This window comes from Rhinolophus sinicus, chromosome X (genome assembly GCF_036562045.2).
Source record: "Rhinolophus sinicus isolate RSC01 chromosome X, ASM3656204v1, whole genome shotgun sequence".
Lineage (NCBI taxonomy): Eukaryota > Metazoa > Chordata > Mammalia > Chiroptera > Rhinolophidae > Rhinolophus > Rhinolophus sinicus.
In genome coordinates this window covers 73,959,213-74,103,334 of record NC_133768.1, presented here as the reverse complement: position 1 = coordinate 74,103,334, position 144,122 = coordinate 73,959,213, and the positions used below count along the sequence as shown (strand labels likewise).

At 40.6% G+C, this 144,122-nt stretch overlaps 2 protein-coding genes across 8 annotated transcripts; one reads left to right on the top strand and one right to left on the bottom strand.

The window, feature by feature from the left end:
- The first annotated feature begins 258 nt into the window (after positions 1-258).
- On the top strand, positions 259-1,498 carry TEX13B (testis expressed 13B). The gene is made up of 3 exons (XM_074323311.1): positions 259-717; positions 816-990; positions 1,212-1,498. Exons 1-3 carry the CDS (start codon positions 259-261, stop codon positions 1,496-1,498), a joined length of 921 nt encoding a protein of 306 aa, XP_074179412.1.
- A 37,672-nt stretch (positions 1,499-39,170) lies between these two features.
- On the bottom strand, positions 39,171-126,968 carry MID2 (midline 2). Of its 7 annotated transcripts, none has more exons than XM_019715213.2 (10): positions 126,619-126,968; positions 113,171-113,886; positions 99,555-99,650; positions 59,783-59,890; positions 58,263-58,411; positions 50,154-50,281; positions 48,888-49,031; positions 42,235-42,396; positions 40,056-40,263; positions 39,171-39,688 (listed from the first exon to the last, which is right to left on the bottom strand). In XM_019715213.2, the coding sequence occupies exons 2-10, from the start codon at positions 113,828-113,830 to the stop codon at positions 39,286-39,288; spliced, it is 2,058 nt and encodes a 685-aa protein (XP_019570772.2). In that variant the 5' UTR covers positions 113,831-113,886; positions 126,619-126,968; the 3' UTR covers positions 39,171-39,285. The 7 variants fall into 7 exon arrangements, with proteins under 7 accessions (XP_019570772.2, XP_019570771.2, XP_019570768.2 ...); XM_019715212.2 differs by having other exon boundaries at positions 48,798-49,031; positions 126,619-126,920; XM_019715209.2 differs by lacking the exon at positions 126,619-126,968 and adding an exon at positions 126,473-126,563 and having other exon boundaries at positions 48,798-49,031.
- Between the last annotated feature and the right edge of the window lie 17,154 nt (positions 126,969-144,122).

Sequence of the window (144,122 nt, the reverse complement as noted above, 5' to 3'; positions counted from 1 at the left end):
GGCGTGGTCAGTGGGTGTGGCCTGCCAGCACCTCTTCTGGCCCCTAGCTGGAGAGGTTGAGGCCTGGTAGGAGGTGTCCTAAGGCGGGGTAAGGGTCTGGGGGGGGGAGGCGGGGCAAGGGTCTGGGGGGGGGGAAGCGTGGGCGCGGGCGCCTGGATGGGAGGTGACTGAGGGGGGCAGGGCTAAGGGAGACGGAAAAGAGCAACTTGTTGATTCGTCTCTGCAGAGCCAGCCAAGCCCCTAAGGACTTCTACCATCATGGCTTTGAACCCAGAGGACCCCTCTGGTGGGTTTCAGCATGACACGGTGATGGCCTTCGTCAACGAGAAAATGGCCAGGCACGTAAAAGGCCCTGAATTCTATCTCGAGAATACATCTCTGTCCTGGGCCGAGGTGGAGGACAAGCTCAGGGGCATCCTGGAGGGCAGCGAGTTGCCCAGCGAGGCCAAAGAGGCCTGTGCCTGGGGCTGCCTGGCCCTGGGCCTGCGCTTTGCCCACAAGCAGCGCCAGTTACACACACGCAGGGTGCAGTGGCTACACAACTTCTGCAAACTGCACAAGTCGGCTGCACAGACCTTGGCCTCAAACCTGAGGGAGCTCACAGAGCAGAAGGAGATGGAGCGCAAGGAGGCTGCCTACCATCTGCAGCTGACCCAGGCTAAACTGGAGGAGGTGCAGAAAGAGAGGGACCTGCTGAGGTGGAAGCTTTTCCGGGCTGTAAGATTACCCCACTGCCCCGTCTACCGCCCCGTCTCCTCGCCCCGTCCCCCTCTCTGCCTCCAGAATAGGTCTCAACCCTGCTTGCTTCTCTGCAGGAGCTGGAGTCTGCCAGGGAGCAGGAGCGGGTCGATGAAGGACCAGGCCTGGCCACTGTCTGTGGGGCTGGGACAGAAAGAGCAGGTGAGGAGGAAGACATGGCAGAGGCTGCTACTACTACTGCTACCACTGGGGGCGCTGCAGGAGGAGGAGGAAAACAGAAGGATGCTAAGGGTAGAGGCCGCATATAGGAGCTGGGTGGAGGTCTCCTGCAGCTTCTGGGTGGGGGGCAGATACACCTCTGGTTGGCCAAAGGAGGGAGATCTCAGATCAGTGGAAACAGGCATGTTTTATTTCTCTGGGACCCTGAAGCCCGGGTCCACAATCTCACCAGCAACCCTTCTTATCCAGTTCCCTGCCTCATTCATGTACTCACCCATTACCTCCCTTCACAGATGCACCCACACCATCTGCACCAGCAGCGGCCTTCACTGCAGGAGCTCCGTCCCAGATGTCTCCCCTCTGGGGGCCCTCTGATGTTAGACCAAGGTCTGATGTGGGGCCCCAGGAAAAAGACCCTCAAGAACCACAAAGAGGCAGAGACGCTGATCCCAAACCGCAGAGACCTCCAGTATTTCGCAAGCCCGGGGATTGGGACTGCCCTTGGTGTAAAGCCGTGAATTTTTCACCGAGGGAAATTTGCTTCTGCTGTGGGGGGGGAATCTGGCTACAGAAGCCTTAAATTCAGAAATGTTTAATAGAACAGAAACGTATCCCAATGGGAGATCAATTTTCAGGGGGTGAGGCGGGGGGGCTGGGGAGCGGAGGGAGGGTATGAGTGGGAGAATGGGGCTAGGGGAGCAGGTGAGGCGCAGTAGGAGGTGGGGAGGGTATAGACGGATAGGGAGAAACATGTTTTGATGATCCCGTTGGTGTTCCAGAGCATTAGTATTCAACACCCCAAACCTGCTGCAGCTTCTGTTTGTGTGTCTCTCTCCTCCACCCTAGTATCTGGTGGACCTTGGCACCCACTCTCTCCCCCACCTAAGCTATAGATGATTGCAGCAGGAGTGGGTATTTGACCCTTCCTGAGCCAAACAGATTTTCACACTAGAGAATCTGAACAGAGGCAGATTCCATAGTCAGGATGGTGATAGGCAATGAAGCAATGGGTCACTTGGAGGTGGGGCCAAGATCAAAGCCATGGTCACTGAGGCCATAGCAGAGGCCCAGCCCTGGCTGTGGGAAGCAGAGCCATGTGCTTTACAGAGGCTAAGTGTCTTTTAGAGGGTAGCAGTGTGACGTCCCAGGGAGCAGGCAGGCACAGAGAAGCGTTGACCCTGTGACCCCAGAGATAGAATGGGAACCCCTACCACGTTTCCACTTCCTGCAATTGTGCTGGGTGAAAATCCATTCTACATAGATCCTCTTTTCTTTAAGTTAAATTGAGTGGGTTCCTGTTCTGAGAAACCAGATTATTTCCAAGTCAGAAATTGGCACCAGAAGAGCAGTTGCAAACCACAGACCAAAGAAAATGTCTGAACTGGTTGGGGACGTGCCTCAGGGAGTGGTGGGTACTGAGGATTCCTGCACCCGAAGAGGCTCCAGGAATGACCTGGACAAGAAGCTTGTTCATGTTCTTAGTGAGTTATATCACGAAAAACAATCGAAACAGCCCTGGGGTTAAGCCCGGGCTTACAACACTGCAGACTTGCCACCCCTAGGGGAATGCCTGAGGGCTGCTTCCAGAGGACTGCTATGGCTTGTTCAGCCCCATGACAAGATAGTCCTCCCCAGTCCCCAATGTGAAGAACTGGGGACAATCCGATCTGAACAGGGAACTCATGCCACTGCCAAGGAGGTGAGTCAGCAACTAATAGTGCACAGAAAGTTTGCTGGTCTAGACCACTGACCAAAGTATGGTGCTATCCTGGGGAATTCTCTCCCCCAACCCAGCACTAGGATAAATGAGGGAGGGGAATCTGGGTACAAAGCCCTCAGTGAATTCAGACATCTCCCAATGGAAAGTCAATTTCCAAAGGGAGGGGGGTGAACCAGGAAAGGAGGATGGTCTGCATCTCCCCCTCTCATGACAATAAGCTGTGTTCAGGGGGACTAAATGCATGGTTTAGCCCACAGGTGACGGATGGTGAGGAGTCACACCAGACTGAAACTGCAGGAGCCCTGGACATTGCCCGGGGACTGTGGACCTAGAAACTGAAGCTGTTGTGGCCCTGGGATATCTGTGCAGCAGCTGGATGTGACTCTGGGCTCTCCTGTTCGGGCAGAGCCCTAGCCTGCACTTGTCAGAAATGTCCTTGGGCTTCTAGGGCATGTCCTTCTAGGGCAGGGTTTCCCAACCTCAGCACTCTTGACATTTGAGGTTGGATAATTCTATGTTGCAAGGGGCTGTCTGTTACTCTGTAAGATGTTTGGCACAATCCCTGGCCTCTACCCACTAGATGCCAGTAGCACACGTCCCCTAGTTGTGACGACCAAAAATATCTATAGATACTGCCACATGTCCACTGAGGGATAAAATCGACCCTTGTTGGGAATCACGGAGGTGACGAGGTACTTAGGAGGAATCAGAACAGGGGAAAGAGAACAGCCAGAGAGCATGCACAGCAGTGCCCAAGGCTGCAAGGGAGCCCCTAAGACAGGAGGTGAAAAGTACATTGAGTTCACTTGATCTTTGAGCAGATCTGGGGGAGAGGGGGCAGAAGCCAAACTGACAGTACTGAGGTGTGAGGGAGCAGGAGTGAGGAAGTGCAGGCAGTGAGGGAGGCTCTTCTTCAAGGGCTCCTGGCTGTGAATGGAAGGATTGAGGTGGGATATGCAGCTGAGACGGTTCTTTTGAATATGGGAGAAACTTGAGCCATGGGGAAGGAGATAGCTGAAGGAAGCTTGAAAACGCAAAAAGATGTAAAAGAATGAGGCAGATCCTGCCTACTGTATTGAAGAGACATCCATTGCACTGTTCGATGTAAAGAAATACAAAGGGCCCATTTTGTTCTTTTATGACACAAATTCCCCCAAGTTCTCTGTATGTGTGTGTATATGTGTATACATACTATGTATATTTTAGATTTATGTGTGCCTTATAGAGTTATGTCTGAATAAGCAAAGAAAGAGGTCTGGAAAGACATTTAGCAAACAAAGTATTACCTAGGGAGGATGGGATCCGGGGATGGGAAGCAGCAGTGGGGGTATAAGGTGGTGTGGGTTACAGGGCAGTGAGGTGGAGGGCTTTTATACCTTTATATACTGTGTTGTATAAAGTTAAATAATTAAATGCTCCTAAAAACACAAAAGGATGTGAATTTACTGTCTTGGATGGGTTTAGAAAGGCCACTTCTTCCTTTGCGAAGGAGGAAAGGAAAGCAGACACTGATCTGTGTGGTGAGGGGGTGGGAAACCAAGGGGGCTCGTGCCTCTGTGCTAGTGATACGGACAGACAAGGCACCTGAGAGAGTGAGGACAGAAGGTCGGGGTGGGGGTGGGGACTGCTGAGCAGTGGCACTCTGGGGAATAACTGTGGGGGGGGGGAATGCAGGGAGAGAAAAAGATAACCGAGTTGCATGGAGCGGGAAGGGACCCAAGTGAAAGAAAACCGAGGGGGAATACAGTGGGAGTCTGGAAGGTAAAGGAAGGAAGGTAAATCCAGGATGGGCACCAGACACGAATCTCTTAGAAGTGTCACAGCCTGCCACCCACTCAGTACAGCAAAAACGCACATAAGAAACGGATAGAGGCAGAGGCTGGCAGGCATCCATACTTCACTTACTACCCCTTCCAAGCTCATAGCATATCTGTTCATTGGCTGTTTCTCTATGGAGAAGCTGAGCACTATTTATACTTCATTTTCACGTCCAATCAGCTACAAGTGCAATTTCTAGTAACCCAGTTTTTACTTGTAAATACCTAAGAGTTTAAAGCAAAATTCAACTTTCTTCAGGTCTTTGATTTTACAATATGGATTACGCAGTGGTTGGCAGAGCAGGTGTAGCTGAGACACTGGCAAATTGCACAGCTGGAAGGCCCTAAAAGAGATGTGAAGGCAAAAATAATTTAAAAAGAAATAATTGAAAACAAAAATTCAAGAAGGCTTATTTTGGCTTCTGTTACCATACTACTACTAATTTACCTCTTCCAAAAACCTTAGGAGGCATTACCCTATTTTTCAGCTAGGGGAATTAAGACACACACAAAAAAGTAATTTTCCCAAGGTCACATAGTTAGGAACAGAACAGAGGTCAATACTCAGGTCTGTCTGACTCCAAAGCCAAAGCTATGTGCCAGGCACTGAAGGAAGCACTTTACATACACACATTATCTTATCTGGTCCTTACCCCAGCGACAGGTATTACAAACACCATTTTGCAGTTGCTCAGAGAGGTCAAGCTATCTTTACAATACAACTGATTCTTGGTTGTCAGTACTAATAGAAGAATTAATGGCAATAATTGGGAACTAGGAAAGTTCATTAGTAAAGTCACACTTAGTCAACATGCTGGAGAAAGGAGTATTTTAGGTTACATTTTGAAGAGAGTTTAAGCCCTCTGATAAAGGCAATAATAAAGTCGGGGGTGGGGACTCCATCTAAGACTGATTTTCTGGAAACCCAGAGTGAACCTGAAGCCCCTATTTGTTTCCATCGGTGTTTAAAATATCTCAATGCATTTCTCTATTATTTTACTTTATAATATACAGTTGAACTGAAGCTGTCATGCATTTGTCAAGACATTGTAGCCAAAGTCCTTCATAATTCTGAGTCTGTGTAACCTCTCCTATCCTTTTCCCTCCAGCCCCAAACACAAATTCCTGCCGTGCCTCCCCCTCTCCACTTCCCCAAACTCATCTCCACCACTATGCTACTGCCCACTGAAGAAATACAACTCTCAGGGGAAAGACAGATTAACTCACTCCCCAAGTAGAGCTTTTTGCCCATTCTTGTCTCCTTCTCATGGTCCCCTACCCCTCAGCTGGCCCAGCAACTAAAGGAGAGGCAATGCTTATCTTAACCTGAGTATTGAAAACAGATTTACGACCAGTGGCATTTTCTAGATAACACAGGTATATGTCTGCTTGGCTGCTTTAGCCAATCAGTCAGTAGAACTGTATTTTGTTTAATAGTGTACAGAGCCTGTTTTATATAAGTGGTTTACCTATGCCTGTGAACTTCAGCTCTCGACCCTCTAAAGGTGCAAGACTGGAAGAGCCCAGGCTTCACAGCAGCATACACTGGAGCACAGCTCTGCCCTTTACTAACCTGGAGCTCTTTGAGGCCTCAGTGATGAAGTATATGCAGAGGAAAGTGACAACAGTTCAATATTAAGTTTATAACCTTTTCCAGAATAGTCATCAACACCAAAACAGCAGAGTCCTCAATGGTAATCTTGATTTATATACTCATAATACACAATTATAGAGTACATTCACAGAGTGACAATGAAGACTAATACACACACATACACACACTCTTATAGTGGCTAACACTGCCTGGCACATAGTAAATGCTAAAAAATGTCAGCTTTACCTCAGTGTCTACCTAGGCCAGTGTTCAATATGTGATCGATATTCGATAAATCCTTATTCTGTTGACTGACATAAATATGGAATGTGGACGCGATTCGTTTTATTTATAGACAATGCTAGAAATGATCATGTGCCTGAATACTTGAAATAGACAAGAAGGCCCACCATTTCACCAGAACACTGGAGAAGACATTACTGTACTCACTGGTTAGAGGTCAAGGCTGGTGGTATGAATGCGTAAGCTCGCTTTTCCTCCTCAAATCCAAGTAGGTGCTGACACTTCAGAGACAATGAGAGGTGACTGTGACTGCTTTTTACACAGAATGACATAGCCAGAATGTCCCTTTTTGTAGAGGTAGGTTGAAGCACTGTAATTGAGTGTAAATTATCAATTATCCTTTTTGCGTATTCTTCCTCCTGAATCTCACGCAAACAGTGAAACAAGTCCATTGGCTCAATCTGTAACCTAGAAGCTCTATCCCTTATTTCTCTCTCAGTTCACATCAATAACTCTAGTCGAAGTCCTGGAGAGACTTTTCTTTCAAAAGTAGTTTCCACAGCCTTTCCGTTTCCTTCACGCAAGAGGCCAAATAAGAACTGTGTCATTAATGACGAAAACCCTTTTCCATATTGTTGGAATACACCTTGCCACGTTCTCTCCACTTGATCAACAAACATCCAGCTACTGTCATTCTTCAAGTCATAGAACACAGCGGTGAAGGAAAGTGTAGACGTTGACACCTCTTTCAGCCTTTTTTCCCCAAAAAGTGATTGAGAAAGGTATCATCCACTTCTACCCCATGTCTTCTAAGGTTGCTGACTTCAAATAGGACCTGCTGCTTCTGCAGCCAAAGAGCAAAGACCCCACAGGCAACTTTGTCCCTTCCACACCGAGATGCCTGTAAGGGTTTTGAGGCACTTGGAAAAGTAGAACAGATACATATCAGTCATGGTATGAAGTGACCCAGGAGAGTCCTGTCACCATCTCCCTGTGACTGCAGGACAGTGCAGATCATCCAGGAGATGATGGGAAGAGAAGACATACTGTCAAGGCCTTCATTTTCTCACAGACCATAGAAGACTCTCATTGCTGCGTTAGCACCTGAAAACTGACTCAAGAAATATGCTCTCTTTTCAGCATCTGTAAACCACAGGATCTCTGACTGGATAAGTTGTTTTAACAGAGAGTGGAGCTTCTTTATGGTCATAGGCCGGACACTTATCAGGAGGGAGGAGCTTTCAGGAAACAGTTTTTTTCCTCACAAAACTACGTAAGAGAGTCTCTACTGGCTTCCTCTCCTGGGGGTTAGAACTAAGATCCTCTTCCTGGTCACCTACAGGGTACTGAAGCTGTGTTACCTTCAAAAATAGATTTTAGTAATCATTGGAACAATCTATGTGTATTTGGTATTTACAATGATTGTTGGGTTTTAAGGGGTTTTGGCATATGAGAGAATATAATAGAGTTGATTCCATTTTACAACATGCAATTGAGTAATTAATGTTATAGTCATAAATTGAAAGGGATAAGAGACTTTAGCTAAGTTTTTAAATAGCACCAGAATATTTTTAAAGGCTTACCATATTTATCAGTTTGTTCAATCAGACTTAATAGAGTTTTTCAAGTACTTGGGAAGGCAATGGCTGTTAGAGGTAGTGAAGTGTTGAAAAGAAAATCAACTGTTAAACTTATAAATACAGCTTTAATGATTGAAGGAATTTAATTGAGCTGTAAATGGGAATAATTGTTTAAGCAGATATGTTCTATTCACCTTGCATTAAACTTTAATCAGAGGAAAATTAAAAAAAAAAAAAAAAAGAATGAACAGAAGCTTCTCTGGATATAGAAGAATAACATCCAGGGTTGGTCCATCCATATCTTAGGAAGTGTTAATTGTCAGGTCGGCAACACTAAAGTTAGCAATATGGCTTATTTCTCTGCAGTTTGCGTAGATGAGATAATCAAACCTGCCTGGAGTAACCATTCCTGCTGCCCAGTCAAACATGAACTTGTGCCTCTCAGCTGTTTTCCCAATCCCATCACAGCCCTGAAGCACCACAGTTTGGGATGAGCAAGAGCCCTCTTCATCAAGATCAAATATGTGTTCCATTTCGATAAAATTATCTTCTTGAGGAATTCCACACGGTGTCTTTTCTGATACACCGTGTTCTTTTACACCAAGCAGACTGATTCTATATGCTTGCCATGGTGATAACATTCATTGACTCCTATTTGTAGGTATTTTTCTTTTAGATGTTTTCTAAATACTTCCTGGTAATCTAATGAGGTGACCAAGAGTTAGTAATCACTGAATACTAGACAACAATACAAACAAGTATAACTACCGTGTTTCCATGAAAATAAGACCTACCTCAGAAATAAGCCCTAGATAAGATTGTCAGCCAAACGGACGCATTTAGTACGTCATGACGATGTTCCAGAAGAAGATGACATGACTGTATTTGAATAAATGTAGGTTGTTGTACATAAAAAAGAAGACATCCCCTGAAAACATGCCCTAATGCATCTTTTGGAGCAAAAATTAATATACGTCCCAGTCTTATTTTCGGGAAATACTGTAATGCCACCACTGCCACCATCTCCGCTGGAATATCTTAAAGGCTCCTCAAACTTTACATGTCTAAACCTGAGTTCTTGATTTCTATGCTGCTGCCTCCCTCCCCAAAAACAACCTTCCCTAGGCATCTCATTTCAGTTAAATGGTGTCACCCAGTTGCTCATAAAAATGTTAGAAATCTTTTTTTCCCTTGCATCCTCTACATCCAATCAGTTAGCAAGGACTGTCATTTATACTTCCAAAGTAAGCCTCCAGTCCGTATTTATCACTACATCCTCAAATACCACCTAAGTACGAGGCACAACCAACTCTTTCCTGGAGTGCTGAAATAGCCTCCTACGCATGTACTCTTGCCTATCTATGGCTCCCTCTCCACACAGCAGCCAACACGATCTTTTAAAAATATCAATTACCTCATGTTACTGGCCTGCCCCAAACCTTTCAAGAGCTTTTCATTGCACTTGGTATAAAATGCAAATCTTCTCCTCATCCTACAAGAGGTGCAATGATCTGGGTCCTACGTGTCTCCCCTCCCCAGCCTCATTTTATACCATTCTCCTTCTTAGTCCCTACACTAACACCACACTGGCCTACTTTTAGTTTTTCACAAACGTCATGCTCTGTCCCACTTCGGAATCTTTCCACTAGCTATTTTCTCTGGCTGCAACACTCTTTCTCCTGCTTTTGCCATGCAAAGCTCCTTCTCATCCTTCAGATCTCAATTTAAACATTACTTTCTAGAAGAGGACTTGCCTGACTACTTGATTTAAAGTAGGTCCTCTCTACTATTCCCTTTCCCAGCATCCTGTTTTCCCTTTATAGCACTTATCACAATTTGTAATTGTCTTCTTTGTTTATTTTTTTCCCATTATCGCTCTTTCGCACTAAACAACCATCTACATAAAGACAGGGACCGTATCTGTCTTCTTCACCATAGTGCCCTAGCATGGTGCCTGGCACTAGTAGACACTCAATAAATATTTATTGAATGTGGCTATAAATGGTTTTGAATTAATCACAAGTCATTTATTATTGTCTATTCTACTCCAGATACTGTACTGGGCCCTTCACATACATTTCTGATTTAATTCTCACAACAATTCCATGAAGTAGGTTTTATAGTTACAGAAATTGGAACTTATAGCCCGGGTTACAAGTTCATGGGTGTGCTATCTGTACACAGATCTCTTGAGCTCAGAAGGACCCATGTTTGGTGCAATGCTCTGCTGTTGGTATCTTGAAATTCTTAATAATTTTTGAACAAGGCACCCTGCCTTTCCATTTTGCACCATATCCCATAAATTATGTAGCCAGCCCTGATTATAATATCAGGTAACTTATCCAAGGTTTGACAGTAAGTGGCAGAGATTAAATTAAGATTCAGGTTTGTCTGAAACCAAGGTATATGTGCTTAAATACTACACTACATAGCTTTTCACCTTCTGCAACCAGAAAAAATAATCCAAGGAGTCAGTTATGATGTTTAAAGTTCTGTTAAGAGAATGTCTGTGCTAGCATTTCCCAAATAAGTGTTCCTTGGAACACCGCTTTGCAAAATATTAATTGGAGAGCTGAGAAAAAGGTGTTCTGTGGTCAAATAAGTTAAGGGGCATGCACCCTCTATTGCCTTTCAGAGCTTCTCAATAAATATTAGCATATGAAAGCTCTGAGATGACCTACAGTAAAAAAAAAAAAAGCTGTTTAACTTTGTTTAATCCAGCATTTTCTGGTCTTAAATGACCACAGAACCCGTTTGTAAAAGCAAAGTGCAAAGTTACTAACTCCTGGAGAATAGAGTTCTGTGTTCTAGAATACTAACAGAATAGTATTCTGAACTCAGTTTGGGGAATGCCACCTTAGATGTGTTGACAGACTTTTTCTGTAAAATCCCATAAACAGTTTAGGCTTTGGGGTCTCTTTTGCAGTTACTTGCCTCTGCCATCTTAGTATGAAAGTGACCATAGACAATATGTAAATGAATGGGCATGGCTATTTCCAGTGAAACTTTATTCACCAAAACAGGCCGCTGGCTGAATATGGCCCATTAGCCATATTCATACTTGTTGACCTTAACCTAGATCATTCCAGAAGTAAACTGGTCTATTCTAGACAGAAACTTCCATAAGCCTACTGTTTGACCACCACCATCAGTGGTCCTCTCAGGACCACTTGAATACCTATTTTATATGACATAAAAGTCCTATTTGTTATGACACCTTGGGGCTTCATTATACAAAAAAAAATAAATAAATAATCAATGATTGTTGCCCAAAGAATGTGGGGGACAAAATGGGAGAGGAGTGGGAATGAGCAGGAGCGTTCCTGAAAGGCCCTATTTCCAAGACAGAAAAAGAGAGTAAAACTGAAAAGATATATACCTGTAAGCTTCTTCCATTAACATGAAGCCAGAGAACTTGAAGCAGCTGTGGGAGGAAAAGAGTTGGGGGTAAGAGTTGCACAAATACACCTTCATGTCAAAAGATGAAATATAAAGAAATTCAGCCACAGTGTAACAGCCATTCATGCTGTTCCCCAAACAGAAAGACAACAAAGAAAGTAAGTCACCTTACATCTATTCCAACTTAACCACAAAGGTATTTTATAGCTATCATCTAACATACCGTAAAACGTAAGAACTTCCCACACAGATATATTTAGGGTGTAAACATGTACATTTATATTTTTCAATAAGGGAAATTATAAGCACAAACCTAAAGGGGCATACATTATTTGAAGTGACTGTTTCTGGTATTTTGCTTTCCATTGAACATTACCCAATTGCTTCTGTTGGTTCAGTCTATCTTGTTAATGAGAAAGAATAAGGCATTGCTGATGTTATAGTTTGACAGATCCGTACAATGACCTACATTCAAATACATATACACACATACGTAATTCAAACACATATATAGGTATATAGATAAAAATGCACAAATGCGCACACACATACCCTTCCACATTCCTGTAAGTTTTTAGTACTTGCACACTTTTAGAAGCAAAAATGAGACGTATAGTTGGGAGAAGGTGGGACTAGGTGGATGTGGGGGGGCGAAGCAGAGTCTGGAGAGGCAGATATTAAAATATCATAGTAATGGGCAGTGAGCAGTCCGTTGAAGATAAGCAGTTTCTAATCCCCATAACTAAACATTTCTTGGAGTTCAGGAATCAGCCACAGGAGGAAGAACTCGAGTAATCTTCACTGTGCTCTGTCTCCTGTGAGAATCTGTGTTTATAGTAGAGGGTCTTTAATGATTATAAATGTTTACAGGATTATGGAAAACAGTGGAAACCACAGTTGCCTCTTCTCCTTTCTGTCCTTTTCCTCATTTTTGAAAGCACAAAAATTGTGGACATATTTTCAAGAGATTATTAATGGGTAAATACTGTACCCATGAAATATCTTAATATGCACACACCTACACACAAGCAACACAATTTTAAAGATTCGGAAGAATCCCAAAGTCTTTGAGGAATAGAAGTGGGGGAAAGAGAAACAACAGTGTTGTCTAGATTATACCCTTTCTTACCTCATTCAGTTACTCACCTTCATGTTCAGACAATAAACTCCAGGTACAAGCAGTTTCCTTATCTTTCCTTTTCTTTTGACAGTGCATCCTGGCAAATCAAGAACACTGTAACCCAAAACAGAAATGATGACTGTAAGGCCTAGTGGAAGCCCAGAGTACAAAAAGTAACTCAAGCAAGACTACTCATTTAAGGCATTACAGAGTTGCGGAAGATAGAAGGCCCAATAACCCAGTAGACAGCTGGGGTGCGACTAGGGGGATGACATAAAGATAGCCCAAAATCAGTAGTCTTCAACTTGAAGAGAAGAAAGCTAAAAGAGGATAGAATGTTTGCAAACTTTTGAAGAGTATAAATACAGGTAATGTCAGATTGGGCTCTCAATTGGGTTAGTAAAGGAAGTGTAGGACTTAGGGAGTATACCTCTAATGTCTGGGGTCAAGATAAGAGAGAATGACTGTGTCCTTCGACAACATACATTTTTTTTAAAGTTATCTTATTTTACTATGTCTCTCTCTCTCTCTCTCTCTCTCTCTCTCTCTCTCTCTCTCTCTCTCTCTCTCTTTAAATTGAGGAATACTGGGGAACAGTGTTTTTCCAGGATGTCAAGTCATTGTTTTTTCAATCTAGTTGTGGAGGGTGCAGCTCACTGGCCCATGTGGGACTTGAACCGGCGACCTTGGTGTTATGAGCACTGTGCTCTAACCACTGAGAAAACCGGCCACCCACTGGCGGCTCAGCTCCAAGCTCAAGCCACTGTTTTCAATCTAATTGTGGAGGGTGCAATTCACTGGCCCATGTGGGAATCGAACCGGTGACCTTGCTGTTAAGAGCTTGCGATCTAACCAACTGAGCCATCCGGCCGCCCTCACAACATTTTTTTTTTTTTAATTAAATTTATTGGGGTGACAATTGTTAGTAAAATTACATAGATTTCAGGTGTACAATTCTGTATTACATCATCTATAAATCCCATTGTGTGTTCATCACCCAGAGTCAGTTCTTCCATCACCATATTGGTAAAGGGAGAATTCTAAGACCATGAAGTGGAATAATATGCTATAGAAAGTCAGAAAAAGTCTATAGAAAGTCAGAAGCCATAGGCCCTAGCTCAATTTCTGTAACTATCTACCTATAGATCTTGAGTCTATATAGGTAGATTCTTCTACTTTCTGGGTCTGTTTTATTATTTTCAAAATGGTTGAGGAAATGTTAGCCTAGGTTTCTTTCCAGGTTGAACATCGTATGGTCAGTGGTTCTCAGTCCTAGCTACACATTAGAATCACCTTCCCATGAGCCTCCAGATCTTTTTCCTTTTCTTCTTCTTCTGTTTTTTTTTTTTTTTTTTTGCAATATTACTTATCACTTTCTAATACACTTGATAATTTTCTTATGTATTTTGCTTATTATTAATTTTCAGTCTTCGCCACCTAAATTGAATTATTGACCCCAATTCTCAGTCTTGCCATGAACTTTGCAGGTCCACACAAAAGAAGTGGAGCTTATTTTCCCACCTCTTGTCTTCAAGCTTAGCCTTGAGACTTGCTTTAGCTAATAGGGTGTACACAGATGTGACTGAAGCCAGGCTTGAAATGTGCCTGCACAGCTGGACATGTCCCCTCTCGTGATTCTGCCACTGCTACGAGACAAGCCATGAGAGAAACAAGCCCCACTAGTTCACTGGTCTGAGGATGAGACATACAGGAAGCAGAGCCACCCCAGTTTACTCACAGCCCTGCAGCAAGAAAAGTCAGGTCACCCCAGTCTGAACCAGATTTGCCCAACAGAGCCCTACCTAATCAGCTGAATCCCAGCGGGTCTCCAGATTTGTGAGAATAAGTGTGTAATAAATTCTTAATTTTTCATGCCACTGAGATTTTGTGGTTGTTGTTTTATATTGCTGTGGCAATACCTAACTGATACATCTTGCTAGAAAGTAAATGCCTAGAGAGTGTTTGGCATAGAGAAGACATTCATTGAATGTGTCTTGAATAGATTGAATGAATAAATAAAAGCTTTTTTAAAAAATCCAATGCCTAGTCCGCATTCCTGATAAATTAAAACAGAATTTTGGATGATGAGCTTTGGCTCATACATAAAACCCTTAGCACAGGACCAAGTGCAATATAAATAATACATTTTATAGAAAGAATATGATGGCATTTACTATAACTGATAGAAAGAAGTTACATTCCATTAAAATTCATTCATTTAACAACTTCATTCTTAGGAGATGGAATGTTACCAGCACAGTGTTACTATATTCTCATACTCTGGACTCTTTTCCCAATCACTAGGAATATCATATCCTTCAAAAAGTAGAAACAATCCTCCAGTTATAAATTACTCCAGTAAGCACTCCCGCCTTCAGGTAATGGAGCTGGAGGGGTGGATGGCCATTCACTCTCTTCCTGGGCAATCTCAACCACGCCCATTTCAATCATCCTTACAATCCTTAATTGTTTATTCCAGTCTAGCCCTCTCCTCTGAGATCCAGATTAAAGGCTTACTCAACATCTCCACTTGGATGTCGACACCCCTCTTTTTCTTACCCCCTTTGGTAGCTATTGTTTAGGTTGCCCAGCATTCCTTCACTGATTTCTGTTTTAATAAGATTTCATCCTTCTGAGAGGAATAATCAGATTATCTGTGCCTGGATTTTTAAACCTGAATGGAGACTGTAGGGACTGAGGTTCTGCTACCCAAAGACCCTAAGCTTCCTCAGTTCCTGACCTCCTTGAGGCCTTGTTTTTCAGCACTTCATTTGGTTTAGAGCAACTCCAGTATCCTTCCAAAAATCCCTATTTTTTGCTTAGGTTACTCAGAAATCAATTTCTGTTGCCTGCAACTAAAGAACTCTGACATAGAAATTATACCAGAGAGTGAGTTAAAATTAATAGACCTTTGGGGAATTATGGGATTATTTTATAACTGCTTATTAGACCCAGTTTAAGTAAATGGCTGTGAAGATGATGCAAATTACAGGATGGGAAAATAGTATCCACCGTACTAGGATATCCCCCAGAACATATGAAATCTTTATGCAAAGTACTAAAAGGTGCCCTCTCCAAGAAAACAAATCAAAGTAAGATGTCTCCTCTGGGCAGCTGAAAATCAAAATGATAAAATGGTGCTTTTTCCTCTGGGCTGAGGCTGCATCGAACTAGGAAACACAAGTTAGAGAGCAGGGTATGGGCTAATTTCAGTCCCCGTTGACACCTGTAGCTGTGTGCCTTTTCAGTCAACAAACCGCACAACTTCTCATGGTGACTCTACATGGTATGCATGCTGTCAAAAATAGTGGAGAGAAATACTATAAATTTAAATATCAAGTCTCATCTCCAAGCTTACAATGAGACTGTGCTTTTTGAATTGAGATATAATTCACTTATTATAAAACTCACCTTTTAAAGTGTACTATTCAATGCTTTGAAGTATATTCACAAAGGTTTGCAACAATCACCACTATCTAACTCCAGAATGTTTTCATCACCCCCAAAGAAATGTGGTACCTATTAAGCAGACACTCCCCATTCTCTCCCTAGCACCAGCCCCTCACAACCATAATGCTACTTTCCATTCTTAAGGATTGGCCTATTCTGGACATTTCATATAAATGGAATAATACAATGTGTTGCCTTTTGTGTCTGGCTTCTGTCACTTCACATATTTTCAAGGTTTTCCCATGTTGTAGCATGTATCAGTACTTTATTCCTTTTTATGACTAAATAATAATCCACTTCATATCCACTAGGATGGCTGAAATTTAAAAAGTGGAAAATTATAAGGATGCAGAGAAATTGGAGCCCTCATACATTGCTCGTGGGAATATAAAATGATGCAGCCACTGTGGAAAAGTCTGGCAGTTCCTCAATAAGTTAAACAAAGAATCACCATATGACCCAGCACCTCCCATTCCTAGGTATATACCCCAAAGAATTGAAAGCATATATTTCAACAAAAATTTGTACAAAAACATTCACAGTAGCACTATACACAATAGCAAAAAGATAAAAACAACCCCAATGTCCATCAATTTATGACCTAATGAAATGTGATATATAATTATAATGGAATATAATTCGGCCATTAAAAGAAACAAAGTACTGAAACAAGCTACAACATGAAAGAACCTTGAAAACAATACGTTAAGTGAAAGAAGCCAGACACAAAAGGCCACACATTACATGATTCTATTTATATGAAATGTACAGAATAGTCAAATCCAGAGAAACAGAAAGTAGAGTAGTGTTTGCCAGGGTTTGGAGGAAGGAGGAAATCGGTAGTGACTGCTAATGGTTACCGGATTTCTGTTTGGGGTGTTGGAAATATTCAGGGAATTAGATAGTGGTGATGGTTGCACAACATTGTGAATATACTAGAAATCACTAAATTGTACACTTCAAAAGGGTGGATTTTATGGTATGTAAATAAAGTCAATATCAGCTAAATAAAATCAATAAACTAAACTTAACTATGGTAATAATTTTGCAAATTTATGCATGTATCAAGTTATTGTGCTGTACACCTAAAACTAATTCAATGTTATATGTCAACTATATCTCAACTAAAAAAAACAGGAAAGAATGAATCGTAAAAGTAAAAAACAATCTATAAAAAATGCAATTATGAAAGAAAATAGGAACGTGGGAACAACCTGAATGTTCATCAATGCATGAATGGATAAACAAAATGTTGTATGCACTATATACATATGATGGAATATTATTCCGCCTTTAAAAGGAAGAAAATTCTGAAACATGCTACATGGATAACATTGAAGACACAATGCTAAGTGAAATAAGCCAGACACAAAAGAACAGAAATTATCTGACACCACTTCTATGAAGTAACTAGAACCATCAAATCATACAGTTAGAAAGTAGAACAGTGGTTACCAGGGGCTGGGAAGAAAGGGTAATGGGTACAGAGTTTCAGTTTGAGAAGATAAAAAAATTCTGGAGATGGATAGTGGTGATGGTTGCATAACAATATGCATGTACTTAATGTCATTGAACTGTACACTTAAAAATGCCTAAAGTGATACATTTTGTTACGTATATTTTACCACAATGAAAAAAAAAAGAAAATGGGCAAAATATTTGAACAGACCTTTCACAAAGGAAGATGTACAAATAGCCAACAGCACATGAAAAGATGCTAAACATCATTAGTCATTTGCTACAATTATCTGCAGATCACTTTGTGGCTCATACCAAGTGGCCCTCGGGAGGGCACAGGCAGTGGCTGACCTTGGCCTGCAACAGAGCCCCTCACAAGAGGCCCCAGAACCAACACACCCAGTGGTCAGCCTCAGACCAGACCAGAGCACCATGCAACCACCCCCATAAAGGACACACCCAAAGGGCAGACTGGGCAGGCACCATAGCCCTGCTAAAGCAAATCCTGCTCCATAGGGTCAGCCACTGCATCACAATTCCCCCACTGTAGTCGCAGCCAGCCAGTCCTTACAACCAATCAGCCCAGCAGTCAGTCCTTCCCATTAATGTGCAAACAGTAACCAAGGCTCAACTCCAAGAGGGCACGGGCAACCCACACAAGGGACACAGCTAGAGTACCCAGCTCAGGTGACCAGGGAGACTGTGCCACTGGGCCCCAAAGGACACCTACTACATAAGGCCACTCTACTAAGACTGGGAGACATAACAGTTCTACCTAATACATAGAAACAAATGCAGGGAGGCAGCCAAAATGCAGAGGCAAAGTTACATAATTGTCTAAACACAATGTTGTACACCTGAAACTAATATATTGTATGTTAACTGTAACTGGAAAAAAAATACGTTAAAAAAATAAGGAAAGAGACTCCGGGAGGAAAAATGGCGGCGTGAGGTGAGCTTCTGTAAAGCTCCCCTGGAATTTACAACAAATCGAACAACAAAAACTCCACAAAGGACTCCCTGCACAGCAGACAGGCGAGACGAAGAGGCCCACTACCGAAATCACCTACAGGTGAAAGATTCGCGGGAGCAGGGGAGGAGGGAAGGGAGAAGTACGGAAACAAAGCCGCGAGGGAGAAAGACGCAGACCTCGCTCAGTGCTCCGAGCTCGCTCCTTCCCAGAACCACCGCAGCTGCGGGAGAGGGAGGAACTCGGACTGCTAGGGCTCCGCTTATGGCCCACAGGGCTGAGGGGGCAGCATATAACACGGCTGAACCCAACGCTCACAGCAGAGACCTCGGAGGAAAGACTGAGGGAAGAAGGCTGAAAATGGTAGTTTAAGCCCTCACTGCCGAGCAGAGAACGGAAGCCTTAGGCACTGAGACTAGCCGCCCCCTACCTACTCTCCCAGAGGTTGCCCCGCCCTTACCTGCTCGGTACTAGAAGCAGAACAGTAGCAGTGTCAGATCAAAAGAACAGAATATTTGCTGTTCTGAGAACTGTGGACCACAGACATAGATTCGCAGCCCAACTAGGGTAAGAGGGGTGGGGGGTGGGAGATGAGGGTAAGGGGGATCAATTATATGGTGATGGAAGGAGAACTGACTCTGGTTGGTGAACACACAATGGGATTTATAGATGATGTAATACATAATTGTACACCTGAAATCTAAGGAATTTTACGAACAATTGCCACCCCAATAAATTAAAAAAAAATTTTAAACAAATGGTACATTAGAAAATATCAATTGTCCCCCTTTTTATGTTTTGGTTGCCACAAATTGTCCCTGTTGATGGTGGTCAAATAGCCTCCTTTAGTATTTCTTGTAGTGCAGGTTGTGTATTAGAAAATTCTCTCAGCTTCTGTATGTCTGGACAGGTCTTTATTCCTCCTTCATATCTAAAGGATATCTTTGCTGGATATATGATACTTGGCTCATGATTTCTCTCTTTCAATAGTTTGAATATTTGGTTCCACTCCCTCCTGGCTTGTAGAGTTTCTGCTGAAAAATCTGATGATAATCTAATGGGCTTTCCTTTGTAGGTTACCGTCTTCTTTTCCCTGGCTGCCTTGAGGATTCTTTCTTTGCCGTTGATTTTAGACAGCTTCAATACAATGTGCCTTGGAGAAGGCCTGTTGGGATTGAGGTAATTAGGTGTTCTATTTGCTTCTTGGATTCGAGGATCCAGTTCTGTCCAAAAGTTTGGGAAATTCTCATCTACAATTTGTTTGAATACATTCTCTGTTCCCTTCTTTCTTCTCCTTCTGGTATGCCCATTATTCTTATATTGCTCTTTCTGATGGAGTCGGAAAGTTCTTGTAGTGTTCTTTCATTTCTTTTAAGTCTCAAGTCTCTTTCTTCTTCCATCCATGTAATTTCCAGGTTTCTATCTTCGATGTCACTGATTCCGGTGAGAGTTGATGGTGGACTAATCAACACCTACCTGAACACTGCAAATAATTCAAACTAAAGTCCCACCTACCTCATGCGTGTGATTTCATAAGATGGACTTGATGGGCTCTGTCTGAGGACAGCACAGCCAGGTGTGCATAGAATAGATCAGAGAGAAATCAGCAGTTTAATACAGTCTACATTTATAAGAATAAAATTTTTACATTATCAGGAAATAAATATACCAGTAGGTAGGTAGATTGGTAGGTATGCTGCTATTCGTTAAATGCTTCAGTGTGCTGGGAATTTATCATAGTCTTATTTACATTTCCAACTTCTGGCTCAGGAAGGATCCTTGTTGCAATACCCAGCACCTGGCTTTATAGGGAAGGCCATGAGGTCATACACTGAGTAGTGATCTCATTTTACATCCCCACTCTGTGGGCACCCATGTCCCAGAGGAGCAGCAAACCTAGACTGGAAGTCACACCAAGCTCAGGAATAGCCCACAGAAAGAGCAGGCAACAGCTCAGTCACCTGTTCTTTTTCTCCTCTCACAGAATCAAACGACACAATGGCAAGTAGCAAAGTAGCCTACTTGGGTTTTCTCGGTGCTTTAAGCTTCAATCTAGGGTCCATGGATGGCCAGCCCTGGGCCTTGGACCGCTCTGTGGTTATATGCTTTCCTTCTTTCTCTTTTCTTCTTCTTCTTCTTCTTTTTTTTTTTTTTTTGAGATGGTCGATAGTTTCCCTCAGATTTTCAAATGGATCATGTCTGACCTCCCTGCCACCTCAAAAATAAAAAAGTTAACATTCATGACTTCCAGCTCCATCAGCCAGAGCTTTAAAAACATCTTGACCTCAATCCTGCAGGCACGCAATGGCAGTGCCCACCCAGGGTTGTCTCTCAGCATTCCTTTCCGTTCTCCCCTCCCCTAACATTCAGGCCTATACATATGCACTCCACCCGCACGTCCCCCGTGCACGCAGCCCCTCTCACACGCACCCCCATAGATCGCTGCACACTCATCTCACCCCCACCTCCACCTCCCCACCCCCGGGCACACACACGTGCCACCCCACATACACTTTTCTATACACCCCTCCACGTGCGTCCTGGGGGGCTGCTCCCCTCCCCCTCAACCCCTCCTTTCTCCAGGGCTGGCTCCTTGGCTAGGGCCTCCTCTGCCGTCCCAGCATCGTGGGCATTGAGGTCCCTCCCAGTTGGCGCTGGGCTCACCCTGCCCAACCCCGGGCAGCCCCACAGTCCTGTCTTATTGGGCCGCCACTTCCCTTCTCACATCCCTGGACACCCGGGGCGGGGTGTGGCACCTCCCACGCTCGACCACTAGGGCCTTCAGGCTACAGGGAAACCAGCCACTCAGCAAGAGGGAACTCCCTTGAGGGAGGGATTGTTCATCATCGTTGGGTAAAGTGCTCACCTGGCCCCCAAAGTCAGTTTGCCCTTCCTCTGCTTCCTGCCAGAGGGAAGGAATTTGGAGAGAAAGCCAAGGTCTTTGGGGCGGGGAAGGGGAAATGACTCAGAGAACAGGCAGCTCAGAAGTAGGAACCAGCCTGGAAAGGGGAAGGGAATGGGGTGAGGGTTAGGGGGCGGGAGGGAAAGGGGAGATAAAAAGAGGCTGAGAAAACAGCGGCGGGGGTTGTTCTGGGAGTGTCTAACAGTTCTGGGAATCCTGCCTGGTCAACCTCAAATCCAGGAACCCCTGGGCTGGGTCATTTGCTTGGTGCTGGCCTTAAACTCGTTTATCTCACGCGAAAGGCAGCCATGTCCAAGACCCTTGCTAGCAGCTCACCAGGCACCAAGGAATCTGCTGGTCTGGGCCAGGGCACAGGGATTAACTCTTCATGTCCTGTGGAACCAATAATAATCTTTACCTCATAGGGTTGTTGGAAGGATTAAAGTAGTTACTACATCTTAAGTGCTTAGAATAGTGTCAAGGACAGTGTAAACAATCAATCAGTGATAGCCCCTATTATTACAAAGGTGTTCATTTGTTGATAGTCTGTCTTCTTTCTAGATTACGAGTCTCATGAGATCAGAGATGTGTTTCATTCATCACTGAACTATGGCACCTGACACAGAAAGTCTGTCAATAAATCACTTGTTGAATGAATGGATACATGAGTGAGTGAAAACTTGGACTAGTGGTTATGTTGAGACCCTCTCCTCTGCCCTGTAGCAGGTACATTTTTGGAGGTTTGAGGAAGAAAGGGTATGATTGGAAAAGGTGGCACATAGGACCCCTGCTGGCTGCTATTTCTAATGACCTGCTCTGCCCTTGGAAAATGGAATGTCTTTGGCAATTTCCTACATAGACACATGGAAGATTGTCAGACAGCTGACCTGACATTTGAAACTGAGACATGGCCAGCTAGAGCAGTATTTGCATCTTTTACAGTTAGTGAGTAAAGCAGGATAGGAGGGAGGGCTGAAGTGGAAAGCTCAAAAATAATGTTGGCAAATGTAAGTGGGGGAGACTGGCAGGGGAGCTGTGAGTGAATTGAAATGTGTTTGGAGGAGTATAGTCACCCCAAAAGAGAATCTGATGGAGGTCCTAAAGTAACAGTAATGTTATCCACCAATCTGTTGTAGTCATTGGGTTTCTGATGATCTGCCCTAACGTCCCAACATTTTGGGGGTAGGTATGCAAATTAGGCTCTTACCACTACATTACCAATACATTTGCATTGATAGAAATCCATGCTGTTAGAGCTAGAAAGAACATTACTCATACATTTCAATTCATAGTTGAAAAACTAAGAGCCAGAGATAGCAAAGGACTTGGGCTTTGGGATTCTCTGGCCTTGGTACTGAATCTTGCAGGGCCTGAATTAGTTGTGTGTCCCATTATTCCTTTAATCTCTGCCCTACCCCATCCCAACCCCAAGGAGACTGAGAATGAAAGGACATGAATAGAAAGTCAGCAGAAGAGAGGGAGAGAGGAAGTTCCTCAACTGACCTTGACTTCATTTCCTTTTTCTTACTCTGGGGGCAGGTACCTAGGCCTTCAACTAGCTGCTGTAGAACATCTTCACCGTGGTACGCTGGCAGCCTTGCGCTATCCACATAAGCCCCACAAGGAAAAGGATTGAAGTGCAGCCAATCTGAGTTTTGGCAGAGCACCTGCAACCCTTCCAGAGCACAAGTTTGAGAGGTCTGCAAGGAGCTGTTTCAAGGCCACCTCTCACTACCCTACATATCCCCTCTCCTCTGGGAGGCTGCTAAAGAAACAGTTTTTTTATTGCCTCCCACCTGCTGGGATCTGATGAGATACGAGTCTTTCTGATTCATCTCCTCAGAATACAGCTACAGACTATAAAGCCACTTAGCTCAATCTATAATAGAACTGGTTTCTTAGTTATGGGATATCCCACAACTACTATTGCAGTCCTCTGGCCCCTTTTGTTTCAGTGTTCTTTTTTGCTGTTTGGGACAAGGACCACTAGGAACAGGAATCTGACTACTTTTTCTTTCACTGTGTAAATAATAAACTGAATCTGAAAGTGATACTTTTATCTTTACCTCCTGAATTAGTTAGGCTTTGAACTCTGCCTTGTCTTGTGTGCTTAACAGATGCTTGCTATGAATTTCACATTTCTGGTAATCAAAGCACCCTCCCTTATTACTGATGGAGTTGAGCTGGACAAAAAGATATGTAGGTTGTAATGGCCTTTTTCCTGCCACTGTACATCAAAGAGAAAATCAGCCCAAATTCTATTTTCTGGGACTTCCAATCTGGATGAAAGGGTAGCAGATCCTCTTTGCATTCGGTGTACAAGCCTCTCCTGATAGAAAGTAGAATCGACATTTATAGTCTCTTATTTGAAAGGCTCCTCTTGGCCTCGAATATGTCCCATACAAGCCTGTCAGAGCATTGCCAGCTGACCCCTCCAAATCTGAAAGTCTGAAGCTTATCCTCCCTACCTTGTCACCCCCACATTAGACAGTATAAGCATTACATTGAGAAGGTCCCTATTGGAGACAACCATGATAGCGCAGTATGTAAATGCTGTGTTTACCTTCTCTCACAACCACATCAAAATTATAACTAATCTACAAGACAACCGCTATTGAGAACCGCCTAAAATCAAGCTGAACTGAAGCATTTCAACTAAAGACTTGCAGAAGAAGCCACCTCCAGACTGGTAGGAAGGTCAGAGATGCGGAATGGGCTGGTCCCACACCCGCGTGTGACCATTAAAGATCGGGAGGGCTATTTCGGCTGTGGGAGTCCCCCCATCCCCTAAAGGAGGGAGAGATCCGAGCCCCACCCCAGCCCAGTGTTCCAGTGCTGGGGAGAAAAGTCCCCATACGTTTTGGTTGTGAAAAACAGCGGAGATTGTGACTGAGTAAGACTGAGTGCGGCTGCACTCACAGGTGCTCCTCTTAAAGGGACTGTGCACAGACTTACCCACCAACGGAATCACTCGCTCTGAGCTCCAGCGCTGGGGCAGTGGCTGGAAAGGTGGCAGGGACAAATGTTGGGGAACTGAGTTGTCTGGCTTGGAACGGGGACTGGAGAGGCAGCTTTCTCCTGGACGGGGGAGCTGGCAGAGGCCATTGTTTCTTTGTTGAGCCCTCCCCCTTCGCAGCCTGCAAACACTTCTGAGTCTCCGCCGTTTGTTTGCCCCATCCTGGCGATTTGAGACCTGGCCCCGCCCAACTTTGGGGCACACTCAGGCTGCTTTCAGTGGCTTTCTCATGCAGTCTGCCTACCTTGACTCAAGCTGCACTTTCCTAGGGTCTCTCTAGGTTTGCAGAGCCCAGACAAGCAGCATCTGGCTTGAGTGTGTCCTGTACCTCTGGCTGAGCAGCCCTAAGCCAGCACTAGTGGCAGCTGGCCTTGGATCATGACTTGGCCTCTCAAAGGTGCTTCCAAGCACAGCACTGGTGGCAGACATCTGCCGATTTCTTTCTGGCTCCTGCTAGGTGGCCCCAGGTGCATGGGCTGTGGCTAAAGTAGACCTACAGCGGATCCCCTCCAAGGTGGTCCTGGAGCTGGCGCCCCCAGTGGCCAGCTTCAAAATGAGCTGGACATCACCAAGCCGTCTCTTAGTACAACACACCCAATGGGCAGATTGGGCAGGCACAAGAGTCCTGCTGAAGCAGATCCTGCTCTGTAGGGTCAGCCCCTGCACAACAACTCTTCCACTGTAGTCAAGGCCAGTCCTTACAACCAGTGAGCCCAAGGGTTAGTCCCTCACACTGATGTGCAATTATCAACCAAGGCTCACCTACAAGAGGAGGGCACACACAACCCACACAAGGGACACACCTGGAGCATGTAGTTCAAGTGATGAGAAAAACTGTGCCACTGAACCCCACAGCACACCTATGACATAAGGTCACGCTACAGAGACTGGAAGACAAAGCTCCTACATAATATATACAAACAAACACAGGGAGGCAGCCAAAATGGGGAGACAAAGAAACAGGTCCGAAATGAAAGAACAGAGCAAAGCTCCAGAAAAAGAACTAAGCGAAATGGAGATAAGCAATCTATCAGATGCAGATTTCCAAACACTGGTTATAAGAATGCTCAATGAGCTCATAAAAATGGAGATGAAAACCATGAATAAGAGCCAGTCAGAAATAAAGGAGATAATAATGGAAATGAAGAATATATTACAGGGAATCAACAGCAGATTAGATGAATCAGAGGATCCAACCAGCGATGTAGAAGATAAGATGGCAGAAAACACCAAACCAGAACAGAAAAGAAACAAGAATCTAAAAAATTGAGGAGACTTTAAGTGGCTTCCAGGACAATACCAAGCATATCAACATTCACATTATAGGGATACCAGAAGGGGAAGAGAGAGAGAGAGCAAGGAATTGAAAACCTATTTGAGGAAATAAGGACAGAAAACTTCCCTAACCTGGTGAAGGAAATGCACATACAAGCCCAGGAAGCACAGAGAGTCCCAAACAAGATAAACCCAAAGAGGCCAACACCAAGACACATCATAATTAAAATGCCAAAGGTTAAAGACAAAGACAGAATCTTAAAAGCAGCAAGAGAAAAGCAGTTCATTACCTAAAAGGGAGCCCCCATAAGACTGTCAGCTGATTTCTCAACAGAAACTTTGCAGGCAAGAAGGGAGTGGCAGGAAATATTCCAAGTGATGAAAAGCAGTGACATGAAACAAAGACTTTAGAGCAACGAAGATTGCTCTACCCAGCAAGTCTGTCATTTAGAATCGAAGGACAGATGAGGAGCTTCCCAGACAAGAAAAAGCTAAAGGAGTTTATCACCACCAAACCAGCATTACAAGGACTCCTAGAGGGACTTCTTTAAGATGGCAGGGGGGTTGATCAAAATGGGGGCGTGAAGCAAGCCTCTGTAAATCTCCCTTGGAATTTACAACTAATCGAACAACTATAACTCCACAAAGGACTCCCTGCACAGCAGACCTGCAAGACAAAGAGGCCCACTACTGAATTCACCTAAATGTGGGCAAATCGCACGGGTGGGGGAGGAGGGAAGGGAGAAAGGCAGAGAGGGAGCCTCCCAAGCACAGGATGCAGACCTAGCTAAGTGCTCTGAACTCCCTGCATTCTGCAACTACCGCAGCTGCGGGAGAGGGAAGAACTCGGACTGCTATGGCTCTGTTTATGGCCCACAGGGCTGAGGAGATAGCATATAACACAGCTGAAACCAATGCTCATGGCAGAGACCTCGGAGAAAAGACTGAGGGAAGAAGGCTGAAAACAGTGGTTTAAGCCCTCACTGCCGAGCAGAGAATGGAAGCCTTAGGCACTGAGACTAGCCGCCCTCTCCTTACCCTCCCAGACCTGGCCCCGCCCCCACCTGACCAGTGCTAGAAACGAACAGTAGCAGTGTCAGATCAAAAGAACAGAATATTTGCTGTTCTGAGAACTGTGGACCCAGACACAGATTCACAGCCCAACTACTTCCGGCAAAGGGTGGGAGCTGTGGAAGCAGGACCGGCTGTGGTGGTGGTTGCCGCCATTGCTCTGGGCCACCTCTCACATCTCACCCCGCCCCTGGCCCCACCTATCTGGGCAGATCCCTGTAGGAGTGAAGAGAACTGCTGAAACATACGGGCACTGAATCTGGTGCAGGAAGAGCTTTGGAACTTCAAAAGCTCTCCGCATACCCACATGGACATGGCGCCCTGTGACCCAGGCGAACTATTAACAGAGGAGAAGCCCATCTCCCAGGGAATCCCCCCATTGTGTGAGAAGCTGGAATAGTGCAGAGAAAACATAGCACTACCGTGTGGGAGAAGAAAAATAAGCTGCAGTCGGAGAAAAAATAAAACATTCTACCAACAAGTATTGGAAAACAAAAGAAAGACCTCTTCCTATCAACCTGTTGCAGAAGCCACTCCTGTAGATGTCTAGGAAGAGAAATAATAAATCAGTGATTGCCATGAATAACCAAAGCAACAAGACAGCTCAGAAAGAAAGTGAAAATCTCCAGAAAAGGAACTTAAAGATATGGAAATATGTGACTTAAATGACAGAGAATTCAAGATTGCAGTTCTGAAAAAACTCAACGAGATGCAAGAAAACACAGAAAGGCTGTTTAATGAACTCAGAATCACATTCAAAGAACAACATGAGCATTTTACGAAAGAGATTGAAATTTTAAAACAGAACCAAATAGAATTTCTGGAGATTAAGAACTCAATAGAAGAAATTAAGAATAAAATAGCCAGCTTAGGTGGTAGAGTTGACCAGACAGAGGAAAGAATCAGTGACATCGAAGATAGGAACCTGGAAATTACACGGATGAAAGAAGAAAGAGACTTGAGACTTAAAAGAAATGACAGAACTCTACAAGAACTTTCTGACTCCATCAGAAAGAGCAATATAAGAATAATGGGCATACCAGAAGGAGAAGAAAGAGAGAAGAGAACAGAGAATATATTCAAACAAATTGTCGATGAGAACTTCCCAAACTTGTGGACAGAACTGGACCCTCGAATCCAAGAAGCAAATAGAACACCTAATTACCTCAATCCCAACAGGCCTTCTCCAAGGCACATTGTATTGAAGCTGTCTAAAATCAACGACAAAGAAAGAATCCTCAAGGCAGCCAGGGAAAAGAAGACGGTAACCTACAAAGGAAAGCCCATTAGATTATCATCAGATTTTTCAGCAGAAACTCTACAAGCCAGGACGGAGTGGAACCAAATATTCCAACTATTGAAAGAGAGAAATTATGAGCCAAGAAGAATATATCCAGCAAAGATATCCTTTAGATGTGAAGGAGGAATAAAGACCTTTCCAGATATACAGAAGCTGAGGGAATTTTCTAATGCACGACCTGCACTACAAGAAATACTAAAGAAGGCTATTCGACCACCGTCAACAGGGACAATTTGTGGCAACCGAAACATAAAAAGGGGGAGAGTAAAGGCCTGAACCGGAATATGGGAATGGAGAAAGTAAGCGTGCTGAAGAAAATGGAATACTCTAAATATCAAACTTTCTTTTACATAAACTTAAGTGTAACCACTCAAAAAAAATCCAGAACTGAAATATATACCGTAATAAAAGAAGAAACAGAGGGAAACATCGTAGAATACCACCACACAGAAATAATAGACAACAACAAAAAGGCAAAGAAACAATGGAGACACAGCCTTACCAGAAAACTAAAGATAGAATGACAGGAAATCCTCACATATCAATAATCACCCTAAATGTAAATGGACTGAACTCACCAATAAAAAGGCACAGAGTAGCAGATTGGATCAAAAACTAAACCCAACCATATGCTGTCTCCAAGAGACACATCTCAGCTACAAGGACAAGCATAGACTCAAAGTGAAAGGGTGGAAATTGACACTCCAAGCAAATGGTACCCAGAGAAAATCAGGTGTAGCCATAATGATATCAGATGAAACAGACTTCAAGGTGAAAAAGATAACAAGAGACAAAGATGGACATTTCATAATGGTGAAGGGACTATACAACAAGAAGACATAACACTCATCAATATTTATACCCCCAATCAGGGAGCACCGAAATATACCAAGCAACTACTAACAGAACTAAAGGGAGAAATTGACCAAAACACAATTATACTAGGGGACTTAAATACATCATTGACAGCTATGGATAGATCATCCAAACAGAAAATAAATAACGAAATAGCAGTCCTAAGTAACACATTAGATGAAATGGACGTAATTGACATTTACAGAGCACTTCATCCTAAAACATCAGACTATACATTCTTTTCTAGTGTACATGGAACATTCTCAAGGATAGACCATATATTGGGACATAAAATCAGCCTCAGCAAATTTAAGAAGATTGAAATCATACCAAGCATATTCTCTGATCACAAGGCTTTGAAATGGATATCAACTGCAAAAAGAAAGCAGGAAAAAACACAAATACATGGAGATTAAACAACATACTTTTAAAGAACGACTGGGTCAAAGAAGAAATTAGAGGAGAGATCAAAAGATACATAGAAACAAATGACAATGAAAATACATCCTACCAAAATTTTTGGGATGCAGCGAAAGCAGTTTTAAGAGGGAAATTTATATCATTACAGGCCTATCTCAAGAAACAAGAAAAATCCCAAATAAATAACCTCATGTTACACCTTAAAGAACTAGAAAAAGAAGAACAAGTAAAACCCAAGGTCAGCAGAAGAAAGGAAATAACAAAAATCAGAGCAGAACTAAATGAAATAGAGAACAAAAAGACAATAGAAAAAATTAATGTGACAAAGAGCTGGTTCTTTGAAAAGATTAACAAAATTGACAAACCCTTGGCTAGACTCACTAAGATAAAAAGAGAGAAGACACTAATTAACAAAATCAGAAATGAAAAAGGGGAAGTTATCACGAACACCACAGAAATACAAAGGATCATCCAAGAATACTATGAAGGACTATATGCCACCAAATTCAACAACCTAGAAGAAATGGACAAGTTCTTAGAAACATATAGCCTTCCAAGGCTGAACCATGAAGAACTGGAAAATCTAAACAGACCGATCACCAGTAACGAAATTGAATCAGTCATCCAAAACCTTCCCAAAAGCAAAAGTCCGGGACCAGATGGCTTCACTAGTGAATTCTACCAAACCTTCAAAGAGGATCTAATACCAATCCTGCTCAAACTCTTCCAAAAAATTGAAGAAGAGACAGTACTCCCTAACTCATTTTATGAGGCCAACATTACCCTGATACCAAAACCTGGTAAGGACAGCACAAAAAAAGAAAACTGCAGACCAATATCTCTGATGAATACAGATGGAAAACTCCTAAATAAAATTCTAGCAAATTGAATACAACAATGCATTAAAAAGATTATTCATCACGACCAAGTGGGGTTCATCCCCGGGGCACAAGGGTGCTTCAACATCCGCAAATCCATCAATGTGATACATCACATAAACAAAATAAAGGACAAAAATCATATGATTATATCAATTGATGCAGAAAAAGCATTTGACAAGATACAACATCCATTTATGATTAAAACACTTAATAAAATAGGTATAGAAGGAAAATACCTTAACATAATAAAGGCCATATATGACAAGCCCTCAGCTAATCTCATAATTAATGGTGAAAAACTGAAGCCCTTTGCTCTACGTTCAGGAACACGACAGGGCTGTCCCCTATCACCTCTGCTTTTCAACATAGTGGAAGTCCTTGCCAGAGCAATCAGGCAAGAGAAAGAAATAAAAGGCATCCAAATTGGGAATGAAGAAGTTAAATTATCACTCTTTGCAGATGACATGATGCTATATATAGAAAACCCTAAAGACTCCACCAAAAAGCTATTAGAAACAATCAACGAATACAGTAAAGTTGCTGGCTACAAAATCAACGCTACAAAAGTCCATTGCTTCCTATATACTAACAATGAAATCTCAGAAAAGAAATACAAAAAACAATTCCTTTTGCAATTGCAGCAAAAAGAATAAAATACCTAGGAATAAACTTAACCAAGGATGTGAAAGACCTATATGCTGAAAACTATAAGACATTTTTGAAAGAAATTGAAGAAGACACAAAGAAATGGAAAGACATTCCGTGCTCATGGATTGGAAGAATCAACATAGTTAAAATGGCCATATTACCCAAAGCAATATACAGATTCAATGCAATCCCCATCAAAATCCCAATGGCATATTTTAAAGAAATAGAACAAAAAATCATCAGATTTGTTTGGAACCACAAAAGACCCCGAATAGCCAAAGCAATCTTAAGAAAAAAGAACAATAACGGAGGTATCACACTCCCTGACTTTGGCTTGTACTACAGGGCTACAATAATCAAAACAGCATGGTATTGGCAGAAAAACAGACACATAGACCAATGGAATAGAATTGAGAACCCAGAAATAAAACCACATAAATATGGACAGATAATTTTTGACAAAGAAGCTAAAAACATACAATGGAGGAAAGACAGCCTCTTCAATAAATGGTGCTGGGAGAATTGGATAGCCACATGCAAAAGAATGAAACTGGACTGCTATTTGTCACCATGTACCAAAATTAATTCAAAATGGATCAAAGACTTAAGCATAAGACCTGACACAATAAACTGCATAGAAGAAAACATAGGTACTAAACTTATGGACCTTGGGTTCAAAGAGCATTTTATGAATTTGACTCCAAAGGCAATGGAAGTAAAAGCTAAAATAAACGAATGGGACTATATGAAACTTAAAAGCTTCTGCACAGCAAAAGAAACCATTGACAAAATAAAGAGGCCACCAACTGAATGGGAGAAGATTTTTGCAAACAGTGCCTCCGATAAGGGGCTAATATCCAAAATATACAAGGAACTCATGCAACTCAACAACAAAAAACAAACAACCCAATTGAAAAATGGGCAGAGGACCTGAAGAGACATTTCTCCAAAGAGGACATACAAATGGCAAATAGACATATGAAAAAATGCTCAACATCACTAATCATCAGAGAAATGCAAATCAAAACCACAATGAGATATCACCTCACCCCAGTCAGAATGGCTATCATCAACAAGACAAATAGTAACAAGTGTTGGAGAGGCTGTGGAGAAAAAGGAACCCTCATACACTGGTGGTGGGAATGCAGACTGGTGCAGCCGTTATGGAAGGCAGTGTGGAGGTTCCTCAAAAAATTACGAATAGAATTACCATATGACCCAGCAATCCCTCTCCTGGGTATCTACCCAAAAAATCTGAAAACATTTATACATAAAGACACGTGTGCTCCAATGTTCATTGCAGCTTTGTTTACGGTGGCCAAGACATGGAAACAACCAAAATGTCCTTCGATAGATGAATGGATAAAGAAGTTGTGGTATATATACACAATGGAATACTATTCAGCGGTAAGAAAAGATGATATAGGAACATTTGTGACAACATGGATGGATCTTGAGAGTATAATGCTAAGCGAAATAAGTCAGACAGAAAAAGCAGAGAACCATGTGATTTCACTGATATGTGGTATATAAACCAAAAACAACAAAAGAACAAGACAAACAAATGAGAAACAAAAACTCATAGACACAGACAATAGTTTAGTGGTTACCAGAGGGTAAGGGGGGTGGGGGGTGGGAGATGAGGGTAAGGGGGATCAAATATATGGTGATGGAAGGAGAACTGACTCTGGGTGATGAACACAGAATGGGATTTATAGATGATGTAATACAGAATTGTACACCTGAAATCTATATGATTTTACTAACAATTGTCACCCCAATAAATTAAAAAATAGATGGGAGCAGATTAAGGATGTGTGAAAGGGAAAGGGATTAAGAAGAACAAATTGGATGTTATACAGTATTGCTGGGGATGTAGGTTATATCATAAGGAATATAGTGAACAATGTTGTAATCACTAGCTTTAGTGCCAATAGGGTGATACATGGCAATGGGATTGGAGTCAATGTGAAAAAGGTGAAGGCATCAGGAAATACAAATTGATAGTTAATACTGTATGGGGAATATAATGAACAATGCTGTAAAGATCATGTATGGTGCCAGATGGGCACTGGACTTATTGGGGGGATCATGACATAGACTGTGTAGATGCCTGACCAATGCACTACACACCTGAAGAGCTGAAGTAGAATTATACTGAATGTCAACTATAACTAAACATAGGTATATATAGTCACGGGATGGGGAGTACAACATAGGGAAGGTAGTCAGTGTTATTGTAACACCTATATAAGATGTCAGAGGGATAATAGCTTAGGAGGGGGGATTATTACTTTATGAGGGGTTTAAATGTCAACTATTCCATTGCTTTGTACACCTGAAACTAATAAAAATAAGAAGGTCCTTGTTAACATTTCCTTGTTATCTGAGAAGGAAGGAAGTGATAGATTGAGAAGTTGGTAGTGACTGAATTTTGCTCACACTCTTTCATTAGAACATTACTGATAGCTAATTTATTAATTCTTCTACTTGTTTCCTCTGAAGGAGTCTGGCCTTAAAGAACCAAGAGGCAGTTGTGGGAATGCTGGACCAGGGATACCTGCCTGAGGGGGATTATAGGAGTGGTGGTATGGAATTTACCTAAGACGAAAGCTCACAATGTACGAGGTGGCCCACTTATCCTGCTTATCAGGTTTTAATTCTATTCAACACACATTTACTAAGCATCTCCTTTGTGCAAATTTGGTAAGAGCTTCCATTCTCATCCCTACGTCTCCAGTAAAGGCTTCCATTTTCAGCTACCACCAATAATTTGAGTTCATAGATCAAAAACCATTTGGGAAGAATTATTGATTTAGGTACCCCTTGAGATTATAAACATTAGGAATACTTTTTCATCTTAACATGCCCCCACAGAAATGAGAGGAGTACTGAAAATGTAATGAGTAAGGAATAAACGCCCCTTGAATGACCAGGCCAGACCAGGCACGACTGTAATTTGTACATTGTGCCCAACAGTTATAGGAAGACCACCTTGATCCTCCACCCCTGGAAATTCAGTGCAGAAGAGCCATCCTCATTAGCTATTTTGCTATACATTTGCAATATCCATGTAACAACCTACCTGGCCTATGTTACTCCTAACCTTTGTGACAGACCACCTCAACCCCAGCTCCAGGCTTAGCTTCACTGAGAACTCTAGGATCAACTCTATTCCTAGGTAGGGGAACATAAAGAACCCCATGTCTGCTCTGGTATGGCACATTAAGTGGAGCCATCCTTTCCAAACATCACATCCAAAACACACACACACACACAAAAAACCACACACATACAAAAATAACATCGTAGCTGTGGGCAATAGCCTCATATTCGGCTTTTGCCCAGGTTGCTCTCCAGTTAGACCACTAACCTGGTATTCCAAATTCTTGTCTCTTTTATATTTGGCCTATAGTTCCTGTAGGTCCTTGGTCTAACAATGTTTCAAGTCACTTCTCTAGCAGCCACCCTCAGCTGGTCAAGCTTCACTTAACTTTGCATGCCCCCTTTAGACTTAGTGCTACCACAACTCTATGCCCAAGCCCAGCTCTGAGTGATCTCCTAACCCTCCCAGGCACCTCCTACAGGCCAGGAGTTGAACAGCAAGTGAGCTCACTTCTGGCCCTGTCCTTAATACCGTGTATTCCCGAAAATAAGACCTAGCTGGACAATCAACTGTGATGTGTCTTTTGGAGCAAAAATTACTATAAGACTCTTGTATTGTATTGTGTTGTGTTGTGTTGTGTTGTGTTGTGTTGTGTTGTGTTGTATTGATTATACCCAGTCTTATAGTAAAATAGGACCAGGTCTTATATAAATGTTTGCTCCAAAAGATGCATTAGAGCTGATTGTCCAGCTAGGTCTTATTTTCGGGGAAACACGGTAGGTTCCAGCACTGGGATTTTCTTTGTTCTTAATTCCCATCTTCTGCCCCAACCCCTCAAACTGTGCCATGTTTCCTTGGGCCTTATACCTTCATTTCTTTAGTTTTCCTGACTGTATACTGTTCCTGAAACCAAAGTCTTCATGATTGGATCTCAATTTCCATTCGCCCTGGATCCTCTGCCCAAATCACTACCTATTATAATTGATCCCCACCCAAGTCATTGAGACAATCCCAGTAACTCATGGTGGTCTCCCTTTTAATCGCTGTAATTTAAACTCCAGTGAGAGACAGTCAATAACTCATTATTAATACATATATATTTATTTATTTCATAATATATCATTTTGGATGGGCTGGGATGTTTTAGAGGGATGAGGCTGTGTGATCTGCAGATGCTCAGAGTTCTGTTACTAGGAGAGACACTATTGGTCCAGAGCTCCCAGTAAAAACAAGCCTGGGATAAAATATTTGATAAAAAGAGTCCAACAATAGTCTAATAAGTATTCTAGCCAACAACAACAACATAGCATATGTCTGCAGCTGGCAAATCAGACTATAAAAGGCAGTTTTGCCTGACCTGACGGCGATCAACCTGGCCAACCTGTAATACACAGCCAAATACAGCCCAATGGCTCCAAGGCTGCAATTGGCTTCAGGAATTTAAATAAGTGTGGAAGTGGTTCTTACCTGTCAGCCACACATTCGCTGTTCTATAGAGGAAAGGGTTTCAAATATTTGAGCTTATTAAAAAGCACATCCATGGATTGCTCCATTCAGGTAGTCATATTTAAATATGTAAACCATGGAAGCTTAGAAAATTCACCTAGTGTATTTCAGCTGAAGAGAATATGTAAATGTTTTGTTGCAATCTGAATGTCACTGCATCCAGTTACACAGTGGAATTACATGATAAAAACACATACAGATGCCATTACTCTTACTTACAAGTAGCCTGAACTCCAATGTGGCATTAAAATTTCTTTCATATTCTCAAAACAGGTTTAACTTTATTTTTGATTATTTTTGTGCTTTCTTCAATAAGACAGTATAAAAAGTGGAAATAAGCATAAGTTGCAGACAAAGAACAATTTGCTAGCAGAAAGGATTGTAGGAGCATAAACTGAGCAGAGCAACAATGAAAACATATGGAGTTACCTTCCTTGAAGATGTTAAATACAGGCCCTAATCCCTTTGTCCAACTGGATTTAGCTAAAGGTAGTCAATGACTCCTCTTAAGGTCCCTGACATTGACAGTATCCTATGAGAGTCTTAAGTTTACTAAAGTAAGTACCTGGGACTCACCATATCCCCGAGTACTTTGCCACCATATTGTTTCTTGGAAAGCACTTTTCATTATTTGGCTCGGAAACTTCATTGCTTACCCTATACCCAGTTGTCTCAGGCTTAGCTCAGTGATTTTTGGTTATAACCAAAAGTTAAACCCACCTTCAAATAACAAAGTTAATTGAAAAGAATGGTGTCACATGCTCCAGACAATTCCCCAAGTCAACATCCAAAGAGCTTTTGAGGAGGACAATACTCATTTATGTATAAGAGTACTGGGACATCTGCAAAATAATATCAGTATAGCCCAAATGGAGAAGTAACCAAGCTTTTCGGCCCAGGAAACAACAAGCACCAGTGTGGATATCAGAGTTCAACAGGGAAACTTTGATTATTCATTTGTTCATTCATACATTTGTTCAATAAACAGTAGCCAGGCAACTATTCTGTTGCACTCATCATGTCAGGTGTTAAAACTACAACAAGAGAAACAAAAGACACAGTTCCTGCCCTCAAGGCAGTCACAGTCTAGTAGGGAAGATGATTATTAAACTTTTGTGTGCATAAGAATTACCTGGGGAGCTTGTTAAAAATACAAAATTTGTTAAAAATGTAAAATTCCGCCTACGTGTCCAGATATTGTAAATAAGTAGATCAGGAGTGGGGTCTAGGAATCAATTATTTTAACGAACACCAAAAGTGATTCTAACACATGGTCTAAGGACCACACTGAAAAATACTGCTATCCGATGTGATTATCATTGAGGGGATGGGGGGAGGATGCTCAGGGTATCTTGGGAGCTTGGAAGAGGAGAATATAACCCAGTCTAGGGGATCAGGAGTTAATCTGATTGAGGGGTGAGGGTGAGGAAAGGTAGTCCAGGCCAGAGTCAAAAGCAAAGTGGGGAAATTGAAACTTTGTCTCAGGATACTAAAATCTAAAGGGCACAAATCATGAATAGCATGGGAGACCTAAGGACAAAGTAAAGAAAATTAGACTGGTGGAGTTCGAGTGTTTTGTACTTTTAGCATTTTTGCACGATTCTCTTAAGAACAATTCCTACTGTTTTCTTACTGTGGGCATCAAAATTGTTAATAGTGCCTCTATTCCAGGCCCCGAGAACAACTTGTATAATATAGTTAAGCTTGGCTAGAGTAACCAGTGTAGGGATGGGGGGTGGGGGGAAGTGACAAAAGACAAAGCTGGGAAAGCACACAGGAACCCGAAAAGCCAAACCCTAAGTAATTAGGACCTTCTACTGAATTTTATGGTGGGGGCGGGGGGTGTCAGTGAAAGGTTTTATGAAGGTGGAAAAATCGTTTCAAGAATTTTTCAAGAATTTGGGGATAGGCCATACAGGAGAGACCGGGGTAACTTAGAAATGAAAGGTAAACATTTTAAAGCACTGCTACATTCTATTAGGGCTGGGGCTGGGGCTTGGGGGAGGAGTTTAATATTTGTTGCACACTTTGCTAAATGCCAGGCACTGTGCAAAGAAGTTTACATGTGCTATCTTTTTTAATCTTTGCAACAGCCTTGTGAGGTAGGCATTTTACAAAAGAGGAAACAGAGGCTCAGAGAAATGAAGTACTTGCCCTACGTCATACTGCTAGTAAATGGCAGAGGAAGTAGGATTATTTTAGTCCAAAGGCTATGAGCTTTCCATCAGAGCAAGCTACTTCCCAGCCCTGCAGAATATTACTCAGGTTGCTCATTTCCGGATTAGCAATTAAGTACATATGGTTTTCTTTCAAACCAAAAAGCTGGCTCTGCCATTAAATATGTAAATTTGAGGCTGCCATCTGCATCTGCCTCAGTGTTGCTTTCCGTGCTGGGTAAACAAACAATGCAAAAGTGTTATTTAGGGGATTTATGTAGATACTTTGTCTCTCCTACAAAATAGTAAGCCATTCGACAGCAGGGACTGTTTTATCAGTATGTGAGCAGCAGTTGTGGTACCTGACATCTAGTTTGTTGAATGAATTAATGAATGAACGTCCACCAGGTGGTGGAAAGGAAGAGGGGAGAAATGTTGGCATTGTTTCAAGGCTGCAATCTGGGGGCTGGTTCCAGCTATCGCTTTGTACAACAATGATATTTTCACAACTCCCCAAAGGTAGACTCCTTCAAGCAGACTCAGATCCTAGAAAGGAGACAGCTCTGGTTCTGACATCCCAGAAGCCTGAAGTGGAATTGACAAAAGCACAGACTATAAATCTTGGTTCCTTTCAACCATGGTGATGCGGACTGGGATGAAGTTAACATCTGCATTTGCCATAAAGGGCTGGCTAAGCAGATGAGGAGTGTAAACGAGATGGCACGAGAAATGATTATTTAACCTATTTAAGAAAACAGACTGTTCTCAGGCATTCTTAAGAAAATACTAGCACATTTATATGCAAATAGTTGTTGCATCATTCCACTCTTACCGATTAATAAAGCAGGTTCCTAAAGAACTTCCATTATGCAACTCTTTTTTTAGCCTAATTTTAGTAACTATGTACTTGAGAGAAAAACAAACAAACAAACAAAAACAGAACTGTACTTTTTAAAAATATTCTGTGACAGAATTTTTAACGATTCAGAACCTCCTCCATTAAGGTAACATCAGTGAAATTGTGCTACACGAAACACTTCTGTCGATCAATTTTCTATCCAGCAATAGTTATCTCTTGTGCAATCTTGTCCCTCAATCTCTTAACCCAAACTAGAACTCTTCCCACCATTTGTATCATTATTGCATATGCATGTGTGTGTGACAACAGGGAGGAAAAAAGGGATGAAGGGAGAAAGGAGAGAAATGTTGACTGATTTTGATGTCGACTTTAGGGGACAAAAATGAATGGTATGATTTATTTTCCCTTCCAGTATATTTCTTATTCAAATGATCAAATTAAACAGTTTATTATGTATATGTAATTATAAAATGAATAAATGACATATTATTTATTCATTTTATATAAATTATATATACATATACACATTTTCTTTATAATAAATCTGTGATTGTAGGTTTTTATTAAAAGCTCCATATAATATGCAATCATTTGACATGTCAAAATTCTACTGGGCTAAATTGGTCAGTCCTAGAAAAGCTGACACCCCCTTTCTGGCTGGCTAGCTCCTTGTTCAGAGCCTCTTTCTACATTATTTACCTAGAATTACCCTAATTCCTCCCAATATCATTTATACTCCAAATCATTGGAAATTTTTAATTATCCAATGATAAGAGAGGCATTCTCTGAATTTCTTCTCCAGTGGCTTGAATGCAGACTACTCAGATAATTCGTTCTGAGAAACTCAAAACATTAATTCAAATACAAGGTTTAATGCACAAAAATTAAATCTATAATATCTAGTTGTTTTGGATGCTTCAAATGAACTTTATTTTGTATTTTGTATATTGGACACTAACTGAGGTTTAGGAGGGGAAGAACTGCTGAACTAGACAACCAGTGAATTATACTCTCTTGAAACTTAATGGCAAGCTTTCATCCCTGAAACATAAGGGGATTCTTGAGGCCTGCAGTTGCATTCCTGCCGCTCAGGGTAATCAATAAAATCTGGGGCAGGCAAGCCAGACAGGATCATTAGGGATTTGTTCCAGATTGTGAACGTTGGACAAACTGGAAGAATAAAGGTCACATCAAAAGTATGAAGATGGAGAGAGTTAGCTGGGTCATAGAAAGACAACATGTTGTTGTCATAATCCAGAAGGACACCCAGACGCTTCAACTGCGGGGGTACATCCACCAGCATTTCCTTGTTGTTATGTCTCACTACGAAGTTACTATTGCATCGAGAGAAGACCCACGAGGAGGCATTCTTGCCAATCCATTCATTCTTGGGAGCTGATTTGTAGGCAATGCCAATTGCATACCTGTGAGACAGTGGAAAGGAAAGAGAAATAAAAATGTAGTAATTTGAGTTGTACTTGACACTATACAGTACATATAAGAAATAGAATACGTTCCTCCCTTAAGTAGTGTATATTTAGATCTATAATGTTGATACCACTAGAACTTCAAAATGTTTGCAATTAGAGTGGTATAGTCATTTCCAACTCCTAGCTCAGTATATTTTCCATGATTTTTATTTTAAAAAACTGGCACATTTTTCTAGGAGTGGTTTTCATCACATGCCTTTTGACCTTGACTGACTGGTATTATGTCTGTGTTATAGAACTGGATCTCCCAGGAATCTAACAACAGAGGAGAAAAGAGAAAAGAAAAGTGGGATCTACCCACCATGTTGAGGAACTCATCACCACCTCCCAGTAGTGGCAGCCACTGTCAATGAATATATTTCCTGCTGCCCCATAGCACCCTGTGCCACTAAACCTCTCTGGGGTATGGCTCTTCTTCAGAGAGCTTTCATCCTTTTCCATCTGCAATCCGTCATTGGAGATCTTCAACTTCTTGTGAGTCATTTTGGGATCCAGTTTAAAGGGCTGGCCTGAAAAAAGTCGGGAAAATAAAATGCATGAGGACGTATTTGAGAATTCTTTGCCCTCCAGGCCCGTCACTACCAGAGGATCCTTGATATGATGATCATTCTTGGGTCAGTGAAAGTTGGCTACTATTTGGGTTATATTAAGGAAGCAGAGGCCAAAAGCCAGCATTTTTAATAAAACAAGAATATGCTGCCTCTCTTCACATTAAACTAAAAGGGGATTCTTAGGGTCTCATGTTCTCAAATATGTTTTGTACTTTGCTTTATTTCAGTGGGTGGTTTGGGATTTGAGTGGATTTTAAGGGAAGGAGTGTTTGAGGTAAGACAAAGTGAGGGAACTGATGAGATAATTGCTGCTTGGTGGTAGAACAAAACTTAAAATAAGTCAGCAACAGAACAATTTTTTTGCCCTCTTACAACTGAGATGTAAATGCCATATCATCAGGTAACTTCATTAGAGTGAGTATTGCATCATCACTGATCAGAGAAAGTATCTGTTGTGTAGGAACATCCACAACAGAGAACTCCTTATAGTCATATGACAAAACCAATTACTACCGTAGGAGCCAATTGCTGGGTTACGGCAAGAGCTTGATTATACAAAATTAGTCTGTGGCAGACACTGTTGGAAAACACAACACTCATTCCCTACTTTTTCTCTCTTACCCACTTTCACTACTGAGGCCAGAAAAGCTAAATACTCTAGACCTAACCTCTCTTGCTGCTAGGGGTGGCTAAGAAGATGGAAGTAGTTGGAAGCAGAAGTGAGGCAGGATGGGAGAACCTTCTGGGAAAGTGCCTGTTTTCCCAATAAAAGGGATAGCCGACATGTAAACCAACCCTTCCACACTTCTTCCTACCTTGAAAGAAAATATGATATCAAGAGGTTGCAGTGGCCATATTGTAACCATGTGGCAAAAAAGCCAATACATAAAGGGAGAAGGAGCCTGGGTGTTTTACAGAATCACAGAGCACCTGCACCAGCCCTGAACTGCCTACCTTCAAACTTCTTGCTACGTGAGAGAGAAAAAAATACTTTCTTTAAGCTAGTAACAAATACCGTGTTTCCCCAAAAATAAGACCTAGCTGGACAATCAGCTCTAATGCGTCTTTTGGAGCAAAAATTAATATAAGACCCAGTATTATATTATATTATATTATATTATATTATATTATATTATATTATAGTGGTATTATATATTATATTATATTATATTATATTATATTATATTATATTATACTATACTATACTATACTATATTAAATTATATAAGACCCGGTCTTATATTATAGTAAAATAGGACCAGGTCTTATATTAATTTTTGCTCCAAAAGACGCATTAGAGCTGATTGTCTGGCTAGGTCTTATTTTCGGGGAAACACGGTAGTATTTGTTAAGCCAAGTTAGTTGAATTTCCTGTCATTTGCAGTCAAAAGCATTCCTAACAGGTATGGCTACTCTGAAGTAGGATTTTACCCGATTATCACAAACACAGTCATGCTCCACATATGACGTTTCAGTCAATGACTGACCACAAATATGATGGTGGTATATACCATACAGCCTAGGTGTGCAGTAGGCTATACCATCTGGGTTTGTGTAAGTACATTCTACGATGTTCACACAAGGCTGAAGTCACCTAAGGACACATTTCTCAGAAGGTTTCCCCACTATAAAGCAGCACATGTCTGCAGTACTCTTTTACTCAACTGTCCCCCAAGCCTGAGGGTGGGGTGTGGAGAAAAATTCTTCACTAACATCCTCCCAAGCCATCAGCTATTATATGTATATCTGTGTCCACATCTCCCAGGGGCACGAACAAAACCCTTGCCCAGAGCACCAACTAAAACAGTAACGCTCTTCTACCCAGAGCCTCTGCTCTCTTGCATGGCTGTGGGTGCCTGCTCAGGCTAAGTGTACTCCCTACCGTGGAGGGGAAAACTGATGTTGCCTTTCAGAATCACCATAACGTACTGTTTGTTTTTAGTCGGGTAGGTTCACTGTTCCGGCTGCCTGCTTGGTTTATGGCTTTAACAACGAAGATGTAGCGTGTCCCACTCTGGAGTCCATGCACTGTATAATGGTTCTGCTTAATATTGGGCACAATCATCCAACTATCCACTGAATTATACAGGCCTGTAACATGGGGAAAGACAAGGACATTAATTGGCAGGTAATAGAAATACGATGAGAAGCACAATGAAAAGCCATAGGCTCCCGAAAAGTAAATTTCATTTTGTTTTCTTGTGAGTCCTGGAAGACATAGTAAGATGTCTGCCACGTTTCTCCCATGGAGCTAGGCTTATGCCAGTCCTTTGCATCTTGTAATTGACTATAACCACTAGTAAAAGTTAGGTTATTTCGGTGTTCTGCCAAATAATACAGGAAAAGCTACTTTACAAAAAGTATAGAATCATCTCTTTCATAAAGTGTCTAGATCTTTACTCCAAAGGTCCAACCCTCTGAGAGCTGAGTTTGGCCTTGTATGGATGAAGCAGTCCTTGCAGAGCACAGGAACAGGGACTCTCAGAGCCAAGAGGACACCTAGACACCATATTTCCCTCATTTTACAAATGGGAAACGAAGATGGAGAGAAGTGACTTGCCCAAGGCCACAGACAACTGGTGATGGTGCTGAGAGTACAACCCTCGTCCCTTTCTTCCTAGTCTAGTGTTCTCTCCACTAAATCACAATGCATGGGGCGCATAACAATGTTCTTTTGTCTCCATAAGGTAGCAAAGCTCTCAGGACTTATGACACAACTTTCCCACCCATCCTCACCCTTACTTCCAAGACTAGTTGGGTTCCAAGTTATCATAGGGAGACTAAGGAGGTGACATGATGACCAAAATGAAACATCATCTCCTCACTTGACACTATCCAGTTTTACCCCTTCCTGGCTCTGATTCCAATACTCATTTGGGGTTGGGTGGTCCAGGAACACATTGTTGTCTGGAACTTTCTTCCCTCCCAAGTAGGGAAAGGGATCAGAAATCCAGTTTTATGCTTTTGAAACTCTTTAGACCATAAACAGAGGGGAAAAATTGAGAAGAAAAAACAGAGGCAAAAAATGTACATAATTAAAACACGTATTTGGCTAACTTTTAGTAAAAGAGAGATTGACATTCTACTCTGTGGATTATCTAGATTTTTCTTTCGTTATCTGCTTTTCAGCCAGTTTACTGCTTTATAAACACAATTCTAACAGAGAATGAAAAGGAAAGGGCCAGGAAAATGAGTGGTGAATTTAGTCACTTCTATGCAGCCATGGTAAAGGGTTTAAGTGAGGTTGAAAATTCAAAATAATAATGAGACTTTTGAAAGAGATCTGATCAAGAGGGTTTTATAATTAATTTGGAGAGAAGGAGAAAAGGTCTAAATTAAAGCTTGATAAAGAAGCATAATGGAGGGCAAACAGATATGCTCTAGAAAGAGTAATAATTGGTGGACATGTTCAGTGATTCTTATGAAAAGACAGTAAAGGATAAGAGCCAGGGACAGTGTTTGAGCGTTTGGCTGTCTATATTTGAATGCACAGTATGAACTCTAAACAGCACATGAAATTTTAATACAAAGAGGGAAATACATGATCTTCCAGACATACTTCCAACAATGCAAAACAAAAAACAAAACAAACTTCACAATGAAGTATTATGCAGCTGGAAAAAAGAATGAGGATGATCTCTATGGACTGATATGAAGTGATTTCCAGGCTATAGTGTTAATTGAAAAAGCAAATTACCGAAGAGCATATATAGTATGCTAAGTTTGCTTGCAAGAAAGAAAGGCAAATAAGAAAACATACATACATCTGTTTGGAGTTACAAAACAATAGTAACAACAGGAAAGAAAAGAAAAACAGGAAATAATGAACTTGGTTACCTACAAGGGATGGGGGTGGGGAAACAGAATTAAAAGTATATGGGAGAAAAATGACACTTCTCTGATTACAACTTTTTTGCACAGTTTTGCATTTTGGAAACATGTTGTTTTACAAATTCAAAAATTAAAGTGAAACCAATATCATTGGAAAGAGTGGGGACTAAAACTAAAGGCAAACCGAAACAAATGAACCCAATTGCATTTGCAATGAAAAACAACCACACCAAAAGGATGGGGATAGGAGGAAAACTGCAAACAAGTCTTGAACTACTGTTTGTTTTTGCAGTGGTATGGGCTAAACAATTCTGAAACTATTGTAGATATATCATGGGAGTGAGCAAATGAGTATATGAGAATTGTTGGGAGCCAGTGTTCTCACCATGCAAGTGGGAACACACAAATATGGAATGGCAGAAGGAAAGAAAGAACCTGTAGGGATGGACTGGAATTGGAGTTATTGGTATAAACTTATGATTTCTAAAATATACTATATATGTATGTGTACGTGCATAAATATGTACACATATGTTAAGCATGTGTGTATTTACAGTATTATCTGTATGTATATGTATATATACATGGGTGTTATGTGTCTATTTCTAGTCTCCAGGTCTTGGTCTCTAATACCATTGTCCCCCTAAAAGGAACTAGGGTTTCTTGGGAAAACAGCTGATTTAAAAGCTGGGGCAGGCTCAAAATGAGCCTAGAACCTCTTGTTATGCTGGAAAGTAAGAAAGTACTCAAGAAAATGATGGGAGAATATAGGACCCAGAAGTCGCTTCAAAGGCTTCCATTAGCTAAATCCAGGAAACTTTAGCATCAAATTAAAGACAGTAAAGAATTATAAACCACTGAAAAAAGAGAATTCAGGAGTCCATACTGATTAGCAGATAAATAAACAAATGGAGGGTGGGGCTTTTGCTCACAGTAGAAAGCAGAGTGCCAGCTTGCAAATGTGGGAGGGAATGATCAGTTGGAAAATCATTTTGCAATCATCAGTGTAAAGATCAGATCAGGCAAGAATTATTTATTGATGTTAAAACAGGAGGGGGGTGGGTGGGATGGGTGTGATGAGGAAGCAGGATATTTTCATGGTCTTAAAGCATCACCGTACAGATTGCTTATTGGTTGCAAAAGGAAAAACAGTAACTACACAGTGAAGAAATAAGGGAACACCTTTGACCAAGTGATCGAAATTAGCATCACCAATGAAGAACCAGTGGACATCATGTGCCTCCAGATGTTATGTCCTAAAGAGGACATGACATTTCTTCTGTAGTATTCCAGCCATGAATGCATAATCTGAATATAATCGTGAGGAAACATCAGACAAATCCAAAATAAGGAATAGTATAATAAAGAAACAAAATGGCACTCTTCAAATGTCAACATCATTAAAGACAAAGAAAGGCTAATGAAATATTTCAGATTAAAGGAGGCGAGAGGTATGACAATTAAATGAAATGCTGATGCTAGACTATAAAGGACAATATTGGGCCCTTTACATATTATAAAGAATATTATCGTGTCAGATATGATTGGAATATGAATGGTGGGTTAAATAAAAATATGACATCAATGTTAAATCTCTTAAAGTTGATAATTGTATTGTGGATACGTAAGAGAATTTCCTTATCTTAGGAAAACATACACTAAAGAATTTAGGGGTGAAAGGCCATGTTATATGCAATTTACTCTCAAATGGTTAAGAAAAAAAGAGAGAAATAGAGAATGCTAGCAAATGATAAAGCAAATGGGCCAAAATATTAATGGGGTGAATGTGGTTAAACAGAGGTTATAGCCAGGGCTTTCCTAAGGCAAAACACAAAATTGAAACAGAAGAAAGATACACAGTAGTGGGGAAGACAAACATCCAAACACCTGTTGGAATTCTCATTCAGCTAACAGCAGCATATGAAACATTATTGGCTTATGACTATTTCATATCTTAGATGAGGTGGGGATAAAGTTAAAAATGAAGGAAGAAAGTTGACAAAAGTTGGGAAAAAAAAAAGGGAACTACTTTTCAAAATTTAACCAACAAGGATGAAATTTCTGGTTATTCTTAACCAGATATGGGGTTTGACTATTTTAAGATTCCCCATATAAGTTGTATCATATTATTTGTCCCTTTGTGCCTGGCTTATTTCACTTAGCATAATGCCTTCCAGGTTCATCCATGTTTTCACAAGTGGCAGAATTTCCTTCTTTTTTAAGGCTAAATAATATTCCATTGCGTGTATATACCACATTTTCTTTATCCATTCATTTGTCGATGGACAACTTTTTATGTCAAGTATACCTAAGTAAAGTAGTTTAAAAAAAGAGAAAATGTAGGAAAACCTCAAGGTAAAGTAGCTCTCAGAGCAGGTAGGACTGGGACCTTGAATCGTCATGAATATTGCCACCCAAAACGAAAATTTTGTTTCGTGGTCTGACCTTGCCCCTGTCCTATTCCTCTTTTCTATCAATGATCAGAGGAGGACATGGAAAGCAGCCTGGGAAGGGAAGTAAACGTACTGGAAGGCAGAAACTGGATACCAAAGGATTTAGGCAGGCTGGAATGAGGAATCAAAACTAACCAGATAAAATGTAATAGGGATGAATTCAAGGTGTTGTTTCCGTTTAAACAATGAATTGAACAGGAATAGGATTTGAAATTCCTAGGGATTTTAGCTGACCACGCGCTCAGCTAATGTACAAGAGAAATAACCCAGCTATCCGCTGCAGTGGTCTGACTACTTTTGGAGTACTATATTCACTTTTTGGATAGCACATTTTATAAAGCACTTTCATAAAAAGGATAGCAGAATGGTAACAGGTCTGAAACCACGTCACATGAGAGCAACTCAAAGAACTGTGGATATTTAGCCTCGAAAACAGAAAATGTAGAAAGGACATGAGAGCTATCTGAAACTATCTAAAGAACTGCCATGTGAAAGATGGGCTGGGTATGTTAGGCATAAAAGGGCAGGGCTAAGACTAATTGGTAGCTGTGGTTTAACACAAGGAGCTCAAGCTTGAAGTCTGACAGGTTTGGGTTCAAATCTTGACTCCATCAGTTTGTAGCTCTGTGACCTTGGGCAATTCATTGAACTTCAGTTTCTTCATCTATAAAATAGAATTAAAATGATGTATTTCATAAGGGTAAGTAAGAACTCATGAGGACTAAATGAGACAATGTATGTGGGAGCATTTGTAAATGGCAAAACATAATAACGTGTAAATTGTTATTGTCATTATTTACTAGGAGAGTTACGCCTTTTATAAGGAAGCACTGACAATAATTTATAGCTATACAACAATTCAATGGGCTCTTTTCTTAGAAGTAAGTTATCCATCACTGAAAATGTTCAAGCAGAGACAGGACGATCATCTACTGGGTGTCCGGTAGAAGGGAAGATTAGACTAGATGACCTCTAAGGTCCCCTCCAATTCTAAGATGCTATAATCCTATTGCTATTAAATATTATTCTTTAAGCTTTCTTTACGAAGGGCTATATACTCTTGAAACTAAAGGTGACAGCCTTTAGATTTTTGTTACTTCTTGGACTTATTCTCACCCCGCCCTGGAGACCACTGCTCTCCCCCTATTCGAAGAAGAAGCACAGTTGCTGGCTCTAAGACTTTCCAGAACAGGAGACAAGTGCAGAAAAGCATGTCAGGGAGGCCCGAAGAGTTTGTGATTTCACAAACTGAAGAAACACACAAGAACACCCAAGAACACAGCCACCCAGGCCAAGTGGCTTAGGTTGGAGCTGCACGAGGCAAGTGTTTTTTAGAGTTTGACCCCAAATGTCCTCTCACCTCCCCACCCCATGATGTGGCTCATAATTGTCACAAAACAGGAAGAGGAAGACTATCAGGAGGGTTTCATTGGAAAAATTCCTCTCATGCAAGCCTGTGAAGTCAGACATAGAAGCACAAACACGCAGGTAAAAGAAAATACTACTTTGCAGCTATGCAAATGCAGCCTTAGGGTGGGAATCAGTTCAAGTCTTGAAACCAGGTTTAATACTGATTTCATGTCCATTTTTCCCCAGCACATTGAGGGGAATTTGCAGCTCAAATCCTCCTGTCTGACAATCAATAAGTTAAGTTCTTAATCTGCCTTGTCTTGCTCCAATTCATCAGAGGGTGAAACTAACATGTGAGCGAAATGACTGGTTTTTGAACATCTTTCACTGTGTGGCCCACTGACATGTTTTATATTTGGTGTAACTATTGGAGGAAAGGGAGAAGGGATAAAGGGACAGAGACAGGAGGCTTGTCACTATAGTCACTAATACAAATCGGTACAGCAAAGGAAGTAGTAGTCTTTGAACATAATTTATTTTACCATGATAATGAAGTGGAAGAAGAGTCAAGAAAAAAGATGGTGACACACATAGAATCAGCAATGATGGTGACTTAGCTACCCAGGAATGAATTCTGAGCTGTGTTCTGACTTGGGAGAGTGGAGTGACACGGATTAACTGAAGAAAGGCTAAGGATTACATCAACAAATGGGAGTGGCCTCAGTGACCTCCCAGCAAGGAAATACACAACTTGCTGATGGGTGACACATCAGTAAGATCTTTTTAATGCCCAGGGGGAGCTTAAACTGTTTACAAAACACTATTCTAAACAACCTAACATGTCTTACAAACACTTGCCTCGTGGCGCCCCGGCCAATCTTGAGCAGCTTACTGCTTCCTTACATTTCCTTATCTCTGGCCACAGGCCCCAACTACACCATGACTTACTGATGAAGTTAGCCTGGCCAGTGAAAATGGTGTACTGAAGCTCATAGGAGCTGATGCTGAACTCATCATCCGAGATCCAGTGGACTGTGATGGTGTCATGGGAGGCAGTACAGAGTTCCTCTCGGATAGATGGTGGATTGGGGGCTGTAAGGAAAGGTGGAAAAGAAGATAAGGAAAGCACACTCGCTGTTCTGGAAGTTTACAATCTTTACTCTTGCATTTTCATGCCCAACCCAGTATCTCATAGAGAGGAGATTTTCTTAATAAGAAGCTTTATATTGCACATACCATACAACCTGAAGCAAAGTGCTGAGCAAAGTGCTGAGACTTCAAGTTCCCCCAAACCACTTTTGCTTCAATGATAAAGATATTTTAGGCAAAAATATAAGCCTAAATTATTGAGATGACTGTCCAGTCATCTACTCTGCGTGTACAAACACATATGTAAGTATTAGAGCAAAGTGGTCACATGGTTTTCTTATGACATGAACTTCAACCTGTTTCTTTTTATTTCAAAATAAGTTTTACTATATATTTTTGGCAATGTAGCCAAGTGCAAACTAATATGCATTCCCTCATCTGTAAACTGGGGATGATAATTACCTCATAGATTTGTTGCAAGGGCTCATGACATAAAATTAATATACAGTATCTGGCCTAAAGTTGATGTTCAATAAATGCCAGCTATTTTAATATATTAACAAAAATAACTACAAACATGAAGGTATTGTGTGTATGTATTTTTCTCATGAAATCGATCACTCAAATAATCCTGAAGGTAGCCAGCATTTTTAAAAGGCTGGTTGAATCCATCAGTTTCTAAAACTGTCTGCAAGTCAGATATTTTTTACATTTTTCTTCCTCATTGCTAATTCTTAATTTTCCTTAAAACCATCTGAGTAGTACTTGTAGCCATGTGGAACATTCTCTAATGTTCCATAATTGCCACCTGAGTTCTACCACCATAAGAAGCAATGTATATGTTATTGATAGACTCAGAAGGAGTAATCAATCCATCAGCAACTGCTTGTTTTTTTTTTACATTTAAGTACAGATGTTATACACATTCTGCCCCCAGAAATATTTGACAAATCATCTTTCTTTTCTGTTACATGAACTAAAATGTGCTCTATATAAAAAGATACATGTATCATTTTATAGGCTATAAAAGCATTTTCATTATAAATATTGTCTTTTTCAGATTATTTTAGAGTAAATGCACACCAAAATGAAAGGATTAGAATGAGAAGGAAAGCACATTCACACCTGTTAAATAATCTAGCCCCTCCAGTAGTTTCTTTTCTCTGGAAAAATCTAAAGCAAAGTTTTCAAAGGCATCATTAAAATTGATGTCTGGAATCAGAACTTGAAAAGATGCAGTTGCCATAGCGACCCTGCAAAAAAGAAAAGTACATCAATATACATCAAAATAGGTTTGCAACCTCTATCCAGTGTTTGATTTCTGATTTAAAAAGGTGAAAATAAATGACTTGTAGGGCTTGGTTCATTAAGTGAAAAACATATCTATGCTTTTCCAATGGAAACCATTTAAATGTTAATCATCCGGAACCAATTAAAGGTTATATCATATTCATTCACACATATTCACCCCTCAAACACACTCCCCCATCCTGTCTTAATTTTGAGAAGTAAATACAGGATTTTTTCCCCTCTGCATCATTTTCCATCTGGCAGGCAGTATCAAAACTAGACCTCTCTCTGAAGGTTTGGTAAGAGCAGTTTGAGAGGTTTTCTTTCTCCCCCTCTATTTTTTTTTATGCTAAACAAGCTAGTACACTGGGGCTGATTTAAAGCCTTCCCCTAAATACTGAAATTTATTTGATCTTTTATAACATTCACATTTAACTTTACTGTTCTCTAATTGTATGTTATGCTAGTTTTACCTCCTCGACTAATTCTAAACGTCTCAAGAGCAAGGTTCGTGTTTTGTACCTCATATCTTCCATGGTCCCTAACGCAGTGTTGGACACATAGTGAATAAATAATTTTTGAATGAGTAACTGTATGGCTAACAACAATAGCATAACTGCTAGTTAAGCATTTAGTATTTTTACATACATACATACATACAAGGTCTGTGCTACATTTGCTGAATATCAATAAATTTGCTGAATATTCAGCTACATTGCTGAATATCACTATGGTCACCTTCGAAGTACTCCCCTTGGGAAGCTATGTACCATCGCCAGCTCCTAGTCCACCCTTCAAAGCAATTTTAGAACTTTCTGGAATGGCCATCAGAGTGGTTGTTGTATTACCCTTGATGTCCTGAATGTCATCATCAAAATGTCTTCCTTTCAATATTTCCTTTATCTTTGGGTAAAGAATGAAGTCATTGGGGGCCAGATCAGGTGAGTATTTTCCAATATAGTTATTTATTTACTGGCTAAAAACTCCCTCATTGACAGTGCCATGTGAGCTGGTGCATTGTCATGATGCAAGAGTGATGAATTATTGACGAAAAGTTCAGTTTGTTTTCGTCTAACTTTCTTCTGCATCCTTTTCAGCACTTCCAAATAGTAAACTTCATTGACTGTTTGTCCAGGTGGCACAAATTCATAATGAATAATCCCTCAGATATCAAAAAAGGTTAGCAACATCGTTTTGACTCTTGATTTGGACTGATGGAACATTTTTGGTTGTGGAGAATTGGCTGACTTCCGTTGTGCTCTTTGACACTTTGTTTCAGGGTCGTATTGGTACACCCGTGTTTCATCACCAGTGATAATACAGCCCAAAACATCATCTTGCCTCTCCAAAAGGTCTTGGCAAACTTCGACTCTCCTTTGCTTTTGTTCATCAGTGAGCTCCTTCGGGACCATTTTTGCACACACCTTTCTCATGCCAAGATTTTCAGTTAAGATTTTCCTAACTGTTTCTGTATTGATGTATACTGGTCTGCTATGCTTCTCACAGTCAGCCGATGATTTTGCCACACAACTTGACAAAGCTTTGCAATATTTTCATCAGTTCTGCTCGTTAATGGCTGCCCTGACCTCTCTTCATCAGTGACGTGTTCTCTCCTCTCAGAAGAATGCTTAATCCATTGTACACTGCCATTTTCTTCATGGCATTATCCCATAAACTTGGAATAACATGTCCCTGATTTCACTTCCATTCTTGCCAAGTTTAACAAGAAAGTTAATGTTTGTTCAGTGCTCTAATTCAAGCTCATTCTTGCAACGGCACACAAAGACACGCATCAACAATAATGAACGCCATTCAGCAAGACATTGCCACACATCGACACGATCTCAGCTGTGAGACACTGAGATACCAAGGTTATGAAACCTTGCTGAGCTGTTTATGCAGTGCTGCTTATGTAAGTGCATGGTGGCAAGTTCACGAACTTAATGATTAGACCTTGTACATATACACTTTATATATTATACAATGTCTTACATACGTTATCTAATTTATTCCTTACATATAACCCTGTGTAATAAATGTTATTTTCACTTTGTAAATGAGAAAGTTGACAAATAGAAAGGGTAAGTAACTTGCTCAAGGTCACATAACAAGTAATGGTCAGGGGGAAAAAAAAGAAATATAACTGAATCCATGTTCGTTGGCTTCTAAACTTGATATCCTTAACCATTTAGACAGTTCCTATTTTTAAAAATTTAGGTATATTTTTACATGCCTGGGTAAATCTTAACCAGAATTATCTTGGGGAGTTTTGACCAAAACACACATGTTTAGGGCCTGCACCAGACCTTCTGAATCAAAACCAGTAAAAATCCTTGTGTGTGCAAAGGAAAGAATGGAAAGACCAATTAACTTGGCAACAATATGCAGGTTAGAATTGAGGGAAGAGACATTGAATGTAGGGAGACCGGAGAGGAAAGTTTCATGGTGAAGTAGCTTTAAGGGGATGAGGAGTTAAACAAATATACACCCTAACGTACGTATACCCTGCTACACATCTACTAACAGCAGCTTTTGGCGGTTTCTTAAAATAGAGACGTTTCAGAAATAAACAGCAGGCCAGGATAAACAAATGAAAGACTAACTCAGTACAACCTTAAGGTCTCGTCATGAATAGTCCACCTTCCAGTATTTGATGAGTAAGAAGACAACAACCTCTTTGGGGCAAGAGTTAAGGCAGAAAATTGACTCATGAAATGTTTTCCTGGCCTCCCCAATCTCTTTCCTTCATTCCTTCCATCCATCCATCCATCCACCACTTCTGAGTCCAACCAATGTGCCAGGAACTATGCCAGACAGTGGAGATACACTGGGAGAACAAGTTAATTGTGGTCTTTGACCCCACAAAGCTCACAGGTCACGGAGGAGCAAGACATTAAATAGGCAATAGAAGTGCTGCTACAAAGGGAGAGGAGCATACACAAGAGCCACCTGACAGGGACTTGGGCACTAAGGGAAATGTCCCCAGAGAAACTTCATTTTAAGCAATGACCTACATGATGAGTAGAAATGAGCTAAGCAAAGACTATGTGGATGTGTGTGTTTTCTCTTGCCTAAAGGCTGGAAAATGGGAAAAGTCACACAGGGCTTTGTAGGCAATATTACAAAGTTTGCACTTTATCCGAAGAGCAATGGGAGCCGCTGAAGCATTTTAGCCAAAGGAGTGATATGCTCAAACTTATGTTTTAAAAAGAGTACTCCGGCTACAGTGGATGGACTGGAAGGGGTCAAAATTGGAGGCAGATCAGATTTTAAGGTGTTTAGGAATGAGCAGAAAATAAACTGGTGACAGGAGTATAGACACATCAAACAGAAAGTTAATTCACATGAAAACAAATAGCCAACAAATATAGTAAAAAGCCCAATGAAATGAAAAATCAAAGAAATGTACATTAAAATGAGAGCATTTGACTAGTGCAGCCGTTATGGAAGGCAGTGTGGAGGTTCCTCAAAAAATTACGAATAGAATTGCCATATGACCCAGCAATCCCTCTCCTGGGTATCTACCCAAAAAATCTGAAAACATTTATACATAAAGACACGTGTGCTCCAACGTTCATTGCAGCTTTGTTTACGGTGGCCAAGACATGGAAACAGCCAAAATGTCCTTCAATAGATGAATGGATAAAGAAGTTGTGCTATATATACACAATGGAATACTATTCAGCGGTAAGAAAAGATGATATAGGAACATTTGTGACAACATGGATGGCTCTTGAGAGAGTAATGCTGAGCGAAATAAGTCAGACAGAAAAAGCAGAGAACCATGTGATTTCACTGATATGTGGTATATAAACCAAAAACAACAAAAGAACAAGACAAACAAATGAGAAACAGAAACTCATAGACACAGACAATAGTTTAGTGGTTACCAGAGGGTAAGGGGGTGGGGGGTGGGGGGTGGGAGATGAGGGTAAGGGGGATCGAATATATGGTGATGGAAGGAGAACTGACTCTGGGTGATGAACACACAATGGGATTTATAAATGATGTAATACAGAATTGTACACCTGAAATCTATGTAATTTTACTAACAATTGTCACCCCAATAAATTTAATAAAATAAAATTTTTAAAAAATGTAAATGGATTAAATGCTCTAATCAAAAGATGTAGGGTAACTGAATGGATAAGAAAACAAGACCCTTACATATGCTGTCTACAAGAGAACCACTTCAGATGGAAAGACACACACAGACTGAAAGTAAAGAGATGGAACAAGATATTTCGTGAGAATGGCAATGGAAAAAAAAATCTGGGATTAACAATACTGATATCAGACAAAATAGACTTTAAAACAAAGGCTGTAATAAGAGACCAAGAGGGATATTACATAATGATAAAGGGATTGATCCATCAAAATGAAAAATAAAAATCATATGGTCATATCAATAGATGCCAAAGAAGTGTTTGACAAAATCCAGCATCCACTTATGATAAAAATTCTCAGCAAGATGGGAACAGCGACCATACCTCAACCTAATACAGGTCATATACCACAAACCCACAGCAAACATCATAGTCAAGGGGGAAAAACTCAAAGCCTTCTCCTTAAGATCAGGAACAAGACAAGGATACCCACTTTCACTACTTTTATTCAACATTGTATGGAAAGTCCTAGCCCCAGCAATCAGAGAAGAAACAGAAATAAAAGTCATCCATATGGGAAAGAAAGAAGTAAAATTGTCATTATTTGTGGATAACATGATACTATACAGAGAGAACTCCAAAGATTCTACCAAAAAACTGTTAGAACTGATAAATAAATTCAGTAAAGTAGCTGGATACAAAATGAATATTCAGAAATGGGTTGTAGGATTTCCAGTCAAGATGGCAGAGTAAGTAAATGCTGTGCTCACCTCCTCTCAGGACCACATCAATTACAATTAAACCACAGAACAACCATTATTGAGAATCACCTGAAGTGTAGCTAAACCGAAGCTCTACAACTACAGATATACAGAAGCCACCTTAAGACTGGTAGGAGGGGCAAAGATGTGGAAAGGACTGGTCCCACACCTGCATATGACCATTAAAAATTGGGAGGGACAGTTCAGCTGAGGATGCCCTCCCCTGAAGAGCAAGAGGTCCCCAGCCTCTTCCCAGCCCAGGGTTTCCAAAGAAACCCAAAATGCTACTTCAATGGGATGTGTGCATCCATATATTCATTACAGTATTGTTTACAATGGCCAAGATGTGGAGGCAGCCTGGATGTCCATTGATGGATGAATGGATAAAGAGTAGGTGGTACATATATGCAATGGAATATGGCTCAGCCGTGGAAAGCAATGGGTTCTTGCCATGGATGGACCTGGAGGGTATTGTGCTGAGTGGAGTATGTCGGACAGAGAAAGACAGATGCAATGCGATTTCACTTATATGTGGAATCTATAAAACTCCCAGAAGAAAACATAGGCAGTAAACTCTCAGACATTACCCTTTGTAATATTTTTACTGATATATCTCCTTGGGCAAGGAAACAAAAGAAAAAAAATAAACAAATGGGACTACATCAAACTAAAAAAGTTTTTGCACAGCAAAGCAAACCATCAATAAAACTGAAAGACAGCCTAGTGAATGGGAGAAGATATTCACCAATGATACATCTCATAAGGGGTTAATATCTAAAATTTATTAAATAAAAAACTCATACAACTCATCATCAAACAAAACAAAACAACAAACAATCCAATTGAAAAATGAGCAGAAGACCTGAATAGACATTTCTCCAAAAAGGATATACACGTGGCCAACAGACATTATGAAAAGAAGATCAACATCACTGTTCACCAGAGAAATACAAATTAAAATGACCATGAGATATTACCTCATATCTATCAGGATGGCTGTCATCAATAAATCAACAAACAACAAGCGTTGGTGAGGATGTGGAGAAAAGGGAGCCCTGTGCACTGTTGGTAGGATTGCAAATTGGTGAAGCCACTATGGAAAATGGTTTGGAGGTTCCTCAAAAAGTTAAAAATATGACCTAGCAATTCCACTTCTGGGTATCTACCTGAAGAAATCCAAAACATTAATTCAAAAAGATATATGCACCCCTCTGTTTACCGCAACATTATTCACAATAGGTAAGATATGGAAGCAACCCAAGTGCCCATCAATAGGTGATTGGATAAAGAAATTGTGGTACATACATACAATGGAATGTTACTCGGCCATAAAAAAGAATGAAATACCATGTGCAACAACACGGATGGACCTAGAGAACATTATGTTAAGTGAAATAACCCAGACAGAGAAAGACAAATACCATGATCTCACTTATATGTGGAACCTAAAGAACAAAATAAACAACAACAACAAAACAGAAATGGACTCTTAGATACAGAGAACAAACTGTTGGTTATCAGAGGGGACGGGTTTTGGGAGCTGGGTGAAAAATGTAAGGGGATCAAGAAGTACAACCTGGTAGTTACAAAATAGTTACGGGGATGTAAAGTGCAGCATAGAGAATATAGTCGATAATGTTGCCACAACAATGTATGGGGCCAGGTGGGTAGTGGACTAATCGGGGATCACTGCATAAATTATATAAATGTCTAACCACTATGCTGTACACCTGAAACTAATATAAAATAATATTGAATGTCAACTATAACAAATTTTTGTTTTTTAAAAAGTAGATGTGACCCTTGAAGCCTTGGTGACTATACTGAACAACTAGTGAGGGAAAGAAATTGAAGTTATGGAAAAAAGAAGGCATGTGACCAAAGCACAAATGAATGGAAATCTCTTCCATTATAACCAGAAGGAAGGTGTAAGTGATGGATGTGGATGTAGGTATTCCCAGAAGTTTGGGATGAGAAGTTAAGAAATTTATCATTTCATGCCTACCACTCTCTCTATAAAAGAGTAGGTAAAGTCATTCGCTGAGCACGAGCAGTAAGGTGTCGGTTGGAATTTTGAGTCTTGTACAGAAAATTTGAAATAGCTGCTATTGAAACAAGGAAAAAAGAAAGCTGACCAAAGCAACACAAAAGGATTTCAGGTCATTACCAAAGGGCCAGGTGAGATTAGAAGCCATAAATTTGTGGTGTAGTAGTACTAACTTCTTTGGTTATGTGATTTTCTGTATCAGGATTCTGCAACTCAGATATAGGCATGGAAAAGGTGGAAATAGCTGAGCTGATTCAAGGTTGGGGTTTTACCAGGTTGGTGTAAGAGGGACTGTGGGACGAGGGACCTGGGGATATTGAAAAGAGAGTAGCTGAAGTGAGAAATCACAGACCCTACATAGACCAAAGTAAGAAATGAAGACAGTAGGTAGCTGGTGGGCAAGAGTCAGGACGTAGAGGTCCCAATGAGGTGGAAGAATAGATGTACTGGAAGAAAAACAGACAACTATAATTACAGAGGCTGTAGTTAGAAAGTGGGATGTTTTAATTTATGATTTAAGTGTAATTCTGAGTGATGGCGAGGTTCAACGTGTGGGCCATGGAAGTGGGTGGGTGAAGTGGAGAAGAAATGAGGGTCACTGGAGGAGGAGATGGCAAGGAGCCAGGAGACTAGATGGCAAGAGTATTATTAGATGGGTCGGCCACATGCTGCTAACGTCACCAAAAATGATGGCAGAAGCAATAGAAAGGAATGCTGTGAACCTGGAGCCAAAGTCTTCAGTGCACGAGAGGGGGATATAAAGAAGGTCAAATCTGGCCTCATGAGCCCCTGTAGCCCCTTGAAGCCTTGGTGACTATACTGATTAATGTTTCACTTTTAGACCTCAGATTCTTTGCAAATGAACTGGTAGGCTGTAGAGACATGCCAGGAATCCACGGGGCAATCTACCGCTGAAGCCTAGTAAAATCTTCAGGTGGCAGCTTCTACACATGCCTGAATAGAATAAAGTGACTTTAACTTGGACCCTTTTTATAAGAGCAGGTATGTCAAAAGACTGTAAGGAACTCACCTCTCAGCAATATTTTTTGCAGACTGGAGAAACCGTGCTTGGTCATTTTCCTTCAGGATATGCTCAGCTTGGTTGATGAGGACTGTTGACCTTTCAAGACACTGGCGGCAATTAGCAACCTGCTGTGCCAACTTTCTCAGTTTCATAACCTTAAAGGAATTAGCAACAGAAAAACAGTAGAAAACATCCAGTGATAATTAAAAACGATAAAGCAACATGAAGGGAATCTGCTGCAGAGATTCTAAAAATAAGGCCCATTAATATTAATATCCAATGGCCTCTGTACTAACCACTCACCTCCTCACCGTGTCCTTTATGTCTGTCTTGCCAACCCCTCCTCCCATCTACAGGCCGCTTACTTACCCTGCAACACACTCAGTCATATACTCTAGGTTATCTACCTCCTCTTTTTATTGATAACACAAATTTTCTGATCATAAAAGGAATGCATGCTCATATAGAAAATTTAGACAATAAAAAGTATAAAAATAAACTGTACCACCCAGAGATCATCATTGCTTACATTTTATCGTCAGTATATTTTCATATATATGTTTAATAAAAAGCACCTTTTCTTTATGAGTATCTACATTTCTATGTATGTATTTCTCTAAGTATCTTTACACATACCTGTGTGTTCACAGATCTGTGTTCTCGAAAACTTCAATTCCTGTGTTAGTTGAAACCACCCAGCATGCACAAAGTATTGGTGACCCCCTCAGGCTTTCATAACTGCTCACATTGTACACACAGCATGAGCTTATAATCACTACACGGCCAGCAGACCAATAAGCCTAAAACCATGTAGCTGCACACCTGACTTTAATCAGGATCCTTCAGTTCCCAGGCTAAAAGCCTGGAAGTCTTTGCTTTCTCCTTATTTTCTGTCTAATTAGTCAGTGATTCCCACCATTTCCTTTCTAGTGATGCCTGTTATGTTTTCCCCTTCCATTTATGCTGTCACTTCCCCAGTTTAGGTTTTCATCAACTCATACCAAGAATCATTCCTTAAGCCTCCTAACTTACTTCCCCGACTTCGGTATCATCCCATTCTGATCGACTCTGCACACCTCTGCCATATCAATCAGTTTTCTCCCTTCCTAAGAAACTAGGATGGTTTACCAGTGCCTTTCAGATTAAAGCCAAAATCCTTATCCTGGCATGCATGGTTTTTCCATAACTCTGGCCCCCATTTCTACCATTACGTTTTTTCTTTTTGTATTGACTTATACATACAGTAAAGCACCCAAATGTAAAGTGTATAACTCAATAATTTTTTTGCATGTACATACACCCATGTAACCTCCAACCAGGTCAAGAATGTTTCTAACACTGGAACTGCTATCATTTTAATTGGATTCATAGCACTAGTCCAAACATTGCTGCTTCTTTGCCTCCTTCCATACAAACTCATTTCTTCTTGCTTTCATGATGCAAGTTCAAACTGGAATCATCAGGATGAAACTTGGACATTTGTAAAGTCAACTCTGCCTTGACCTCACTGGAGTGCTGTGCTTTACCTTTGTTTCTTTGATTTTGACAGCAATCATTTGCTTCCTCTGCTGGATGATCTCTACCAACTCGTCACATTCTTCCATAAGTTTTGCCTCATGCATAGCAGTATTCACCTGCCGAGAAAGTCCAGAATATTACACAGTGATTGCTGTCTTTGTCCCCTGCTAGCTCTCAAAGGTTCGGACTGACAGCTAAGCATGCACAACTTCTTCCATACCTCCCTCATAAGATCCACTCCTAGAAGAAGGGTAGAGATGATGATATTAATGATGCAAAGGCATTGAAGCACCACAGATAGGAAGCTCTCCGGCCTCTGGTAGATCATGATGGTTAATGGAAGGCTGAGCAGAAGGACAGATGAGATGGGGGCATGTTATTGCCACTGTGCAATTCCCTTTACTCCAGCACCCTGTCCTCCTGCTGTTCTTTTGGAAAGAGGGTAAGGAGATTTAAGTATGTCAGGGAAAGAGGACCGCTGTTCACAGTCACAATAATATTAAGTTAACATTACAACAACATATTTCTACCATCCTAACAAAAATGTTTTTGGTTTTCCTCGTCCCCTTCTAATTTTAAAATATATGAATGTGCAGCTGTATCTTCACATTAAATATGTGCATGTATAGATATATTTTTACATAGTTGTCATCATGTCTTAGTAGATATTTCTCACCTTGGGTTGTCCAGTATTAGAATACCTTTCCTATTTTGGGATACTGGCGACATCAAAATATCTCTACTGCAAAGTCAGGGTGGGGTTCGAAAAAAAAAAAGTCACCATTTTTCATTGTTTTTCCATGTACTGATTTCTCTTTCTTCCCATCCCTACTACTACCAACTTTAGAGAGTATTCTTCAGTTCCCAGATTAAAAGCCTCCAGAAAGGCTGAAATGGGAGCAGGGGATCTTTGGGCTAGCCAAGTGGAAAGGGAAAGGAAGGGAAAATCAACTCATATATTTTAAGCACGTAATGTGCCAAGTACTGTAAAAATTATTTCATGTAATTACCATAACCACTTTGTAATATGGAGCCATTTTTAGTCCCATTTTACAGATGGTGAAACCGAGGCTCAGAGAATTTTAGTGACTCGCTCAAGGTCACACAGCTAGTAAGTGGTAAAACCAGAATTCAAACCAAGTTCTGTCAAGTAAAACCCCAGGGCTGGCAGGGTGGGCAAATGAGGTTCAGTTCTATTTCAGCAGTACACAGAGCTGTCACTCAGAGAATCACAATCATTCCAAGAATCTATTCACGGTCACTCAAGCAAAGCTCTAGAAGGCTGAGGAACAGACAATGGATTACTTGAGAGCATCAAAACTCAAGGGTCCAGATGTACTTCATTAGCAAGGTAGGGCTGCATTTCCAATTGCTAACTCTCTTCAGAGGGCTCCTTTACATATTCCAAGTCCAGCAAAATACCTGTCATTGGACCCTGCTGCCTCTTCTCTCATTCTCTAAGGTCCCTGCTGACCAATTTTTTGTTTCTTTCTTAACTGAAATAAAATATGCTTGTCAGATTTCAACCATATTTTGTTTTATTTCTACTTTCCAGGGGCCATGCTACAATGAGAGCTTCCATTCATTTTGAACAGTCCCACTCTGGCCATTCTGATTTTTTTTTTTTCTCAGACTCCTCACCCTCTCCCTAAATTGGATCTACTTTTCCAAGGCAGATAATCTCACCCTCTCAAGGAACTCCCACTCATGTGGGATTCATCTCGTGCTCCCTGGACCCGTGCTTAGAGTATCTAGAGACTTAGTTCCCATTTACAGCTTTGTTTTGAGGCTACTAATAGTATAGTACACAATGGTTTAGTGTCTCGTTTCTTGTAATTTGGCTCTTGGACTAATCTTTACATATCACTCACTATATGCCAGGTACTGCATATACACTCAGCCCTCCTTATCCACAGGTTCCTAACATGGGATTGAAACCAAACATGACTCAAAAATATTCAGGAAAAAAAGTTACATTGTTGCTGGCATGCACTATATAGTTAGCACTATGATCTATACTGAACATGTAGACTTTTTTCTTGTCATCATTTCCTAAACAATACAGCATAACAACTATTTACATAACATTTACATTGTATTAGGTATTTTAAGTAATCGAGAGATGATTTAAAGTACGAGGTACGATCGAACAATACGGTGAATGCTTAAATAAAAAATTATTACAGTAAAAGACACATTGCCATTAATCCCCCCTCAAAACTTTTCCCCTCACTTAGAACACACTTATCTCATCATTCTTGCCACTTTCTGAAGCAGTTCTGGAAGTCCTCTTTCGTGAGTATCTTTAGTTACGTTGTCATGGCTGCCTCAATGTCCTGAATCATTTTGACTTTGGGGAAGAGCCAGAAGTCGCAGGGTGCCAGAGCCAGTGAATAAGGTGGATGAGGACACACCGTAATGCTTTTATTTGACAGAAATTGCCATATACCAGAAGCAATGTGTGACACACAGCATTGTCATGATGGAGGATGATTTACGGCACACTTTATTTTTTTTAAGTTATTTTTTTAATTAGTTTCAGGTGCACAAAACAATGTAATAGTTAGACATTTATCATTTAAATCCCTCACACTGTGTCAACCCCCCTCCCCTCATCCACTATCCCTCTGACATCACACACAGCCATTACATTTCCACTGTCTCTATTCCGAATGCTGTACTCCACTTCTTGTAACGATATATATATATATATCGTTACAAGAAGTTTTATATATATAAACTTGTAGTTGACATTCATTATTGTCCAGCTTCAGCTTCAGGTGTACAATGCACTGATCAGGCATCTACATCTTCCCTGATGGCACACTTTAAAACACACTTTCTCTCAACCATAGCTCACACTTTACTAATTGTACCAAACAAGTTGAAACTTGTCACACACTGTTACTAAGGTTTGATGCACCGCTTCCTGTATTGAAGATCCCTGCCTTTCCGTTGGATGGCACTTGGCAGCAGCATTCACCGTATATTTTGATTGCAGTGGAATGGCTCTGTGTCACACACTGTTTCTGGTTCGACAATTTCTGTCAAATAACAATATTATGGCGTGTCTTCCTCCACCTTATTCACCGGATCTGGCACCAAGTGACTTCTGGCTCTTCCCCAAAGTCAAAATGACCATGAAAGGCAAACATTTCGAATCCATTCAGGACATCAAGGCAGCTACGACAGTGCAACTAAAGACACTCACGAAAGAGCACTTCCAGAACTGCTTCAGAGAGCGGCAAGAATGATGGGGTAAGTGTGTTCACAGTGAGGGGGTGTATTTTGAGGGGGATTAATGGCAATGTGTCTTTTACTGTAATTTTTTTTTAATTTAAACATTCACTGTATTTTCAATCACACCTCATATACAGGAGAATGTGTGTAGGTTGTATGTAAATACTATGCCATTTTATATAAGAATCTTGGGCATCCACAGATTTTGGTATTTGCAAGGGGTCCTGGAACCAATCCCCTACATATACCAAGGGACGACTGTACTAGTTTTCTCAATCATCAAAACAACTCAATGAGGCAGGTACCACCAGCCCCATTTTAAAGATGAGGAAACCTGAGTACAGACAGACTAAGTGACTTAAGGCAACACACCTAGTAAGCGGCAAGGATGGGATTTGGACCCAGGGAGTCTGACTCTAGAGTCCACACCTTTAACCATTATGCTATACTTCCTCCCCAGTTCAGTGTAACAAAATCCCTGTCTTCAGTTTCTGAGCATCATTCCTTCTTTTGCACCATCCGTCTTTGTTCTGTCATCCCATTCTCTTTAGTTATTTCAGACTACCTGTTGTTCCCCTAGAATGCTTTGCACTTCTGTGCCCTGTGCCTTTGCTCGAGACTTTCCTTTCACTTGGAAAGTCGTTTTTCTATTTGTTTATTGAGCAAACATCTACTTACTTTTCCAGGCCCTACTCAAAGATCATCACTTCTGTAACTTTTTATCACCTGCTTGGACAAAATTTTCCCTTACTTGTATTCCTATAACACTTTATGTATAATTCAATTATACCATTTAGTACCTCATATCACAGGAATTTATTAGTCTGTCTTTCCGGCTGAAACATGAGTTCTGAAGGCCAGGGGTTGTGTCTTATTTGACTATATCTCCAGCATAGTGAGTGGCATATGATAGATGTTCAGTAAATATTTGTTGCATTGAATTGAATGGCAGGGGGGGGGGAGTATCTCACTGCTTACTAGGCATGTCCACGTGGTTACTCAAGTTACCCTAAACTCAGTATATCTAAAAACAAACTCATCATCTTCCCTCTAAATCTGGCTTCCACCCCTGATTTCCTCTTTCTTGTTAACGCTACTATCATTATTACAGTTACCTGTGGCTTCTACTTCTCCCTCATGCCACACATAAATCCACAGCAGTCCCAAAGTCCTGCCCTCCTTTCCTTTTCAATTTCACTAAAGTTCTTCTGATAATACAGTGAGGCTCTGAGCCAAGGGACCAATAAGTTGAAGCCCTTATCGTCCTTTTGGACTATTATTGTAAAAGCCTTATTAATTCATCCCCCTACCCTCAGAATCTTTCCTTTGCTGCCCACCCTCATAATCCATCCTATACCCTGAAACCAGGAAAAATCATCACCATCTTCATCATCAAACATGCATGAAACATCTCTTGTGTGCAATGCATTATGCTCAGGCTCTGTCCTCAATGAATTTGCAATCTGGATGGGGAAAAGCCACACGCATGTAAAACAAAAAAAGTCAAGGTAGCATAAACTAAATACCAGCGAGTGGTGTAGACTATAATCTACAGAAATTGAAAGGAAAGATCACTCTTGGTGGGGAAGTGGAGAAAAGATGCCTGAATGAAATGGAACTTGAACTGAGTCTTAAAGATGGATAGGACTTAGATTTAAAGGTCAGCAGGAGGGAAATTTTGAGGCAAGCTAATGAGATTGAACCTTGTTCTTTAGGCAATATGGTATCTTTGGGAAGTATTTTTGGGAGAAGGAGGGTAAGATGGTGGGACAATGAACACAGTTAACTGTTTTTTAAGAAGATGAACTGAGATTGACTTGACTGGGGGTAATGGTAAGCTTGGGGACAATTTACGAGGCTATTGTAATGTGAACAGGGGCTAGCCACGAATGGTAACAGGAATAGAAAGGCAAGGTCAAATATGAGAAGCACTTCTTTGCCTGAAAATCCTCAATCAGACAGCAAACTCCTTGAGGAAAGCTTATATGCCATTTTCTTCTGTCTACTGTAATAAGCACAACGCCTTACACACAACAAACACTTAAGAAGCTTCTACTGATTGATTTAGCAAAGTGAAAAATCAAAATAAGAATGATAAACATTAGAAAATATACTATAGTAAATGCATTTTGTGGAGAAAATGTACATTGAAGTGAGGGAGCTTGGGTGGGGTTTGGACAGTTGCATCATGAGAGATATAACAGCCAGCCACAACTAGTAGAGCAGAGAGTTGGCTAAAGAGGCAAAATCCCAAACTAAAGGTAAAGAAGTGACATTAAAATCTTTCCATGTCAAGAAGCAGCCCAAAAGAGTAAGGTCCTTATGTGTTTTCTGAACAGGAAATACTCCAGGGAAAAACTGTCTTCATGATGTGAATAAAACATCTCAAATTGCTTGGAAGGCACTTGAAAGCCCTGGTATTTTCCTTGTCTGCAGTTTTCTTTGAAAACACAGTTCAGTGTTTCACTGGCTTATTAACCCTTAGTTGAATACAACAGGGATTATCTTGATAAGTATTTTCCATTGGTTAGCTGATGGGCTGATTTGTGGAAGACGCTAGCTCTTTCTTTGCCCTTTGCTTGTTGGTGTGGGTTAGTGGGTTTGACTAAATGGCTTTATGTCTGTGGAAAAAAAATCTATCCTCCCTGAAAATATCATTAGGGTAATCTTGGCAACCTACCTGTGTAAATCTCCCCACCCCCAAAAGACTTTTGGGCACTTTCTGATGTGTAAGACCAAGTCTCAGCACCAGGGTCCCAAAGCCTAAGCACCATACAACACAGGCCTCCCTGTTAAATTTCCAGATCTTCTTCTCTGCTCTGTGCTCTTCTCTTTCTTCCAAAAGATGGCATGGATTTTACTTGCCCATTTCTTTCTAATTGCCCACCCTACTCTATTTTCCGAAGGTCTCTCCCACCTCCCAGCCCAAAGATTTAACCCAGAGTCAGACCTAGTCTTTCCCAGTTTCCACTCTTCCCTAATACAAATATACATGTACCCTATTTGAAGGATTGTACTGCTGGTTACTACAAGAAAATAAGTATGTGGGAGTTCACAACAGCCACAGGTTGCAAAAAGGTTTAAGAGACAGCAAAAAGTTATTTTGGTAGTTGTTTCTATTCTGTATGAAAATGTAAGTAGACTAGACCTTTTTACCATTGCTTCTTTCAAAGAGCTTATTTGGTAGTTTCTTGGGAGATCTCACACACTCGCTCTATAGGTCTTTTATTCCTGGGTTTAAAGTTCATCAGCCTTCCCTCTTACGCACCCCATGAGACATTTCCCCACTCTTCCCCTCTCTGCAGCTCAGTCCTGCAGAGCACTGCACTGGAGGGCAGAAGGAACTAAGATTTCCTGTTCAGGTGGAACAATATTTATGAAGTAGTGGATAGGCCCTATACACAAACTCAAGTGAAATTCATTTACAGGGTAACACAAGTCCTTGTTGGCATCTCCACCCCAATGCCCTCCACTCTACAGTCAATGCCAGCCTAGTTGATTCCCTGAAATCTTGTGCTGAAATTGATCTTCCCCTTCCACCTAGAATATTTTGAAATGCCATTTTAAAAGATCATTTTTGGGGAGTTTTTAGCTCAGCAAACATTTATTGAGTTCCATACATCACATACTCGGCACTATGCAGGTTCCTAAGTAGGACAGAATAATGAAAAAGACTCAGCTTCTGACTTCAGGGCACTTACAGTCTAGTGGAGAAGATGAATCTCAATTCAGCTAATTACAATTTAAGGAACAGTAGAACAAGTAATGTAATAGAATACAAACAAAGCTCTATGAGAGCACAGAAAAGGGAAAACTAATTTTGTGTGCGCAGAAAAGACAACTGGGATTAGGGAAGGTTCCATGTAGCTAAGCTGGTCTTGAAGAATGAGCAAAGTCTTAGGCACACAGAAATGAGGTTTAAGGGGAGAGAATTCCTCTCATAATTAATGGTGAAAAACTGAAGCCCTTTGCTCTACATGCAGGAACACGACAGGGCTGTCCCCTATCACCTCTGCTTTTCAACATAGTGTTGGAAGTCCTTGCCAGAGCAATCAGGTAAGCGAAAGGAATAAAAGGCATCCAAATTGGGAATGAAGAAGTTAAATTATCACTCTTTGCAAATGACATGATGCTATATATAGAAAACCCTAAAGACTCCACCAAAAAGCTATTAGAAAAATTCAACGAATACAGTAAAGTTGCTGGCTACAAAATCAACGTACAAAAGTCCATTGCTTTCCTATATACTAACAATGAAATCTCAGAAAAAGAAATACAAAAAGCAATTCCGTTTGCAATTGCAGCAAAAAGAATAAACTAGAATAAACCTAGGAATAAACTCAAAAAAAAGAAAACCTAGGAATAAACTTAACCAAGGATGTGAAGGACTTATATGTTGAAAACTATAAGACATTTTTGAAAGAAATTGAAGACGACACAAAGAGATGGAAAGACATTCTGTGCTCATGGATTGGAAGAATCAACATAGTTAAAATGGCCATATTACCCAAAGTGATATACAGATTTAATGCAATCCCCATCAAAATCCCAATGGCATTTTTAAAAGAAATAGAACAAAAAATTATCAGCTTTGTTTGGAACCACAAAAGACCCCGAATAGCCAAAGCAATCTTATGAAAAAAGAACAATACTGGAGGTATCACACTCCCTGACTTTAGCTTGTACTACAGGGCTACAATAATCTAAACAGCATGGTATTGGCAGAAAAACAGACACATAGAGCAATGGAATAGAGTTGAGAACCCAGAAATAAAACCACATAAATATGGACAGATAATTTTTGACAAAGAAGCTAAAAACTTACAATGGAGGAAAGACAGCCTCTTCAATAAATGGTGCTGGGCGAATTGGATAACCACGTGCAAAAGAATGAAACTGGACTGCTATCTGTCACCATGTACCAAAATTAATTCAAAATGGATCAAAGACTTAAGCATAAGACCTGACACAATAAACTGCATAGAAGAAAACATTGGTACTAAACTTATGGACCTTGGGTTCAAAGAGCATTTCATGAATTTGATTCCAAAGGCAAAGGAAGTAAAAGCTAAAATAAACAAATGGGACTATATGAAACTTAAAAGCTTCTGCACAGCAAAAGAAACCACTGATAAAATAAAGAGGCAACCAACTGAACGGGAGAAGATTTTTGCAAACAGTGCCTCCGATAAGGGGCTAATATCCAGAATATACAAGGAACTCATGCAACTCAACAACAAAAAAACAAACAATCCAATTGAAAAATGGGCAGAGGACCTGGAGAGACATTTCTCCAAAGAGGACATACAAATGGCAAATAGACATATGAAAAAATGCTCAACATCACTAATCATCAGAGAAATGCAAATAAAAACCACAATGAGATATCACCTCACCCCAGCCAGAATGGCTGTCATCAACAGGACAAATAGTAACAAGTGTTGAAGAGGCTGTGGAGAAAAAGGAACCCTCATCCACTGTTGGTGGGAATGCAGACTGGTGCAGCTGTTATGGAAGGCAGTGTGGAGGTTCCTCAAAAAATTACGAATAGAATTACTATATGACCCAGCAATCCCTCTCTTGGGTATTTACCCAAAAAATCTGAAAACATTTATCCATAAAGACACTTGTGCTCCAATGTGCATTGCAGCTTTGTTTACGGTGGCCAAGACATGGAAACAGCCAAAATGTCCTTCAATAGATGAATGGATAAAGAAGTTGTGGTATATATACACAATGGCATACTATTCGGCAGTAAGAAAAGGTGATATAGGAACATTTGTGACAACATGGATGTATCTTGAGAGTATAATGCTGAGCGAAATAATTCAGACAGGAAAAGTAGAGAACCATGTGATTTCACTGATATGTGGTATATAAATCAAAAACAACAAAAGAACAAGAGAAACAAATGAGAAACAGAAACTCATAGACACAGACAACAGTTTAGTGGTTGCCAGAGGGTAAGGGGGGTGGGGGGTGGGAGATGAGGGTAAGGGGGATCGAATATATGGTGATGGAAGGAGAACTGACTCTGGGTGGTGAACACACAGTGGGATTTATAGATGATGTAATACAGAATTGTACACCTGAAATCTATGTAATTTTACTAACAATTGTCACCCCAATAAATTTAAAAAAAATAAAAGGGAGAGAATTCCAGGCAAAGAGAATGACATGAATAGCCTGAGCAAAAACACAGGCTGGAAAGTAGAGAAGGTGTTTGGGTAAAGCAAATCTGCCTGACAGATACAAGGGAGGGAAATAAGGCTAGAAATGGAGGTTGCAGACATATTATATAGAGCTGCACTGTCCTTTTGAATCTTTGAGTGTACCTGGATAAAATATCAAGATCTTAACACTATTATAACACCTTAATCATTGTTAATTAACACCTTAGTTGAGAACAACGTGGAGAGAAAAAGCAGGCACGGTACTGAAAGTAGGTGGGCACAACAAATTCTGACTTCCCATTATTGCCCAGGACCACTCAAGTGACTATTGTCCCCCCGTCTCAGACTCCACAACATCAGAGAAGAGGCTGAGGTGGGCTTCATTCAACATGTCAGTAGTCAGTTTCTGTGCAAAGGAGATGAGGTGGAGAACTGAGAAGTAAATTGAACATCTGAGGGATTATCAAGGAGATCTCATGAACAGCTTTGTCACCTTACTGAGCTGCAAGGAGTTCATTACTCTCTTATAACAACACATTCAAGAAAACGTACTGTTCTCTCTGTTTCTATAATTTCGGCTTTTGTAAATTCCTTGATTATAGTTAATTAACGATACTGTATTGTATACTTGAACGTTGCTACTAGGAGAGTAGATGTTAAATGTTCTCATCACAAAAAAGGTAACGATGTGAGGTGATAGATGCGGTAACTAATGTTATGGTCATCATGTCAGGGATCCTGAACATGCACACCCCATCACCACAGCACTTTGGATCAAGAAAGCTCAAATGTTTAAAAGGAAGAGGGACATGAGCCAATCTTCTTTTAGTTTTCTAATGCAAAACATTGCAACATTTCAAAGATGGTCCTGCTAGCTTTACTTAAAAATAACTAAATCAAGCACAGCTGTTTTTTTAATGGATTTTATCTGTGTCTTTAGATTTGGGATGGGAGGGTGGTCACTTAAAGCACTAGTGGATATGTAAAACGATTTAATAAGATTTTTTAGTCCCTTGTACTGGAATAACTGCAGCTTAGGAGGCAAAACAAATTACTGAGGCATGGTGAACAACTTAGTGTCTCAGAGCCTAAGTTTCTTTCTTTGGCAGGGGAGGGGGAGAGGGGTTAGGGCCACAGAGGTAGGTGGAGGATGGGGGTGTTGAAGTTATAAAGGAGTGTGCCTGGGGAGGTGGCCAGCAGGCCATCTCTAGATGTGTAAGAATCTTAGTATATTGGGCTCAGGGATCCTGTCAGCTTGTGGGTGCTTACGATGCGCTAGGCACTGGTCTAACTGCTTCACATGTTTTAACTCATTTACTTCTCCCATTAACCCTACGAAGTTGGCACTATTATTGTTGTCATTTTACAGAAGAAACTAAGAAACACAGAGGTTATGAAACTGCCCAAGGTCATATAACTATTAAATGGAAGAGCCAGGATTCGCACCCAGGTAGTTTGGCTTTTGCCCATGACTCATAATCAATCTCTCTCTCTCTCTCTCTCTCTCTCTCTCTCTCTGTGTGTGTGTGAGAGAGAGAGAGACAGAGAGACAGAGAGAGAGAGAGACAGAGAGAGACAGAGAGAGAGACAGAGAGACAGAGAGACAGAGACAGAGAGAGAGACAGAGAGAGAGACAGAGAGAGAGACAGAGAGAGACAGAGAGACAGAGAGACAGAGAGAGACTGTGCTCACAAACATACTTCTTTTTCTCTCAGAGTTGCCTCTTGAGATAATCACATTCCTTAGGGTTAACCATTGCAAACATTATGTGTAATTCCTTCCTGAATTTTCAAAAAATATACAGCATAAAGTCATATCATGTAACATTCAGAAAACATAGAAACACACACGTATGTGGATACACAAACATATTCCATGTTCATTTTACTCTGAGTCTAACTGATAAAAATATTGGCAACAGAGGGAGGGGACAATTTGCTCCATATACATGCTTTAGGAATGGCTCTGTGCCACGTGGCAATTCTCTATTGGTTTTAGTCCTTTGTCCTCAGAGATTAGACCTCCACGCCTTTGTAGCCTTACGGTTATTTTTTCTCTTTCTACATAACTACTTAAAACATGCAAGAAAAAAATAAGGGAGTTATAATATAGGTTTTCAACCAGTATTCTATTTATATAGCTATAAATCTGACAGGAGATGAGGCAGAAACCTCCTTCCTATCTCTTCAGAACCACAAAATTGTTAGATCTAGAAAAGACTGAAGAAATCATTTATTGTAGCCCCTCACTTTACAGATAGAAATACGAGGCCTAGACGGAAGGGCTTACCCACCATATCACTGATCAATGACAGAGCATGGCTGGACCCAGATTTTTTTTTTTCCCGCAACAAACTTTCTTTAATAAGCTAAGCAAATCCAGGTAGTTTTAATATTACAACAATAAAGACTGGAAGGAATAAGGCAAACTAATAATTGAACACAGTGAAATTTTTGTTTTTTAATTTCCTTCCTTCATTTCGGGATCCCAGGTATTTTTTTTTTTTTTTTTTTTTTTAAATTAAATTTATTGCGGTGACAATTTGAATGTTACAGTTTTGAAATTTGTAAAACAAATTGAAAATATTCAATACTTTGTTCATGATCTATGTAAGATAACGTGGCAGTGAAACAGGATTTTCATGGAGATGTAAAAGAATCCAACGATATTTGTTTTACAAATTTCAAAACTGTAACATTCAAACCTTTTCAACAGCAAAAACGTGAGAGCCATAGCATTCATATATTTATATTCTGAACATTCTAAAGCTTCTATTAAAAGAAATGACATTTGAAAACAATACTATATATATATATATATATATATATATATATATATATATATATATATATATCAGTCTATTTATCTATCTTGCTGTTTTACCTAGAGGTTACTCATGAGGAAAATGGAAAAGCAGATTAACATTGTGTTAAAATTAAACTGACCTCAACCACAATTTATCTTATAAATTCCAAAACTCAGATTTTTTTTTTGACTCCCCATCCAGTGTTCGTTCCAAGTGACTGCTTCTTTTTGGAAGCATAGCACTTGCTTATAAACTCTTCTGAAGATATGAAATTCTCTAGATCCTGCCCTTGTGTATTTATCCTAGAAATATGAACATTTATGTCGATGCAAAAAACTTACATGAATGTTCATAACAGCTTTACTTGTATTTGCTGAAAACTAGAAACAACTGAAATGCTCTCCAGTGGGGGCATGGAACATCAGCAATAAAAGAATAAAATCTAGGGATACAACTTGAATGAATCTCAGGGGCATTATGATGAGCGAGATAAGCAAATCATACTGTATGATTCCATTTACATAACATTTTACAAATTACACAATTATAATGATGAAGAACAGACCAGTGGTTGCCAGGGGGGCAGATGTGACTATAAACAAGTAGCACAAATGAGTTTTTTTGGGTGATGAAGCTGTACTGTTCTAATTATGGTTGTGATTACACAAATCTATACATGTGGTAAAATGCATGGAACTATGCACGCTCCTCCATCACCCTAAACGTTGAGTGCATGTAAAAACTGATAAAATTCAAATGAGGTCTGTAGTTTGCTTAGTAGACTATTGTACCAATGGCAGTATCCTGGTTGTGATAGTTACGTGGTTATGTAAGATGTTAACACTGGGGAAGAGTAGGTGGCTGAGTGGCATGTGGGAACTCTCCGTATTATTTTAGTAACTTCTATGTGACATTAAACTTATTTCAAATTTTAAAATAAAAAAAGAAAGAAAACTCTAGAAATCGCATAAAATTTAAGCAGGTCTGGTGCGCCAACATTTATGTAGTTTTCTGAAGCTATAACTAGTAGATATTCAGGCCTTTGCTCAAATGGCATCTCATCTCATACCTCACTCTGTACCCTAGTTTATTTTTACCAGTAGCACTCATAACCCTTAATAAATATATTTGTTTATTATGTGTCTCCCCCAGCTAGAATGTAAGTTTCTTAAGGTTAAGAACTTTGTTTTGTTCACTACTGTATCCCCAACACCTAGAATAGTGCCTGGCCCACTGTAGGTATTCAACAAATATTCGTTGAATGAATGAATGAATGTGAATGTGTTGACCCTGAAATAAAGCATAATGAAAAACTGTATGCCAGGTTACGTTTCTTCATTACATGAGATCAATTTCCTTTCCATTTTCTTTTTACACAGTCATGACTCAAAATGGTAATTCTGTTCTGTCATTTACATATTGTTCACTGCATTATGAAAGATTTGGGAAGATGTTGGCATAATAACCTAGGTCCGATGAGACCACATTTTCTGAAATGGTTCCTTACCCAATGTTAAAAGAAAGAAGTTACCTCTCCTGGGCAATTGGCTATGCTTTATTCACCCTTATAATGCATAAAACAAGGTACTTACAACAGCTAGCCACCAGAGGGTACTGTTTATTCAATTATCCTTTCACAATACCTACTGTGTGCCAAGCCTGTGGTGGGTATAAAAAAGTGGGTAAGACACAGTACCTGCTCTCAGAATTTACAGTCTGGTGGGGAGACAAATTGGTACACAGAAGTGCTATGATGGAAGTATGCATAGGGTGCTCCAGGAACACAGGGGAGGAACATGTGAACTGGATTACAGAGAAGGGGACAGAAGTATGGAGCACAGACAATGGCTTCCTGGAGGAAGTGATGCCTGAGCTGAGTCTTAAGGGACAAGCAGTATAGTCAGCCATCAGAAAAGGGGAGGAGCATTAAGTTCTGTGAGAGCAGGCTCCATGTGCAGGTTGTGTTCCCAATGCCTGGCCCAAAGCAGAAATATGCTTAAATATTTGTGGGATGAATTAACAAAGTATAAAGTGCAGGTGGTAAAAGGGCATACTAGAGAGGTAGGTCAGGTCCCGATCATGAAGGGTCTTAAAAATCTTTATCTTAATGGCGATGGGGGAACAATTGAAAGGGAGTGACAGGTGGGCTTTGCACTTTAGCAAGCTCATTCCCACAGCAACGTGGAAAATGGACTGGAGGAGAGCAGCATGAGTCCGAGAGACCAGTTAGGAACTGCGGTTTCGGAAATGAATGAGGCATGGTCATAGCCACTGTCTTCAAGAAGTTACAGTCCAACGAAGGAAACCAAACATAATCAGTATGGGGACAGAGCCAGGAGAGCAGTTTCCAGGCTCTCGGCCTCACGTGGAAAGGTGCTCACTCGGGTAGTAAATGGCCATCAACTGTGATTGGATGGCCATCGGCTGTGGCTAGTTGGCCGTCAGCTGTAACCAGTGAGCCATTGGCCACTAATATAACTGCCGTGGCTATGCTAGCAGAAAATGGGGGCTAGCAAGAAGATGGTGGCTGAGCTAGCAAGAGCGGATTGCAGTTAGCACGGCGGATTGCAGCTAGCAAGTGAGGTTGGTTGGCAGAGAAGCGGATGGCAGGTTGCAGATCATGTGGCTCCTGCTTCCTGTGTCTCCAACCCAGCTGTCAGGGAGAGTATAGTGGTATGACTCCCCTAGCTATGGCTCCGTGGGTGTTCATTTTTGGCCTCACCCCATCCTGCATTCTAATATGGAGAGCGGGAGCTGAGACCCCACACAGCACCCTGCATGACAATCAGGTAATTCCATAGCAGAGCAGAAAGTGTAACGGAGGTATGCACAGGCTGCTCTGCCCAAGTTCATGCAGCTACTGGGTAGCAGATCCAGTAGTAGAACCCAGGTTTCCTAATTCCTAGTCCATGGCTTTTCTCCAAGCCCTCCTTTTCACTGTCCTTCACAACCACAGAATTATAGAAGGGAAGGAGAGTGGGGCAAGGTCATTGAAGATTATCCCTTCTTTCACCTCAGACTAGACTGTGGGGAGCATTTAGCCCCTCTTTGTATTCAAGTGTGACATAAGCATCCCTCCCCGAGACCTGTTTCTGGGAGGTGGCTTCAGCATCCTGATCCTCCCTAGATACATACAGAGCAAGGAATCTCTACGGGGGGGACCAAGGCAATTCACACTCTGACAGCTAAGGTCAGGGAGGGCATCATTCTGAGAAATGTCATTCTTTCTGAGATAGGGGACTTTGGATGACAACAGGAAAATACAAAAGCTGGCTCCAAGTTCAGAAACAGCAGATGGTCACTAGAAGAAGAAAGGGCCCAAGTGGAAGAGTAGAAACAGCTGAAGAAGAGCCTATGTTGTTTTTTAGCGGCAGAGGGTGGAGGAGTACGAGGTAGGGAAAGCTGATGAAGCACCAGGAAAGGGCCCCAGGACAAGGACCTGACGAATTCTGTATGAGAGCATCAGTGGGAAAAGAAAAACTCCCAACTCCATGAGTAGGTAACAAAGACATCTTGAGAACATATTTCCATGGGTCTCAACTACATCATGAATCAGGACAGAAACTAGAGCTAAGGGATTTCTATGAGGGGAATCCCAAGGTGGGGAACGGGGCGCTGACGAGAGCCCTTGGTCAGGTTATCTTTGTGCGGATGGGGTTGGAGAGGGTGGGGGAGAAAGCACAGGGGCTCTCTGGGAAGGATCCCTGCAAGTCCTGGGGTGGGGGTTATCTTTACTGAACCAAAACCCAAAATGAAAATTGGAAATAGTTAAAAGAATGGGGTTGGAAGTCAGACAGCCCCAAGTTAGCCTCCTGATTCTGCTGCTTACCAACCACCTGTCTAGTCTTAGGCAAGTGGTCCACGTTTCCTGTTCTATAAATGAGGATAATATCAGTACTTAGCTTCATAGGGTTTTTCAATGTTTGTTAAACAACAGAAATAAAGCACCTGATACATTTTTTCTGACATATAATAGGTAGTCAAATATTTGCTTTTTGTTTTGTTTTGTTTTTACTAGTACTACTACCACTGCTACCACTACTACGATGATGATGACAACAGCTGTGACTACTATCGCTTAACAACCATATCTTTTGGCATTTTCTGCAGAACAAACAGCAAACACGGTTTTATCATCCAGTTTACTTTGATTCCATTTTTGTGTGTTTTGCTTTCTGGGACTTACTGGGTCATGATTTGTTTTTCTCTGAGACTGCCATGTCCCTTTTCTTATGCTTCTTCCCACGCCTAAGCACCTAGACCTCATTCACAAATGTAGCGACCTCCACAGTGCTGCACAGGGTTCTACCTGCCTCTGAAGGTAAGATGGCCTCTCTTCCTACCAGGAGCCACATCATCACCTACTCCCTCCATTCAGAGCAGAAGGCTGAGGTCAACTGCTGGTTTCTGACAAAACACCGATTCCATTTCATATGCTTAGCTAGGAAGGAATTCGGCTGACCTAAGCATTCTATTCTGTTTTTCTGCTCTGAGCTCCCCCATAATTAACACAATCCCCCAGGCTCAGAGCCCAAAAGATATTGGGTTGAATCAAGAAGAAATAGGTGTGTAAGCAAGAAAGCTATGTAACACATTCCCTCACTTATAAAAATATAATACCATAATTGCATTATATTGTAGTCTCCATGGTGGTGCTCCCTGAGGGAGAGGACCCCATCGGTCCTGATCTCCAAGGAGGTTCACTAAAATACTTATTAATGCATTGATGAATGTGCACCTTCCCACATCCAATTCTTGTACTACAGAGCAGGGGATCCCCCAGTTAGCCTGTCTGTAGTATTGATGGGGAAGAATGAGAGGCAGTTGTCAAAACTATGAACAGCGTGTAGCAATAGGAAAGTATTACTGGAGTCGGAGATGGCTCTAGGTTATACCAGCTCATCCAGGGATTCTATCCCGATGGGTATTGCCTTGTGGTGAAAAACCTGGAAGCTCACATAGAGGTGAGAGTGTTTGTGTACATGTAATGCCTATAATTAATAATCTCACCACTGTCACTAGGGCAAAGTAAGTAGGTCTGTGTAACCCACCCCCACACTTGCTCAAACAAAAGATTACCTTTCTGGAGATTCTATTCCTTTATAGGTCTGTCCTTGATGTTTCTCTTAACCTGATCGACTTCTATATAAATGGTAAGAGTATGAGGGGACACAAGCGTGATTTACTTTGGGTCTTTACTTTCTGCCTAGGGATCAGGGTTTGGGGTTCAGGGCTGAGTTCCTCCCTTGAGGAAGTCCAGTAGGTTCTAGAGAAAATATAAAGCAAAGAAGAATCTCAACTTGCTGGGAAATTCCAATGAGCTGATCGTCTTAACACGTTGTGCTACTGTTAACCAAAGAAATCATTCATTAGTTGTATAGCTATAGGGTTGTTATAGCTTAGACTAGAGTGTTTTCAGATATATTTGATCTCTATATTTGATCTTCACAACAACTCTATTAGCTAGAAATAACCTTTATAAAGAGGGGTTTAATACCGATTTTTCAAAGACCATGTATATTTCCAATGAATAATTAAATGCCGCTGTTTCATAGTGAAAAAAATAGAAGACCCCTTCAATACCATGTACCCCTTCTACTCTAAAAACTCTACCTTCAGAAATGTATGTCCTTTATAAAAATGCCGATCTCTGTACATCAGTTTTCATTCATTCATGAAGGATTGTGGATTTTGGTGTACCAGAAAACAAGTTTTGAAGGAGATATTGGAGAGAAGAAAAACTCATTGCTGGGCAGAACAAAGAGAGTGAGAAAGTCGAGGGATGCAGGGGAGGAGGTGGCAGGAATTGTGGAATGAACTACTTAAAGATCAACAGCGGGATATTTAATTGCTTCATCAAAACTGCTTCTGACTTCTCTGACCTCTTTCTGTACTGAAACAACCCAACCCAAAAAGACTCAACAGTCTCATTTGTAACAGGAGAACTAAGCCTACTGGATGACATCCGTCAGTCTTGTCGACACTAACCCTAATCCAGTGGGAGTGCCTGCTCTCAACAACTGCCTGGTATCCAAGAATTGTTTTTCTTAGAGAGAAGATAAAAAAAGTTAGGGGTAGGTGACTGAATTCAGTAGCATTCTGCAACAGCCTGGTAAAGGAAAACATAGGAAAGCCCTATCTGCTCCCCTGTACATTTCTAGTAAATTGCCTTGGTGAACAGAGATTGTTAACAATATGTATTTATGACTTTTAAAATGCACCTTTACTTTATATTGTTTATGATTTTTTAAATGTACCTTTACTTTAAACTGTCCATTGCACTTCTAGGGAACAAATACTCTTAAAAATAGAAGAAATGATAAGAAAAAAGACATAGTGTGAAACCAACAGATGTTAAGTAGGTTTCACACTAAAAAAGCAAGCAAGGACATAGGGGATTTGAAAGAAACTATCAATAAAACAATGTAATAGTTACATATAGAACATTTTATCCCATAGAAAATACAGTTGACCCTTGACCAACATGGGTTTGAACTGCACGGGTTCACATACACACAAATTTTTTCATAAATACTGTAAATGTATTTTGCCTTTCTCATGACTTTTAAATAACATTTTCTGTTCTCGAGCTTACTTTGTTGTAAGAATACAGTATATAACAATATATAACATACAAAATATGCATTAATCAACTGTTTACGTTATTGGTAAGGCTTCTGGTCAACAGTAGGCTATTAGTAGTTAAGTTTGGGGGAGTCAAGAGCTATACATGGATTTTCAACTACGAGGTCAGAGCCCGTATCCCCTGTGTTGCTCAAGAGTCGACTGTATATATTCTTCTGTTCTATTCATGGAACATTGACAACTGATCATGTATTCAGCTACAAAGAACAACATAATACTGATACACTCAAACAAGAAGGGATTTTTGTCTACCTTCTCTGATCATAATCCTATAAAATAAAAAGAAAATGACAAAAATATGAACCCCTAAATCCTTAATCACATGGAAATTAAGAAACATCCTCCTAAACAATTCTGGAATCAAAGAAAAAAAATCAAAACTGAAATTTTTAATTTTATAGAAAATAGTGAAAAGGCACAGACTTAATAACAAAATCTATAAGCCACACTTAAAATTCCACTCAGGAAAACATTCAAGGATTGAAAACAAATAAATTAATTTTTCAATTTAAAAAACTGGAAAAGGACAATAAAATAAACTAAAAGGAATCAGAAGGAAAGATTTCATTTTTTAAAAGCTGAAATTAATGAAATCAAAATGAAACAATCATACAAATGATAGTTAAAACCAAAAGCAGGTTCTTTGAAAATCCTGTTTAAGAAAAAAGAGAGAAAGCAAAACAAAACAAAAACACAATACTAACAATGGAAAAGGAGATACACTCACAGATATAGACAATAGTGTGCTGGTAAACATTTAACAACTGGTTCTCAAAACAAGTCACTCTTTGTAGTCCTTGTAGATTTCCATAGTGTAAAAACTCCCACCATGGTGGATTTTAAGCTACCAATGTGTATTCACTAAATCCAAAGACAGGAAGAAATGAACACAAGTGGTGAGCCAGCTCCAGCACACCGCACTGGGTAGATATAAAAGTAGTTATAAGGGAATACCACGTGCAACCTGTCACATAACTGAAAAATTATTAAATACTACCTAATTTTACCCCCAAAAGTAACAAAACCTCAAGATATTGATAACGTTAGGCCAGATTGGTAAAGTGATTAAATATGTGCTATATTCTTTTTTTTGGACTCCAGGTTTAGATGGTTTTAGAGATGAGTTCCATAACCTTTTTAGAGAACTGATCATTCCCATGCTGTTTAAAATATTGAAGACCAAAGAAAAAGATAAACAGATCCCAAATGCATTTAGTGAATCTAGTATAATAACTGCAATACCAGAAACATATGTATATACTCTATATATATATATATATATATATATATATATATATATATATATATATCAGCAATGATAAGACTATAGATTGCTTTCACTTCTGAATATACACAGAAAAAATTGTAAAAATAAATCAATGGAACAGAGTAGAGTCTAGAATAGATCCAAGTGCATATGGAAGCCCAATATATGGCAAAGTTGCCATATCCATTCAATGGGAGAAGGACTGTTGTGTGAATAAATGGTCCTGGCATAGTAGCTATTTATCTGGAAGAAAACAAAATTATGTATTGTAAAATAAATTTCAAAATCTCACAAATAAATTCCTGGTATATTAAAGACTTAAAATACAAAGAAGAAAATCACTGAAAATATGAAAATATAAGAAGGGGAGACCTTCCTCCACAAGCCAGAAAAACCGAGAGCCACACAGAAAAATAAAGAGAAATGACAAACGGGGGAAAAAAATCACAGCCCATGTAACAGATAAAAGGTTAATATCACTAATAATACAATAATATAATATTGGAAATAATACATATAATATAATATTGGATATATATGTACATATATACATATATACATATATATGTACATATATATGTATGTATGTATATGTACATATATATGTATGTATATATATATATATATATATATATATATATATATATATATATCTATCTATCTATCACTGGCCCCTTCAGAAATTCTGGGCACTGTTCTTAACTTCTCTTTCTTACCTCCCACATAACCAATTAATCATCAAATCCCATATATTTTACCTCCTAAATATAATTCAAATCTATCCCTTTCTATCCTTTATTACTTCACTAGTTCTGTCCACTAGAATCTCTTCCTTAAATAAATCCATCCATCTATCCATCCAACCAACAGATATGCATTGAATGTCTACCATGTACCAGGCACTATGCTACAACAGTAACTTAAGTGATCCTTCTGTCCCTAGTCTTGTATCTTCCTGATATTTTCTTACTCCAGTAGTGAGACAGCATCGTCTTTTTAAAAACACACTTACTGCCATGCTTATAACAAATCCATACTAACTTTCAATTGGCTTCCCTCTGACCTTGGGAAAAATTCCAAACTTCTTAACTTAGCTCTTAAGGCCCTTTGTGATCAGATCCTTCCTTGCCTCTCTAAGTCTCTTGTTTCATCACTGTCATGCGGGGGGCCTGCGGGGTCTCTGCTCCCGCTCCCCATACAAGAACGCAGGATATGGTGAGGCCAAAAAGGAACACCCACGGAGCCATAGGTAGGGGAGTCATACCACTACGGTCTCACTGGAGGCTGGGTTCACTGGACGTGTGACCTGCTGTCCGTTTTCTCTGCAACCGACCGACGACTCTCCTCCACTCTCCTCCACTCTCCTCCACTCTCCTCCACTCTCCTCCACTCTCCTCGGCTCTCCTCTGTAGCCGCAGCAGTTATATTAGTGGCCAATGGCTCAATGGCTACACCTGACGGCCAATCAGCCACAGCTGATGGCCATCTACTACCCGAGCCAGCACCCCTCCACGTGAGGCCGAGAGCCTGTAAAATACTTTCTGGGGCTCTGCCCCCACAATCACCCACCTTGGATAAATCACTAAGTTATCTGAGTTTCCCCAGCTGAAAAAAAAAAGGAGATAATAATAGTGCCTATCTCAGAAGTAGTTAAGAGGATTAAGTGAGATAATACATGTAAAATGCTTAGCACAATACCTAGCACATAGTATGTGTTAATAAATGTTAGCTATTGATGAGACCGATGATACTGTTCATCTGCTTTGATCCCCTTTTTCTGTGAACTCGTGACAGCACTTAGGGTTGGTATCACACAACTTAGCACTCAATTGTTTTATTTTGTATTGCTTATCCTTGCTTCATACTGTTAGTTCTGCTTCCCTAACTAGACTACAATGTTCTCGAAGACAAGGACTTACATACTGACCCTAGTCCCCTGTAGCACTTAGCACAATGCTAAGCACACAGTGGAATTTAATACATACCTTTTGATAAAGGTTCACAAAGGAAAAAGTGACAGAGGTTTTTTATTTATTAAGTTTATTGGGGTGACACTGATTAGTAAAACTGCGTAGGTTTCAAGTGTACATTTCTATAACACATCATCTATATATCACACTGTGTGTTCACCACCCAGAGTCAGTTCTCCTTCCATCACCGCATATTTGACCCCCTTTTCCCTCTTCTACCTCCCCCCCAACAAAGGTTTTACTAATTCTCTATAAGAGTAGTTATTTTTTAAAGAACATAAATAATAAACACCAAAACCCTGGGAACACCATTTGCTTTCACCTCCTGGGTTAATGATGTGTTACTGGGTTAGCATTAAGCTTAGGGCTTGGTGGTACTCACTGGAGGTTAGTGATTTTATTTTTGGTTTTTGTTGTTGTTTCTTTCTTTTTTTTTTCCAGATGGTTTGCTGCCAATACCCTGGTTTTGACAGAAATGGAGTGTGAAAGCATGGCAATGTTTAATTCTACTCCCTAGCATGCCGACAATATGCAATTTGCCTACTCATCTGTGAGATCAGATTTTTTTACTTCTCAAATATAAATGTTTTCTCTGTGCTTACCAATATAATATAAATTCCATTTCATGCGAAAGCCAATCATATCCTCCCGAAATGGTTTGGATTTCTTGGCTGATGACGGGGTGGCGATCAGAATCCAAGAACAGCCCCAGGAGGCTAGGAGATTCAGAGCTCTTCAGATGCTAGAACATCCCACAGATTTGGCAAGAAGTCTGTTGTATGTGCTCTATATAGTAAACTGGCATCTTGTGATTGTTTCCCCTTTACCTTTCACATACTTTCTCACCGTCTACCATTATGATCCTTTCCTACCCTCTCACCTCTTCTCTAATCCTCCTCAGGCCCTGTGCCTGCCCCTCCACCTGATGTGTTTCCAAGAAGACATCTATGTGCACTCATACCCCTGCTGTTCTGTGCCAGTGTACAATTACCCGGATATAGATCGGGAGTGGAGGAGCTAAAGGTGGAACCATGTGGTTCCATGTGACACGGACCCCCATTAGGAAAATACGATCTTTCAGCTAAAGTTTTACTGGTTTAGAAATGATTCCAAAGCCAATGATTGTCTTGCACCTTTGATGTTACTAAGGAGAAGCTGGAACAGGGTGGGATAAGGAGAAGAGGGGAAAACCTGCTCTGAACACAGACAATGTTTCCAATCAGAGAAAACAAAAGGCAGTCTCCTCCAGCTATGTCCCAGTTACTCCCCCCTATATACAGAAAATACCAAGGGTTTGAAAAGAACCCTCTGAGAGAAAAACAAAACCCAAAAACCAAAAAAACAACCCCGAGGTCAAATCAGTTTAAACACGATCCAGTTTAAACACTAATTCTCTCATTGGACATATATTCTTTTTTTTTGCACATATATCCTCTTTACAATACATCCCGCCACACACAGAGGAGATGAACACCTAGGCAGCCATCTGTGGAACTGTCACATACATAGCATGCACAGAGGCATTGAGATGCATGCTCTGTAGAAAGCTGATCACCACAAAGAAAGGCATGCCAAATGCTGTTCTAGGTACACAGTGTGCTGTTCCCACGTGGACATACACTCACAGTACACACCAAGGATGTCTGCCTGTCCTGACCCAGAACATACGCACAATAATCGGCAACTTGCAAAGCACTTCACACAGGGCCATTGATTGATGCATCTGCTAGCTTTGCCCTTGTCTTTTAATGCAGCACAGTCGGTAAGAGCATGAACTCTAGAGTCTAATTGGATGCAAACCCTCACTCTGCTACTTACTCCCTGTGTGACTTTGTACAAACTAGTTGCCTGCTGCGTGCCTCAGTTTCCCCATCCGTAAAATAAGAATGATAGTACTAACCTCATAAGGTTATCGTGAGGATTAAACAAACTACTCTTAGTAGTACCAAGAATTCCTAGAACTGCCTGAGATGGCGTAAACTTGGATTCAGGATGGACTTAGGTGAGAGGAGAGATCATGGGAATGGGCTGAGGTGCGGGCTTTTCTTTGTGTCCTAAGGTAGTAAATAGCCAGGTCCCTGGGTCTACACGCATTCCTCAGTAATCATTCTTCAATAATCAAAGGACATGGGTCCACCATTAACAGTAACAATGTATCCATTCTTTTTCTGAGGAAATATACTTGTACTCATTGTGGTATCACACTTATTATTTATAGTCTGTTTAAATGCGATAACATTAAGTACACTTTTGAGAGTAAATCTTTACTGCCAAACTCTTTTGGGACTGTTAAGAAAACCTTGTGTTGCATCCAGACTACTTTGACCTTACCCAGTAAGGCAGTCTCAGGAAGGACGTGTAGGTCCCAAGGTAACTGTATGTCTGCGGTCAGTGTCCCTACCTGGAGATGCCCACTCTATTTTCACCCCTCACTTGACTCTCATGACACAAAAATGATCTAAGCAAGTAAGTGCCTTAATAGTGGGCATTACTGCTTCCTTCTGCCGACTCGAGCAGTAGTAGTCCTCCCTCTGCTCCCTAAAGATAGGTACTTAAGAGGCTTACCATGGAGTCAGGAATGCAAACTCCCCAAACAGACCACTTACTCTTCCAGAGCTATGTAATGAAGGAACAAAAACAGTGTGCATCCTAAGCTGCTTCCTTTCTATCTGAACACAAATGACTCAGTGGGGCAAGTAAATAAATAGCCATCTCCAGTAGGCTGCACAGTGCACTAGAAAGAATGTGGATTTTAAGAATTGGAGGGATGCTAGACTGAGCCCCAGCTTACTCTATGTATGACCTTGAGTAAGTCCTCTAATTTTTCTCACTCTCAGCCTCCTCATTTGGAAAACGAGAATATCGCCAGAGGTATCACAGGCATGTCATAAACACCAAGTGAGATGGGAAACAAAAAAGCCTCTAGAACAGTGCCTAGCACACAGAATTCAAAGATGATTCTCGTCCACTCCCACCCATTGCTTACGATGTCACTCACACAGCTGATTCTTCTAGACAGGCAGAGACAGAAAGGGCATTTCTTTTTTTTTTTTTTTTTTCCACATATTTACTTATTTACTTTTTTTTCTTCATTTTTTTAAAAATTTATTGGGCTGACAATTGTTAGTAAAATGACATCGATTTCAGGTGTACAATTCTGTACTTCATCATCTATAAATCCCAATGTGTGTTCACCACCCAGAGTCAGTTCTCCTTCCATCACCATATATTTCATCCCCCTTACCCTCATCTCCCACCATCCACCACCCTTACCCTCTGGTAACCACGAAACTATTGTCTGTGTCTATGAGTTTTTCTCATTTGATTGTCTTATTCTTTTATTGTTTTTGGTTTATATACCACATATCAGTGAAATCATATGGTTCTCTGCTTTTTCTGTCTGACTTATTTCGCTTAGCATTATACTCTCAAGATCCATCCATGTTGTCACAAATATTCCTGTATCATCTTTTCTTACTGCCGAATAGTATGCCATTGTGTATATATACCAAAACTTCTTTATCCATTCATCTATCGAAGGACATTTTGGTTGTTTCCATGTCTTGGACACAGTAAACAAAGCTGCAATGAACATTGGAGCACACGTGTCTTTATGTATAAAGGTTTTCAGATTTTTTTCGGTAGATAACCAGGAGAGAGATTGCTGGGTTATATGGTAATTCTATTCGTAATTTTTTGAGGAACCTCCACACTGCCTTCCATAACGGCTGCACCAGTCTGCATTCCCACCAACAGTGTATGAGGGTTCCTTTTTCTCCACAGCCTCACCAACGCTTGTTATTATTTGTCTTGATGATGATAGCCACTCTGACTGGGGTGAGGTGATATCTCATTGTGGTTTTGATTTGCATTTCTCGGATGATTAGTGATGTTGAGAATTTTTTCATATGTCTATCATTTGTATGTCCTCTTTGGAGAAATGTCTCTTCAGGTCGTCTTCCATTTTTCAATTGTGTTGTTTGTTGTTTTGTTGTTGAGTTGCATGAGTTCCTTGTATATTTTGGATATTAGGCCCTTATCGGAGGCACTGTTTGCAAAAATCTTCTCCCATTCAGTTGGTGGCCTCTTTATTTTGTCAATGGTTTCTTTTGCTGTGCAGAAGCTTTTAAGTTTCATATAGTCCCATTCGTTTATTTTAGCTTTTACTTCCATTGCCTTTGGAGTCAAATTCATAAAATGCTCTTTGAACCCAAGGTCCATAAGTTTAGTACCTATGTTTTCTTCTATGCAGTTTATTGTGTCAGGTCTTATGCTTAAGTCTTTGATCCATTTTGAATTAATTTTGGTACATGGTGACAAATAGCAGTCCAGTTTCATTCTTTTGCACGTGGCTATCCAATTCTCCCAGCACCATTTATTGAAGAGGCTGTCTTTCCTCCATTGTATGTTTTAGCTTCTTTGTCAAAAATTATCTGTCCATATTTATGTGGTTTTATTTCTGGGTTCTCAATTCTATTCCATTGGTCTATGTGTCTGTTTTTCTGCCAATACCATGCTGTTTTGATTATTGTAGCCCTGTAGTACAAGCTAAAGTCAGGGAGTGTGATACCTCCAGTATTGTTCTTTTTCCTTAAGATTGCTTTGGCTATTCGGGGTCTTTTGTGGTTCCAAACTAATCTGATGATTTTTTTGTTCTATTTTTTAAAAGATGCCATTGGGATTTTGATGGGGATTGCATTAAATCTGTATATTGCTTTGGGTAATATGGCCATTTTAACTATGTTGATTCTTCCAATCCATGAGCACGGAATGTCTTTCCATTTCTTTGTGTTTTCTTCAATTTCTTTCAAAAATGTCTTATAGTTTTTAGCATATAGGTCCTTCACATCCTTGGTTAAGTTTATTCCTAGGTATTTTATTCTTTTTGCTGCAATTGCAAAAGGAATTGTTTTTTTTAATTTTTTTTTCTGAGATTTCATTGTTAGTATGTAGGAATGCAATGGACTTTTGTATGTTGATTTTGTAGCCAGCAACTTTACTGTATTCGTTGATTGTTTCTAATAGCTTTTTGGTGGAGTCTTTAGGGTTTTCTATATATAGCATCATGTCATCTGCAAAGAGTGATAATTTAACTTCTTCATTCCCAATTTGGATGCCTTTTATTTCTTTCTCTTGCCTGATTGTTCTGGCAAGGACTTCCAACACTATGTTGAAAAGCAGAGGTGATAGGGGACAGCCCTGTCGTGTTCCTGAACGTAGAGCAAAGGGCTTCAGTTTTTCACCATTAATTATGAGATTAGCTGAGGGCTTGTCATATATGGCCTTTATTATGTTAAGGTATTTTCCTTCTATACCTATTTTATTAAGTGTTTTAATCATAAATGGATGTTGTATCTTGTCAAATGCTTTTCTGCATCAATTGATATAATCGTATGATTTTTGTCCTTTATTTTGTTTATGTGATGTATCACATTGATGGATTTGCATATGTTGAACCATCCTTGTTCCCCTGGGATGAACCCCACTTGGTCGTGATGAATAATCTTTTTAATGTACTGTTGCATTAAATTTTCTTGAATTTTGTTTAGGTTTTTTGTGTCTGTATTGATCACATTTATTGGTCTGTAGTTTTCTTTTTTTGTTATCCTTACCAGGTTTTGGTATCAGGATAATGATGGCCTCATAAAATGAGTTAGGGAGTACTGTCTCTTCTTCAATTTTTGGAAGAGTTTGAGCAGGATTGGTATTAGATCCTCTTTGAAGGTTTGGTAGAATTCACTAGTGAAGCCATCTGGTCCCGGACTTTTGCTTTTGGGAAGGTTTTGGATGACTGATTCAATTTTGTTACTGGTGATCGGTCTGTTTAGATTTTCCAGTTCTTCATGGTTCAGCCTTGGAAGGCTATATGTTTCTAAGAACTTGTCCATTTCTTCTAGGTTATTGAATTTGGTGGCATATAGTCCTTCATAGTATTCTTGGATGATCCTTTGTATTTCTGTGGTGTCCGTGATAACTTCCCCTTTTTCATTTCTGATTTTGTTAATTAGTGTCTTCTCTCTTTTTATCTTAGTGAGTCTAGCCAAGGGTTTGTCAATTTTGTTAATCTTTTCAAAGAACCAGCTCTTTGTCACATTTTTTTCTATTGTCTTTTTGTTCTCTATTTCATTTAGTTCTGCTCTGATTTTTGTTATTTCCTTTCTTCTGCTGACCTTGGGTTTCACTTGTTCTTCTTTTTCTAGTTCTTTAAGGTGTAACCTGAGGTTGTTTGTTTGGGATTTTGCTTGTTTCTTGAGATAGGCCTGTAATGATATAAATTTCCCTCTTAAAACTGCTTTTGCTGCATCCCAAAAATTTTGGTAGGATGTATTTTCATTGTCATTTGTTTCTATGTATCTTTTGATCTCTCCTCTAATTTCTTCTTTGACCCAGTCTTTCTTTAAAAGTATGTTGTTTAATCTCCTGCTTTGCGTTTTTTTCCTGCTTTCTTTTTGCAGTTGATATCCAATTTGAAAGCCTTGTGATCAGAGAATATGCTTGGTATGATTTCAATCTTCTTAAATTTGCTGAAGCTCATTTTATGTCCCAATATATGGTCTAACTTTGAGTATGTTCCATGTACACTAGAAAAGAATGTATAGTCTGATGTTTTAGGATGAAGTGCTCTATAAATGTCAATTATGTCCATTTCATCTAATGTGTCATTTAGGGCTGCTACTTCGTTATTTATTTTCTGTTTGGATGATCTAGCCATAGCTGTCAATGATGTATTTAAGTCCCCTAGTATAATTGTGTTTTGGTCAATTTCTCCCTTTAGTTCTGTTAGTAGTTGCTTGGTATATTTCGGTGCTCCCTGATTGGGGGCATAAATATTGATGACTGTTATGTCTTCTTGTTGTACATCCCCTTCCCCATTATGAAATGTCCATCTTTGTCTCTTGTTATCTTTTTCACCTTGAAGTCTGTTTCATCTGATATCATTATGGCTACACCTGATTTTCTCTGGGTACCATTTGCTTGGAGTGTCAATTTCCACCCTTTCTCTTTGAGTGTATGCTTGTCCTTGTAGCTGAGATGTGTCTCTTGGAGACAGCATATGGTTGGGTTAGGTTTTTGATCCAATCTGCTACTCTGCGCCTTTTTATTGGTGAGGTCCGTCCAGTTACATTTAGGGTGATTATTGATATGTGAGGATTTCCTGTCATTCTATCTTTAGTTTTCTGGTAAGGCTGTGTCTCCATTGTTTCTTTGCCTTTTTGTTGTTGTCTATTATTTCTGTGTGGTGGTATTCTATGATGTTTCCCTTTGTTTCTTCTTTTATTACAGTACATATTTCAGTTCTGGATTTTTTTGAGTGGTTTACCCTTAAGTTTATGTAAAAGAAAGTTTGATATTTAGAGTATTCCATTTTCTTCAGCACGCTTACTTTCTCCATTCCCATATTCCGGTTCAGGCCTTTACTCTCCCCCTTTTTATGTTTTGGTTGCCACAAATTGTCCCTGTTGATGGTGGTCGAATAGCCTCCTTTAGTATTTCTTGTAGTGCAGGTCATGTATTAGAAAATTCCCTCAGCTTCTGTATGTCTGGAAAGGTCTTTATTCCTCCTTCATATCTAAAGGATATCTTTGCTGGATATATTATTCTTGGCTCATGATTTCTCTCTTTCAATAGTTTGAATATTTGGTTCCACTCCCTCCTGGCTTGTAGAGTTTCTGCTGAACAATCTGATGATAATCTAATGGCTTTCCTCTGTAAGTCACCGTGTTCTTTTCCCTGGATGCCTTGAGGATTGTTTCTTTGTCTTTGATTTTAGACAGCCTCAATACAATGTGCCTTGGAGAAGGCATGTTGGGATTGAGGTAATTAGGTGTTCTATTTGCTTCTTGGATTCGAGGGTCCAGTTCTGTCCACAAGTTTGGGAAGTTCTCATTGATAATTTGTTTCAATATATTCTATGTTCCCTTCTCTCTTTCTTCTCCTTCTCGTATGCCCATTATTCTTATATTGTTCTTTCTGATGGAGTCAGAAAGGTCTTGTAGAGTTCTTTCATTTCTTTGAAGTCCCAAGTCTCTTTCTTCTTCCATCTGTGTCATTTCCAGGTTCCTACCTTCGATGTCACTGATTGTTTCCTCCATCTGGTCAACTCTACTACCCAAGCTGGTTATTTCATTCTTCATTTCTTCTATTGAGCTCTTAATCTCCAGAAATTCTATTTGGTTCTTTTTTAAAATTTGAATCTCTTTCGTAAAATGCTCACGTTGTTCTTTGATTGTGTTTCTGAGTTCATTAAACTGCCTTTTTCTGTTTTCTTGCAGCTCGTTGAGTTTTCTCAGAACTGCAATCTTGAGTGCTCTGTCATTTAAGTCACATATTTCCCTATCTTTAAGTTCGTTTTCTGGAGACTTTCACTTTCTTTCTGAGCTGCCTTGCTGCCTTGGTTATTCATGGCAATTACTGATTTATTATTTTTCTTCCTAGATATCGACAGGAGTGTCTTCTGCAACAGGTTGATAGGAAGAGGTCTTTCTTTTGTTTTCCAGTACTTGTTGGTAGAATGTTTTATTTTCTCTCCAACTGCAGCCTTTTCTTTCCTCTCTCTCTCACACGGTAGTGCTATGTTTTGTCTGCACTATTCCAGCTTCTCACACAATGGGGGGATTCCCTGGGAGACGGGCTTCTCCTCTGTTAGTAGTTCGTCTAGGTCACAGGGTGCAGTGTCCGTGTGGGTATGCGGAGAGCTTTTGAAGTTCCAAAGCTCTTCCTGCACCAGATTCAGACCCCGTATGTTTCAGCAGTTCTGTTTACTCCTGCAGGGATCCACCCAGTTAGGTGGGGACGGGGGCGGGATGAGATGTGAGAGATGGCCAGAGCAATGGTGGAGACCAGCACCACAGCCGGTCCTGCTTCCACAGCTCCCTCCCCTTTGCCGAAACTATTTGGGCTGCGAATCTGTGTCTGCGGTCCACAGTTCTCAGAACTGCAAATATTCTGTTCTTTCGATCTGACACTGCTACTGTTCCACTTCTAGCACTGGGCTGGTGAGGGCAGGGCGAGCTCTGGGAGGGTAGGGAGGGGGCGGCTAGTCTCAGTGCCTAAGGCTTCCGTTCCCTCAGCAGTGAGGACTTAAACCACCGTTTTCAGCTTTCTTCCGTCAGTCTTTTCTCCGAGGTCTCTGCCGTGAGCGTTGGGTTCAGCCATGTTATATGCTGCCCCTTCAGCCCTGTGGGCCATAAGCGGAGCCCTTGCAGTCCGAGTTCTTCCCTCTCCCGCAACTGTGGTAGTTCCGGGTGCAGCGAGCTTAGAGCACCGAGCTAGATTTGTGTCCTGCGCCGCGGGGCTCCGTCTCCGTACTTCTCCCTTCTCTCCTCCCTGCTCGTGCGATTTCCCCACCTTTAGGTGAATTCAGTAGTGGGCCTCTTAGTCTTGCCATCTGCTGTGCAGGGAGTCCTTTGTGGAGTTATTGTTGTTCGATTAATTGTAAATTCCAGGGGAGCTTTACAGAGGCTCATCTCACGCCGCCATTTTGATGATAGCCCAGAAAGGGCATTTCAATGGCTGTGTGCATGTCTCTTACAGTGGTGTTGGTTGTTTTAGTTTAGTTTTAGTGTTGTTGGTTTTTTTCTCTGTTTCGTTGTGTTTGTTTGGCCGGTTGGTGTCAAGACAGACTGGAGGCAGGCGTGGAACCGGAAACATCTGAAGGTACAGAGTAGGCTTGACAGGGCTTTAGCTTGAATTATTAGAATTCCATCAACTTTCCAAGAGCACACTGCAAATGGGGAACTTGGTCTGATTGTGAAAAGAGTGGAGCGGGCAGGAGGGTCCAGAATTAGGCAAGTGTTCTGGTCACTGAGTGAGTAACCTGGGATTTGAACACTGACAAACAAGAACCGGAAGACGAAGGTAGCAGATAGGAAGTGTGCTATATAAAATGTGCTTCATCGCACCAAAGAAAGTTGAAAAACAGAGAAAGTACATGCCTATATGGACTGATTTCACTATGAAAACATGACCACACTGGAAAGCTGAAATGTCCTACAGATGTGGGGGAGATGAGGAGGGAAAACAATACTAATCCTAACTCATTTTAGTCTCACAACCTTGCCAGGTGTCCATACCCTCCAAATGTTTCAAATGCAACATTTAATGTCCTCAAAAAATTTATTTCACAAAGTATTTTTGAAAAAGAAGTGAATGCATTAGGTGTCTGAAAAGTTATAAAGCATTTTATTCTCTAGTTATAAAAACAGGCTATGCCCACACCTCAGATTGCAATAGATTTAGGTTTTTCATCTATTTTAAGTGTCATTTGCCATATATTTAATAGGATTGAATGTAATACTCTGAATTAGTCATTTCAGTAGTGTAAATGAATAGACTGACTAGGTCACTATGCATTTATTTTCTATTTTTCATGAAAACCATTTTCTCCACTATAATTTCACACTGGTTTCAAAATAGCTATTGCATTCTCAGGAGGCACTGGTAACCCATATCCTCCTCAGGAGCTAAAAAGTCTGCTCCTCTTGTTCTTCCTTCTCTCACAGAAATACTCACGGAACATTTTGGCTAATAAACATTTTAAAATTCCACAGAACTCTCTCTTTTTAAAACCACTAGAGATGAAAGTATGAGTCCCTCCCTAAAAACTTCTGCCTTTGCTTAGCGGCAGTAATCAAGAGGAATTTGGGCAAGAGAATAGGCAAGTTTTCTTAAGTATCAACTTAAAGAATCCCTTAATATCCTTGTAGAAGAGCAATGAACTTTTCCCTACTAAATAAATTTTGTTTGAATTAGTAACTGAAAACTAGCAGTTTATTGAACATAATAACCCTTTTTAGTGTACCAACTTTGCAGACTTATCAGTGAGTTATTAAATAGGGTCATATGGCTGAGATACCATTTCCAGGAGGAGAGAATTGTAGAAACTGAGGCTTTGGAGCTGGGGAAGAGGATCCTGGGCTGGAGAGCTGGCTGGAAGCCAAGTAAGGGAAATGAAGCTTGTGTGGTCGGGTTCAGCTACCCAGTAGCAGAATAAACAACTAGAGTATTATGTCTGTGAGTCTGATTGTTCTGTACTTCAAAAGGATAATAACGACCACTCTATTTCTTCACTTTCATGATCAAACTCTTTGCAGCCTGCATTTTCTTACAACTTACTTTCTCCTTGACCTCTCTGAATCTGTCTTCCATCCTCACCTTTCCACTGAACTTTCTCTCTCAAAGGTTACTAATGATACGTTCCTGTCTGACGGCACTATGCCAATGGACTCTGTCAAACCTGCCATACCTTTAAGGTTTCTCTTCCTTTGCCATCTCAATCCTCTTTCACTTGGTTTTCCTCCTCCCTTCTTCTCTGTGTTTCTCTTTTGGTCTCCACCAGAATTCACATCCCCATCTCATACCCCTTATTCACTACAAGTCATCCTCATGGGATGGGTCAGGAACCACTGGTAATGAACAATGGACATCCCAAGTAGTGTGTACCTTGGCTTACGAAAGGAAGTGTAATGGGGTGGTTAGGGGTACAGGCTCTGGAGCTAAAGTGCCTGGATTCAAACCCCCACTCTGTCATCTAGTGGCATGACCTTAGCAAGTCACTTCAATCTCTCTGTATCTCAATGTTTTTATCTGTAACACAGGAATAATAATGGTCTTTACTTCAAAAAGTCGCTGTGAGTATTAAATGAGTGAACACATACAAATTGCTTGCCTGGAACACAGGAAATCTTCATTAAGTGTTATTTAGTCTTTTGGAAAGTAATATCTAAAATGTTGATCATTTCCACAAATGAATAATTTACTTCTGACCTTTCATTTTTTAAATGCGCACTGTCCTTTATTAATCTCATAGGAGGCTCCACAGTCTTCCCGTTTATTTTCGAAAGATCAGTTTGTTGTTGTATTCCAAGTGACACACAATTGGATTTCTCTGTCCTCGGCCTTCTTCTTATTCTACATATTCTCCACAGCTTTAAGTGGTCCTTAGATGCTGATAACTCCCAAGCCTTCGTCCGTTTCCCAGACCTCTCTCCTGATCTCCAGGTCCAGCCAGCCAGCTGCCTACTAGGCATCTCCTATCTGACTCTCTGACCGACAGCACAACAAACCTCACTTGTCTAAAAAGAACTGTCTGTATTTCCTAACCTAGTTAATTAAAGGTGACACATCCATTCAGTCACCCAAGCCAGAAACCCGTGGATCATACTACTATTCTCTCACCCCTTCACCTATTGCATCTAACTGATCACCAAGTAATAATGATTCTACCTTCTAGAAGTGTTTTGAATTTATCCCCTCCTCCCTAACCCTAGTGTCACTGCCTTAGGCTGGGCCTTGGTCTCTCCCACCTAACTGGTCCCTTTGCCTTCACTTTTGACCCTTGACCCTTGCTCCATCCTGTATACTACAGCCAGAGCAATCCTGAAATGCAGATCTTATCCAGTTATTCACCTGCTTTCTATCCTTTCATAGCTACCCTGAGTCTTCAGGATAAAGTCTGAACACCTTTGCGTGGCATACAAGGCTCTTCATTATCTAGACCCTAACTACTTCCCCACACTTACTTACCTCTTGCAACAATTCTCACATCTCACATTCTTGCTGAACCAAACTTCTTGTGACTCCCTGAACACCTATATGCTGTTTTGCTGTTTACCCTCCCTTGTTCTTGTATGTGGCCCCCTTCACTCCCTTACCTCATTTTTGTTGGCAAAATTCTACTTTTATTTCAAAATAACTCAATTTGTATATCCATTCTGCAGACTTGGGTGTTGCTTTCTCCGTGCTAGCTTGTCATCTTGCACTTACTTTCATTACAATAATTATTACTTCACATTACATTTGACATTTTACCTTTCAGATAAGTTCCTTGAGGGCAGGAACCATTTTCTATTTATTTCCATATACCCAGTGTATGCCCCGAGTGTAGGGTATCATTTTGCTCACACACTTTGCTCATTTCCACCTCCACTAATACCTCTGTTCTCTTTCTCAGCAGAGGGAACATTTCTTTTCCCTCCTTCGAAATTTGGCTAAAATGCATTTGCTCCATTAAATTTTCCCTGATTACATTTACTTCACTCTAATCACTTCTTCATTTTGGCATGTCCTCAGTGCTTGGAGAAGGCTTCTCCAATAAACGCATTTGTGCTTTAATGATTTAGAACGCATTCTTTATTTTAGCTGGACCACTCTAGAACACTTAAGGATCATCTGCTGATATCATCTATTAGCAGTGATTTTTAAAATCAATTTCTGTTACAACACGTATTTTTATGCTTGGAGAAGCAGTCAGACATCAATTCTTGCTCTTCCCAAACCAAATCCCCTTTCAGTGAGCAATAGGAGCAGAAAGGGGAGAACACCGAGCCACCTACAGTTTGGACTCTAAGAGAAAAACTTCTAAAAGCTATCGAAGTGAAGACCTAGTGGCGAGATAGAAAGCTGAAATTTCCCAATCTATGGAAAACCTTTCCCTCTCTTCCAACTTATCTCTCTTCTTTCTTCTTTCTCTTAAGGCTAAAGAACAGCGACACCCAACCCCTAAAAAAGCTTGAGAATAGCCAGAAAGAAACTGATCTGCCCACAGAGCTTCTGGGATGCACTAACTCGTTGTTCTATAGCAGTTCTGGAGGGGAGGAAAAGAGGTAGCACACAAAATATCCAGGAAAGTGCTTTAATATGCTCAGTTCCCTAAAAGTTAACAACAAGACTAAGTAAAAATGGAAGGGTTACACTACATTTATTTGTACTCCCTGTACTGCATGCTGCTTTATGAATACTCCTCTTTCTCACTAGTCACTGTGTTTTCCCTAGCTGGACTAAAAGTTCCTGGAGGCCATCAACAATACTTCTTTTGTAGCCCCGAAATCACTCACCACACTGAGGACATAGTGTTTGCTCCAGAAATGTTGACTAATTATGAAGTATTTACCTATTTTTCTTCCCCTCAATATTTTCAGGAATGCTAATTATTCACAAAACTGTGCAGTCTTGGAAGCCAAGAGGAAATAGTCATCTGTTGGTATACATTTTGCTTGGGCTATGCATTAAACAGAGATTTCCTTTGGAAATGTAAACAAAGGATGCCTGATGAGACAGGACAAAGAACTATATATAGAGATCAAGTGGACAGAGTGGCAAGGTCAAAGCATGCCTTTCCTTAACCAGATTAATGGAGTCCTGGGTCTGCCTCTACCTCCCTCCCATGCTCTCAAGCATACTACAGAAAAATTCCCAGCTGCCTATCCATTGAATTCTGAAAGCTGGGCAACATCTCCAACAGGCTGTATTACCAAAGGATTCAGTTAACAAATCTGTGGTGATCCTAATCTCTGTTTCTGTAATAATAGGAAGACTGCAGCTTTGTTTACTTTCTGAGGAGAATAGAGAACAAGGAGAAAGAACCAGGAGAGGGAGGCGGTATTTATGGCCCCTTTATGAAAAGTCAATCTGTGACAAAAACATCTGTAGACAATAAGGAAGGGGAACAGGTTTGACAGGAAAATAGCTTGTTCCAGTTTTCTCAGAAGAGCCTGAGCTGGTATCCTCCACCCCCGCCCAATGTGAAATTCCTGGTTTACACTGTGAATCTAGTCATTCCCCATAGGTAAATCTGGATTAGATAAACTGAAAAACTTTCAAATCACCCTTCATTGAGCGTCTGGCTCTCATGACAGACAGTATGCTATTATTTATTTCATTTTATAAAGTATGTGCTAGCATTTATGAAGTCTCGAGTGCCTTCTTTAACTGCATTTCTAATGCCAGGGCTTGTCCTGAAGCCTTCTGGACACACAGACTCTGTGCTGATTGAGCATAATAAGCACCCTGGACTCACCCTATCATTATGAGGAAGTTGAGCGCACATCCCTAAACTTTCAGAGGGGATGATGTCACAGAGGACAGCCATGCTCTTCCATAGGCCATCCTGTAGGGCTACTGTAAAGGACAGAATCTTAAACTGAATAGACCGTGGAGTAAACTCCCAAAACACACTCTCACCCTTGGCATGTAATGTACTATCTCACGATTCTTTTCCATTTGTTAACATTTTTGTTCCATTATCTGTATTTCCTGCACATGTGTTTTCACATCAGCGTGGATTTGGGTAACATGTAAGACTCCAAAGGGTAAATAATGTGTTCATGCTATTTTCTTTGTACCTACACTGTTTCCCCGAAAATAAGACCTAGCCGGACAATCAGGTCTAATGCATCTTTTGGAGCAAAAATTAGTATAAGACCCAGTGTTATGTTATGATGTCATGTCATGTCATGTCATGTCATATCATGTCATGTCATGTCATGTCATATAAGACCCGGTCTTTTATGATAGTAAAGTAAGACCGGATCTCATATTGATTTTTGCTCCAAAAGACGCATTAGAGCTGATTGTCTGGCTACGTCTTGTTTTGGGGGAAACACGGTAGTACAATGCCATGCACAGCTATTAGCAAAAGGTGACCTTTTATGTGCCAGAGCAGACAGTGGCCTGCACAATGGATTTAATAAGTATCCCAAAGTGAGCCTCTTAAATACCTCCTTTCCTGGTTCATGGTGGGGCTGCTCTTCTCTCCTGCTTTGCTTCCATTTAGCAGCACCAGTGTCATCTCCTGAAGGCTAAGCAGGAATACTAAATTCAGAAATGCACTGTTAAAACATCCCTGTTACTGGAGGGCAAGAATGAGTCCTCCTCCATTAACACAATGATGCATTGTTTTATGAGACTAGCTCCTTGCCACCTGAAAAGAGTATGGCCCTGAGTATAAAGGTTTGACTGGTACAATGGGCTGGGAAAGGTTGGAATAGGGCTACGCTTGGGTGAGGCTGGCCAGAGTGATAAGCTTCCCATGGGTAGGATAAGAAGTTAGAGAGGTCCTGAAGTGAACAAGTAATGAAACTAAACTGCTTACTTTGCTAATTTGACTACAACTTGCTCTATACTTAACAGTCTTTTGATGAGAATGAGGAAGGTGATGATTATAATTTCTAACCATGTTTTATTCACTATTAACTGTTACCACACCCTCAATCACACAAATTCTAACCCAAGGGATTCTGTATCTTGTCTCCTGTTTACAATACTTCCTTGTCTCTTCACCAGTGTGGGTTTCTTATACTATAATCTAACAGCATAATCAGAAGCTTTGATACAGTGGAACATAGAGGGATTCTGATTAGCTGAAAACCACTCTAAAATGCCTTCTGTTTTCTTTCTTCCCCCCTTTGGAAAGGATGAGACTGAAGAGATAAAGAAGAGAATAAAGAAGGTAACCATTCACGGAATCATGACCTGTGAAATCTGGGAGAGACATCAAAAGTCATGTAGTCAGTTCAACCACTCATTTTATAGGTAAGGACACTGAAGCTGAGAGGTTAAATGACTTACTCAAGTTTATACTAACAATTAACGGCAGAATTAAGTCTAGAACTCAGTTTTCCAACTTACATTCCAGTATTCTTTCTTTTTATTCCTTATGCTTCTTCCTAAATCCCCTACCCCAGGGCACAATCTCGCACCTGAGTTTAACCAGTACCCTACATATGTACCCTACATATAGCACCACTCTCTTCCACAAATGGAGTGTGCAGCAGTGATTAAATTGTTATGGTATGCTCATCAGACAAGTACAGCCTACTTTAAGAAATCCAACACTTTAAGAAAGCCAAAAAATCATGAGTGGTTAGTCATAAAAGAAGATTTTGTTTGGCCTTACAAACCCCCCCCCCCCACTCTCTTATATAGGAATCCTCAGGTGGGACTGAGAGATGAGATCACAATAAAACTATTTTATTGTTTAAAGTAAAATAGACTCAAACCATTACATTGATCTGTCATACAAGTGAGATTAGAACTAGACTATCAGGTTGTACATAGAATTAGAAACATTTTTATCCAACCACGGCCCATGAGAAAGGAGTCCTATAATATTTCACCTGATTCTGTTTACACTATAAGCACTACCATTGCCTCTTCAAAAAAAATCAACAGAAAACCAAATGCTACAGCTGAATTTTCATGCTCTTGAGAAAGAGAGAGAAATAACATTTTTCTATTATTGCATCCACTTAAGAAGAGGTTGACTCCTCTCGTAAGCTATGCTCTGAGATTTGATGTATGTAACAATTTTCGAAAACCTTATACTTGTGTAACACTTTATAATTCACAGACAACTTTCACATAGGTATCATTTGTTGAGGACAAGAATAAGTGGGAAAGTGGTAAGTGAGGACCTGGTAAGGTGCATGGGGATGAAGGGAGGAGAGTCTAGGAAGAGGAGGAGCAGTCCTGATAATACTGTTACAGAAACAATACTGCACTGAACGAGCCTCACCCTATGCCAAGGACCCAAATTCCCAACTTCCCTGTGGAACCCCAGCAATCTCTTTAAGGAGCTATTGTGTCCAGTTTGATGAAGGAAGAAACATACACTTCATGTCGGATTCTCATGCTGCCTGCTGTTTGGAAAGGAGAAGGGGATTGGCCCTTGGATTGTTGTCTCCCAAACCCATCACCGCTGTCTACCCCCCCCCCCTTTTTTTTAAACAACAACTATCTGCCGCTTTTCTTGGAATGAGTATCCTAAAGGAATAAGACTTCCTAGAACTACCATTCATTCCTTCATTCCAAATGGCTGAGCTACATTCTGACATAACTCAAGTGCCCCCAAAGAATTGATCCAGGTCCTCTGAAAGAATCACAAATGTTTCTTTTACATACCTCAACCTGCTGGCAGATCTGTATTAGCTTGGCCATTTGATTTTCTAGTTCACTGTTACGCTTAACCAGGTTGGTTAGGTTCATCTCCAGAGTTTGCTGCCATCGCAGAGTGTGAAGCCAGGGGGAAAAGGAAAGAGGGGGGAAAAAGAACAAACATTCAATGAGCTTGAAAACCAATAGCCTGTGGAGATCAGTCAGTCAGTTCACAAATATTTCAAAGATTCACTGAGCACTTGCTATGGGCTAAGCACTGTTCTAGGTGCCACTTAATAATGCTGTACACTTACTTGTTCCAGACTACTACTGTTAGGGAAAAGTTGACATTTATGACTTTGTAGATATAGAACTTTAATGACATTATGTTTTCAATAATACTTTCAACTTTTTAAAGTAGTTCACAGTAAATACCTCCTTTTGCCCTCACAATAACGCTGTGACATAGGGATAACTGGTACTATTCTCTCTTTTAGAGATGAGTAGTCTAAGAAAGCTATTAATTTATTGAATTATTACTACTTGCCAGACACTATGCTCTACAATTTCACATAAATCATTGAATAATCATAACAACCCATGAAGTAGGAGATGTCGGCATTGTACAGGTGAGGAAACTGAGCTTGAGAGTGGGGGGTAAGTATAATTAGTATGTGGCAAAGCTAGGACTGGAACCTTCAGTCACAGCTTTACCCTAGTATTTCATGATTTTTTTGTTGTTGTTGTTGTTGATAACCTTTCATATTTATCAGTAGGTTCCTTCAGGGAAAAAAGGTGATATTTTAAATGTGGGATTTATAAAAATCTAGCATCATATCTCACAGTTTCCCTTTCTTGGCACTAAGGAATAACCCATGGAGCTGCCCGACTTCAAAATGCAAAGCCTGGCTGTATCAGGATAGGACATCCATTGCTTACCACTGCTTACTGCGATTGAAATCCTTTTAAGTACATATTAGAAGCACTTTGCAAATATGTTTAATATAACATAGTTACAGCAGTACTCAGAACTCTTAGCATATTTTCAGTTGAGCAAGCTACTCTCTCCCATTCCTTATGTGAAGAAAATAGAATGTGATTCATTCTACAATGATAATGGGCTTCTTTTATTCCTCCCCATTCCCAAGTCTTCAGCTCTAGTGGCTGCTTCTACCTCAGGACCTGCCCCAATATCCACTCCTCTCTCACTCACCATCCCAATACCGCCCCCGCCCCCGCAAAGTCTGTTCCAAACGTAATACCCCAACTTCCTGGCCCTTATTCTGCTATCATTTCTTCCCTTGGTCGTGTTCGTTGCTTCATTGCTATCTTCATGGTTTCCATGGTTTGCAGTTGTTCAAAGTTCATGTTTTTGGCAGGGGGGATAGGGGGCCAGGAGAAGTGGGGAAAGGGAGAGGACTTATGTACTTCGCCCCTTGTCTACTAAGTAGCTGTGGCTCCTTAGTATCCTTGGCACTGTCCCATGACTCTATCCCAGAGGATGTATCCCTATGGATATATGTATTTCTAGGGTGGGCAGTCTGATCTCACTTGTTCTCAGACTGGATCATGAAAACCAGCTTAATCTTTGCTTCCCTGTTTGCCAGATCTCTCTTGGTTTCTTTGGCTTTGTTCCCATGGAAATGATTTTTCACCATTTATTCCAGTTTTCATGGCTTGGGTACAGTGTCTCCCCTGGCCTTCTTTAATTCCATGACCATCTCAACGGTGGCCTTCTCCTTAGCAAGGACAGAGAGGGAAGAAGGAAAAAAGAAAGGCGGCAATCATTGATTTGGACATGATCTCTAAGCTAAGTAGATGTTAGGGGGAAAAAATAAATGGCAGTTCAGAGAGTTAATACAACAAAATGTATTGAGCACCTACTCTGTTCAAGGTGCAGTGACTTCAGAGATAAAGAGGAAGTGAAATTAAGATGAGTCTTGACATTATCCTTTAGATTTCTTCTGGCAATAGAAGATCACCATCTTTTGTTGTTTCTCCTGACATTCTTCTCTGAAATGTCCATTTCCTTATGCTTTGTTTTGTTTTTTGCAATGGTATTTTGCACCATTTCTATGTGCCAGTTTTCAGTGAACAATTCTAAAGCTTAGCATCTCACTGTACATTGTTCTGGGTTGATTCTGGCTGTTTGCAAATATGTTTGTATGGTCACATAGAATGACAGAATTCAAGTTACTGAAATTCTGTTTGCCTTTATAAAAAAAAAAAAAAAAAAGGTGGGTCTTGAAGAATAAGTAGGATTTAACAGACAGATGGAAGGGGCAGGGTGTTCCAGGCACAAGGAATAGTATGAGCAAAAGTAAAATGGAATGAACTATAGGCCATGTTCAGAGAAGAGAAGCTGAGTTTGGCTAGAGCAGAAGGTACAAGAGAGTAGTGGGGGACAAGGCTGGAAATGGGGATCAGAGCTCTGTTATGAAGGTCTTGAATGCCTATGTGAGGAGTTTGTGCCTATTTTTTAAGCAGTGGGAACTTACTAATAGCTTTTGAGCAAGATAATGATATAATAAGGACTGCATTTATGAGCTCAACCTACCGGTAATATGTGGGGCAGCCTGAAACAGGAGAGCCTGGGACAGGGACATTGGTTAGGAAGAGGCTGCAGTATTCAAAGCAGTTGGGAATGCAGGTCTGGGCCAAGCTAAGATGATAATTGAGAGAAACGTGTTTCAAGAAAGGATTTGTCACTGTCAAATATGCAGAGAGTGCAAGAAATATGAGGGCTGGTAAAAGGCAGCTGGATTTGGTAATTAAAGGTCACTGGTGGCCTTTGAAAAAGGAGCTTCTGTAGAGTTTTGGAAGCAGATGCCAAACTGTACAGATTAAGAAATACAGTGGTGGTGATGAAGTGGCGGCTACAAGTCTGAACTCCTCTTAAAACGTCTGACCATAAGATGAGTTTGATTGAGCTGGAGTTGGAATAAAGGGTCCAACTTAAGTTCGAGAGTGAGCACTGGTAACGGATCCAGTCGGTTTGTGATTTCCTCTAGCAGAGTGGTCAAGATTCCTAGATCACTGGAAACCCCATGCATCACAGATGGCTTTACTGACATATATTAGGTAATCACAATGTAGACTGATGAACGCAGAGCAGATGTAATATTAGAAATCTGTGTTTCAAACTGTAATGTGTTTCCATTGGAACATAAGATATCATGGGGAGAATGTTTTCTAACAAATACATGCAACCTGTTGCAACACTTATCATGAAACTGATATCTTATAAATAATTCATAGTGCAGAGCAGGACTAAGATCCTTGCTGTGTGTTCCTCATTTATGGCCCCAAACTGAGACTCACACCTCCTATAAAGCCACTGAAAACAAAAATTTGGGCTAAGCACATAATTTGGGGTCCGGTTATAGATTATGGACCTTGGGTTACCATCACAGAATTATGGCAAATTGTTATTTGCTCTGTCCCCCCCACCCCCTGGCAATCTGCAGAATGCCAGCACATTTTAACAACAGACAACTAGAACTGACAAGATGACTCTAATTTCGACCTGACTTCATTAATATGAAAAATGCTTTGGAAAATAAATCTTTGGCTAATAAAAACACCATCTGTTCATGGCTTTTTGCCACTGTTTTCTTGCATTACGAGACATAATTTGAGGAAAACACTGAGCATTTACTTACTAACTTCCTACTCATTTATAAGGAATTAAAGCCTTGATTCTGGAATTGATTCTCAATAATGAACATATGCACGGGGATGCAGAGAACTGAAGCAATTATGCAGTCTATTTCGTCATCCTCCCTTCTCATACCTAACACTGACGAATCACTTCGAACTAGAAATTCTGGGCCAGTCTAGGTTTCATGGATTTGGCCAAGTAATTATCTATACTCTGGCTGAGTAAATAAAGAGTATACGCATATGTGTACATATATCTATGTGCATGCGTGTGTGTGTTTGTGTATAAAATCTGTGTTAAACTAAACATGTCTCTTTATTGTTGTGTTTTGTTTGGTTTTGAAAAATTGGTTTGTTTTGTTCTCTTGTTGTGCATTCAAGTTAATGACTGGGCCAGGCTCCCTCTGTCCAAGCCCGGTTAGTGCAGCTTTCTCAGAACAGTTGAACTGTGACAGTGAGAGAGAGCCAAAGTGGCAGGGGAGATTGGAATGGAGATATCTGCTGGGAGGAAACAGGGACAGGAGGTTGGCAGGGGGAGCAGGATGAAGCTCCCATTTCCTGCTGCAGGAGGTTACCTCTGGGTCCTCTTGTGCTTCCCTTACGTGGGGGTTAGAGAAGCCGTTGGCGCTATGAAACTATGAGACCCTCTTCACCTCACATCACTAGAGCTCTCATAAAATTGTACATATGTCTAAACAGCACAAAGTGAGTGGGAGATTTGATTTATTTGCATAATTGAGATTTTTAAAAGCTCAAGTTAGCTAAATTTGCAGTCTACACTGATGCCATTTTTATCCAAGTTCCACTTCATTTGTGTCATATAGATTTAGTCCCTTTGTATTCTTTTATACCCTTGCCAAAGAGGAAAACGTTATGCCAGCTCTGAGAAAGCCAGGCACAGACCATTCTTCTTCTAGACAGCATCCCACACAAAGAAATGGCTTCTCCAAACCTCTCAAGTAATCTCTGTTTTCTGGTTGTTGTTGTTGTTTTCTTTAGACACAGGTTATTTCAGGTAACTTTATAACTGGTTCCTTCAAGAAGCCTAGTTATACATGAAAACACCGGAAAGATTCCCATGGTGGCACTCACTCGACCATGATCTCCATTTGTCATGCTCTATGAAGGCATATGTAGTCACACAATATGAGCACGCTTACAGACACCAACCTGAAACAGCAAATCCTGAAGCCAAAAAAAGGGTGGAGTTTTCTGTCTATTCTATTCAAACATGTAGTATTGCCACCGAATCCCTGCATGCTCTCTTGCTTTCTAAAAGGTACCTACACAGGATCCCGACTGTTTTGATGTGGGAATTGAATCTTGGGGTGCAAATGGAGAAGGGAAATAAAGAAAGGCTAACCCATCCCAAACCTGGGTCTTCCCAACTGACAGAAGACAACTTCATCTTTAAAAATAACCTGAGCCAGTGACCCCATTATTATTCCTTGACATGCTCTTTTCTGACATCCTGTTGACTCACTGAAACATTCCCAGCTCTTCCAAAAGCCAGGAGCCACAATCTTAGCATACCTTTTTTTTTGGGGGGGTCACATTCTGCCTTCTTTTTTTAACTGCTTGTCTTAAAATACTTACTTTGCTTTTGCTTCAGTCTGTCACTTTGTGTCAATTACATATGGCCTTTCAACAGCAGAACACACCATCTGTTCCACAAACTGAAGCCTACACCCTTATGCCAGTTTATTCCTTCCCCAAACATTTATTTGCTGCTTTATAGATATAGGCTAATTCCCAGAATGAGACACAGGTATACTGGATGTCTGTATGAGGTCTACGCTACCTGGGGTTTGTTAGAGATAACCAGACCAGTGCTCCAGCCAGGTAAAACGGGTTGCCATTCCTTTTCTTTTCAGAAGGTTCTGAAATCATCCAGCAAAGACCCACATTCCCCCAGCCCCTTATCAGAAATGCTACACAAACCGTCCCACATTCTTTTCTTTCCCCTCTTCAGGTGCATAGCATGGTTAAATCTCTAGTTTATATGCATAAATTATTATTTGGACCTTCTAAATAAAAACCTGCACTAAAAATCTAAATCCAGTGTTTATTTTGATAATATTCAGAATAGTGAGCCAAAGCCAACCCTACTTTCCTGGAGGCCTCAATATTGTATTCCACTTGCACTATTTCTCTTCAGTCCCTGCCTCTCATACACATCCTCCTCTTGCTCTTCCTTCATGTCTAACTTCTAGACCATTCATGTGCTGCAGGGCTCAATCCTGGGTCCTCATCCAGCTCACTACTGCATGGCTCCATCTCCATGCTAAAGATACCCACATCTATTTCTCTAGTCCTGATCTTTCAGCCACCATAAAGGCCTGAATTTCAACTCCTTCTGAACACTTGCCCTTTCATTTCTAAGAGTACCCCATGCTTTTTCTCTGCCAGATATTTGAACTCTTCTGTCTTGACTAGAGCACTCCCTGTTCCTTACTGCAGCCCTTTACCCCAACTGGGAGTCCAAAAACCCAGCCAAAGTCTCTTGATATCCCTTCTATGCTCTCTCTCAACGCTCCATGCTTCTGCTGGCATTGCCCTCAGTACACTGTCTTGTAACTGTGTCCTTAATTGTATTTCTCCCCACATTAAGCTGAGAGCTCCACATGGGTTGGGACTGTGCTGTCTTTATCACTGTTACCTCAACACCTCTTCTGGTGCTTGGCACCTACTAGCTATACGGTAAATGTTTGATGAATGAATGAATGTTAAAAGACCCACCATCACATCAAACTCAAGTCTAAAAGTCAAATCATCCCACCAAAACCGCTAGCCCCTTCCTAATTTCCCCATTTGTGTCCCCAATACCACCATCATTCAAGAAATCTCCTGCTCAAAGATCATTTTTTAAATTCTTTCTCTCCATCATCTATAACCACTGTAGTCATTCGCCAAGTCCTATCAATTCTTTCTTGCCACTCTTTCTCCAGTTTTCCCTCTTCTCCAACAAATTCATTCATGATTCCGTGTCTAAACTTGATGATTTCCTTTCCCTGACCTCTTCTGTGCTTCAGAGCACCCTGTGCACACCTGTCACAGCACTTACCATGCTGAATTAGAATTTCCAATGGACAAATCTGTCTCCCTTACTTACTAAACTCAAAGCTCCTCAGGGCAAGGACTCTGCCTTATTTCCTATGTCCCCCACTCCTACCATAACGTCCTGAACATTTCAAGCGTTAAATAAACAAAATGAGCATTCATTATTTGTGAAATGAATGAATAAAGCCCCGGTCTAACTCCCTGGTGCTACAGTTGAAGTTATTGTCTGTTCTACCTTCGGGGGAGATAAAGAACACATTACTTCATTATATCAACCCTTCATGAACTCAAATGTCATTATCACATTTTCCGCTTTAAACTTCACTTCTTTGGGTTCAATAATTTTTGTTTCCTTAATCTTTCCTCACCTATATTATGTTTCTGTACTATGTTCTTTTGCCGAATAATAACAGACAGGATGTTCATCCACCCAGGAACAATCTCTGGGTCAACATTTTGTAAATTGTTCTCAGACTGATGATTTTTGGCTCCACTCAAATGTCGATGAGGAGCAAACTTGGGACAAAAGAAATAATAGAAAAACAAAAAGATAAGTGCACAGATAGTTAAAGTATTTACTTGTTAAACTTGCTCTCAAACCTAAGAAACAATAGAAAACATCTTCCAACACAGGGCCCTGTTAATACTATATGAGAACACAGCCAGAGAATCAGTATAACTACTGAAGGGAAAAGAACTGAAGTTCAAATGAGTCTTAATACATAGTTTGAGCAGACAAGGAATAAAATGCATTTTTTTTTTTACCCACATACACATGCAAAACACACACACAGATTTACGAGGTGTGATAAAAAAATACGGTGAATGTTTAATTTTTTAAAAAAGAAAATTATAGTAGAAAACACATTGTCATTAATCCCCCTCAAAATACTCCCCCTCAAAAAAAAAAATACTCCCCCTCGCTTTGAACACACTTATCCCAGCAGCCTTGCCACGTTCAGAAGCAGTTCTGGAAGTCCTCTTTTGTGAGTGTCTTTAGTTGCGCTGTCATGGCTGCTTCCACATCCTGAATTTACTCAAAACATTTACCTTTCAAGGTCATTTTGACTTTGGGGAAGAGCCAGAAGCTGCATGGTGCCAGAACCGGTGAATAAGGTGGATGAAGATACACCATAACGTTTTCATTCGACAGAAATTGCTGTACCAGAAGAGATGTGTGACACAGAGCATTGCCGTGATGATGAAGTAAAGACACTCACGAAAAAGAACTCTCAGAACTGCTTCAGAAAGTGACAAGAACGATGGGATAAATGTGTTCGAAGTGAGGGGAGTATTTTGAGGGGCATGAATGGCAAAGTGTCTTTCACTGTAATATTTTATTTAAACATTCAATGTATTTTATGATTGCACACCATATATATATATAGATAGATAGATAGATAGAAATACAGATATCTATATATCTATATATCTATAGCTATATCTATATAATCTATATATCTATATCTATAAATCTGTATAGATATATAGATATATAGATATATGCTGGGGGTGCCAAAAAATGTATACAAGTGGACACTTTGGTCAGCATTTCTCAAGCAGTAGTTCGCCATAATCAGAAGTGTCTGGACGCTGATGGTAACTACTTTGAGCACCTCCTGTAATTGCAGAAGTCAAACGTGACTTGTATTCATCTTTTGTTATTGGTATGTATTGAGTATTAACAATCTTAATACAGTTTTCCTTTCTTAAAATGTGTATACATTTTTTTTGTCACCCTGTGTATATATAAAATCACTAATACAGAGTAAATCTTAGACAATTAACAGACCACGGAGAAGCCACATCTATAAGTAAGAATGATTTTACGATCATGAGTTGAAGGCTCGTTTAGCTGAGAAAGCCCATGACAGATATTACCCCTCCCCCATACACACATATGCACCACCATACCTTAGAGAGCACATATATGGACTCAAAGGCTTTGCTCTGATTATATTTAGTTACTGTGATTTCAGTACCTAAGCGAGTAAAAGTGAGAAAAAACTTTTTCTGTTTCTTTACCTATGATAACCCACCCTGGTCTCCCCTGAAGATTTTGCTTAGCATAAGGATGCATGATCTGGCTCATTTATTAGGGAGATCCCTAGTATCAGGATAGGTTGTACTGAGGTCCTAATCCCCCTTAGGGTGTCCACAGAAAGCTTGCCTTACACTCATGGCCCTCTTATATCCAACTGAGCTACAGATATACCCACAGAAGAGTAACACAGATATTATCTCCTCCTCCACACAGTGACACACATTTATAGACAGACATAGACACACAGACACAGAGTCATTCTCAGCCACTCATCAATGCAGAAACAAACACTCTTTTATATAATGACACATACACATGTATGCAAATATACCCTCTCTCAACTCTGTCTCTCATAAAAGTATTTCTCTTTCTTTCTCTTATATTCATACTCATACTGGTTCAAAAACAGTCAAATAACCATTGGTAGGTAAGTCAAGACGGTATCTGTCTTGGCAGACAGAAGTGGGTGTCAAGTGGGTGAGTAGACTGAGAGCTGATGACGGGGAGAAGGTGGTGGCTGAGTGAGAATAGGTGGGTGGATGACAGAGTGACTGAGTAGGAAGAAGGACAAGCAATCAACTATGATAAGATTTTAGAATATCATATTTTCCAACCTTTTAATCCTCATTGTGGCTTTCCTTTGAACATTCTCCAAGTCTCATATCTTCTTCTCTTTGTCTGGCAATCTTTAGTTCTTTCTGTCACCGTCTCTTCGTGTGTGTGTGTGTGTGTGTGTGTTACTTTCCCATAACAAAAAGCTAACTCTAGTGCCAGGTAATATTTTATAACAACAAGATCCCTGATGTGTAAATGTAATTGCATTTAAGAATTATTTGTAGTAATGAATTTGTGGAAATGTAATGAGAAAAAGAAAATGTGCTTGTTTATTCTTTTCAGGAAATTCCTCTATTCCCCCAGGTTTTCATCAGCTATATTTTTGGCAGGCTGTGGGCATGGAAATGTGAAGACATCACTCTCAAAGAGAATTATAATAATCACATCTGATTTATACAGATGTCACCATACATTTAGGCAGTTAGAAAACCCAGCAATCAAAATGAACAGGCACTTAAAATTAAGAACATGCCATACTTTTGCTAACACTTTAGTTTTTAACATTATCAGTAGTTCACAGATTTTTTTCAGACTTCTAAAGTATTCATAATGGCAAGACAGATTTATATTTTATAAAATGAAAACCAAAGCAAGCTATAAATGCTGGTACACTTCCTGCAAATCCATTACAAAGATTTAATTCATTTGGATTTCTTGAGCATAGACTATGTGTGCTAGACACTAAGATGATACTGAAGAAACAAAAGACATTGTGCCTGGTCTCAAATAATTTATAGTATAGTTGGAATGTGTTGGAGTGGCCTTGTGGGGTTTCAACTGAGCACTAAAGAATAGGCCAGATTCTTAAACGGGCCAAGAGAAGAGCACAAGTGAGAGCCAAAGTTCAGAGTCAGAAAAGAGAATGGCACGTTGAGCAGACAGGTAGGAAGCTAGTCTCGGTAGATGAAGGTAGCATGTTTGAGAGTGGTAGAGAAAAGAGACAGATGGGCATCATGGGGACCACGCTGTACAGGACTTAGAATACTGAGTTCAGATCTGTCACCAATAGAAAGCCACTGAAATTGACCTTCTTATAAAGCCAGCATGTATTAATACAATAATACCAATATTTTCTAACAGGAGAAACTCACGTGACAATGAAAACTCCAAAAATGTGAAGCAGTTTTATAGAAAGGTGGCACATACCATGAACTAATTTATATACTGGGACTAGGAAGTACTGGGACTAGAGAGGTAAGGGAGAAAATAATTATTCTGAGAGGGCTTACTACTAATAACTGTCATGAACACAATTATTCTTTGAAACTGAAGAATTAATTAAACCATGGGAAGCTTTCTGAAGGACATGTAGGTAGACTAGACAACTAAATAAGGATAATAAACTATACTGAGTATCCCAAACCCTGTAATCCGTTTTGAGTACATGTTAAGAAGATAGGCTGGCTTCTGGTTATTCTGACCTTTCATCTATAACATAATGGTTTGTTCATTCCTTATTGAACAAATAAATATTAGACACCACTAATCCTAATCAGGAGTTTAGTCCAATAAGGGGAGTTATAAATGCCAACTATGAAGCTCCACAACCAAAAAGTACAAATAAATACCATATCGGTTACTGGCCAGAAAGTAAATATATATATATATATATATATATATATATATATATATATATATATATGTATATGTATATGTATATGTATATGTATATGTATATGTATATGTATATGTATATGTAATCATTTTTCCTCTTCTCCTGTAGGACCCCCATGTACCCCACAGGGCCAGGGGAGTATGCACAAGGCCATCTCCCCGACAGCTGGCTTTCTCCTTTATCCTTAGGGAAGAATCAAACAGACTAAAGGGATAATCCTAAATGCTTTTCTAAATTAAAATTAACTCAAAGTGCGTATATATGACTCTAAAAGTCAGATTTTCTCTCTGCTTACTGTGGAGAACTAATATCCTTTTCCACTTGGCACCAAACCAAAGTGACCCTCCCACACACACAAGCAGCACCTCCCTCTCCCTCCCTAAAGTCCAAGATGTTCCAGACAACATAACAAACCACACAGTTGGGAATGATTCATATGTTTCTACTCTCCATCCAAAAATGAGCAAAAAAAGTTTCCACTTAATTTATAATCAGAATTTTCTGCACATTTCCTAAAAAATTAAAGGGGAACAATTCAAAATCTGGCCTCTTTCTCCAAAAATTACCCATTAGTTACAGACTAAAGTATCTTTTGGTAAAATACTTTTGTGCTCCATCCACCCCTGGAGACGAGAGCTATAGCTGCATGATGCCAAATATCTAATCAATCACCCAATGTTTTCATGTTTTCGGATGTCTTCAAAAAGCTGGTGTTCTGTAGGTACCGGCTTATTCTAGCCAGTTTTTTGTTATCTCAGTAGTACATATGGATACAGATTTTTCTGTTTGGAATATTTCTCAAGGCCAATGTCTTATTATAGTTCCAACACCTGCAAATATTTGGCAGTGTTCTATCCTCTCCATCTCCCCCACTCTTCCTGGAACCCCGCCCCGCCCCATCACTTCCCATTATGAAGCTGTAAGTTTATACAATAATATATCCTTTCCTTGATGCTGTTAATCATTTATCTGTGACCTATGATGTGTGCAACTGCTGGAGCATAAAGTTTAGTTCCAAATCACATTGCATGGGGGAAACTTAGGTCCAAAATAAAGTGGCAGCAGGCTGCAGCAGAAAGAATACTTAACTCAGGACCTAGAAGCCGAGTTCCAGTTCAAATTCTGTGACTTTGACCAAATCGCTCAACCTATCAAACTCTCAGTTTATATACCACTTGAAAGTATAGGGCTTCAAAGAGGCCAAATTCAAGGCCTAACTTCTTACGATGCTAAGACTTAAAGTCAAGGAGATTATTCCTCTCTGCAGTCTTGATATGAATATCACTTTGAGTGAAATCAACAGATAGACATTGAACTTTGTGCACATTTATAAATATTAGATGTAAATAATAATCAAAAAAAGGCACAAACCATTGTCAGTGTGACTACTCTCAATATTGCTTGCCACAAATTACAGAAGGGAATACATATCCTATTCTGAGGATCACTACCCTCACCAGTGTCATAATTTTTACATAAGTTACAATGACTTTTCCAGAGCATGGCAAGAGGAAACTCTCCACTCCCTTCTTGCCCTCCTTCCACCCTATCTGGGTCTTCCTTTCAGCTTGGCTTATATATTCAGGCCTTATTTTGGGGTGGTAATCTTAATACTCATTTATACATTTTATTTTTCTGGAATTTCTGGTAAGTTGATCCCTTTTTAAAAGAACTTAAACCACATAGCAGGCAGGCAATGGGAATAAAACAATTTGCTGGAGCCGACATTTGTTAACATCAACATGAGGCAGTAGGGCTTTAAAAACAGGCACTTAGACTCGCACATAAATATTATATGGCCCAACAACTTTGGAAAACTCTGTCCACTGAACACAAATGAAATATTAAGAATTTCCAAGGCAGGGACTGCAAACAAGTACGTCAGTCCATAACCCACAAAAATGAATACTGGCACAAAATCTGATCTGGATTAAATATTTATGGCTTTTGGTTTAAAGTTTTAGTTCACGTATTTGATTAGCCCTCCTGACTTCATGGTACACTGAAGTTCCTTTTTTATCTGTTTGTTTTGTTTTCTAAGGCAGGCTTAGGATTTAGTCCTGCATTAAGGGCTTGACAGCAATTTGTAGTGGCCCATGCCAAGCCTTTGTTTCTTTAGTGTACTGAATGTGCAACCATACACTGCTGTCCTCCACAAAAATCTCTCACCTACAGAGATATACTCAGACACTTCCACCCACACCTATGCAGAGACACACCCAACCTTCCCATTGCTATGACATAAATATGCAAATCAACACATATGCTAATTGTAGTACACCTACACAGGCACTCATATACTTTAAAAAGAAGAGGTGGAAAGATCATGGCAAAGATATGCAGTGTGCAATGTGTCACTGACAGAGGAGACAGGGTGCTGTTTCCCTCGTGGACTCCTAGTATGGCGGGCCATGGGCTACCTCCCGTAGAATTGGTCAGGGGTGAATGAATGCAAGCAGGTTTGTGCCACAGAAGAAATAGGTTCCAGTGAGAGCTTGCAGGTGAGTAGGTTATTCCTCACGAGAACAACTTGGAGGTAACTCACTTGTCATATAAGAAAAGTGACCCATTTTATTAGGGAAATTGCTAACTGTATAATTGTGTATAAAGAGACAAAGCTGTGTCAGGGATGTTTCCCAGATCCCTTACCTTGAGTTTCTCGAACCGATCATTCAGGGATGCGACCTGATGGTCTCGGTGACGCCCCACCAGTTTGCATAAGGCACAGATCAATTGGTCATCAGATACACAATACATGTTCACTTTCTCATTCTCGTGGTCCAGGCAGGTGATCCCTCGAAGATGTGTGTCTGGCACTGGTTCCACCAGGCGGTGGCTGGTGAAAGGTTTCTTGTTGGGGTGTGTGGCCCGCAGGCAACGGTCACAGTAGGAGACCTCACAGGTGATGCATGTTTTCACTGCATCCCTTGGTGGATCCTGCTCACAGAATTGGCAAGCAATTCGCTCACTAGACATGGCGGTGCTGGGCCTGTAAGTCCTCTCACGGCGGCTCTCACTTGGGGAATTGGGCCCACTAACTGAAGCCTTCTGGAAACGGTCAATAATGTTCTGCAGAGTCACATTCCTCTTGAGGCCATCCAGGCCCCGGTGGTTCAGCGAGATAACATACCTGCACGTAGGACACTGAAAAGCGGTAATGGGTTCAATGGATTCACCAGAGCTGCAGCTAGAGACCAAGATGCGATGGGCACAGCTGAAGCAGAGGCTATGAGCACAAGGGAGCAGGAGGGGGTCTTCAAACAACTCTAGGCAGATTGGACAGGTCAATTCAGACTCCAGTGTTTCCATCTTTAATGAAAATAATCCTGCTGAGGCATTAAGAACCACAGAGGCTGGGCTTTCACCTGCAAGGAATACAAAGCAAGAGTCATTAAGCATTTCCAAAGGAAAAATGGATGTGGCGTAATTATCCACTAACCAATGGAGGCTTTTTTATTATTAGTTTCACATGTACAAACAGCATAGCGATTAGACACTTACACACCTCACAAAGTAATAACCCCAATAAATCTATCAATGGAGGTTTTACATGCTGCATTCCCCAAGGATGCTGGAGCAATAGGAAAGCAATCCAGGAATTAATCAGAAAGGCTTTCTCCCTTTTCAAACCTTGTTTGTGACAAATGCCTGAGTTTATTTTCCTGCACTAATAAACAAAACCTAGTGGCCACCTCCGAATCCTGGTTTACTGATTCACGTTACTAGGCCAGCTCACAACATCGGCATGGATCATTCCCTTACATATTTTCCACTGACATTTCTTGTCCTCGACTATGATGAGCCTGAGGCTCTGCAAAATTCTCAATCTCCATTCTCCAATATTGTTCCCTATCTTACTTCAAGATAAAATATAGGGGCTGCTCCTATTTCACATCAAGTGGAGGGAAAACAAGGCCATATTTCAAACTAACTCTCCAGTTCCTGAAATGATTCCATTCTGAGAGCCTGCATAAGAAGAAGAGAGAGCTTTAGAAAAATGTAGTTCTAGGTGCAGGATAATAAGTTCTTCAGAGAATGAACTTGAATTACTTCCTATTACCACATGGAAATTTCTGTTCCGTCCCATTTCTAGTAAAGTGAGTTACTAGAGACAAAAGATGATAGTTTTCATTTTCACTTTCTTCCTTCACCTTCAGAAAACTCTTCATCAGGCTGAATGAGAAATGATTTTAATTTTTCGACTTACTCAGCAGTAATAGCTGAGCAATAATGAAAACATATTACCTTGTGGCTTCAGTTGGTTTTATTATTTAACACCTGCTGAACTAGCACAAGCTCACCTCCCCATGTGTCTTTTCATACTTCCTAAAACATAACAAGATGCAAATCAAGATCTAGATATAAATTAGCAAGGTGAGGAGCCAGACATTTTCAGATCCGGTAACCTTCATTTTGGTGTGCATCAGAGTAAAAGAAGTCACCCAACTGACAAGAAACCAAACTTTTGGTCGATCTATCTCTTCTCTCACAGACATTTCTGAGCTGAACATATAGATACTTGGTGCCATGGGTCTTCCATTAATTAAAATCAACACACATAAATATTGTAAGCTAGACTTAACTAAGGAACAATATCAAATATATGGTATTGACTGAAAGTGCTAATCTTTTCATCCTTTTGCTTTTGAATAACTTTTGGTCATCACCTCACTATCATTGGAGATACTCATCAGGGCTTGACTTTGCCATTGATATTTGTTCATATTTGTCATCTATCGGATATCCACATAGCCCTCTCACTTAATGACTGAGTACAATTATACCTGCTGCAAAAGTATAATAGACGTATCCCTAAAAGCTATTTCTAAATCAAAACTTTTAAGTGAACTGAACTAACTAGCAATTTTGTGGAAAGCTATAGGAAACTGAGCTGCAAAAGTGAAGCAACTTTTTGTAAAACTGACACTCTCAGTTGGTTTGGTAAGTTCAGATGTTTGAATAACTATTTTTAAAAAATGAGATGTGTGGTATTTTTATTTTACAATTTACAAGCGCTTGAAAATTGTTGGCTAGTATTTTGTAGCTTACAACATCTATCCGTATTCACCTATAGAGATGAAAAAGTAAAACGATTAAAATGTACATATATTGAAGAATCTTAGAATTGGAAGGGACTTTAGAGATGACAGATTCCAACTTCCACTCAAGGCCAGAATATTCCCTTTCATAGCTCCACTGCTCAAGTCAACATATCCGTAAATAAACTTGTTATTTTCCCCTGCCCCCGAAAAAACAAAACACCTGCTCCTCTTCCAATTTTCCCTATCTGGTGAATATCACCTCCCAAGCCTAGAAAACTAGGAGTTCTCTCATTTACATGTTTGTCACCTCATCCACTGGTGGCTTCCAGAACATTCTGTTTTATTTCATTTACATATCTGTGTCTCCAGCTAACTCTCCCTGCTCCTTGAGGGCATCAATTATTTCATTGTTTAAATTCAAAGCATGATGCCTCAGACCCACCACAGATTAAATAATTGTTAAATAAAGGAACCCTTAAAGTAGAAGAAGCTGGAAGGGGCCTAGCCTTTATACAGCACCTCGTGTATTCTGAGTACTATGTTAAGCACTTTACACACATTATTTCTTTAAATCCTATCATGGAGCCTGTGAGGAAGATACTACTACTATATCCGTATTATAGTTAGGAAATTGGGGCTCGGCATTGTTAAGTAAATCAGCCATGAACATACATACCCAGAGCACTGGGTCCCAATGCCTGTGCTCTTTCCCCTACACCTCTGTTTCAATCATCTCACCTCTTTCACTGAAGTTTATCTTGATTATTTACAAGAGAGTTTCTAAACAGCATATTTCCGCTTCTATTTTTGTCTCTCTGTGTCCCTCTGGGTTTCTCTGAATCTGCCTCTCATTCTGAGTCCCTTCCAGAATTTTATCTCTTTGTTCTAGGCCCGTTTCCATCTCACACTGCATTTCTATTACTATCTCTTCCAGAACTGCATGTCTGCATTCCTCAATGTCTGTGTTGGAAGATACCTGGGAGGATTAAGTAAGGCCTCCCGCCAAAATGACAAATGGTCAGGAACACTGCTGAAAGACATATGTATGTGTTGAAACCTATACAAACATATGCGTGTGTTGAAACCTATACAAAAGTCAGAGTACCACAGCTCTTCTAAGTCTTTAGGAGGGTGTTGTATAAATTCTTTTGGGCAGAGGAAAAACTCTTTAAAATTTTCCTAGAACCCTAAAAATTGTTCCCAAGTAAGTGTGACACTTGAACCTCACTATGAAATCAAGCTTAAGAAAGTATGGTATGGATCAGGATTGCTTTAGATGAGGTCAAAATAGGATTTTAAACCAGGGATTCCTGAATCTTCTGGAATTGTTTGAAGAATGTTGTGTGTATGTCATACATGCATTTTCATGGGAAGAGGGTTGTCCGTAGCATTCAAAATGTCCCCAAAAGAGTCCTTGACAGAGTAAAAGTCTCAATTCTATAAATAATATATATGCTGGTTATAGTCTGTTGCTTACAATATGTAACTTTTCTATACTGTTCTATTATCATTGTATAGTAACTTCTTTAGCCAACTTTTGGGGAACTGAATATTTTTTTCAATTTCTTCAAACACCTGTTCATGTCATCTCTCATTTATGAGGCCACCTTGTTCTAGTAACTTGTAATATTTCAGCATCCTTTCAACCATCCCCCATTTTCCTTAATTCCCTGATTATCGAAGCATCTTTCCCCTGAAAATTTAGTGGGCATTTACTATGTGCCAGGCACTAAATAATACCTTTTACATATATTATCTCATTTAATTTTTACAACAACCCCCTATATTACCAAAACAAAATAAAATAAAAGGTAACTTGTCCAGGGTCACACTTGTTTATAAGTAACAAAGCTAAGATTCAAACCCAGAATATAACAGAGAGTCTGCAAATAAACTCATATACTCATATATTTATGTTCAATTGACTTTCAACAAGGGTTCCAAGACCATTCAATGGGGGAAAGACTAATCTTTTTAACAAATGGTGCTGGGACAACTGGATATCCACATGCAAAAGGGTGAAGTTCGATCCCTACCTCACACCATACATAAATGTTAACTCAAAATGGATCAATGATCTAAATGTAAGTGCAGAAACTGTAAAACTCTTGGAAGGAAACATAGGTGGAAATCTTCATGAACTTAAGTTAGGCTATGTTTTCTTAGACGGCACCAAATGTACAAGTAAAGAGAAAACTAGATAAATCGGACTTCATCAAAATTAAAACTTTAGTGCTGCAAATGACACCATCAAGAAAGTGAAAAGATAACTCCCAGAATGAGAAAAAAAGACTTGCAGATCATAAATGTGATATGGGTCTAGTATCTAGAAATATACAGAACTCTTACAACTCAACAATAAAAAGACAAAAAAATGAGCAAAGGATTGGAATAGACATTTCTCCAAAGAAGATATACAAATAATCAATAAACATATGAAAAGATAGTCAACATATTAGCCATTAGGGAAATACAAATAAAAACTACATTGAGATCCCACTTCATACTCATTAGGATGGCTATAACACTACTTCACACCCACTAGGATAGCCATAATTAAAAATATATACAGCAAATATCAACCAGGCTGTGGAGCAATTGGAACTCTCGTACATTGCTGGTGGGAATGTAAAGTGACACAGCTTCTTTGGGAAAGAGTTCAGCAGTTCCTCAACATATTAAATGCAATGTTATCATACGATCCAGAAAAACTGAAGACATGCTCACTCAAAAACTTGTACACAGTGTTCATAGTAGCAATATTCATAATAGCCAAATGATGGAAATGACCCAAATGTCCATCAACTGATGAATGGATAAACAAATATAGTATATCCATGTAATGGAATATTATTCAGTAAGAAAAAGGAATGGAGTACTGATATATGCTACAACATGGATGAGCTTTGAGAACATTATTCTAAGTGAAAGAATCCAGTCACAAAAGGCCTCAAATTATATGATTCCATTTATATGAGATGTCCAGAATAGGCAAACCCCTAAGAACAGAAAGTAGATTAGTGGTTGCCAAGGGCTAGGGGTGTGGGGGGATGGTGAATTACTGCTATGGGTATAGGGATTCTTTTGGGGATGATGAAAATGTTCAGAAATTAGATAATGGTGACGGTTGCATACCTTCATGAATATACTAAAAAACACTGAACTGTACACTTTAAAACGGTGAATATTTTGATATGCATATTATACCTCAGTTTAAAAAGTCTCAAACCCGAATTTGACTCCGGACGGTGAAGAATTAACCAGTATACTATACTGCCAACTATGTAATTATGTACTAATTCTAAACTCTATTGGATTGCTTACTCTTTTCAATTGTTTTCCAGGTAAGTGATTTTCTGTCTAGGTTTTACAATAACCTGGGATATCTCTAATGAACAATGGGTATTAAAAAATTCTCAGCTCCCAATTTTTATTCATTTAAAAATATAAACTCCTAAAAAACATTTGATTCTTATATCATAAAATACTTTTAGGAAACACAGTGGGGAGTGGTATGACAAAAATAAAACAATGGCAGTGTGTTGCAACTTCAAAAAGTTTGTGAATCACTAATCTATGCAGAATCAGAGTTTGCTAAGGATACAGACAGGATGTGAACCTGATAAGGTACAACCCAATGACAGGTAATCATGAAGCATTTGCCAGAAAACACAATGGTCTGTCATAAAAATGCACTGATGAAATGTCTGGGAGAGCAGACCAATTGCCATGTTAAAAAACAAATGCCCATGTCCACATACACTGATTTGATCCCTTCCATATCATTTAGTTACTCCCATGTAGTCAAATATGTATGTTTAGGTATTTGTCCTTGCTCTATTATTGAAATGTTTTTCATGGCGTATCTTCACCCCACCCTCCCTTCAGGCTGACACCACTGAAAAAAGAAATTGATGACAATAAACTGTATCATAAGGCTGTGTGAGTAGGTAGAAATAGAAAAGAGGAGTTTAAAAGCAGGCGACTAAGATAAAAATAATACATTTTGCATTACAAAATGAAAGACCCATTTCAGCATCACCCTTCAGATCCAGCATTCAGTTAATTCTGCTGAGAGAGAATCCATGATCTACACTTGGCAGAATTCTATCATTTGAAATGTTATTTGAACATAATTAAATGCCCACTTATTTCAAAAGTTTATATTCCATCTAGTTTTCATCTTTTAGGTCTGCAGAGCATGGCTCTGGGCTCTCACTACCTCCCTGAGGAGCCACCGTCTCCCTTTCTTCAGAGAAAAAGACACCTCTGGGCTGTAGAATGAGGATTGAGCTGAGTTGTAAGATTTGTTTAAAAAACAAACTAATGTAAAATAAACATTCTTCAGGATATTAACATTAATGTCCCCTGAACTCTTCCTTAAAACACTAGAAACGGTCTCCTTGCCTTGGGGGAGGAGCAAATGAGTCCTGGCTGAGTCTGATGCTTCCTTAACTGTAAAATGTTGCTCAAGTTGGACTAGAATCACCAGATGATCTCTTTAAGATGCTTTCCAGCTCTGACATCCTATTATTACAGAGCTCTTGCAAGCTGTTACCACATAGGAGAGACACCTTGGATTATTGAAAACTTGCTCCTCAAAACACAACTCTTATTTATTAGTGTGACTAGAAAGGCTGACAAGCAATAGGCATCATCATGAGAGGAGGTGGAAGTAAACAAAATGCATTACTTTTCCTTAGCTAAGCCAAGGTGATGAAGAACAGTGGCTGGTTTTGCCTGTGGTAACTCAGGGAAGATAAAATGGGTGTTTGAGAGGGCCACTAAAGGGGAGGGGAGTCCCACGGGAGTATAAACTAATAAGAACACTGTTTGGAAGTGAAAAAGAAGACAACGAAATTGTAGCATACTATTAGTAGGAAAAAAATCCCTTGGAGCTCAAAAAAGATCATTTGGAAACATAAAAGGCAACCAATGCGTAGAATTCTCACCCTAAACAGATAAAGACTGAAAATAGAAACCCAGAACAAAGAGGCTAGGTAGTCATTAAGAATAATTAACAATAACAGTCATCTTACATTTGTGTATCAGTTTATACTTTTCAAATGGTTCCAAAGCCATTACCTCATTTGATCCTCATAATAAAGCCCAGTCGTAGTCCTGGCTCTAAAGTGATTTAGCCGAGTGATCCTAGGTAAGACTATTTGGGCCACAGCCCCCTCATCTGTCGAATGAAAAATACCTGCCCTGCCCATCTCACAGGCTCTTGTGAGGGTCAGATGAGAATAAAATAAAATCACTAACTTGCTTTACAAATATAGATATTAGTATCATATATTCAGATGACATATACAAAGCTAGTTATTAAGGAAAACAGCCAATGTTTAGAAATTCATCCCAAAGAAATGGTTGACATGGTAGAGGACAATCACACTCCCCTGCAAGTTTTCTGAAGGACCATGCATCTGATTGTGGTATCTGTTATGCTCATATGACTTCCCTGTTAGACTAGAGTCCCCCCAAGGGAGCAACTGTCTCTCTTCTCATCTCTTAAGCTTTTATCATGCACAGGGAGAGCTCAGGACTGGAGATTAATTACCAACTGACCGAGAACGCCAGAGCCAGTTCCTGTCTAATAGGTTATTAAATCCTGCTTAATATTTTATAGTATGTGGATTGAATGATATTTTTGTTTACAATAATTAGCTCCTAAATCCAACCATTGGGTGTTTTATACAATATAGTCATCATAAACATGAAAATGAATATCACAATAGCAGAACTAAAAGTATTAAATCTGCTACAACTGTAAAGATATAATCTAAGTAACCAAGAAATGGATTTGCCAAGGTAGCACATGATAATTGTCAGGAATCCTAAGTACAATTCCTAACACCTTTATCTTAATGCAGATTACACTGGCAATTGCAAGGTTGGGGAACAAATGGAGAACAAACTTAATTTACCTACTGCTACCAGTACAGTTTTCCATCTATTCCAGGACTGTTTTTCCCAATCTCTGTTACCCAATAAAATATCTGTACATGTTTAAATGTTCAGTGGCACACCTGGATGGGCAGGCATCTCTACTTCAGAATAAAACTGGCAATATATGTATGTAGGGCATTCTGTTGAATGCTAGGCTGAGAGGACCCCAAGTTCAAGTCAGAAACAAGGGACAGAGAACAGAAGCCTATTTGAAATCAAGCTTCTACTCCCCTGGGAACCACATGGAGCCTAGCAACACTGAACAAAAGGCTATAGACAAAGCAATCGAGGATTCAGGACGGTAAACCATTTTTCTACCTCTGGGCTGTATACACGCAGACACTTCACTGTCCTACATCAGCGCTGTCTGCCACACCCATACATTATGCTCCTAACCTGACAAATTGTAAACACTGGGATTTTCTGTTACAGGAGGATTTTAGAGTATACAATGAGTTTCTTATCAGATCATTTGGTCTCTGTAAGAGGAAGATCCAGAGGCTGGAGATGCTGTTCTGCTCATCAACCAGAGGAGTCTGACCTGCAGAAAAGAGACTGAAACAAAGCCCAAGGTCAGGCAGTCAGAGCTCTCTCTGCAGGGAGACAAGAACCCAAGTAGGACAAGCCTTCCTAAGGATACTTTGCTCACCCACTTAGGTTGAACCAACACCCTAATGTGCATTCAGGTGAACCCCATATGGAGAAAGGAGTGGTGGGATGTTGGCACATTACTCAAAATCCCACTATCACCCATTCTTTAACTTCTAGTAGTCTTAGCAGCCTATGGCTTTTCTAAGGGAAATGCAGAAGCTGAGACATTGACTTTTGAAAAGTCAATGTCTGCCTTTGGTCGTGGAGAAGGGGAAGATGGAAAAAGAGAAACAGTACAAACAGCCACAGACCTCCAGGGCACACAGAAGACTCTTAACAGACTTTTACTTCATGAAAATGGAGAAACATATATTGATTCTTGGAAAAGACGGGGAATATAAGGGGGACTAGTAGCCTGCACAAGGGGGATTATTATATTTAAATTTCCTGTCTCAACACCACTTACGTGGTCTTTTCACTTGTGAGCATGATCCAACACACTGGTTGAGGAACACTTTTCTAGTCTTTGCTCTACCCTGCTCAATGATGAGGACGATGTTTTTTTGAGAGATCTGAAATGCAGGCGTTACTTTGTGTCTTCTTCAATTTGCTTTAAAAATATCTTATAGTTTTCAGTGTATAGGTCCTTCACCAACAGTTTAGTGGTTACCAGAGGGTAAGATAGAAGATGGAAAAGGGGGTCAAATATATGGTGCTGGAAGGAGAATTGACTCTGGGTGGTGAACACACAATGTAATATATACTCATAGATGATGTATTATAGACATGTACACTCGAAACCTATATAATTTTACTAACCATTGTCACCCCAATAAATTTCAATCAATCAATCAGAAACACAGACATTAGTGCAACACCACCTTGGTACCAAAATTTCATTCACCAAAAAGTGAACAACTGTGAACTCTCCTGACCTGTCATATATCCAGTATCAATATGTTACATGTCATATTTTGATGATGAAAGGCTCCAAGTTAAGATATCCAGCTGAAGTAAGGTGTTTCACAAACATACTGCCTCATGTTCATTCCTCTGTGCACAGAAGACAAAACCTTAATGCTGAATGGAAATGCAGCACCCCGTGGCCTCCACTAGCACCCAAACCCCATGGCCTAACAGCTATGGAGTGACCAAAATCCATAAAGATTGAGTGACAGACACACAACAGGCCAAGCAGGTATCTCTGAGAGCAGCCATTTGACACAGTCTGTGACTCAGCCCTGTCTTTACCTCCTTTTTAGGGCTCTGTGTCCCTGTTGGGAAAGAGAAAACCTGAGTGCTAAGGGATATGTGAAAAGAAGACATTCTCACCTCTTCACCAAGCCAGTGAGGTTTGCTGAGTGGTAAAGACATACTCCTTCTGTAGTTCCCTTCTCAACTGTCATGGTGTCAGCAGATTTTATGGGAGGAGAGATGAGGGAATGGACAGGCTCAGTACCCAAAGCAATTTTTGGATGCAATTATGAGACTCCACTGGCACTGCTTTAGGATCTGCAAGTTGGAGCAAGTTGCCCGGTACTTAAAGAGGAGGGATTAACTAAACCAACTTCATCTAAATCAATTTGCACTGTTCGGATGATACATTCATGAAGCAACCAAGTCACTCTGATTTGTGGCAGGGGTTCTGGGGGTGGCCATGCAAGGTACAACATGCTAGATGAGAAGTCTAGTAGTCATGAAAGTCAATAAGAGAAACAATCGCCCCTTCATATGCCTCGCCTCTACCCCTGCTCCACACAGCCCCTCCCTGTCCTAATCCTGGAACTGCAAGTAAGGAGGTAGGCCTCAAACAAGCAGGGTGCCAAACTGCTAGGCCAGGGCTGGGGCCTCAGCCCAGTCAGCAGAGGACTCCGAACATTATAGGCACTTAATAAATATTGTTGACTCACCACTGCTAGATACTAATCATGCTTACAGAGCCATGCCTAAAATTATTTATGGCACTTTTCAGTAGAAACTAGCTAACTGCCCCCCATAAAGGCTAAAAATGGGTGAGGCTACCTTTTCAAATGCGTCTGACTCAGATTGTTAGGTTGGAGTACATTAGGTATGATTTAAGCCTCGACTTAAAATAATCACCATTAGTCTGTATGCTTAGTTTTACGGATGTTTCATTGAGTTGTATGTGCATTAGATAAAATAAAACAGACTAAGGACCTAAGTACAATGATAGATTTGGCTACAGGGGGGCTAATAATGGCAAGTTAAGATTTCCAGTAAACTAGGGTTCCTACTTATACCTAGTCAATCTATTAGCCCAATAAAAAGGTAAATGAAGCACTTTCTTTGAAAAGTGTAGTGCTGAGGGTTTAGTGAACCCTTTTATCTTCAAAGGACCAAGTCAAGACTCACAAAACCCAGTACACTATATTATGCCTTTTACACAAGTGCATCAACTATGAAAGAAAGGTCATAGGAATGTCCTCAGGCCAATGTAACATCAGATTTGGGACAACTCTCTGATCTTCTTGGCTCCTAGACCTGTATTTCAACCACATAAATCAAGTTGTGAGGAACAATCAGGAAAAATCTAATTCACATTATATATTTGCATTAAGTTAATTGATTGGGCAGGAATATATAAAACAGCAAAGACTGTTTCCCCCTCAGGCAGTCATGAGTGGAGAGAGGTGAAAGGGGGGATGTAAGGGTTCGGGGTAGAGCAAGAAGTAGGGGAGGAACTCTCCTCTTTTCAGCCTTTCCCTTCTATTGGAACACGGCCAGAGAACTGATACTGAGAAGGAACAGAGTGGGGTTAAAGGTAGCCCTCATGGCCCAAGCTGAGAATCGGAGGAATCAACACCAACACAGTACTTGTCTATTTACATAGTCTCCAATATATTATTTTACAAGGGCTCCTCCTCGGAGACACACAACCATCACTACCCACCCACCCCACACGCAGAAATCCTGAAAAAGGCAAACTGGTTGAGAAGCAAGAAGCTGCATTGCTGGGCGGCTGGGAGTACACAGGTTGATGGGGGAAAGGGCCTGTGGGATGGCGGGGGCAGATTTGGGTGGGCAGGTAGGTGTATGATGTTGTAGGAAGGTGCGTGAGTGTGAAGGCGGTAGGAGAGTGTAGAAGAGAGAAAGTGAAGAACCCCGGACCCCAGGATCCCAATTTCCTGCTCTGAGAAATGTCTCCCAGAAATACTGTGCTGCGCATGAAGTGCTAAGTAACCTAAACCTTATCATCACCAAAAATGTTTCTGAAAATCTACTCCACCGTTATTTACTTAATTCTGACAAGCCAGGAATGGAAAAACCCCACCTCTCCTTGATTCAGTCGCAGTCTATCCAATGGACATATGTAAGTTTCCCCTCTCCCTCCTGAGCTGCTTTCTGAGGTAGGCCAGAAATAAGGAACCACGCAGACGGAGACTCAAGGGTCGCTCCCCTGGCAGAAAGGGGATTAAGTTTCGCCGGGCCTCCCCGCCGGCAGGGTGTCCGCAGCATATGGGGCTGCGACACCAGCTACCGCCGGGCAGACGGCCGGCCAAAGGGCGCCAACAGGGCCGAGGAGGCTGCCGGCCGCGGGAGCGTGGGAAGGCGCTCGTGGGAAGGAGCCGCTCGACTGGCCGCGCTGGGCCCGGCCCGGCTGTGAGGGAGGCCTCGGGCCGCCCCCGCCCGCAACCGGGAGTGCAAACTCCGTCCCAGGAGGGCAGCAGCGACGGGAACCCGGGGCTCCACGGCGCAACGTGGAGCCAGGGCCAGGACGGGGCCCCCGCCGCCGCCTCGAGCCTCTCGGGGCCCGTCACCCTGCCCCGCAGAGCCCCGGAGTCCTCGGCCCGCGCTGGCCCCAGCCGCACCTGAGAGGCGGCTGGAGCCGGGGCCGAGCCCTGCGCCGGCGGGGTGCTCGGCCCCCGGGGGCCGCGGCGAGGGGGCGCGTTTTACCCAGAGCGTTCCCGGGTGCCGGCCATCTATCTCCTCAGCGCGCCCCAGGGCGCAGGGCGCTCGCCTCCCTCCGCCGCGAGCTGGCTCCGGCTCCGCCGCTGGCGCGAGCTCCCCGAGCTGCCGCCGCCGCCGCTCTAGGCCGCCGCCCGCCTTCGTCTTCGCTGCTGCCGCCGCGCAGCAGCCGGGATCCGCCCGTCCGCGCGCCCCGCAAGGGACAGCACGGCGGTCGCGACGCTCCAAACTTAAGAGTTTTAGATTCGCCCCCTCAGTCCAGGGGCAGCACCATGACACCACCGCAGCTCCACACTGTCATTTCCGCCGCCGCAGAGGGGAAAAAAAGCAATCCCTTCGAAAAGGGGGTGGGGTGGGGGCCAACAGGATTGGGGCTGACGCCCGGAGGGAGTACGGACAAGGGCCCGGCAGCGGGGGCTCTCGGCCACCTTCCCGGCCTCACCTTCAGCCTCCCCCGCCGCTCCCAGCTACCCCAGCCCCTCCTCTGGAAGCGCGTTTACATGTTTTCTCCCCAGGCAGGAGTGACGGGAGAAACCTGACCAAGCAAAGGCAGCGGGTGGGTGGGGTTCGGGTTACTACTGTACCTACCAGCTGATTCCAGCAGCCTTTTCTCCAGCGCCCTGTCATCTTGAAGGAATACACACCGAGAGGTGCTGAGCGGTCGTGTGTGCGTGCGTGTGTGTGTGTGTGTGTGTGTGTGTGTGTGTGAGAGAGAGAGAGAGAGAGAGAGAGAGAGAGAGAGAGAGAGAGATCGCGCGCAGAATGTGTGTGAAATACAGAAAGCAACTCTTCTCCCACCCGCCAAGCCCCTGGTCCCACAAACCCCCAGGTTGGAATACGGAAAAGACCCTTGCAACCGGCAATGAGAGAGTGCCCAGGCCCACCGCACAGGTCCCCGGATGAAGCTGCTCTATGCAAAGTTAACTACAGAGTAAAACAAAAATAGTGGAGGAGACAGAAAAAGGCAGACAATTGAAGGAAACCCAACCCCTCTTTCTTTTTACAAAAGGAGAATGGCTGTGTTTTATTGGCCTTGGGCAGAAGTTGTGGGGATGGAATAAAGCCACCAAAATTTAAAAAAAAAAAAAAAAGGTTTCATTTGCAGGTTTCATTTGCACGTTCAAATCTTTGATGGACAAAACAAGAGGTTCCCTACTAAGAGAACAATGGGACAGATGCCAGCTATCCAGGTATTCAATGTCCCTAATAAGCTAATTGGTTGATCTGGAGCCTAGAAACTTCATTGGTCTGGAGTCAGCCTGTCAGCTGACCTGTCATTGGCTCAGAGACCACTGACCCACTCACAAGGAGGACACCAGAGGGAAGAAGGAGGAGGCCGGGAGGAGAGTCTGCTCCTAACATGGGGTAAAAAGGGAGATGAAGGGGAAAGAAGCTAGAAAATGGGAGGAAACAGCCCCGTCTCACAGAAGCCTCCAATTACTGTGCATGGGAACAAGTCCAGAAAAATTATGGTAGCTCTGGGTGTATCCCATCAGGGAACCAATAGTAATTAGGCATCACCCCGTTCAACAATGTATTAGAGAGCACCGAGATGGAAATGAAGGTAAAAGTCACAACCAGGCTATCCTGATGAAAGTCTGGCTCTAGGAGAAGTAAAAGTTAATGAGTTCAGTCATACCAAAAGAACAGGCAAGGTAAGCAAAAATAGACAGGTGGCAACTACATCAAACTTAACATTTTCTGCACAGCAAAACAATCAACAGAATGAAAAGGCAAGAATGAAAATATTTGCAAACCATATATCTGATGAGGGGTTAATATTCAGAATATATCAATAACTCCTACAACCCAATAACAAAACAATAAATAGCCCGATTAAAACATGGGCAAAGGATTTGAATAGACATTTCTCCAAAGAAGACATACAAATGGCCAACAAGCATATTAAAGGATGCTCAACATCACTAATCATCAGGGAAATGCAAATCAAAACCACAATGAGATATCACCTCACACCTGTCAGAATGGCCATTACTTAAAAAAATAACAATAATAAGTGTTGGCAAGGATGTGGAAAAATTGGAACCCTTGTACACTGTTGGTGGGAACAGTGCAGCCAATATGGAAAAAAAACCTCAAGAGTACAGAGGTTCCTCAAAAAATTAAAAATAGAACTACCATATGATTCAGCAACCTCAATTCTGGAAATATATTCAAAGAATTGAAAGTAGACTCTCGAAAAGATATTTGCACCCCCATGTTCATTGCAACATTATTCACAATAGCCAAGAGGTGGAAGCAACCTAAATGTCCATTGGCAGATGAATGGATAAAGAAAATGTCATGTATGCATACAGTAGACTGTGGCATATACATTCGGCCTTAAAAAAGGAGATCCTCTCATATGCTATGGCATGGATGAATCTTGAGGATAATATGCTAAGCGAAATAAGCCAGTCACAGAAGGACAAATACTGCATGATCCCACTTACAGGAGGTATCTAAAGTAGTCAAACTCATAGAAACAGAAAGTAGAATGGTGGTTTCCAGGGGCTGGTGGGGTGGAGAGGTGGGAGTTGTGTTTCTGTGGGTGTAGAGTTTAGTCATGCAGGATGGGGTGGCAGGGGTTTCTAGGCAATCTGTTGCACAACAATGTGCATGTGGTTGACAATATTGTACTGTACAGTTTGAAATTGTTGGGAGGGTGAATTTTACGTTATGTGGGGTTTTTTGCCACAGTAAACAATTAATTAATTTTGAAAAAAATTAATGGGTCAGAAGTAAACCGATCCTAGTATAACAGATGAGTGGATAAATAAGAATTATATATAGGCATTATATATACATATATATATATATATATATATATATATATATATATATATATATATATATCAGATATTGTCAAATGAAAAAAGCAAGCTGTGTATGGTTTGCTACTACTTTGTAAAAAAATGGGGAGGGTATATGTCCACATATGCTTCTATATAGGTAGACTCTTCAGTAAAAATACCTAAAAAACTGATTACACTGTGGATCCAGCAGAGGAGGGAGAAGTATTTAACATTGATATACCCTTTCCTATTGTTAGAATTTTGTATAATGTCTATGTATTACCTTTTCAAAAACAATTTTAAAAGAAGGAAGAGCATAGAGACTGAAAGTAGAATAGAGGTTACCAGGGATTGAAGGAAGGGGAGAATGGGGAGTTGTTGTTTAATGGGTACAGAGTTTCTATTTAGAATGATGAAAACGTTCTGGAATTAGAGGGTAAGAATGGTTACACAACGTTGTGAATGTGCTTAATGCCACTGAATTGCACACTCAAAAATGGTTAAAACAGTAAACTTTATGTTATAGTACCCTCCCCCTTTATCCAAGGTTTAGCTCTCCATGGTTTCAGCTACCCATGGTCAACTATGGTCTGCAAATATTAAACGGAAAATTCCACCTCACGTCATCTCATCATGTAGGAGTTGTATCATCTCACATCATTACAAAAAGAAGGGTGAGTACCGTACAAGATATTTTGAGAGAGATAGACCACATTTACATAACTTTCATTACAGTATTGTTATAATTGTTCTATTTTATTAGTAATTATTGTTGTTAAACTATTACTGGGCTTAATCTGTAAATTAAACTTTATCGTAGATATGTATGTATAGAAAAAAACAGTATATATAGAGTTCAGTACAATCCATACCTTCAGGCACCCACTGGAGGTCTTGGAACATATCCCCCATGGATAAACGGGGACTATTGTATGTATATTTTTCCCACAATAAAGCAAATTTAAAAAAATAAAAGAACAAGGAAGTGTATGAACAGATAGATATTATTGTATTTGTGTAAGACATTTTATATATATATACCCATGAATGCATAGAAAAGAACCTGGGGCACACTGTAAATAGTGTGAGCCTGGAGTTGTGGTGGGTGTTGAAGCAGATCTTTTAGGTTTGATTCTGTATATTTTATAACTGAATATTCTACCATGAGAATTTCTTTTGTAGTTTAAAAAAGTTAAAAAAAACAAACAACTAAGTTGAGTCAATTGATCCCTTAGAATTCTTTAACCTCACTTGATATGATCCCCACAGAGAGCTGGAGAGTTTTCTAACATGTGAAGAACTGACTACTTTCATCACGGACACACCCAAGCCAAGCCAGCCAGCTCTTGGCAGAACTAGCACTTAGGGGAGATTTGCTTTTAATGCCCTGTCTTGTCCTTTAGAAACCACCCTGTCCTTCATTTTTTAGCGGTGTCCCCTCCACCTGAGCTGCCAGTGCTTTCAAAGAAGTCCCTGGCTGACCGGAGCATTATACAGAGTGCCTGTATGCCACACCCTTCCCTCCCCAGGTAGCAGCCCATATTCTGGACCTTTCCTTTCCCTTCTCAAAACTTAATAGCTTCTGGGTCCCTTTCATAAAGGACCTTATTGATTAAGGATTAGTAATTTGAGCTTAATATGAATAGCTTCATTTGTCTCTCTATTAGTAGATAATGTTTTAATTTTAACAGAGATTTTCGATGTATTAACTGAAAGGAATGACTAATAGTGTGTGGGTTGGGATGGGGGCTGGGGAGATTTTGATAATCACATCACATAAGCAGCTGCTTTGAAAATATCCCCACTTCCAGTGGTTTTATGCACATTGTCGCTGTAAATGTATGAAAATAAATGTTTTGTATCTGGCAGGCGATGCAAAATTGGCTGGGAGCATGTGATGAAATTATTTGTTTATAATTATTTAATGGTTACCTTTTTATATAACATGTGTTGATCCTATTAACAAAATAAATCAGTCCCATGGGGGAAAAAAGACGTTTGACAGATTCAGCTTGAGGTGTTTAATTGAATTAATCTGAGGCAGACTTACCACACTACAGTCCTAGAGCATGAAAGGGACAGCTCATGGGCTCTTTTTTCCAGCTAAGAAGGCGGGGAGGGAGAGGGGGAATGGCTCCAGATACTTTCTACAGAGAGAAGCACAGAGCCCAGTCTGTTTCAGAAATAAAAAATCACAGAAGGGAGATTTTGTTGCACAAGAGAATTGTTCCTTCTGCAGAAGGGAACTTTCATACTGTTCTCAAAAGAAGCAGCTAGTTGTGTGAAATCCAGAAGTTGACCTGAAGGTTTTTCTAACCAGGGGGCTTAACAGGATGGTGAGAAGTACTTTTGGCGTGGGCTTATCAATAGGACATTGTTCTAAAACTAGTTGTGAACAGGCCATGTCGGCTGCTTAAGAGACAGTGGTTCAAAATAAGTGTTTTCAGTATGGAGAAATGGCATATTCCTGGTATTTTTTATTCTTCTCTGATCCATATTTCGGTATTTTTAAATTAATTTTGTAATTTATCTGAATTATTGTGTTTGTTACAATAAACAAATATGTTTGGTATCTATATTACATTGGTAAATATTTTCCTGGAGTCTTAATTAGTCTACAGATCCAAGCCTAAACCTACCTGCTGGCCATGCCTTCGTAACCAGCACCCCAAGTCACTTGGAGTCTGGCTTCTGTGATGCCACATCCTCCTGGTTTTTCTCCCATCTCACTTCCTGTTCCTCAGGCTCTGCTGTTTCCTCCTCCTGCTCTTCTGTCTCTCAAGTTTGAGGTGCCCGAGGCTCAGTCCTTGCTTCTCTTTTCCATCTATACCCACTCCCTAGGTGACCTCCTCCAGCCAGTCCCATGGTTTTAAGTACAATCCCCATTTTATCTCTCCAGCTCAAACCTCTTTCCTGAGTCAACTTGCATATCCATGTATTTTATATCTCTACCCAGATGCCTTACAGACAGCGCTAACTTAATGTGACCAAAAAAGAATTCTTATTTTCTACACTTCCCATCTTTCCTCACGGTTCACTGCTTACCCCAGATCCTGGGACGTCACCCTTGATACCTTCCTCTCCCCAACATCCTGTGTTTAATCTATCAAGTCTTATGTTGGTGTCCCATTCCCACTTTTCCCCGGTGCAATCAATACTGCAGCCAGAGAGATTTTTTTTCGAAATGGAAATCTAATCATTTTACTCCTTCCTCTCACTGCCATTGAAGTAAAATTCAAAGTACTTAACATGCTCCATAAGACTCTGCAGTAGCTGGCCCCTGACTACCTCTTCAGTCTCATCTTGTTCTACTCTTACTACACTTGTTCACTCGTTCCTTGCTCACTACAATCCAAATACACTGGCCTTCTGACACCCGATGAACCACAAACTCTTGGCCACCCCAGGAACTTTGCATGTTCGCTTTCCTCTCTGCAGGAGTGCTCTTCCTTTTCACTCTTCACATTGTTGTCTAATTCCTTCCCTCAGGTTATACATCACCTACTGGAGAAACCTTCCCTAACCCCCCTATCTAAAGTAACGCTTCACTTTATTCTCTAAACTACCACCCTATTCATTTCCTTCAGGGTACCTATCACTAGCTAAAAGTACCATATATTTTTTAAAGTGTTTTTGTTTTTCAATTACAGTTGACATACAATATTATATTAGTTGCAGGTGTGGAACATACTGATTAGACATTTATGAAGTGATCACCCTGATAAATCTAGTACCCGTCTGATACCATACATAGTTATTACAGTATTATTAACTATTTTCCCTATACTGTACTTTACATCCCCATGACTATTTTGCGCCTACCAATTTGTACTTTTTAATCCCTTCCTCTTGTTCACTCATTCCCCAATCCCCTTCCCATCTGGCAACCATCAAAATGTTCTCTGTATGAGTTTGTTTCTGTTTTGTTTGTTCATTTTTCAGTTTTTTAGATTCCACATATAAATGAAATCATAGGGTATTTGTCTGACTTATTTCACTTAATATAATGCCCTCTAGGTCCATCCATATTGTTGCAAATGGAAACTTTTCATTCTTTTTATGGCTGAGTAATATTCCATTGTATATATGCACCACTTCTTCTTTATCCATTCATCTGTTGATGGATATTACATTGCTTCCATATCTTGGCTATTGTAAATAATGCTGAAATGGCCATATGGTGCATATATCCTTACAAATTAGTGTTTTGGGTTTCTTCAGATAAATACCCAGAAGTGAAATTGCTGCGTCCTTCTTTGTCTCTTTCTAAAGTCTATTTTGGGGCCCGGCTCCGTGGCTCAGGTGGTTGGAGCATGGTGCTCCTAACGCCAAGGTCACCGGTTTGATTCCCACATGGGCCAGTGAGCTGTGTCCTCCACAGTTAAGATTGTGAACAATGGCTCTCCCTGGAGCTGGGCTGCCATGGGCTTCCCGGGCCAGGGAGCTGTGTCCTACACAACTGGACTGGGAAACAACGGCTTGAACCAGAGTGGAGCGGGGTGAGGTGGAGGTGGAAAAAGGCAGAAAAAAGGCTATTTTGTCTGGTATAAGTATTGCTACCCCAGCTTTTTTCTTTTTTTCATTTCCATTTTCTATCCCTTTCCTTTCAGTGTATTTGTCTTTTGATCTGAAGTGAGTCTCCTATAGGCACCTTATGTAGGGACTTTGTTCTCTTATCCATTCAGCCCCACTATCTTTTCATTGGAGCATTCAATCCATTTACATTTAAAGTAATTGTTGATAGATAGGTGCTTATTGCCATTTTATTATTCATATTTTTTATCTTTCTTCTTCTTCTTAAAGAAGTCCCTTTAAGATTTCTTATAATACTGGTTGTTGATGATGAACTCCTTTAGGTTTTTCTTGTCTAGGAAGCTCTTTATCTGTCCTTCAATTCTAAATGATTACCTTGCTGAGTATAGTAATCTTGATTGTAAGTCCTTGCTTTTCATCACTTTGAATATTTTGTGCCACTCTGTTTTGGCCTGCAAAGTTTCTGTTGAGAAATCAGCTGACAGTCTCATGGGAGCTCCCTTGTAGGTAGCTAACTGCTTTTGTCTTCCTGCTTTTAAGATTCTCTGTTTGTCTTTAACCTTTGGCATTTTAATTATGATGTGTCTTGGTGTGGGCCTCTTTGGGTTCATCTTATTTGGGATTCTCTGAGCTTCCTGTGCTTCTGTATCTATTTCCTTCACCAGTTAGGGAAGTTTTCCATTATTATTTCTTCAGCTAGGTTTTCAATACCTTGCGCTCTCTCTTCTCCTTCTGGTACCTCTATGATGCAAATGTTGGTGTGCTTGATGTTGTCCCAGAGGCTCCTTAAACTATCCGCATTTTTTTTCTTTTTTCCTTTTGCCATTCTGATTGGGTGCTTTCTGCTACCTTATCTTCCAGACTGCTGTTTCGATCCTCTATTTCATCTAATCTACTTTGGATTCCCTCTAATGTATGAGAAAGGCTCCATGTCAAACATTGCTCCTGGTACAGCAATTTCTGTCAAATATAAACATCGTCCACCTTATTAACCGGATCTGGCACTGTGCAACATTTGGCTCTTCCCCGAAGTCAAAATGACCATGAAAGATAAATGATTTCAATTGATTCAGGACATTAATGCAGCCACGACAACACAACTAAAGACACTCACGAAAGAGGACTTACAGAACTGCTTTAGAAAGTGGCAAGAACAATGGGATAAGTACATTTGAAGCAAGGCGGAATATTTTGAGGGGGATTAATAGCAATGTGTCTTTTACGGTAATAATTTTTTTGATTTAAACATTCACTGTATTTGTTGAATACACCTCGTGAACATTCACTGTATTGTTTGATCACACCTCCTATTCTTCACTTCTGTTACTGTATTCTTTATTTCTGACTGGTTCGTTTTTATGTTTTCTATGTCCATTTTTATGTTTCCTATCTCTTTGGGGACAACAGCTCTCCCTGGAGCTGGGCTGCCACCGGCTGACGCGGCTGAGCTGCCGTGAGCTGCTGTGAGCAGCTGGACCGACGTTCGGCAACCGAAGGCAAGAGGGAGCGCAAGGCTCATAATACCAGCATGGGTCAGGAAGCTGTGTCCTCTCACAACTAGATTGAGAAACAATGGCTTGAAATGGAGTGGTGGGGGGAGGGAAGAAGGGGGGAAAAAAGGCTATAAGCTCACCCTGAGATCATAGAGGAACCTTATAACCACTGTTTTGAACTCTGCATCTGGTCTGTTGATTCCTTCTAGCATATTCTTCATTACAATTATTGTATTCCTCATTTCTGACTGGTTCCTTTTTATGGTTTCTATGTCCTTTTTTATGCTTACTATCTCTGTTGAAGTTCTCAGTAAGTTTTTTGAGTATCCTTATTGATTCAATTAAAGTTTCTTGGGGTGACAATTGTTAGTAAAGTTACATAGGTTTCAGGTGTACAACTCATCATATACATCATCTATATCTATATCTATATCTCATTGTGTGTTCTTGGAGAAATTTCAAAGGTTCAAAATGAAGGGCAGCAAAACATGCCACACGAAAATATGCTTCCTTGACATAAGGATTATTTTTTAATTAAAGTTTATTGGGATGACAATTGTTAGTAAAGTTACATAGGTTTCAGGTGTACAATTCTGTAATACGTCATCTATATATCACATTGTGTGTAAACCACCCAGAGTCAGTTCTCCTTCCATCATCATATATTTTATTCCTTTTACCCTTATCTACCGCCCCCTCCCCCCTTACCCTCTGGTAACCACTAAACTATTGTCTGTGTCTATGAGTTTCTGTTTCTCATTTGTTTGTCTTGTTCTTTTGTTGTTTTTGGTTTATATACCACATATCAGTGAAATCATATGGTTCTTGACTTTTTCTGATTTATTTCACTTAGCTTAATAATGTCAACATCCATCCACGTTGTCACAAATGGCATTATTTCATCTTTTCTTATGGCAGAACAGTATTCTATTGTGTATACTATATACTACATCTTCTTTATCCAATCATCTATCGAAGGACACTTTGGTTGTTTCCATGTCTTGGCCACCATAAATAAAGCTGCAATGAACATTGGAGCACATATATCTTTATGGATAAATGTTTTCAGATTTTTTGGGTAAATACCCAGGAGAGGGATTGCTGGGTCATATGGTAATTCTATTCTTAATTTTTTGAGGAACCTCCACACTGCCTTCCATAGCGGCTGCACCAGTCTGCATTCCCACCAACAGTGTATGAGGGTTCCTTTTTCTCCACAGCCTCTCCAACACTTGTTACTATTTGTCTTGTTGATGATAGCCATTCTGACTGGGGTGAGGTGATATCTCATTGTGGTTTTTATTTGCATTTCTCTGATGATTAGTGATGTTGAGCATTTTTTCATATGTCTATTGGCCATTTGTATGTCCTCTTTGGAGAAATGTCTCTTCAGGTCCTCTGCCCATTTTTTAATTGGATTGTTTTGTTGTTGTTGTTGTTGTTGTAGAGTTGTATGAGTTCTTTATATATTTTGGATATTAGCCCCTTATCAGAGGCGTTCTTTGCAAAAATCTTCTCCCATTTGGTTGGTTGCCTCTTTATTTTGTCGATGGGTTTCTTTTGCTTTGCAGAAGCTTTTTAGTTCAATATAGTCCCATTCATTTATTTTATCTTTTACTTCCCTTGCCTTTGAAGTCAAATTCATAAAATCCTCTTTGAACCCAAGGTCCATAAGTTTAGTACCTATGTTTTCTTCTATGCAGTTTATTGTTTCAGGTCTTATGTTTAGGTCTTTGATCCATTTTGAGTTAATTTTGGTACACGGTGACAGATAGCAGTCTAGTTTCATTCTTTTGCATGTGGCTTTCCAATTCTCCCAGCACCATTTATTGAAGAGGCTGTCTTTTCTCCATTGTATGTTTTTGGCTTCTTTGTCAAAAATTATCTGTCCATATTTATGTGGGTTTATTTCTGGGTTCTCAATTCTATTCCATTGGTCTGTGTGTCTGTTTTTCTGCCAATACCATACTGTTTTGATTATTGTTGCCCTGTAGTACAAGCTGAAGTCAGGGAGTGTGATACCTCCAGCATTGTTCTTTTTTCTTAGGATTGCTTTGGCTATTCGGGTTCTTTTGTGGTTCCATACAAATCTGATGATTTTCTTTTTTGTTCTATTTCTTTAAAAAATGCTATTGGGATTTTTATGGGGATTGCATTAAATCTGTATATTGCTTTGGGTAATATGGCCATTTTAATTATGTTGATTCTTCCAATTCATGAACACAGAATGTCTTTCCATTTCTTTGTGTCTTCTTCAATTTCTTTTTAAAAATGTCTTATAGTTTTCAGCGTGTAGGTCTTTCACATCCTTGGTTAAGTTTATTCCTAGGTATTTTATTCTTTATGTTGCAACTGCAAAAATAATTTTTAAAAAATTTTTTTTCCTGAGATTTCATTCTTAGTATCTAGGAATGCAATGGACTTTTGTACATTGATATTGTAGCTGGCAACTTTACTGTATGCGTTTATGTTTCTAGTAGCTTTTTGGTGGAGCCTTTAGGGTTTTCTATATATAGCAACATGTCATCTGCAAAAAGTGACAATTTAACTTCTTCATTCCCAATTCAGATGTCCTTTATTTATTTCTCTTGCCTGATTGCTCTGGGTAGGATTTCCAATACTATATTGAAAAGCAGAGGTGATAGGGGACAGGCTTGTCGTGTTCCTGAACGTAGAGCAAAGGGCTTCAGTTTTTCACTGTTAATTATGATATTAGCTGAGCGTTTGTCATATATGGCCTTTATTATGTTAAGGTATTTTCCTTCTATATGCATTTTATTAAGTGTTTTAATAATAAATGGATGTTGTATCTTTTCAAACGCTTTTTCTGCATCTATTGATATAATCGTATGATTTTTGTCCTTTATTTTGTTTATGTGGTATATTACATTAATTGATTTGTTGGGTTGATCCAACCTTATGCACCTGGGAGGAACCCCATTTGGTCATGATGTATAATCTTTTTAATGCATTGTTGCATTCGATTTGCTAGAAGTTTCTTTAGGATTTTTGCGTCTATATTCATTAGAGATATTGGTCTATAATTTTCTTTTCTTGTGTTATCCTTCCCAGGTTTTGGTATCAGGGTAATGTTGGCCTCATAAAATGAGTGAGGGAGTACTGTCTCTTCTTCAATTTTTTGGAAGAGTTTGAGGAGGACAGGTGTTAGATCCTCTTTGAATGCTTGGTAGAATTCACTAGTGAAGCCATCTGGTCCCGGACTTTTGCTTTTGGGAAGGTTTCAGATAACTGATTTAATTTCATTACTGTTGATTTAGATTTTCCGGTTCTTCATGATTCTGCCTAGGAAGGCTTTATGTTTCTAAGAACATGACCATTTCTTCTAGGTTATTGAATTTGGTGGCATATAGTCCTTCATAGTATTCTTGGATGATCCTTTGTATTTCTGTGGCATCCATGGTAACTTCTCCTCTTTCATTTCTGATTTTGTTTATTTGTGTTTTTTCTCTTTTTATCTTAGTGTGTCTAGCCAAGGGTTTTCAATTTTATTAATCTTTCCGAAGAACCTGCTCTTTGTTGCATTAATTTTTTTTCTATTGTCTTTTTGTTCTCTATTTCATTTAGTTCTGCTCTGATTTTTATTATGTCCTTCCTTCTGCTGACTTTGGGTTTCATTTGTTCTTCTTTTTCTAGTTCTTTATGGTGTAACTTGAGGTATTTATCTGATCTGGGATTTGTCTTCTTTTTTGAGATAGGTCTGTAATGATATAAATTTCCTTCTTAAAACTGCTTTCATTGCACCCTAAAAATTTTGGTAGGATGTATTTTCATTACCATCTGTTTCTATGTATCTTTTGATCTCTCCTCTTATTTCTTCTTTGACCCAGTCGTCCTTTAAAAGTATGTTGTTTAATCTCCACATATTTGTGGGTTTTCCTCCTTTCTTTTTGCAGTTGATATCCAATTTCAAAGCCTTGTGATCAGAGAACATTCTTGGTATGATTTCATTCTTCTTAAATTTGCTGAGGGTAGTTTTATGTCCCAATATATGGTCTATCCTTGAGAATGTTCCATGTACACTAGGAAACAACGTATGTCTGATGTTCTAGGATTAAGTGCTCTGTAAATGTCAATGATGTCCGTTTCATCTAATGTGTCATTTATGGCTGATATGTCTATATTTATTTTCAGTTTGGATGATCTATTCATAGCTGTCAATGATGTATTTAGGTCCCCTGCTATAATTGTGTTTTGGTCAATTTCTCCCTTTAGTTTTGTTAGTAGTTGCTGGGTATATTTCAGTGCTCCCTGTTTGGGGGCATAAATATTGATGACTATTATGTCTTCTTGTTGTATACTCCCCTTTAACATTATGAAATGTCCATCTTTGTCTCTTGTTACCTGTTTTATCCTGGAGTCTGTTTCATCTGATATCAATATAGGTACACATGCTTTTCTCTGGATAGTATTTGCTTGGAGTGTCCGTTTACACACTTTCACTTTGAGTCTATATTTGTCCTTGTAGCTGAGATGTGTCTCTTGTAGGCAGCATATGGTTGGGTTTAGTTTTTTGATCCAATCTGATACTCTGTGCCTTTTTATTGGTGAGTTCACTCCATTTACATTTAGGGTGATTATTGATATTAGGCTTTCCTATCGTTCTATCTCTGGTTTTCTGGTAGGACGGTGTCTCCATTGTTTCTTTGTCTTTTTTTTCCTGTCTATTATTTCCGTGTGGTGCTATTCTATGATTTTTCCCTCTGTTTCTCCTTTTTGTATGTTATATATTTAATTTCTGGATTTTTTTCAGTGGTAACCATTATGTTTATGTCAAAGAAAGTTTCATATTTACAGTATACCATTTTCTTCAGCATGCTTGCTTTCTCCATTCCCTTGTGCCAGTTGAGACTTTTACTCTTTCCCTTTTTATGGTTTTGTTGTCAGCAATTATCCCTATTTATGCTGTGAGTTGTTTTCTGCGCTGCAGTAGCAAGTTGTCTTTTTTCCTTTTTAAGTGTTTTTTTCTTTTCTTTACCCTGTATGTTATGTTTAAGTGTATAGTGTCCTATTTGGTATAGGGGTTGCCATTTCCTGCTTCTGTCTGTCTGTTCGTAATACTACTCATTGGTTTTGTACTCTTTTGCTTTTTTGTTTCGGATTGAATATCCTCCTGCAGTATTTCTTGTAGTACAGGTCATGTGATAGAAAATTCCCTCAGCTTCTGTATGTCTGGAAAAGTCTTTATTCCTTTTTTGTATCTAAAAGATATCTTTACTGCATATATTATTCTTGGCTTATAATTTCTCTCTTTCAATTGTTTGAATATTTGACTCTACTCCCTCCTCCTAGCTTGTAGAGTTTCTGCTGAAAAATCTGATGATAATTGAATGGCAACTTTGTAGGTTACTGTCTTCTTTTCCCTGGCTTCTTTGAGGATTCTTTCTTCGTCGTTAATTTTTGACAACTTCACTACAATGTGCCTTGGAGAAGGCCTGTTGGGATTGAGGTAATTAGGTGTTCTATTTGCTTCTTGGATTCCAGGATCCAGTTCTTTCCACAAGTGTTGGAAGTTCTCGTCGACTACTTGTTTGAATATACTCTCTGGTCCCTTCTCCCTTTCTTCTCCTTCGGGTATGCCCATTATTCTTATATTGCTCTTTCTGGTAGAGTCAGAAAGTTCTTGCAGAGTTCTTTCATTTCTTTTAACGCTCAAGTCTCTCTCTTCTTCCATCTGTGTCATTTCCAGATTTCTATCTTCAATGTCACTGATTCTTTCCACCATCTGGTCAACTCTATTACCTAAGCTGGCTATTTCATTCTTCATTTCTTCTATTGCGTTCTTAATCTCCAGAAATTCTATTTTGTCCTTTTTTAAATTTCAGTCTCTTTGGTAAAATGTTCATGTTGTTCTTTGATTATGTTTCTGAGTTCATTAAACTGCCGGTGTTTTCTTGCATCTCGTTGAGTTTTTTAAGAACTGCAATCTTGAATTCTCTGTCATTTGAGTCACATATTTCCATGTCTTTAAGTTCACTCTCTGGAGACTTTTCATTTTCTTTCTGAGCTGCCTTGTTACCTTGGTTGTTCATGGCAATTCATGAATTATTATTTTTCTTCCTAGCCATCTACAGGAGTAGGTTCTACAGGTTGATAGGAAGAGGTCTTTCTTGTGCGTTCACGTAGGTATTGGTGGAATGTTTTATTTTCTCTCCCGCTGAAGCCTTTAATTCTCTCTCATGCTGTAGTATTGTATTTTTCTCTGCACTGTTCTGGCTTCTCACATGATGTGGGTGTTCCCTGGAAGGGGGGCTTCTCCTCTGTGACAGGTCTCCTGGGTCTCAGGGCACCACCTCCCTGGGGCAATGTGTAGAGCTTCTGAAGTTCCAAAGCTCTTCCTGTACCAGTTTCAGAGCCTGTGTGTTTCAGCTGCTCTGTTTACCCCTGCAGGGATCCACTAGTTAAGTGGGGGCAGGGCCAGGTTGGGCTGTGGGAGGTGGCTATGAGCTATGGCAGTAACCGTCAGCACAGCCTGTCTTGTGCTCAAGGCTGCCTCCCCTTCTCCAGAACTAGTCGGACGGTGAATCTGTGACTGCAGGGTCGCAGTTCTCAGAACTGCAAATATTCTGTTCTTTTGATCTGACACTGCTACTATTCTACTTTAGCACTGGGAAGGTGGGGGTGGGGCGAGCTCTGGGAGGGTGGGGATGCAGCAGCTAGGCTCCGTGCCTATGTCTTCCATCCTCTGCTTGGCAGCGAGGCCTTAAACCACTGTTTTTGCCCTTCTTCCTTCAGTCTTTGTACTGAGGTCTCTGCCATGAGCATAGGGTTCACACGTGTTATATGCTGATCCCTTAGGCAGGACTGTGGGCCATAAGGGGAGCGCTAGCAGTCTAAATTCTTCCCTCTCTTATGACTGCAGTAGCTCCAGAATGCAGGGAGCTCGGAGCTCGGAGCTCGGAGCTCCGGTCTGTGTCCTGTGGCCTGCGTGGCCTGCATCTCCACACGTCCCCCTTCCCTCCTCTCCCACTTGCCCAATTTGCCCACCTTTAGATGATTTCAGTTGTACGTCTCTTAGTCTTGCCTGTCTGCTGCACAGGGAGTCCTGTGTGGAATTATAGCTGTTCAATTTGTTGTAAATTCAAAGGGAGATTTCAAGAGGCTTACCTCACGCTGCCATTTCTATGATGTAACCCTCTTGAATATCCTTATAACCATTGTTGTGAACTCTGTATCTCGTAGATTGCTTGCCTCCATTTTGTTCAGTTCTTTTTCTGGAGTTTTCTCCTGCTCTTTCATTTGGGATATATTTCTTTGTTTCCTCATTTTGGGCTGCCTATCTCTGTTTGTTTCTATGTATTATGTAGAGATGCTACGTATCCTAGTCTTGGCAGGGTGGTCTTATGTAGTAGGTGTCCTTTAGGACCCATTGGCATAATCTCCATGCCCTCTTGTTGTAGTTGAGCCTTACTTACTGTTTGTACTTCAGTGGGTGGGATTGACCCTCAGGCTGACTGGCTATGAGTATTGCCCTTGTATCACACAGGGTGTCAGGTGGGGTCCCAACTGAGGTCTCTGGTCCTGCTTCCCGCATTAGAACGCAGGATATGGTGAGGCCAAAAAGGAACACCCACAGAGCCATAGATAGGGGAGTCATACCACTATATTCTTGCTGGCAGCTGGGTTGGAGACACAGGAAGCAGGAGCCACACTATCTGCAACCTGCTGTCCACTTCTCTCTGCCAACCAACCTCACTTGCTAGTTGCAATCCGTTCTTGCTAGCTCAGCCACCATCTTCTTGCTAGCCCCCATTTGCTGCTAGTGTAGCCACAGCAGTTATATTAGTGGCCAATGGCTCACTGGTTACAACTGATGGCCAACTAGCCACAGCTGATGGCCATCCAATCACAGTTGATGGCCATTTACTACTTGAGCCAGCACCTTTCCACATGAGGCCAAGAGTCTGGAAACTGCACTCCTGCCTGGCTCTGTCCCCATACTCCACCCCTACAAGGTCTCGCCTCATAATCTATGTGACAAATGTCTTCCACGAGGGACCCTGTGCAAGGAGCCTGGAGGTGAATGCAATATCCTGGACAGAGCCAGGCTCTCTAGACACAGCCAGGGTTTCTCAGGGCACCATCAGTCTTTCTGGGCACAGCCAGACTTCCTGGGCTTCTTTGGGTACCACCAGTCTCCCCGGACACAGCCAGGGTTTCTCAGGGCACCACCAGTCTTTCTGGGCACAGCCAGACTTCCTGGGCTCGCCCAGGGTTCTCAGTACACTGCCACTCTCTCTGGGCCTCTCAGGGTACCGTTCTGGAACAACAGCGACTCACAGTCAAGGTGCTTACATATTCTCAATGGCGGCTGGTCAAGACACAGGAAGCAAACATCCACCAGTTCCACTACATGGTGGCATGTTCGTAAGCAAATAGTCAAGCGGTCCATCAAATCAGGGATGGATAGCAGTTCCCCATAGTCCACAGTCAGTCGCGAGGGCTGCACATTAGCCTCACAATGTGTGCCCTCTCCTCAGGGCGAGGGCTCCAAGTCCTCCCCAACCTGGGGGTGAGGGCCTCAGCAAGCACTTCCCAGCCCACAGGGCTGCAACGACCTTCACTTTCTCCGGCCTATGCTGATTGGGGAACCGTCCATATCTTCCCACCCCTCCAATGAGGGTCGAGCTCTCCGGCAGCTGCTCCTCCTGGTCTTCCTGAGACTGAGCTGTCATACATATAAACTGCTCCACCACCTTTTGGAAAGCTTTGGCCAGCACCGTACCCTGCTCGCTGCGCCAGGTGTCATGTGGGGTGTCAGGCAGGGTATCAGGTCCCACTCCCCACATAAGAATGCAGGATACGGCGAGGCCAAAAAGGAACACCCACGGAGCCATAGATAGGGGAGTCATACCACTATATTCTCGCTGGTGGCTGGGTTGGGGACACAGGAAGCAGGAGCCCCAGGATCCGCCACCTGCCATCCACTTCTCTCTGCCAACCAACCTCACTGGCTAGCTGCAATCCGCTGTGCTAACTGCAATCTGCTCTTGCTAGCTCAGCCACCATCTTCTTGCTAGCCCTCATTTTTTCTGCTAGCATAGCCACGGCAGTTATATTAGTGGCCAGTGGCTCACTGGTTACAGCTGACGGCCAACTAGCCACAGCTAATGGCCGTCCAATCACAACTTTCCATGTGATGCCAAGAGCCTGGAAACTGAACTCCTGGCTCTGTCCCCACACCTTGTCTACAGTGTAAGAGATGCTGTATGAGGGCCGACCCCATGGAAGCAGGGTTTACCCCAGTGGGCTG

Bases quoted from the DNA above. Each gene is read 5' to 3' on its own strand.
- MID2 (XM_019715212.2), bottom strand. From the start codon at position 113,830: ATGGAAACACTGGAGTCTGAATTGACCTGTCCAATCTGCCTAGAGTTG. The intron at 59,891-99,554 runs GTATGTAAAAGA...CTTTCTCGGCAG, and splicing joins AGATCTGCCAGCAGGTTGAG to GTGAATACTGCTATGCATGA. The intron at 58,412-59,782 runs GTAAAGCACAGC...AATTCCTTTAAG, and splicing joins TCAAAATCAAAGAAACAAAG to GTTATGAAACTGAGAAAGTT.
- TEX13B (XM_074323311.1), top strand. From the start codon at position 259: ATGGCTTTGAACCCAGAGGACCCCTCTGGTGGGTTTCAGCATGACACG. The intron at 718-815 runs GTAAGATTACCC...GCTTCTCTGCAG, and splicing joins GGTGGAAGCTTTTCCGGGCT to GAGCTGGAGTCTGCCAGGGA. The intron at 991-1,211 runs GTAGAGGCCGCA...CTCCCTTCACAG, and splicing joins AAAACAGAAGGATGCTAAGG to ATGCACCCACACCATCTGCA.